Source organism: Moschus berezovskii, chromosome 6 (genome assembly GCF_049115385.1).
Source record: "Moschus berezovskii isolate FMDL1 chromosome 6, NW_MosBer_1.0, whole genome shotgun sequence".
Lineage (NCBI taxonomy): Eukaryota > Metazoa > Chordata > Mammalia > Artiodactyla > Moschidae > Moschus > Moschus berezovskii.
In genome coordinates this window covers 48760807-48904985 of record NC_142465.1, presented here as the reverse complement: position 1 = coordinate 48904985, position 144179 = coordinate 48760807, and the positions used below count along the sequence as shown (strand labels likewise).

Genomic DNA, 144179 nt, shown 5'->3' with positions numbered 1-144179 from the left:
TTCCAGGCAAGAGTACTGGAGTGGGGTGCCACTGCCTTCTCCGTATCAGAATGTAGCTGTAAATCAAGGAAGATCGGTATATAGACTCCCCTCTTCTTTCAGAAACACAAAACTCGTGATAAAAATCACCTGGCAGAGGCCCAGAGCAGTGTAAATTCATGAGAAATAATTTTGAACCATAAGAATATTCATTTAAACAATGGCATCCCTGGGTGGCTCAGAGGGTAAAGAATCTACCTGCAATGCGGGAGGCCTGGGTTCGATCCCTGGGTTGGGAAGATCCCCTGCAGGAAAGCATGGCAACCCACTCCAGTATTCTTGCCTGAAGAATCCCATGGACAGAGAAGCAGGGCAGGCCTTAGTCTATGGGGTTGCAAAAGTCAGACACAACTGAGCAATTAAGCACAGTAAATTCCTAGGGCAAGAAGCTAACTCCCTTCAAATGATTATAAATTCTAAAACATTCCCCCTGTACTTTGGCCGGAAGTTATAAAAGAATATAAGGGAATAGTTACGTTCTTATAACTATTAAGCAAGAATTTGTTGTTATTGTTCAGTCGCTAATTTGTGTACAACTGTCTGCAACCCCATGGACTTAGTAACCTGCCCAGCTCCTCTGTCCATAGAGTTCTGGCAAGAATACTAGAGTGAGTTGCCATTTCCTTCTTTAGGTAAGCAAGAATAGTTGGATATAAATGGTGTTTCTGGCAGACAGAACAAGATAAGTTTACCCACTCAGATGGCTGAAGCCTTTTACCAATATTTGTGTGAAGACATTTTAAGGTTTTTACTTGCCTGTTTTTAACATTTATTTTTAAATGGGAGAAAATTGCTTTGCAATGTTGTGTTGGTTTCTGATGTACAACACAAATCAGCCGTAATTATACATATATCATCTCCTTCTTGAACTCAGAATTATTCTTCTCCACAGAAATTTTTAGTAAAAGGTGAAAGATTTATATGATAGGAAGAGAAGCAGAATATTACTTGCCTTTAATAGATAAAGGGGGCTGTGGATACAATTTGTGGCAGTTATGGAAGTTACAGAAATATCAAGTAGCAGTTTGCTTTTTAAAAATCTCTCTCTTTTTGTTTGTTTAATTTCCAGTCCCAAGGGTGCTTTAGCCAACCATATGGATGCTCCATTTCAAAGATATGATAAGATCAATATTTCCAAGGGACTAAGAATTGTAAGTTTTATCTAAGAAGGAAGTCAGGAACATATTTGCCTGTTATCAGAAATCTAGGATAAGTACTATAATCTTTTTTATTTTCTTTAATAGTCTGTAGATTAGTTCAATATTTTTTGTGTGTGAAGTACCGTCCCCAAATACACAAAGGTCTGGACCTAGTGGGGTCTGCTTACAGAGTAAGGGACAATAAGTCAAGCCTTTCTGTACATTTCCTGGACCTCTGTCAAAGCAGTTTCCTGGCTATCAATATTTACATAAGTTTTATACTTGCTGTGTGCCATCTGTAGTTCTCGACATTTGTTCTCTGATCTTCCCCTCTTAATTTTGTAGAAGTAATAAAGGCCCCTTATTATGTCTTTATAAAGACAAACTTTCCTGAGACCCAGTGTGGTTAGTTAGACAAAGAAAATATTGCCTTTTACTTCATGTCTTAGGGTCCTAACTAGTTACTGAGGCAAGCTTGACAGACAGCCTGCACCCCTCAAGTGGCACGAATGAGAAGGAATATTCTCACTGGTTACAAATGTTCTCAGTACATAAAACAAGACAAATAGAGATTCTTATTTTAACGTTTTTCATCCCTATGACAAATGAGAGAGACAAAGGAAAGCATGACTCTTTCTGGGAGGCTAAGAATCAATAACCATAGGTGTTGATGACCAAAGACAAATTCTCAAGAGGCATGATTCAAGATCCATTTTCACAAATATTTTTCTCCTGCCAGTGTGAATTTGGAAAGGAACAGAGAAGGAGAAATTTTTATCCTCCTCTCTTGAGTGCACTATAGACAGAGAGCTGGGAGACTGACATGGTAAGAATTCTTACCTTCTGCTGGTCTGTTGCCAATTATCCCATATCTCGTGTTCTAGCCTATCCCTGTCCATCCTCATCACTAGAAACTGTATAGGAAGAAACATGTTTCCTTTTGCCATTTTAAGGTTTTTGTTTGGGTCTCTGCATCACCGACTCTGTGGACATGAGTTTGAGTGAACTCCGGGAGTTGGTGATGGACAGGGAGACCTGGTGGCTGTGATTTATGGGGTCGCAGAGAGTCGGACACGACTGAGCTACTGAACTGAACGGAACTGAACTGAACAAAAGATTAACAAGAGAAAAGTAAACAAGTACATTAACATGTATATCTCATATATACTTATGAGAAATGCTAGTAGGCATAACTCAAAAACATGGCTAGAACTTAGACTTACAGATTATCTTAACCAAAGAACAAAATCCAGAGTAGCAACAAAACAGAGGAAAAGAATGCTAGGCTTCAAAGCTGGCAGATTGTAGGATGATAATAAATACATTAAAATCTAATGGAAGATTCTAGCTACTCAGTAAAGGTTGTTTTGTTGAGTCCTCTGGTGCTGTCTTGGGGCTGATGAGAGTCAAGGTTTGTTGGTGATTAATATCTGCACAGATTTATGTGCTGCTTTCAGGAAACTAGAGGGAAAACAGAGAAATTTTCTTGGATCTGATTCTTTTCAATTGCCTCAGCTCAAAATAATCCTTGTACCAAAGGGGAAGATTTTTGGGTGGCACATACAGTTACCCTTCTGTAAGTTTTACTGTTAAGTTCTTTTGCTTTACAATGACCCTTTATGTTCTAACATGGAAATGTGAAGTAAGGCATTGTCAGAAAGGAGTTAAGAATGTTGTTCACACGAGCTTATAGTAAAACACTGATTTATTAATTAAGAATTTACAATCAGTTCAGTTCAGTTCAGTCGCTCAGTCATGTCCAACTCTTTGCGACCCCATGAATCACCAAAAAAGTTAGTAGAGGAATCTGGTTGAACAACATGGTGTGGTGCTACATACTTATCAGAACACCAGGCAGTGTGTCATGTTTTTCTGTGGAAAAATATATATAAAATAATTTTATGTGAAAAAGAAGACAACACAGTGAAAGCACATAAAGAAATTTAATGAAAAAAAATTTAATGAAAGATTAGAGTTCATTTTCAGTTGGATAAAACATTCATTCAGTAATCTTTTTCTTTATAGTTACTCAAATTTGTAATAAAATAGGAGGAAATTCTTCTTTGGGCTAGAGTGCTATTCCCAGTTCTTCCTGAGCAAGGTCATTAAGAAATCTCATTTTATTATTTTCTTGCTGGTTAATACTTGGGATATCAGCATATTCCTTTAAACATAAGGAAGAAAACTTTGGTCAGTGGACCAAAACACAGGCCCTGCTTTCCACATGTCACCAAGGGTGGAGCCCCCAAACTCGTCAGAGAAGAGGGAAGTGGCAAGATATTAAATACCAAGTCCAGCCTGGACGTCTGGCTTCTCAGTCAACATGAAGGCTGTCCTCATCCTGGGGCTTCTCCTCCTTTCTGTCACTGTTCAGGGCAAGAAATTTCAGAGGTGTGAGCTTGCCAGAACTCTGAAAAACTTGAGTTAGATGGCTATAAGGGCATCAGCCTGGCAAACTGTAAGTTAACTATTCTTCCTCCTTCCAAATAGTGAGCCAGGTGTGGAACAGATACTAATAGAGGATGAATAATAAAAAGGGATGTTGTGTAATGGACTTTTCTTATTTCTTTGAGGTTTTGTACATTCACAGTGGTTAAAACATCAATGGTTCCTTTAGAATCAGATGTACCAGGTGAAGGAATGAGGCATGGAAGGTCAAATTCTATACCATTCTAAGCATGCCCGGTCCCACTGTACTCCTCTAGAGCCACTGAATTTGCCAGCTGGCATATGGAGGCTGACTATAAGATATATTTCAGCAGCTGAGATATGTCCGTCAAGCCCTTGGTATTTGACTCTAGCCATTTCCAGTTTGGAACTTGAGTTCTGCAAGCCTGAGTAGGGCAGTATTTTTCTCATTTTTAATCCCCCTGCCATGATGTTGGGCAAAGCTTTTTAAAAATTTCATTGAACTCTTAAAACAGGGACGAAAGGAACCTATTTCCCCTCAATCAATATCTATATAAGGATTCCTGAAATGCAGTAGGAAATGACATTTTATTATTCTGACTCTAGTTGCTGAATTATTTTTCATTTTCTTCCACAAAATTCAAGATGTGTCCTAAGGAAAAGTGACTGTGTATTTTAGTCCATATTTGTCAGTCATCACTATATTTTTCAGATTGAATTCAGACATTTCTCCTCCATAACTATTTTATGAGTAACTGGCTAGAAGGATGGATAGATGACATGGTCTTTCCTATTCTATGACTCTCTTCGGATTCTAATTTGATATCCAAATTCAACTTTAGGTATCATAAGAAATTTTTTTTTCTCCCAGAAAAAAATACTTAAAAATTTTTTTTCCTAATAAAAGTATTTTTCCATTAGCATATGCATATGCCACTAATTGGGCTTTCCAGATGGCTCAGTAAAAAGAAACCATCTGCTGATACAGGAGATGCAAGAGACGTGGATTTGAGACCTGGGTTGAGAGGATGGTATGGCCACCCACTCCAGTATTCTTGTATGGAAAATTCCATGGACAGAAGACCCTGGTGGGCTACAGTCCATGGGGTTGCAAAGAGTCGGACACGACTGAAGCAACTTAGCTCACACATATACCGCTAATGACAAAATCTGCTCAACAACTCTGTTGATTTATCTATTCTAGGCTGAATCTTACGTGAGCAAAGGGAGCAGGGAAACAGTAATAGCAATGAAGGAAACATCTATTTTAACATTTTAAAAAATATGTTACTTGTTTCTTTAGTATTAACAAATGTTTTGCTAACAAAAGAATTCTCTTAAGGGCCCTTTAACATAAAAGTGTTAAAATATTTTACAAGTAAAATACATCCTTATACTTATAAAATAAGTTGTTAGTAAGGTAGAATTAAATAGAACTAATTATGCTGTGAAGTATAAGTTATGTCGTGCTGCTGTTTATTACTAATTTTTTTTTTCAGGGATGTGTTTGGCCAGATGGGAAAGCAATTACAACACACACGCTACAAACTACAATCGTGGAGACAAACGCACTGATTATGGGATATTTCAAATCAATAGCCACTGGTGGTGTAATGATGGCAAAACCCCAAGAGCAGTTAATGCCTATCATATACCCTGCAGCAGTAAGACAAGATAATGCGGAGTGATGGCACAGGACTCACCTGGTTATACCTGTTGGGTTATTCAAAAGGTTTGTTCAAGCTTCAAAAGGTTCGTTCAAGCTTTTCCATAAACATCTTGTGGGATAACTGGAATGATCCTTTAGGTCAAGATTCAATAGAAATAAAAAGGTCTTGAAGGGCTCATCAGGGACCTTGAAAAACTCCATCTTAACTTCCAGAAACTCTTTACTTTGCTCCTCATAATTCCTTAAGAGCTGGTATCATAAAAGTTTGCTGTTTGCTAACACACAAGAGTTTCTGGAGTGACCTATCACTTTATCATAACTGGACGTGTTGACGCTTTGTGGAGAACAATGCCATGCCTCCTACTTCCTTTCTTTGTGGAGGTTTAGGGATAATTTGGTTGTGTGGGAATTTGTTTTTTTTTTCAATGTACCCTCCTTTATTGAAAAACAAAAGTATTAGTGGTTAACCAAAAAAGAGGAATATGTGTAGTCTTTTTAAAATATAACTTTTACTTTTTATTGTGAAATGTTTTAAATATTTGGAAAATTAGAAATATTAGCATAATAAACATCAATATGCTCATTGTGTACTTTTACAGTTATTTACATTTTGTCATATTTACTTATTTTATGTATATCATAAATATGGGATTGTTTGTTGAGTAATTTTAAACTGATTTAGAAATATTATGACATTTCATTTCTAAATTCTTTGGTTTGCATCTTCAAAAAATCCAGTGCCTATATAAGCATAATCATTCTAACAAGCTAATCTACAGATTTGTGTAATTGGGGTGAAAAAATATTCTATTGAGTTCCTTTTAAAGTAGAAATAACATATGAATCTTTAGTGCATAAAATATTGAAGAAATATTGCAAAACTGATAGCTATATTTTTAAATATTCAAAATCCTAATAAAAAATTAGTCTTTAAAATGTTATTTTGTATCCAGTTAATTTAGTTTATACAAATCTTTTACATTATAGATTAATCTGTGATCACTGAATAGAAATTCTTACTACCAAAAGATGCGTGAGCACTGCTAACTTTTGGTATCCATATCTTCTTTCAGAATCTACATCACTCATGTAAATGAATTAAAGCTATATTATGCACATTTGTATCCACATACAAACATGTAAGCAATGTGTTTCAACATAAAAGAAATTGTACTAAATTTACAGCTTCACAATTTGCTCTTTATTACACAAAACTATTTTTGTTAACAAATACCAGTCATTATTATTTTTTAAGATGAATAGACTTGCACTACGTAGATATTCTTTAATTTATCAATCCACTTCTTTACTTAACATTTCTTTGTTTATTTTTGGCCGTGTGAAGTCTGAGTTGCACAGGCAGGATCTTCACTGTGCCATGCAGGCGTCTCTCTAGTCGGGATGTGCAGGCTTAGTTGCCTTGCAGCATTTGGCATCTTCCTTCCCCCACCAGGGATTGAACCAGCATCCCCTGCACTGGAAAGTGCACTCTTAACCACTGGACCACCAGGGAGTCCCTCAGTCTGTCTCTCACTGTTAAGCACTTAGGCTGCTTCCATTTTCTCCTTTTATATTAACTGCTATGAAACATCTTATACACATACCTTTGGGTACATACTATGATTTTTTAATGATAAATTTCCATTAGAATTGCTGAGCAAAAAACTCTAGACCTGTTTCTGCTTGTTTGTTTTGTTTTTACACTGCCTAGTAAAAAGAGTCCCTTGTATCACATTAGTTAATAGTTCCTGAACATCCACTGACTTTGGTAAATGAGAAACAGAGGGCTTTATTTCATACCAAAGGAGATGGAATGAAGAAAGAGTTTTCTTCCAATATTCACACACATACATGGACTCTTAAAAAATAATATTAGTTGTTCTTTCCTCAGCCTAAGAGAAAGCTGACTGAACCTAAACTTAAAATGAAAGTTCTATGAAGATTGTTTTCACTTCTCACCACTTCTTTTTCAGCTTTGCTGAAAGATGACATCACTCAAGCTGTGGCAAGTGCAAAGAAGGTTGTCAGTGATCCACAAGGTGTTAGAGCATGGTATGTTTTTTTTCCCCTTTCCAGTTTTACTTAGATGTAATTGACATATAGCACTGTAAAAGTTTAGGGGATACAGCATAGTGATTTGATTTATAGTCATCATGAAATGATTATCACCATAAGTTTAGTAAGCATCGATTATCTCATATGGATACAAAATTAGAGAAATAGAAGAAAAAAATTCTGTGTGGGATGAGAAGTCTTAAAATTTACTCTCAACATTCTTTACATACATCTAACATATAGCATTGTTAGTTATATGTATCATGTTGTATACTGTATTATTGTTGTTTAGTTCCTTTAGGACCCCATGTACTGTAGCCCACCAGGCTCCTCTGTCCATGGGATTTCCTAGGCAAGAATACTGGAGTAGGTTGCCATTTTACTTCTCCAGCGGGTCTTCCTGACCCAGGGATCAAACTTGTGTCTCCTGCACTGCAGCTGCAATCTTTTGCCACTGAGCCACCAGGGAAGGTCTGTTGTACGTTGCTGCTGCTGCTAAGTCACTTCAGTCGTGTCCGACTCTGTGTGACCCCATAGACGGAAGCCCACCAGGCTCCCCCCTCCCTGGGATTCTCCAGGCAAGAACACTGGTGTGGGTTGCCATTTCCTTCTCCATTGTGTGAAAGTGGAAAGTGAAAGTGAAGTCGCTCAGTCGTGTCCAACCCTTAGCGACCCCACGGACTGCAGCCTACCAGGCTCCTCCATCCATGGGATTTTCTAGGCAAGAGTACTGGAGTGGCTTGCCATTGCCTTCTCCTCTGTTGTGCTTTACATCCCTACTATCGTCTTATAACCGGAAGTCTGCAGTACCTTCCACTGCCTTTGTCCAGTTCCTCACCCCTCACCCACCCTCAAGCCCCACTCTGGATCACCGCAAATCTGACCACTTTTCTATGAATTTCTTTGTATGTTTGTGTTTGAAATATAACGGACCTACAACACTGGGTAGATTAGTCTTTAGAATAAGACTAATCTTAGTCTTTAGTTCCCGTTATAGAGCACAGTATGTGATAAGCACTAAACAGTAGAGCTGATTCATCCCGCTGTTATGAGAGAAGTGAGGGAATATTCCCAAAGACCATGGTAAAACTGCAGCTTTCCGTTCCGTCGCTCAGTCGTGTCCGACTCTTTGCGACCCCGTGGACTGTAGCCTGCCAGGCTTCTCCGTCCATGGGATTCTCCAGGCAAGAATACCGGAGTGGGTTACCGTTTCCTTCTCCAGGGGATCTTCCCGACCCAGGTATCGAACCCGGGTCTCCCTCATTGGAGGCAGATGCTTTAACCTCTGAGCCACCTAGATTCATGCTAAACAGTGCCTTATATAGAAACAATATTTTACCAGATTCAGAATCTTACTCTTTTACTACTCAATTATTTTTTAGGGAATTTCTAGAGGCTTTAAGAATCTCCACACAATACCAATACCTTGTCATATCTTGAAATTAGTTTTGGAATTAAGTAAATGTGGACTGCACTTTGCAGTGCTGTTGTGGACTGCACAAAACTCAGCATTTGTGTTCAGCATTCTGTGCCCTAGTGAAGGCTTAGGGGAGACGTGAAGTCCTTGGTATACATATCTCCAGTTAAACAGCAATACTTGCAACTGTCTCTAAATTGTATTTCAAGTGTTGATAAACTATTTTGTTCTCTCAAAGGATTTGAAGTATCTATAACACAATGAAGATATGTTTCAACCTTCTTACCATATGTTTCATCTTTTTCTATAGGGTGGCATGGAGAAACAAGTGTCAAAACCAAGATCTCAGGAGTTATGTTCAGGGTTGCCGAGTGTAACAGTGGATTTTTCACTTCAGCTCATTTTGTCTCTTTTTTATATTAAGGAAGTAATAGTTGAGTAAAAGATTACACGACCACTCTTCAAACAAATTATGTTTTTATAAAAGCAGGAGCATGAAGTCTTTCTTCTGAGAGGCTTGATGTTTACCTCACGTGTTTATTGTTTGATATTAGATCTACAACATTTTTCAGCTTGCTAACAGAATTAATGCTGGTGAATATTTGTCTAAAATCTTCATTATCAATGTATCTCTAGTACATTCAGTTCTTAATCAAAGAAATAACCCAGACTTAATCTTGAATGATACAAGTGCGCTCCAGTATTCAGCAAAAATATAATGAGTATCTTTAAGCAAATCGATCTTAGCAGAGTCCCACCTGTGTAGGCATGCGAACCTTCATCTGTTCAGTCAAAAGGAGCAGAACGTCAAATGGCTAAAAATGAAAACAGCCCAAATCAAGAAGCTTGTCTTCATACAGTGTGGCCTTTGGTTTAAATGTTTTAGTAGAAACGTTGTATTTACACAGCTTATAAAAAATAAACTCACAATTTATACATCAGTCTATTTTAGACTTTGTTAAGAACTCATTTATGCATCTTGCTGATCCTGAAGGAATATAAAGAAGGATTAGATGAGCTGTTGATTTTCCTTAGTTTTATTAGCTTAAATTCATGCATTATGACTAAATTCAGAGGCAGATGAGTTTGCAAGCATTGAATAAATTGCTATTAAACAGATATGAAGTTATGTGTGTTGTAAAAAATTTTTTTTTTTTCATTAAAAGCTTTGCAACTCATACCTTGTCTTTTCTTTGTTTAGAGCCATTTAATGCTTCTGAAGAAATACATGTGCATATATTTGGGAAATAATGATCTGACACTTATTTCCTAAATCCTCACCTGTACTGGAACAGCTGGATATTGCTAGAGAAATCCATAAGCATGCTGACATATCTCACTTAATTAAAAAAAATTTTTGGCCACATTGTACAGCCTCAGGGATCTTAGTTCCTCAACCAGGGCTTGAACCTACCCCCTGAACAGTGAAAGCATGGAGTCCTAACCATGGGTGTTTGTGTTAGTCGCTCAGTCATGTCCACTCTTTGCAACCCCATGGACTATATAGCCCGCCAAACTCCTATGTCCACGGAATTCTTCAGGCAAGAATACTGGAGTGGCTTGCCATTTCCTTCTCTAGGACCTAACCATGGAACCACCAAGGAATTCCCCTCACCTTAAATTCAGAAACATCAATTTATACGGGCCCTCAAGTCAGCCTACTCATCTTAGTCACTTCTCTGCAATCTTTCTGTGTTGGTGTCCCCACTCACCAAAATGACGGTCACTAATCTTTTTTTTCTTTTCTTTTTTGACTGTCACTATTTACTTCTCTCTTTTCAAAGTCCCAGCACATACGCCCAACCACTGGCTTTCTACACCTGCACTCACTAGATCGAACCTCATTTTACACTGACAGAACAGAAGCAACTCATGCAAACTTTTACCCTCCTGGCCAGCATAACAGAGTTCACATCTTTCCCTGGGCCACCTTCCCTTCCTTCCCCTTTATCACTAGGATGAAGGGCTTTGCTCCAGCCAGTGGCAGTGTCTCCACATGCGGCCCATCACCATACTGCCCTGGTAACCTTGCTTGTTACATAGACCTCTCCATGGGCTCTACATAACCCTCCAACTACAACATCATTCTCTGCTCCCTTTCCAGTAACACTTCTGGGATGAGATATCCATATGCACCCACTCCACGTCCTCACCTCCCTTTGTCGTTTCATCTCTTCTTAATCTGACTGCTGTCCTTACTCAGCTGAAAATGGCTCCAACAAGACTCCTTCCAGGATAGCTTGGGGCCAATTCTAGTGATAATTGTTTTCTGTTCATCCTACTTGATCTCTCAGTAGCATTTCACAGAGTGAACCACTTCCTATTTCTGAAAAGTTTTTCTTCCTCAGCTCTCCTTTATATTCTGTCTCATTGATGGTTCCTACTCAGCTTTTCTTGGCTGGCTGTTTCTCTGCTGACTGATTTTTAAGTGTTGCAGTATCCCAGGGCTCAAGCCTGTAACTATTTGATACAGGTTTTACTTATTCTTTTATTTATTCTTTTTGATGAAATATAACTTTCAAAAGAATAGTTTTTCCCACTTTTTAAAGAGACTGAAATAATCTCAATCTTTCCCCAAATTTGCAAATACAGTACAGCATTTTATGTTTTCTGAACAGTTTGAGAATACACTATCAACATGGTGCCCATGGCTCTGAATCCTTCAGTGTTTAACTCCTACAGAACCTCAAAACATCATCCAAATCATGAGGTGAACACTGACAAAATTAAGATCACCTAGTCATCAGATCTATGCAATTTCATCAGTTGTTCCATAAACCCTTAATTAAAAGTTCTAATTCAGAATCACATTTCATATGTGGTTGTTATGTTTTCCAGTTTCCTTCTTCTTCATCTTTTCCATGACTTTTATGACCTTAACCCTTCTGATGACCTCAACCACCTGTGGTGTAAAATGGCCTAAGGTTTTTCTGATAGTCTCTCGAGTAGATTAGGTTATGCATCTTTGGGAGGGATGACACAGATGTGATATTGTGCCCTTCTCATTGTGTCCTTTCAGGTGACATGCAGTTTTGAAGTGTTCTGTTATGGATGATGTTCACATTGATCATTTGATTAAGGTGATGTCTGCAAGTCACCTCCACTGTGAGGTATTTGGGAGAGGATCCTCTGAGAAATTTGAGAAATTTTCTTCCTCATCAAAATGTCAGTTTTTACATGTACTTATTATATCAGTATAGACCCCTGGCTTCCTACTTTATTCCAATTATAATGAGTCAAAATCAATTGCTATAATTTATTTTGATGTTCATGTTGTTCCTTATTTTTCTCTTTTCAGAGAGCCTCTGCAAGCTAGCTTCTGTGTCATCTTGACATGACCTCATCATTCTCTGGGCACTTTTTTGTTTTCTGTTCTCTTCCTGCTTCAGCCTAGAAACAGCTATTTTCTCCAAAAGCTCTTAACCCTCACAGTTGATAACAGTATTAAAAGAAACCAGTTCTTGGCACTAGAGTGGCACTGTTCCCATGCCCAATCAAAGGAAAGAGCTAGAGGATGTATGTATTTGCCTAATTTTATCTACTCAAATTGAGTTCATAGAATACCTCCAATTCCAATGCCATACCACAAGGTTAATTGTAGGTTTTCTTTTCTTATGTTGATAACTTCCTTGTAATATAGTCAGAAAGCAGGTAACCATTTTTCTTAAAATTCTTAAAGCGTATCCTGATCAGTTTGCCTGTATGTAACCCATCTCCCAACAGTGCCACACAATGGAATAGATGGTCTCCACTCAGGCTTTGATACTCCTCAGGCGGTCACCCCTTCTTCCACACTGGGACATCTTTACCGCATCACATCTCTGACATACCATGCTGGGACACTGGTTTTACAGCAAGGAAGGCAGAAATTTTTCCTCTTGTTTATGCCCACATTCCCAATACCTAGAACAGTGCCTGTAACATGATATATGCTCAATAAAAACCAGCTGCTCGAATGAATCTCCCTGATGATTTAGTATATTCCCCCACACTGGGCACTCGGAGAGTCTTTTACTCTCCAATCGCACATAATTCTAGTGCTGCAGCTTCTGTGGCTCCAAGGGTCAGGTCTCAAATCTATGTGACCAGTCCCCTGGAGGACAGCAGAGGGGCCCAGCTCAGGTGCCTCCTCAGATTTCAGGATTCTGGGACCATTTTGATATGAATCAACAGGAAAGAATGTAGGTTTATTCATATCAGGATATCCAGAGGAGCAAGAAGAATGAGTCAAGGTAGGGGAGAGAGGCTTGAAGAGTGAGAGCTCAGATGCAGAGATAAGATATATCTGAGAAGCACCAGGACTGACCCATGACAATGGCTGACTGAAGAAACGACCAGAGATTAGCAAAAGTTGGCCTAAGAGAGAAAGCAATTCTTGCTGGAGATTTTACTTAGTGTTTTTGATAAATGTCATATTTTACTTATACCTGTTATTTTAATACAATCAAGTTCCCAAACCAAATTTTCACCTTTATTTAGAAAACAAAGTAAAAACCAATATGAGAGTTTCATCATTTTTAAAAGAAATTCAATTCCGATGTTGCTTACCTTTATGTCAGGATATTGCTTGAAATGCAGAGTAATATTACAGATTAAAATTGGGTTTTCATATGTCACTAATTATAGTTGAGCTCTGAACACATTTCTTCCACTTGTATTTCAGTTCAGTTCAGTTCAGTCGCTCGGTTGTGTCTGACTCCTTGAGACCCCATGAATCGCAGCACGCCAGGCCTCCCTGTCCATCACCAACTCCAGGAGTTCACCCAAACTCATGTGCATCGAATTGGTGATGCCATCCAGCCCTCTCATCCTCTGTTGTCCCCTTCTCCTCCTGCCCCCAATCCCTCCCAGCATCAGAGTCTTTTCCAATAAGTCAATTCTTCGTATGAGGTGGCCAAAGTATTGGAGTTTCAGCCTCAGCATCAGTCCTTCCAATGAACACCAAGGCCTGGTCTCCTTTAGAATGGACTGGTTGGATCTCCTTGCAGTCCAAGGGACTCTCAAGAGTCTTCTCCAGCACCACAGTTCAAAGCATCAATTCTTCGGCACCCAGTTTTCTTCACAGTTCAACTCTCACATCCATACAAGACCACTGGAAAAACCATAGCCTTGACTAGACGGACCTTTGTTGGCAAAGTAATATCTCTGCTTTTTAATATGCTCTCTAGGTTGATCATAACTTTCCTTCCAAGGAGTAAGCGTCTTTTAATTTCATGGCTGCAATTACCTGTACTAAATAAGTGATTTTACATTTCTTAACTTATTGAATATCCTTAAAAACCCTTGGAGGAAGGTACTGTTAGCCCCATTTTGCATAGATTTGATATCTTGCCTCAAGTTACTGGCGGAGCCAGGATTTAAACCCAAACAGAGTCTAGACTCTTAACCAACATACAGAGTTGTATCTCTTTTTAAAAAGCCTTACAGTCCAGTTACATTGTAAGTTACATCAACTTTGCAAAAATAACAATTCTTTTTTTAATTGATTTACTGTAAACTGAGGCTTCATTTGGAAATTTGAAACATTTTATATATATATTTATATATATTTATAAACATACACACATATATACATACCTATATAATGTATGTATAAGCATTTAATCTATAGCATCCTTGTGGTATGGCATTGGAATTGGAGGTATTCTATGAACTCAATTTGAGTAGATAAAATTAGGCAAATACATACATCCTCTAGCTCTTTCCTTTGATTGGGCATGGGAACAGTGCCACTCTAGTGCCAAGAACTGGTTTCTTTTAATACTGTTATCAACTGTGAGGGTTAAGAGCTTTTGGAGAAATAGCTGTTTCTAGGCTGAAGCAGGAAGAGAACAGCCTATTTTAGGCTAAAAGAAGTTTTTAAATGTTTTCCCCTAGGATCTCATTGCTATTTAACCCAGTTCTTCCAATATATGGTACCTTTTAGAATCTTCTGATTTGTCAAAAATAAAGTGTAGTGACTAAATCAAACAACAAAAATCCATATATGTAGTGAAGGCAATCCTCTGACAAATGAGTTAAAATCAGGTCTTCCTGACTAGATTTAAAACTACCTGTTAACACTCAGGCGGTCCTCGTTGTGTCCCAAATCTTTCTGTACTATTTCCAAGGCCTGCTATGTCCACTTCATCCAATTTCTTTCTTATTCTTTAAAACTCAGTTCAGATTTTACTACTGCCAAGAAGCCTTCCTTAATGTACACAGACACCATTTGCCCTTTTGTATGAATCCTATCTGCTCTCTTAGCTCCCTGATTACCTCATGACACTGTAATGCATTTTTCCTTCTTATCTGTCTGCTACCTCTGCTGTGTCTGCTGTATCCCACCCAGCATCTAACAATGTGTCTTTACTCTGAATATGTTTTTAATTGATATAGGGGCGAGGGGGGGGGAGGTTGAGGGGGAACAGGAAGATAAAAATTTCCACATACTAAAGAAGCATTGTCAACAAAGTCTATAGACAGACATACCATGAAGAAATAGTATATTCATACCTCACATGACTTTTTTCTTTGATACATAAACAGCTCCTGCACATCATTAAAAAATGTCCACTAACCAATAACTAAAAAGCCTCTGCACAGCAAAGGAAACCATCAATAAAATGGAAAGGCAGCTTACTGAATGGGAGGAAATATTTGCAAATTATGTATCTGTTAAGTCCAAAATATAATTTTGTTTTTATCAAAAGTACATAAATGCATGCAACTCGGTGGCCCCCAGAAAAGCATTAAATTCAATTAAAACTGAGCAGAAGAGTTAAATAGATATTTTTCTAAAGAAGACATGCAGATGGCCAACAGATACACAAATATGCTCAATATCACTAATCATCAAGGAAATGTGAATCAAAACCACAATGCAATATCACCTCATATCAGTTAGAAAGTCTATTATCAAAAACACAAGAAATAGCAAGGTTGGCAAGGATGTGAACAAAAGGAAACCTTTGTGCAATGTTGACTGGTACAGCCACATCTAGACTGTATATTGTCAGCCTGCTTATTTAACTTCTGTGCAGAGTACATCATGCGAAATGCCAGGCTGGATGAGGCACAAGCTAGAATCAAGATTGCTGGGAGAGATACCAACAGCCTCGTTTATGCACATGATACTACCCTAATGGCAGAAAGTGAAGAGTAACTAAAGAGCTCTTGATGAGGGTGAAAGAGGAGGGTGAAAAAGCTAGCTTAAAACTCAACATTCAAAAAATGATTTCATGGCATCTGGTCTCATCACTTCATGGCAAATAGAAGGAGAAAAATTGGAAACAGTGACAGATTTTATTTTCTTGGGTTCCAGAATCACAGTGGACAATGACTGCTGCCATGAAATTAAAAGACAATTGCTTCTTGGAAGAAAAACTATGACAAATCTGGACAGTGTATTAAAAAGCAGAGACATTACTTTGCAGACAAAGGTGCATATAGTCAGTGCTGTGATTTTTCCAGTAGACATGTACAGATGTGAAAGTTGGACCATAAAAAAGGCTGAGCACCAAAGAATTGATGCTTTCAAATTGTGTGCTGGGAGGACTCTTGAGAGCCCCTTGGAGAGCAAGGAGATCAAACCAGTCAATCCTAAAGGAAATAAACCTTGAAAATTCATTGAAAGAACTGATGCTGAAGCTCCAATAATTTGGCCATCAGTTGGGAAGAGCTAACTCATTGAAAAAGACCCTGATGCTGGGGAAGATTGAGGGCAGGAGGAGAAGGGGACAACAGAGGATGAGATGGTTGGATGGCATCACTGACTCAATGGACATGAGTTTGAGCAAACTCTGGGAGATGGTGAAGGACAGGGAAGCCTTGTGCCCTGCAGTCCATGGAGTTGCAAAGAGTCAGACTTTCCCCCCATTCTTTTTTCTAATCTATCCTCAGGCTCTACCTTACACCATGGGTCCTGGGGTAAGAGATAGGGGGAAGTCAAATGATGCCTGGCACAGCTAGAAATGCCATCTCAAATCCCCCAGAGGTCCTCTGATAGCAGTTTCAGACCACAGAGAGTGCTTTGTACACCCTCCATAATGCTAATAAAGGTTGCAACACCAAACATAAAGTGACAAAGTAAAAATTAACAGCCCATCAGAGAAAAATGTTAACAATCTATCAGGGAAGATAGATAAAAAGTAAGTAGAGTGGCTAGTTATCATTCTATAGAAGGCACAAGAATGTATCTGCATTAGGCACAAGCATGGTTTTCATTTTTAGGAGCTTTCTAACATATTAATATTACATAATTTCCAAAATAATTTCCCACTTACTGTTGTTCCTAGGTCGCCAAGATGGGACAGCCAACATGGCCTTAAAAATTAACCACCACTACTATTCAAATTAGATGACTCAAAAGTAGAGGGCTCACCATGTGGATTTGAGCAGGACAGGGGATAGATCAGAAAAAGAATGAGGGGAAAGTCCCGTTCTACTTGAACCCTGACATGGGAGAGCATCCCTCCATGAGCCTACTTGGATTACCCCCAAGAATGTGTTTGTTCATAAAAATAAAGTTCATGGAGGTAGTTTTGACTTTTTACATGGTGAAATACGAGTACAAAATACATCGTCATGACTTAGTCTTGTCATTTGTCAACTCTTACTTCTATGTTGGCTTTAATCCAAGTAGATCTCCTTTAACCCGAGTATACTCAGAACCATTTTAAACGCACCATGATGCTTATGATTATTTACTCATTTGTTTTTAATTTTGCCTACATTGTGTCTTCATTGCTATGCGAGGGCTTTCTCTAGTTGTGATGAGTAGAGGCTACTCTGTGCTGAGGTACATTGGCTTCTCACTGTGGTGGCTTTTCCTGTTGCAGAGCATAGGCTCCAGGCATGCCAGCTTCAGTAGTGTGGCTCATGGGCTCTAGAATGCTGGCTCAGTGGATGCAGCACATGGGCCTTGTTGCTCTGTGGCATGTGGGATCCTCCCAGACCAGAAATGGAAGCCATGTTCCCTGCATTGGCAGGCGGACTCTTAACCTCCAGACTACCAGGTCAGCCCTGCTGCTAAGTCACTTCAGTCGTGTCCGACTCTGTGCGACCCCATAGATGGCAGCCCACCAGGCTCCCCCGTCCCTGGGATTCTCCAGGCAAGAACACTAGAGTGGGTTGCCATTTCCTTCTCCAATGTGTGAAAGTGAAAATTGAAAGTGAAGTCGCTCAGCCCTAGATGCCTATAATTTTAAATAAAACAAAAATCAGTTGGTGAGGATGTGGGGGAAACTGGAACCCTCATACATTGCCGATAGAATGTAAAATGGTGCTGCCACTTTGAAAACTGGTTTGGCAATTCCTCAAAGATTTGGTTGCTTTAATGGCCCAGCAAGTACACTCCTAGATGTGTACCCAAGATAAATGAAAATATTCACATAAAACTTGAATGTACCTGTAAATTTGAGGCAGAATTATGCGTGATAGTCTCTGGAGAAGGAAATGGCAGCCCACTCCAGTATTCTTGCCTGGAGAATTCCATGGACAGAGAAGCCTGGCAGGCTACAGTCCATGGGGTCGCAAAGAGCCAGACATGGCTGAGTGACTTTCACTCACTCACTCATGCATTTGAGTGAAAAAGGAAACCCCAAATAGTCATCAACTGATGAACAAATGAATAAAAGTAATATATCTAAACAGTAGAATAGTATACAGCCAGAAAAAAAAATGAAGTAAGTCTTAATTGTGCTATACAATGAGGAATCTTGAAAATATAGGCAAAGTGAAAGAAGCCAGACACAAAAGCCACAAGCTGTATGTACGGATGATGAGTGGCTTCAGTCACATCTGACTCATTGTGACCCTATAGCTTGCCAGGCTCCTCCTCCCTCTACACAGGATTCTCCAGGCAAGAATACTGGAGTGGGTTGCCAGGCCCTTCTCCAGGGGATCTTTCCACCCAGGGATCAAACACACCCAAATCTCTTACATCTCCTGCATTGGCACGCAGGTTCTTAACACTAGCATCACCTGGGAAACACACTATATTTCCATTCATATGAAATACTCAGAATAGGGAAATCTGTTAAAAACAACAACAAAAAATACTTGTTTAGGATGGGGACAGGGGGATTACTATTTGGGGTGATAAAATGTTCTGGAATTAGTGGTGATGATTCAATAATCTTGCACATATATTAAAAACTCTCACTTGTAATTTTTTCTCAGTTGTACATTTTTAAAATGTTCCCAATGAACACTGTGTGAATTTTATTTCAAGAAAAATTTTTATACAGTCAACTATCAAATTTTGTTTATTTTTTTTTTAATTTTTATTGGAGGCTAATTATTTTACAATATTATATTGGTTGGTTTTGCCATACATTGACATGAATCCACCCCGGGTGTACATGAGTTCCCCCTCCTGAACTCCCCTCCCACCTCCCTCCTCCCCTTATCCTCCCTCTGGGTCATCCCCGCATACCAGCACCGAGCATCCTGTAACATGCACCGACCCTGAACTGGCGATTCATTTCACATACGATAATATACATGTTTCAATGCCATTCTCCCAAACCATCCCACCTCACCCTCTCCCACAGAGTCCCAAAGACTGTTCTATACATCTGTGTCTCTTTTGCTGTCTCGTATACAGGGTTATCATTTGAATCTTTCTAAATTCCATATATATGCGTTAGTATACTCTATTGGTATTTTTCTTTCTGGCTTACTTCACTCTGTATAATAGGCTCTAGTTTCATCCACCTCATTAGAACTGGTTCATTTAAAAAATATTCTACAAGGTCTTGATTTCTATTTCCCTATTCTTCTACAAGTAGAAGAGAATATTTTCCAAAGATTAATAACTTCATTAAGATAAAGACAAAGAATAATAAAAGGAAATTTGTCCAGTTAGGCAGCTCTGTTCTTTTTTTTAAAAGAAAAAACACTATAACAGACTTCAGTTCAGTTCAGTTTAGTTCAGTCACTCAGTTGTGTCTGACTCTTTGAGACCCCATGAACCACAGCACACCAGGCCCCCTGTCCATCACCAACTCCCACAGTTTACCCAAACTCATGTCCACTGAGTCAGTGATGTCATCCAACCATCTTATCCTCTGTCGTCCCCTTCTCCTCTTGCCCTCAATCTTTCCCAGCATCAGGGTCTTTTCAAATGAGTCCGTTCTTCCAATCAGGTGGCTAAAGTATTGGAGTTTCAGCTTCAGTATCAGTCCTTCCAATGAATATTCAGGACTGATTTCCTTTAGGATGGACTGGTTGGATCTCCTTGCAGTCCAAGGGACTCTCAAGAATCTTCTCCAATCCCACCGTTTAAAAGCATCAATTCTTCTGCACTCAGCTTTCTTTATAGTCCAACTCTCACATCCATAGATGACTACTGGAAAAATCACAGCCTTGACTAGATGGAATTTTGTTGACAAAGTAATGTCTCTGCTTTTTAATATGCTATCTAGGTTGGTCATAACTTTCCTTCCAAGGAGTAAGCGTCTTTTAATTTCATGGCTGCAATCACAGACTTTAGCTATGGACATGCAAAAATCATTGAACACCCAAGAAATCCAGAACATGCTTTTTCTGTAATATACACAGAATATAAACAAAACTTGACCAGATAAAATGTCAAGTCTCAAATATGTGAAAGGATTAACATCTTAAAAAAGATTAAAATTTGATCACCATTCATGTAAGCTACATCAGGGACAATAATCTTGAAAGCAACACTAAATTCTTGTGTTTTCATATTAAAAAATTAAGAATTATTCTTGTACATAAATAATGAAATGGATCAAAGAAGAAATAACAATGGTAATTAGAAAGTTTTGTACTTTAATGATAATGAAATTTTGACATTTCAGAATTTCATGTATAAAATGAAACTAATGCTCTCTTTGAGGAAAATTTATAACCTTAAAAATGTGTATTTTAGAATGAAGACTGAAAATTAACTAAATATCCATCTCAAAAAGAAAGGAAAAGTAAACTGAAAGAAAGTAGTAGCAAGGAAGAAACTAAAGAGCAGAAAATAATGACTATTTTAAAACAAATATATAGCAGAGATCATCATCAAAGCCAGTTTGTTCTTTGAAAAATCTGTTAAAAATGGCAAGGTCAAACAAGGAAAAGAGAATAAAATGGTCAGGAATAAGATAGGAGGGTATCATTATAGTTCCTTGCAGATACTGAAAAATATTATCAGAAACTTGAATAGGTATAAAATTTATCAGAAAATATCAGCAAGTTAACTCAATATATGGTGGTGTTGGAGAAGACTCTTGAGAATCCCTTGGACTGCAAGGAGATTCAACCAGTCCATTCTAAAGGAGATCAGCCCTGGGTGTTCATTGGAAGGACTGATGCTGAAGCTGAAACTCCAATACTTTGGCCACCTAATGAGAAGAGCTGACTCATTGGAAAGGCCCCTGATGCTGTGAAAGATTGAGGGCAGGAAGAGAAGGGGATGACAGAGGATGAGATGGTTGGATGGCATCACCGACTCAATGGACATGAGTTTGAGTAAACTCCAGGAGTTGTTGATGGACAGGGAGGCCTGGCATGTTGTGGTTCCTGGGGTCGCAAAGAGTCAGACATGACTAAGTGACTAAACTGAACTGACTGAACTGACTCAGTATATAAAAAAGTTACCGCGTGAACAAACTGAGTTTAAGATATAGCACAATACTGGTTTATTATAATTTTCCACACTAATTTTATAAAGGAGAAAAATTGTGTGATTATTTTGTTGTACAAGAAAGTATTGGAGGAGGAACAAAATGGCAGAGGAATAGGACGGCGAGACCACTCTCTCCTCCACAAATTCATCAAAAGAACATTTGAACGCGGAGTAAAGTCAACAAAACAACTTCTGAATGCTGGCAGAGGACGTCAGGCACCCAGAAAAGCAGCCCATTGTCTTCGAAAGGAGGTAGGAAAAAACATAAAAGATAAAAAGCGAGACAAAAGAAGTAAGGACGGAGCTCCGTCTTGGGAAGGGAAACTTTAAAAAGAGAGAAGTTTCCAAACACCAGGAAACACTCTCACTGGCGAATCTGTGGCGAGCCTTGGAAGATCAGAGGGCCACATAACCCTCTTTTTTTTTTAAGATTTTTTTAAAACCCACAGACTACCCGCCAAATGGTAACTCCCAGCGGAGAAGCAGCGCAGAAGCCTGCATACACCATTAGCAAGCGGGGGCTGGGCAAGTAGGAGCCGGCTGAACTGCTTAGAGAGAGGACTGGGATTGAGTGCAGCGAGAACAATTTGAGAGAACTGGGGAGAGCAAAGCAAACTGTGGGATAGCTTCCCCACGAAAAGGCGGAAAGCTCTAACCTAAGACTCGGCCAGCCCCGCTCACAGAATAAAGGACTGAGCAGAGTGAGCTGGCTGCGGTCGGCCCATCCCCCATCCCCCGCCGAGACAGACAGGGAGCGCAGCCAGAGCCGGAGCGGGCAACCGCGGCCCCAGAAAGGCATCTGATACAAACTGCAGACAGGCTTGTTGCTAATCAGGACTTCTTGGGCTCGGGCCGGTCGATATCCCCCTGAGAAGGTGCGCCGGTTGTACACCCAGAAAACTGAGTGGCAGGGACTGGGGAGGCGATAAGTCGCAGAGACAGCGCTCGCCAAACACCTGGTTCCCTGAACTGCTCGGGCCAGGGAAGGCACAAAACGCAGGCCCAACCAAGTCTGCGCCTTTGTGGAGTACTTGAGAACATGATGCTTTTGAACTGTGGTGTTGGAGAAGACTCTTGAGAGTCCCTTATACTGCAAGGAGATCCAACCAGTCCATTCTAAAGGAGATCAATCCTGGGTGTTCATTGGAGGGACTGATGCTAAAGCTGAAACTCCAATACTTTGGCCACCTCATGCGACATGTTGACTCACTGGAAAAGACTCTGATGCTGGGAAAGGTTGGGGGCGGGAGGAGAAGGGGACGACGGAGAATGAGATGGCTGGATGGCATCACCGACTCTGTGGACATGAGTTTGAGTGTACTCCGGGAGTTGGTGATGGACAGGGAGGCCTGGCGTGCTGTGATTCATGGGGTCGCGGAGAGTCGGACACGACTGAGCGACTGAACTGAACTGAACTGAACTGAGAACCTGAACCTGAACTTGAGCCGCTCAGACCTGGGAAGTGCATACAACCCGGCGCTGGCGTCGGACAGTTCCCGGCAAAGCAACCTAGAACCTGTGCAGTGTAGACTGGGACAGCACATGCGCTGTGAGCGGGGGCAATCCCAGTGTGGCTGAGACGCTGCGAGCACTCCCCACAGACGCCAGAGATATTCATCTGCAGCGTTCCTCCCTTCCCAGAACAGGACTGAACAACTGAGCCTTAAAAAGTGTCCACCCACCCCCTAGTATCAGGGAGGAAATTAGACACTGAAGAGACCAGCAAACAGAAGCTAAAACAGAGGGAACAACCTTGGAAATGACAGATAAAGACGTCTAGAGGCTACTCCAAGAATAAGACCAAAAACCAGAGGCAAGAGGCTTAAGCCCGAATCCTGAGAACACCAGAGAACTCCTGACTCCAGGGAACATTAATCGATAGGAGCTCATCATACGTCTCCATACCTACACTAAAACCAAGCACCACCCAAGGGTCAACAAGTTCCAGAGTAAGACATACCACTCAAATTCTCCAGCAACTCAGGAAACTAGCCCTGAGCTTCAATATACAGGCTGCCCAAAGTCACTCCAAACCCACTGACATCTCATAACTCATTACTGGACACTTCATTGCACTCCAGAGAGAAGAAATCCAGCTCCACCCACCAGAACACCGACACAAGCTTCCGTAACCAGGGAACCTTGACAAGTCACCTGTCCAACCCCACACACAACGAGGAAAGTACATAATAAAGAGAACTCCACAAACTGCAAGAAGAGGGAAAGGCCACCCCAAGCAAAGCATTATAAGCAAGATGAAGAGGCAGAGAAATACCCAGCAAGTAAAGGAACAAGATAAATGCCCATCAACACAAACAAAAGAGGAAGATATAGGGAATCTACCTGATAAAGAATTTCGAATTTTGATGGTGAAAATGATTCAAAATCTTGAAAGCAAAATGGAGTTACAGATAAATAACCTGGAGAAAAGGATTGAGAAGATGGAAGAAAGATTTAATAAGGACTTAGAAGAAATAAAAAAGAGTCAATATACAATGAATAATGCAATAGATGAGATCAGAAACACTCTGGAGGGAACAAACAATAGAATAACAGAGGCAGAAGACAGGATAGGCGAGTTAGAAGATAGAATTGTAGAAATAAATGAAACAGAGAGGAAAAAAGAAAAACAAATTAAAAGAAATGAGAACAATATTAGAGACCTCTGGGACAATGTTAAACGCTCCAACATTCGAATCATAGGAGTCCCAGAAGAAGAAGACAAAAAGAAAGACCATGAAAGAATACTTGAGGAGATAATAGTTGAAAACTTCCCTAAAATAGGGAAAGAAATAATCACCCAAGTCCAAGAAACCCAGAGAGTCCCCAACAGGATAAACCCAAGGCAAAATACTCCAAGACACATATTAATCAAATTAACAAAGATCAAACACAAAGAACAAATATTAAAAGCAGCAAGGGAAAAACAGCAAATAACACACAAGGGGATTCCCATAAGGATAACAGCCGATCTTTCAACAGAAACTCTTCAGGCCAGAAGGGAGTGGCAAGACATACTTAAAGTGATGAAAGAAAATAACCTACAGCCCAGACTACTGTACCCAGCAAGGATCTCATTCAAATATGAAGGAGAAATCAAAAGCTTTACAGACAAGCAAAAGCTGAGAGAATTCAGCATTACCAAACCAGCTCTCCAACAAATGCTAAAGGATCTTCTATAGACAGGAAACACAGAAAGGGTGTATAAACTCGAACCCAAAGCAATAAAGAAAATGGCTACGGGATCGTACTTATCAATAATTACCTTAAACGTAAATGGGTTGAATGCCCCAACCAAAAGACAAAGGCTGGCTGAATGGATACAAAAACAAGACCCCCATATATGTTGTCTGCAAGAGACCCACCTCAAAACGAGGGACACACACAGACTGAAAGTGAAGGGCTGGAAAAAGATATTCCATGCAAATAGAGACCAAAAGAAAGCTGGAGTAGCAATACTCATATCAGATAAAATAGACTTTAAAACAAAGACTGTGAAAAGAGACAAAGAAGGAAACTACATAATGATCAAAGGATCAATCCAAGATGAAGATATAACAATTATAAATATTTATGCACACAACATAGGAGCACCGCAATATGTAAGACAATTACTAACAAGTATGAAAGGGGAAATTAACAATAATGCAATAATAGTGGGAGATTTTAATACCCCACTTACATCTATGGATAGATCAACTAAACAGAAAATTAACAAGGAAACACAAACTTTAAATGATACAATAGACCAGTTAGACCTAATAGATATCTATAGGACATTTCACCCCAAAACAATGAATTTCACCTTTTTCTCAAGCGCACACGGAACCTTTTCCAGGATAGATCACATCCTGGGCCATAAATCTAGCCTTGGTAAATTCAAAAAAGTTGAAGTCATTCCATGCATCTTTTCTGACCACAATGCAGTAAGATTAGATCTCAATTACAAGAGAAAAACTATTAAAAATGCCAACATATGGAGACTGAACAACACGCTGCTGAATAATGAACAAATCATAGAAGAAATCAAAAGAGAAATCAAAATATGCATAGAAATGAATGAAAATGAAAACACAACAACCCAAAACCTCTGGGACACTGTAAAAGCAGTGCTAAGGGGGAAGTTCATAGCAATACAGGCACACATCAAGAAACAAGAAAAAAGTCAACTAAATAACCTAACTCTACATCTAAAGCAACTAGAAAAGGAAGAAATGAAGAACCCCAGGGTCAGTAGAAGGAAAGAAATTGTAAAAATTAGGGCAGAGATAAATGCAAAAGAAACAAAAGAGACCATAGCAAAAATCAACAAAGCCAAAAGCTGGTTCTTTGAGAAGGTAAATAAAACTGACAAACTGCTAGCCAGACTTATCAAGAAACAAAGGGAGAAGAACCAAATCAATAAAATTAGAAATGAAAATGGAGAGATCACAACTGACAACACAGAAATACAAAGGATTATTAGAGAATACTATCAGCAATTATATGGCAATAAAATGAATAACCTGGAAGAAATGGACAAATTCCTAGAAAAGTACCATTTTCCAAAACTGAACCAGGAAGAAATAGAAAATCTGAACAGACCCATCACAAGCATGGAACTAGAGGCTGTAATCAGGAATCTTCTTGCAAACAAAAGCCCAGGTCCAGACGGCTTCACAGCCGAATTCTACCAAAAATTTAGAGAAGAGCTAACACCTATTCTACTCAAACTCTTCCAGAAAATTGCTGAGGAAGGGAAACTTCCAAACTCATTCTATGAGGCCACCATCACCCTAATCCCAAAACCTGGTAAAGACCCCACAAAAAAAGAAAACTACAGGCCAATATCACTGATGAACATAGATGCAAAAATCCTTAACAAAATTCTAGCAATCAGAATCCAACAACACATTAAGAAGATCATACATCATGACCAAGTGGGCTTTATCCCAGGAATGCAAGGATTCTTCAATATCCGCAAATCAATCAACGTAATACACCATATTAACAAACTGAAAATTAAAAATCATATGATTATCTCAATAGATGCAGAGAAAGCCTTTGACAAAATTCAACATCCATTTATGATAAAAACCCTCCAGAAAGTGGGAATAGAAGGGACATACCTCAACATAATAAAAGCTATATATGACAAACCCACAGCAAACATTATCCTCAATGGTGAAAAACTGAAAGCATTTCCCCTAAAGTCAGGAACAAGACAAGGGTGCCCACTCTCACCACTACTATTCAACATAGTTCTGGAAGTTTTGGCCACAGCAATCAGAGCAGAAAAAGACATAAAAGGAATCCTAATTGGAAAAGAAGATGTAAAACTTTCACTGTTCGCTGATGACATGATCCTCTACACAGAAAACCCTAGAGACTCTACCAGAAAACTACTAGAGCTAATCAATGATTACAGTAACGTTGCAGGATATAAAATCAACACACAGAAATCCCTTGCATTCCTATACACTAATAATGAGAAAATAGAAAGAGAAATTAAGGAAACTATTCCATTCACTGTTGCAACGAAAAGAATTAAATACTTAGGAATATATCTACCTAAGGAAACAAAAGACTTGTACATAGAAAACTATAAAACACTACTGAAAGCAATCAAAGAGGACACTAACAGATGGAGAAATATATCGTGTTCATGGATTGGAAGAATAAATATTGTAAAAATGAGTATACTACCCAAAGTAATTTATACATTCAATGCAATCCCTATCAAACTACCAACGATATTTTTCACAGAACTAGAACAAATAATCTCACAATTTGTATGGAAATACAAAAAACCTCGAATAGCCAAAGCAATCTTGAGGAAGAAAAATGGAACTGGGGGAATTAACCTGCCGGACTTCAGGCTCTACTACAAAGCCACAGTCATCAAGACAGTATGGTACTGGCATAAAGACAGAAATATAGATCAATGGAACAAAATAGAAAGCCCAGAGATAAATCCACGCACCTATGGATACCTCATCTTTGACAAAGTAGGCAAGAATATAAAATGGAGAAAAGACAGTCTCTTTAACAAGTGGTGCTGGGAAAACTGGTCAGCCACTTGTAAAAGAATGAAACTAGAACACTTCCTAACACCATACACCAAAATAAACTCAAAATGGATTAGAGAGCTAAATTAAGACCAGAAACTATAAAACTCCTAGAGGAGAACGTAGGCAAAACACTCTCCGACATAAATCACAGCAGGATCCTCCATGACCCACCTCCCAGAATATTGAAAATAAAAGCAAAAATAAACAAATGGGACCTAATTAAAATCAAAAGCTTCTGCACAGCAAAGGAAACTATAAGCAAGGTGAAAAGACAGCCTTCAGAATGGGAGAAAATAATAGCAAATGAAGCAACTGATAAAGGGTTAATCTCCAAAATATACAAGCAGCTCCTGCAGCTCAATTCCAGAAAAATAAATGACCCAATCAAAAAATGGGCCAAAGAACCAAACAGACATTTCTCCAAAGAAGACATAAAGATGGCTACCAAACACATGAAAAAATGCTCAACATCCCTCATAATCAGAGAAATGCAAATCAAAACCACAATGAGATACCATTTCACACCAGTCAGAATGGCTGCTATCCAAAAGTCTACATGCAATAAATGCTGGAGAGGATGTGGAGAGAAAGGAACCCTCTTACACTGTTGGTGGGAATGCAAACTAGTACAGCCACTATGGAGAACAGTATGGAGATTCCTCAAAAAACTGGAACTAGAACTGCCATATGATCCAGCAATTGCACTCCTGGGCATACACACCGAGGAAACCAGAATTGAAAGAGACACATGTACTCCAATGTTCATTGCAGCACTGTTTATAATAGTCAGGACATGGAAGCAACCTAGATGTCCATCTACAGACTAATGGATAAGAAAGCTTTGGTACATATACACAATGGAGTATTATTCAGCCATTAAAAAGAATACATTTGAATCAGTTCTAATGAGGTGGATGAAACTGGAGCCTATTATACAGAGTGAAGTAGGCCAGAAAGAAAAATACCAATACAGCATACTAACGCATATATATGGAATTTAGAAAGATGCAAATGATACGAGACAGCAAAAGAGACACAAATGTATAGAACAGTCTTTGGGACTCTGTGGGAGAGGGTGAGGGTGGGATGATTTGGGAGAATGTCATTGAAACAGGTATGTTGTCATATGTGAAATGAATCACTAGTTCAGGGTCAATGCATGTTATAGGATGGTCGGGGCTGGCATGCGGGGATGACCCAGAGGGAGGATAAAGGGAGGAGGGAGGTGGGAGGGGGGTTCAGGAGGGGGAACTTATGTAAACCTGGGGCAAATTCATGTCAATGTATGGCAAAACCAACCAATATAATATTGTAAAATAATTTGCCTCCAATAAAAAATAAATTAATTACAAAAAAAAAAAAAAGAAAGTATTGACGCGAGAGACGCCGGCCCCGGCGGCGCAGACGCGACGCGAGAGACGCCGGCCCCGGCGGCGCAGACGCGACGCGAGAGACGCCGGCCCCGGCGGCGCAGACGCGACGCGAGAGACGCCGGCCCCGGCGGCGCAGACGCGACGCGAGAGACGCCGGCCCCGGCGGCGCAGACGCGACGCGAGAGACGCCGGCCCCGGCGGCGCAGACGCGACGCGAGAGACGCCGGCCCCGGCGGCGCAGACGCGACGCGAGAGACGCCGGCCCCGGCGCAACGAGCCACGCAAAGAGGTGCGGCCGTGAGGAGCTACCCCACGCCTGAGGCCAGGGCCGGCGGCCGAGAGGAGCTACCCCACGTCCAACAGGCGGTGGCTGCGCGGGCGCAGGAGGGCCGAGAGGAGCTACTCCGCGTTCAAGGTCAGAAGGGGGGGCCTTGAGGAGATACCCCTCGTCCAAGGTAAGGTACAGCAGCTGCACTTTGCTGGAGCGGCTGTGAAGAGATTTTCCACGACCAACGTAAGAGAAACCGAAATAAGACGGTAGGTATTGCTAGGGGGCACCAGAGGGCAGACAAACTGAAATCATAATCACAGGAAACTAGCTGATCTAATCACATGGACCACAGCCGAATGTGGTCCCCTGGAGAAGGGAATGGCAAACCACTTCAGTATACTTGCCTTGAGAACCCCGTGAACAGTAACAAAGGGCAAAATGATAGGATACTGAATGAGGAATTCCCCAGGTCGGTAGGTGCCCAGTATGCTACTGGAGCTCAGTGGAGAAATAACTATAGAAGGAATAAAGGGATGGAGCAAAAGCAAAACCAATACCCAGTTGTGGATGTGACCAATGATAGAAACAAGGTCCGGTGCTGTAAAGAGCAATATTGCATAGGAACCTGGAATGTTAGGTCCATGAATCAAGGCAAATTGGAAGTGGTCAAACAGGAGATGGCAAGAGTGAATGTCGACATTCTAGGAATCAGTGAACTAAAATGGACTGGAATGGGTGAATTTAACTCGGATGACCATTATATCTACTACTGTGGGCAGGAATCCCTTAGAAGAAATGGAGTAGCCATCATGGTCAACAAAAGAGTCCAAAATGCAGTACTTGGATGCAATCTTAAAAATGACAGGATGATTTCTGTTCGTTTCCAAGGCAAACCATTCAATATTACAGTAATCCAGGCCTATGCCCCAACCAGTAATGCTGAAGAAGCCAAAGTTAATCGGTTCTATGAAGACCTACAAGACCTTTTAGAACTAACACCCAAAAAAGATGTCCTTTTCATTATAGGGGACTGGAATGCAAAAGTAGGAAGTCAAGAAACACCTGGAGTAACTGGCAAATTTGGCCTTGGAGCACGGAATGAAGCAGGGCAAAGGCTAATAGAGTTTTGTCAAGAGAATGCACTGGTCATAGCAAACACCCTCTTCCAACAACACAAGAGAAGACTCTACACATGGACATTACCAGATGGTCAACACCGAAATCAGATTGATTATATTCTTTGCAACCAAAGATGGAGAAGCTGTATACAGTTAGCGAAAACAAGACCAGGAGCTGACTGTGGCTCAGATCATGAACTCCTTATTGCGAAGTTCAGACTTAAATTGAAGAAAGTAGGGAAAACCACTAGACCATTCAGATATGACCTCAATCAAATCCCTTATGATTATGCAGTGGAAGTGAGAAATAGATTTAAGGGACTAGATCTGATTGATAGAGTGCCTGATGAACTCTGGACGGAGGTTCGTGACATTGTACAGGAGACAGGGACCAAGACCATCCCCATGGAAAAGAAATGCAAAAGAGCGAAATGGCTGTCTGAGGAGGCCTTACAAATAGCTGTAAAAAGAAGAGAGGCGAAAAGCAAAGGAGAAAAGGAAAGATATAAGCATCTGAATGCAGAGTTCCAAAGAATAGCAAGGAGAGATAAGAAAGCCTTCCTCAGTGATCAATGCAAAGAAATAGAGGAAAACAACAGAATAGGAAAAACAAGAGACCTCTTCAAGAAAATTAGAGATTCCAAGGGAACTTTTCATGCAAAGATGGGCTCGATAAAGGACAGAAATGGTATGGACCTAACAGAAGCAGAAGATATTAAGAAGAGGTGGCAGGAATACACAGAAGAACTGTACAAAAAAGATCTTCACGACCAAGATAGTCACGATAATGTGATCACTGACCTAGAGCTAGACATCTTGGAATGTGAAGTCAAGTGGGCCTTAGAAAGCATCACTACGAACAAAGCTAGTGGTGGTGATGGAATTCCAGTTGAGCTATTTCAAGTCTTGAAAGATGATGCTGTGAAAGTGCTGCACTCAATATGCCAGCAGATTTGGTAAACTCAGCAGTGGCCACAGGACTGGAAGAGGTCAGTCTTCATTCCAATCCCAAAGAAAGGCAATGCCAAAGAATGCTCAAACTACCGCACAATTGCACTCATCTCACACGCTAGTAAAGTCATGCTCAAAATTCTCCAAGCCAGGCTTCAGCAGTATGTAAACCGTGAACTCCCAGATGTTCAAGCAGGTTTTAGAAAAGGCAGAGGCACCAGAGATCAAATTGCCAACATCCGCTGGATCATGGAGAAAGCAAGAGAGTTTCAGAAAAACATCTCTTTGTGCTTCATTGACTATGCCAAAGCCTTTGACTGTGTGGATCACAATAAACTGTGGAACATTCTGAAAGAGATGGGAATCCCAGACCACCTGACCTGCCTCTTGAGAAACCTGTATGCAGGTCAGGAAGCAACAGTTAGAACCGGTCATGGAACAACAGACTGGTTCCAAATAGGAAAAGGAGTGCGTCAAGGTTGTATATTGTCACCTTGCTTATTTAACTTATATGCAGAGTACATCATGAGGAACGCTGGGCTGGAAGAAGCACAAGCTGGAATCAAGATTGCTGGGAGAAATATCAATAACCTCAGATATGCAGATGACACTACCCTTATGGCAGAAAGTGAAGAGGAACTCAAAAGCCTCTTGATGAAAGTGAAAGAGGAGAGTGAAAAGGTTGGCTTGAAGCTCAACATTCAGAAAACAAAGATCATGGCATCTGGTCCCATCACTTCATGGGAAATAGATGGAAAAACAGTGGAAACAGTGTCAGACTTTGTTTTTTTGGGCTCCAAAATCACTGCAGATGCTGATTGCAGCCATGAAATTAAAAGACGCTTGCTCCTTGGAAGGAAAGTTATGACCAACCTTGATAGTATATTAAAAAGCAGAGACATTACTTTGCCGACCAAGGTCCGTCTAGTCAAGGCAATGGTTTTTCCCGTGGTCATGTATGGATGTGAGAGTTGGACTGTGAAGAAAGCTGATCGCCGAAGAATCGATGCTTTTGAACTGTGGTGTTGGAGAAGACTCTTGAGAGTCCCTTATACTGCAAGGAGATCCAACCAGTCCATTCTAAAGGAGATCAATCCTGGATGTTCATTGGAGGGACTGATGCTAAAGCTGAAACTCCAATACTTTGGCCACCTCATGAGACGAGTTGACTCACTGGAAAAGACTCTGATGCTGGGAAAGGTTGGGGGCGGGAGGAGAAGGGGACGACGGAGAATGAGATGGCTGGATGGCATCACCGACTCTGTGGACATGAGTTTGAGTGTACTCCGGGAGTTGGTGATGGACAGGGAGGCCTGGCGTGCTGTGATTCATGGGGTCGCGGAGAGTCGGACACGACTGAGCGACTGAACTGAACTGAACTGAATTGACTGGGATTAGCATTGGTCAGGATAGTAATTCTTAGTATACTAGGAAGAAAAGAAAAGAAAGTTTTCCTAATCTGAAAAAGATATCCATCCAAAAGTCTACAGTATAGTTTACATATGTGGCCTTCAAATCTGTAATTAAAGCCTGTGTCCTGTGAGAGGTCATCCTGACCTCATTCAGACCTGCACTGTGCCATTCGGCACTTAATTGCTCATCTTCTCTATGATTTCATCGAAACTGATAGAATAAAAGAAAACTGAAGGGAATACCACATAGAATGTGTATAAAGACATTATGAGCAGGTTAAACATCACTATGATTTTAAGTTAGAATTGCCTGAGATCATACCTGTATTGAGAGAAACGCAGAATTGGAAGGCATGGTCAGTTCCAGAAGACAGGTCAAGGGCAAGATCTGGGGCAAGCTGAGAGGATTGGTAGCTGTCATAGGTCCAAGGATGCTATGTCCAGAGCCCAGGAAATGCAAGCCCACAGAGAGAGGCAGAGCTGTTGTCTCCTTGGAGGACAGAGGCTAACTAAGGTACTACTCTAGGCAGCTCTCTAAAGAAGATCAAAGTGTAAGTCTCATTTTCCTAAGCAGTGTGGTAGGTGTTGCTATCCTTATTTTATAGATAGGAGATTAAGGAATTATAGCTAGATGCTCAGTCAATGGGCTGTGTGACTCAGACCATCTTTCTGCCTTAGTAATACTTCTCATATTTAAAGACTCAGCGTTTTTAATTGTCTGATGCTCATGCCTAAATATTCCTCAAATCTCCTTTAACTAATTGGGGAAATTTAAAGAGTACTTATGAACATCAGGTGGCATGAATGTGAAACAATGAGGTAAGAATCTTGTTAACCATTAGTAACATGGAAAGAAAATTCTGGTGTTAAGTCCTGTTGGATGGAGTATTAAAAAAACAGATATTTGAAATTTCTTGTAGAAGTCATTTCAGGTACCTCTTCCTTGGCCTTACTCTGCTGCTGCTGCTAAGTCTCTTCAGTCGTGTCCGACTCTGTGCGACCCCATAGACGAAAGCCCACCAGGCTCCCCAGTCCGTGGGATTCTCCAGGCAAGAACACTGGAGTGGGTTGCCATTTCCTTCTCCAATGCATGAAAGTGAAAAGTGAAAATGAAGGCGCTCAGTTGTGTTCGACTCTTCGCGACCCCATGGACTGCAGCCCACCAGGCTCCTCCGTCCATGGGATTTTCCAGGCAAGAGTACTGGAGTGGGGTGCCATTGCCTTCTCCATGGCCTTACTCTATGTGTCTCCAATTTGATTTTTCTCTTTGCTCTTTAATATAGGTATTTTAAATTTTTATATATTTATTTTGTGCTGTGCTGAGTCTTTGTTGCTATTAGGATTTTTCTCTAATTGCAACAAGCAGGGGCTACTGTCCAGTTATTATGCTCAGGCTTCTCACTGTGGTGGCTTCTCTTGTTGCGGAGCACTGGCTCTGGGGCGTGTATGGGCTTCAGTAGGTGCAGCTCCCGGGCTCTAGAGCACAGGCTCAATACTTGTGGTGCATGGGCTTAGTTGCAGCAAATGGAATCTTTCCAGATCAGGGATCAAACCCTATGTCTCCTGCATTGGCAGGTGGATTCTTGACCAATGAGAAGCCAGGGAAGCCTTGTCTTTGCTTTTTAAGAAAATACTTACAGTTCATATTCTTAAGATTGAAACCAAAGAAAATGAGACCAAACAGGTACTATCTAGAAAACAATGAGTAAATATTTTTCTGGAGTTAGAAAGTTCTTTTAAAGCAGGATGGGAAACTCAGAAATCATTAAGTTCTGGGTCTCAAATGAGTTTAGGAATCTCCTGGGATTTGCTTTAAAATGATCTGGGAAATGGGAGATGGCAGAGGGAATAGGGCTCATAGATAAAGCAAGATAGACCATATATTTAATTTTTGAAGCTAGGCTATGGGACATGGGAATTATTTTCTCTACTTTTGTATGTGCTACAGATTTTCTGTAATAAAAGGGGCTTTTAAAATTTTAAATCTGTTTTTTTTAATTAAATTTTTTTTTTCTTGGAATGTAGTTGCTTTCCAACGTTGTGTTAGTTTCTGTTGTACTTTAAAGTGAACTAGCTCTATGTATACATATATCCCCTCATGGCCCTTCCTCACACCCCAGCCCATCCATCTAGGTCACCAGAGAGGACCAAGCTGAGTCCCCTGCATTGTACAATAGGTCGCCACTAGGTGGTCATGTATGGGTGTGAGAGTTGGACTGTGAAGTAGGCTGATCGCCGAAGAATTGATGCTTTTGAACTGTGGTGTTGGAGAAGACTCTTGAGAGTCCGTTGGACTGCAAGGAGATCCAACCAGTCCATTCTAAAGGAGATCAATCCTGGGTGTTCATTGGAAGGACTGATGCTGAAGCTGAAACTGCAATACTTTGGCCACCTCATGCGACGAGTTGACTTACTGGAAAAGACTCTGCTGCTGGGAGGGATTGGGGGCAGGAGGAGAAGGGGACGACAGAGAATGAGATGGCTGGACGGCATCACCAACTCGATGGACGTGAGTTTGAGTGAGCTCCGGGAGTTGGTGATGGACAGGGAGGCCTGGCGTGCTGCGATTCCTGGTGTCGCGGAGAGTCGGACACGACTGAGCGACTGAACTGAACTGAGGTATCTGTTTTACACATGGCAGTGCACATACACCAATCCTGATCTCCCAGTTCATCTCACTACCATCCCACCCCCATGTCCGTAAGTCCTTTCCCTATGTCTTTGTCTCTATTCCTGTCCCGCAAACAGATTTATCTGCCATTTTCCTAGGTTCCACATACACGTATGATATTTGTTTTTCTCTTTCTGACTTCACTCTGTATGTCACACTCTGGGCCCATCCACTTATTTACAAATGACTTATTTTTGTTCCTTTTTATGGCTGAGTAACTTTTCATTGTATATACGTACCACGTCTTCTTTATCCATTCATCAGTTAGTGGACATTTAGGTTATTTCCATGTCCTGGCTATTGTAGATAGCGCTGCAGTGAACACTGGGGTGCACGTGTCTTTCAGAATTACAATTTTCTCAAGGCATGTGCCCAGTTATGGGATTGCTGGATCATACGGTTGTTCTATTTTTAGTTTTTTAAGGAACTTCCATATTGTTCTCCATAATGGCTGTATCAGTCTACATTTTCACCAACAGTGCAAAAGGGTTCCCTTTTCTCTACACCCTCTCCAGCATTTATTGTTTGTAGATTTTTTTTTTTAATGCTGGCCATTCTGACCATGTGAGGTGATACCTTATTGTAGTTTTGATAGGCATTTTCTAATAATTAGTGATGTTGAGCATCTCTTCATGTGTGTTTTTGGTGCAATGGTAAATGGGATTGTTTCCTTAACTTCATTTTCTGCTTTTTCACTGTTAGTGTATAGGAATGCAAGAAATTTCTGTGCATTCACTTTGTATCCTGCAGCTTTACCAAAGTAAACTACCATAGTGATTAGCTATGGTAGTTTTCTGGTGACAGCTTTAGAATTTTCTTCATGTAATATCATGTCATCTGCAAACAGAGACAGTTTTACTACTTCTTTTCCAATTTGGATTCCTTCTACCTCTTTTTCTTCTCTGATTGCTGTGGCTAGGACTACCAAAACTATGTTGAATAATGGCGAGGGTAGACATCCTTGTTTTGCTCCTTACGTTAGAGGATATGCTTTCAGTTTTTCACTATTGAGAATGATGTTTGCTATGGGTTTGTTGTTCATGTTCTTTATTATGTTAAGGCAGGTTCCCTCTCTGCCTACTTTCTAGAGAGTTTTTATCATAAATGTGTGTTGAATTTTGTCAACTGCTTTGCTTGTACCTATTGAGATAATCTTATGGTTTTTATTCTTTAATTTGTTAGTATGGTGTGTCACATTGATTGATTTGTGTACATTGAAGAGTCCTTGTATCCCTGGGATCCCACAATCCTGGTATGATTCTTTTAATGTGTTGTTGGATTCTGTTTGCTAGTTATTTTGTTGAAGATTTTTGTGTCCATGTTCCTCAGTGATATTGGTCTTTTAATTTTGATTTAATTTGAAATTTATTGGTCTTTCATTTTTTGGTGATATCTTTGTCTGGTTTTGGTATCAGAGTAATGGTGACCTCATAGAATGAGCTTGAGAGTGTTCTTTCCTCTGCAATTTTTTGCAAAAGTTTGAGTATGATGAGTGCTAGCTCTTCTCTGAATGTTTGTTACAACTTGCCCATGAAGCCATCTGATCCTGGACTTTTGTTACACAGCAAAAACTAACACAGCATTGTAAAGGAAAATCTTTAACAGACATTGCTTTCCCTCTTGGGCCAGCTTTTACTAATCTGTCGTCCCATGGCTGGTCACATAGACTTGAGACCTGACTGTTGGAGCCTTAGAAGCTGCTGTACTGGAATCATGTGGGATGAGAAAGTAAGAAAGCTCTCAAAATGCCCTGCTTGGGGGAATATGCTAAAGAATTGAAGAGACTGATTCAATCAACTGATATTTATTGGTCATGTATCATGTTATAGGCACTGTTATAGGTGTTTGGAATATAGATGTAAACAGGAGTAAAAAATTTCTGCCCACCTTCCTGTAAGGACAGTGGCCAAACATGATGTGTTAGAGATGTAACACAGTAGAGAAGGTGTCCAGAGGTGGAAGAAGAGGTGACCCAATGAGGGGTGTCAACGACTGAGTGGAAAGCATCTATTCCAAAGTATGGCAGCGTTGAAAGATTGATTACATATAGAAAAATTGATCAAATCTTTGCATATGCTCAGATACGTTTAAAGATATTAAAGACAATGGGAGCTGGTTTCTCACTGTCATACTATGGAGTAACCAATATAGAAAAGAAAATTTAGTTAATAACTAAAATTAACCTTGTGGTGTGAGATTGGAATAGGAGGTATTACATGAATTCAGTTTAAATAGATAAAATTATGTAAATATATACATTCTCCAGCTCTATCCATAGATGGAACCTGGGAACAGTGATACTCTAGTGCCCAAGGCTTAGTTTTTTTTTTTTAATTATTTTATTTATTTATTTTTAAATGAGGCTTCTAATTAATGTTTGACAGAGCTGATTCATGTTGAATAGACTAAATTTCTTTAAACAAACTTACTTATACTCCAGAGTCCTTTGAAAACTTAATAGCATTTATACATTGAAGGTATTTGATTTTCTTGTAACTAGCACTTCAAATGCAACAAGCATTTGAAGCAAAAAGCATTTGACCCAACAAGTAAAACTTTCTACAGTTCATAATTTTTATAAATAAAATAAATTAAATGTACAGTGAATAAGTTCTCTGAAATATTTCAATATTTCTGAAGGTTTAGTAACATCATAAAATACATTTCAACTAAAATTCACAAATCTAAAAACCTGTTAGGCATTTTTAGGCGTTTTAAGTTGGATATGAAGACCAATGTTACATCGTAATATGCCAATTACAAATAGTACTTCAAATAGCAAATACTACAGTTTGTCCCAAACTTTAAAAACTATTCATGAACTCAACACTAAACTATTGATGGCTATGAGAATTGCTTCCTAACCTTTTTGAAAATTTCAACCCATTTATGTTTAAGGTAATTATTGATAAGTACGATCCCGTAGCCATTTTCTTTATTGCTTTGGGTTCAAGTTTATACACTCTTTCTGTGTTTCCTGTCTATAGAAGATCCTTTAGCATTTGTTGATTGATGGCTATGAGAATTGCTTCCTAACCTTTTTGAAAATTTCAACCCATTTATGTTTAAGGTAATTATTGATAAGTACGATCCCGTAGCCATTTTCTTTATTGCTTTGGGTTCAAGTTTATACACTCTTTCTGTGTTTCCTGTCTATAGAAGATCCTTTAGCATTTGTTGGAGAGCTGGTTTGGTGATGCTGAATTCTCTCAGCTTTTGCTTGTCTGTAAAGCTTTTGATTTCTCCTTCATATTTGAATGAGATCCTTGCTGGGTATAGTAATCTGGGCTGTAGGTTATTTTCTTTCATCACTTTAAGTATGTCTTGCCACTCCCTTCTGGCCTGAAGAGTTTCTGTTGAAAGATCGGCTGTTATCCTTATGGGAATCCCCTTATGTGTTATTTGCTGCTTTTTCCTTGCTGCTTTTAATATTTGTTCTTTGTGTTTGATCTTTGTTAATTTGATTAATATGTGTCTTGGAGTATTTCGCCTTGGGTTTATCCTGTTGGAGACTCTCTGGGTTTCTTGGACTTGGGTGATTATTTCTTTCCCCATTTTAGGGAAGTTTTCAACTATTATCTCCTCAAGTATTCTCTCATGGTCTTTCTTTTTGTCTTCTTCTTCTGGGACTCCTATGATTCGAATGTTGGAGAGTTTAACATTGTCCCAGAGGTCTCTAATATTGTCCTCATTTCTTTTAATTCGTTTTTCTTTTTTCCTCTCTGTTTCATTTATTTCTATAATTCTATCTTCTAGTTCGCTAATCCTGTCTTCTGCCTCTGTTATTCTATTGTTTGTTCCCTCCAGAGTGTTTCTGATCTCATCTATTGCATTATTCATTGTATATTGACTCTTTTTTATTTCTTCTAAGTCCTTATTAAATCTTTCTTCCATCTTCTCAATCCTTTTCTCCAGGTTATTTATCTGTAACTCCATTTTGCTTTCAAGATTTTGAATCATTTTCACCATCAAAATTCGAAATTCTTTATCAGGTAGATTCCCTATATCTTCTTCTTTTGTTTGTGTTGATGGGCAATTATCTTGTTCGTTTACTTGCTGGGTATTTCTCTGCCTCTTCATCTTGCTTATAATGCTTTGCTTGGGGTGGCCTTTCCCTCTTCTTGCAGTTTGTGGAGTTCTCTTTATTATGTAGTTTCTTCGCTGTGTGTGGGGTTGGACGGGTGACTTGTCCAGGTTCCCTGGTTAGGGAAGCATGTGTCGGTGTTCTGGTGGGTGGAGCTGGATTTCTTCTCTCTCCTTTAGAAGACAATGGGCTGCTTTTCTGGGAGCCTGATGACCTCTGCCAGTATTCAGAAGTTGTTTTGTGGACTTTACTCCGCGTTCAAATGTTCTTTTGATGAATTTGTGGGGGAGAGAGTGGTCTCGCCGTCTTATCCCTCCGTCATCTTGTTCCTTCCTCCCCAGAACACTGGATTTTTATATTCCACTTGGTCGTGGAGTATCTCTTCCCAGCTGCTCCAGCAAGGTGCAGCCACTGTACCTTACCTCGGATGAGGGGTATCTCCTCAAGGCCGCCCCTCCTGCTTTGAATGTGGATCAGCTCCTCTCGGCCCTCCGGTGCCCAAGCAGCCACCGCCTCCTGGACGTGGTACAGCTCCTCTCGGCCACCGCCCTAACCCTGGGCGCGGGGCAGCTCCTCTCAGCCACGATTCTTCTGCACGTGGTCGGTTGCGCCGGAGCCGGGCGTCTCTCAGGTCTGCGCCACCGGAGCCGGGCGTCTCTCACGTCTAAGGCTTAGTTTTTTAAATATTATTGTCCTCTGTGAGGAATACGGGCTTTTTGGTAAAATACCTGATTTCAGGCTGAAGGAGGAAATGAACAAGGTGACTCTTAGAACATCCTGTGACAGAAAACAAACAGGTGCCCAAAGAATGATGGGGACAAGTCAAAATGACAAAGTTAACTGGCAGAGACTCTCATGGCCAAATCAGGGACAATATGAACATCAAAATAAATGATAGCAATGAATTATGATTCATTGTAATTGGAGTAAAGAAGGAAACCAGGGGTCCATACTGATATAATGTGTGCATGCCTGCTCTTTGCAACCCCATGGACTGTAGCCCACAAGGCTCCTCTGTCCTTGGAATTATCCAGGCAAGAATACTGGAGCATATAGTCAGTCCCTTCTCCAGGGGATCTTCCTGACCCAGGGATCAAACCCATGTCTCTTGCGTCTCCTTCATTGGCAGGCAAATTCTTTACCTCTGAGTCACTGGGGAAGCCCATGCTGAAATAATATGTAAATATAAAACTTGAAATTTTGTTGAGGAACAAAATTTCTCAAAGTACCTCCCCCTCTCCCAAATACTTTACAGTGGAGGTGATTTGCAGACATCACGTTAATCAAATGATCAATGAGAACATCATCAGTAGTAGAACATTTCAGAACTGCATGTCACTTGAAAGGATGCATTGGGAAGAACACAGTACCACATCTGTGGTATCCCTGCCAAAGGTGCATAACCTAATCTACTCCAGAGAATATCAGAAAAACCTTAGGCCATTTTACACAATGACTGGTTGAGGTCTTCAAAAGGGTTAAAGTCATAAAAGTCAAGGAAAAGGTGAAGTGAACTAGACTGAAGGAAACTGAAAAGCATGACAGTCAAATTATAACACTTGATTCTGAATTAGACCTTTTCATTAAGAAGGATTTATGGAACACTTGATGAAATTGCATAGGATCAAATGATTAGGTGGTCCTAATTTATCAGTGTTCACCTCCTGGTTTGGATGATGTTTTGAGGAGTTACACACTGAAGAATTCAGAGCCACTAGGCACCATGTTGGCAGTGTATTCTCAAACTGTTCAGAAAACATAGAAGGCTGTACTATACTTGCAAATTTGGTGGGAAACTGAGACTATTTCAGTCTTCAAAAAGGAAACTGAAAGTTGCTCAGTCATTTCCAACTCTTTGTGACCCTATGGACTATACAGTTAATGGAATTCTCCAGGCCAAAATACTGGAGTGGGTAGCCTTTCCCTTCTCCAAGGGATCGTCCCAACCCGGGGATCAAACCTAGGTCTCCCACATTGCAGGCGGATTCTTCACCAGCTGAGCCACAAGGGAAGCCTAAGAATACTGGAGTGGGTAGCCTATCCCTTCTCCAGCAGATTTTCCCAACCCAGGAATCCAACTGGGGTCTCCTGCCTTGCAGGTAGATTCTGTACCAACTGAGCTATCAGGGTAGCACTTCAAAAAGTAGGAAGCACTCTATTTTGAAAGAGACAAATATATGAATAGATAAAACATGTCTATCAAATGGTTATAGGCTTCAGTCCTGGGACACTCAAACATTTAAAAATCGATCAGCAGAGAAAAAGCCAGCCAAGAAGGGCTGAGAAGAAACCATCAATGAGGCAGAATATAAAGCAGGAGAAGTTGAGGAAGAAAAAGTATTCAGAAGTAGCAAGTGGTTCACTCTGTCAAATGCTGCTAAGAGATCAAGTAGGATGAACAGAAATCAGGTGATCACTAAACTGGCTCTATGGCATCCTGGGAGGAGTCATGTTGGAGCCGTTTTCAGCTGAGTGAGGACAGTAGTCAAATTAAGAAGAGATGAAAAGAGAAAGGGAGGTGAGGACGTGGAGTGGGTGAATATAAATATCTCATCCCAGAAGTGTTGTTATGAAAGGGAGTAGAAAATGTTGTAGTTGGTTGCAGGGGTTAATAGTCAGCCACCTGTTGCTCTGGTTAAGCCATGAGAAAATCACCATGGGAAAAGAATAAAAGCAAAATATAGCAATACAGCATAACCCAAACAAAAGTACCTCAGGTTGATTCGTTGGGGTCATCATGCCCTGCTAAGCTAAGGAAAAACATAATGTGGACCTTGGAACACCAGGTCAGTGCAAGTTCAGATCGCTGCTTGTGCACACATCAGGATGTTTTCGCAAGATGTTTTCCATATGCAGGTCTATGACCTCCAGCGAGACGATACCCCTTGTACAAGAAAATAACAAAGATAATTTAAAGTAATCAATAAAATGGGAGACATGACCAGGGACACAGGAGGCTGACTTCATCGTCTCACAACAGATGCTTTCTGCTTGCCAAGACACTAAATAAAAGTGATGTGGCTCTGAAGAACAGGGCTCTTGATCTAAGAGGTCTTGAGTCCCCCGGTCCCATCTTTAAAACTTTAATTCTGACTCTAGTTTATTTTTCCCAAACTGTGCATCAACCACTTTTGATCCCTACCTGCTGCACTGGCCACAGCAGTTAGAGGGTTATGTAGACCCTACGAAGAGATCTTTGTAAGATGAAACATCACCAGGGCAGTTCATGCAGTGATGGGGATGATCCAGCAAAGAGGGAGAAACTCAAGATGCAGGAAACCCTCAGCCTAAACTGGAGTAGTGAGAGGGCTGTGATGAAGACTGCATGTGGAGACACTGTCATTTGAGGAGCAGAGGTCCTGCATCCCAGTGATAAAGGGGAAGGAAGGGAGGGTGGACCCAGGGAAAGACGTCAGTTCTGTTATGCTGTCCAGGAGGGGAGGATTTTGTATGAGGTTGCTTCTGTTCTGTCAGTGCAATATTGTCTGATAGATGACTTAAGACTGTAAGACAGACTGTAAGGTCATCTGCGGAGAGCAGAGTATGGAAGGTCAGTGGTTGGTGTGTGTGCTGGGACTTTGAAAAGAGAGAAGTAAACAGTGACAGTCATTTTGGAGAGTGAGGACACCAGCACAGAAGGATTTCAGAGAAGTGACTATGATGACCAGGTAGACTTGAGGGCCCATTTGAGATTTGTATTTATGAATTTTGAGTGAGGGGAAATCCTTGGTGGTTCCATGGTTAGGACTCCGTGCCTTCACTGTTTAGAGTAAGAAGTCGCACTCTTGGGAAACTAAGGTCCCAGAAGCTGTGTGGCACAGCCAAAAAAGATTAAAAATTTAAAACATTAAGTGAAATATCAGCATGCTTATGGATTTCTCTAGCAGTATCCACCTGTTTCAGTACAGGTGAGGATGTAGGAAATACTAAGTGTCAGATCATTATTTCCCAATGTATACATATTTCTTCAGAGACATTAAATGACTCTAAACAAAGGAAGACAAAGTATGAATTGCAAAGCTTTTAATGAAAATTTTTTCTGTTACAACATGCATACTTTCACATCTGTTTAACAGCAACTAATTCAATGCTTGCAAACTCATCTGCCTCTGAATTTAGTCATAATGCATGAATTTAAGCTAATAAAGCTAAGGAAAATGAACAGCTCATCTAATCCTTCTTTATATTCCTTCAGGATCAGCAGGATGCATAAATGAGTTCTTTGCAAAGGCTAAAATAGGTTGATGTATAAATTGTGAGTTTATTTTTTAAAAACTGTGTAAGTGCAACACTTCTATGAAAACATTTAAACCAAAGGTCACACTGTATGAAGACAAAATTCTTGATTTGGGCTGTTTCCAGTTTTAGTCATTTGACATTCTGCCCTTTTTGACTGAACAGGTGAGAGTTCACATGCCTGCACAGGTGGGACCTAAGATCAATTTGCTTGAAGATATTCTTTTGTTATATTTTGTTGAATATTGGGGAGCACTTATATCATTCAAGATTAAGTCTGGGTTATCCCTTTGATTAAGAACTAAATGTACCAGAGATACATTTAATAATGAAGATTTTAGACAAATATTCACCAGCATTATAGTTCTGTTAGCAAGCTGAAAAATGTTGTAGATCTAATATCAAACAATAAACACGTGAGGTAAACATCAAGCCTCTTAAAAGAAAGACCACATGCTCCTGCTTCTATAAAAATATTATTTGTTTGAAAGAGTGGTAGTGTAAACTTTTACTCAACTATTATTTCCTTAATATGAAAAAGAGACAAAATGAGCTGAAGACGAAAACTCCACAGTTAAACTCCGCAACCCTTAACATAATTCGTGAGATCTTGGTTTTGACACTTGTTTTTCCATGCCACCCTATGAATAAAGATGAAACAAATGATAATAAGATTGAAACATATCTTCATTGCGTTATACATACTTCAAATCCTTTACAAGAACAAAATAGTTAATCAGTACATGAAATACAAGATACAGACAGATTCAAGTATTGCTTATTTATCAACTGGAGATATGTATACTAAGGACTTCACATCTCCCCAAGGCTTCACTAGAGCACGAATGCTGAACACAAATGTTGAGTCTTGTGTAGTCCACAACTCCAAAGCATATTCCATATTCACTTACTTCCAAAAATAATTTCAAGATGTGACAAGGAATTGGTAGAGTGTGGAAAAACTTAAAAACTCTAGAAGTCCTTAAAATAAATTGAGGTTAAAGTAGATTGTTTCTATGTAATACACTGTTTAGCATTAATCTTAATTTTTTAGATTTTCAATTTTCAATTCACTTGGTCTTAGAGTATATTCCCACACTTTTCTCATAACAGTAGGATAAAACCGCTCCCTACCCTCCCACACACATCTTTTTTTGGCCACACGACATGGCCTGTGGAATCTTTGTTCCCCAACCAGGTACCAGACCCCCTCCTCCTGCATTGAAAGCATAGAATCTTAACCACTAGGGAAGACCCCAGATCTCTCCTTTAATGCTTAACCTATACCTTGCTCTGTGAAGGAAACTTACATAGTGTTGAAAGTCCATTATACTTGAAACACAAACAAACTCAAAAATTGTGGTTACCAATTGTGGGTATTGTGGGTGGGGTGAGGGGTGGGGAATTGGATGAAAGCAGTGGAAAGTACTACAAACTTCCAATTATAAGATAAGTAAACACTGGAGATGCGATGTACAACATGATGAATATAATTAACACTGCTGTGATTTATGTATGAAAATAGATTAGAGAGTAAATCACAAGATTTTTCATCACAAAATTTTTTTCTTGTTTCTTTAATTTTTTAAAATTTATTTTTAAATGAAGAATAATTGCTTAACAGTATTGCATTGTGTTTAATTTTGTATCCATTGCGATCATGGATGTTCACTAAACTTACTGTGATAATCACTTCATGATGTATGTAAGTCATTATGCTGTACACCTGAAATTTATGAAGTGCTGTGTGTCAATTACATCTTAACAACACTGTATGGAAAACAAAAACAAAAAAATAACACACCATGCTGAAATGCCTTGCTGACTGACAATGTTCTTTGCACATGCTACAGCCTGAGTGATGTCATCTTTCAGCATAGCTGAAAAAGAGGTGGCGAGAAATGAGGACAGTGTTCACAGAAATTTCATGGAAATTTTAGGTTCAATCAGCTTTATTCTCTTAGGCTGAGGAAAGAACAACTAAAATTATTTTTTTAAGAGTCCCTGTATCTTGTGACTATTGGGAGAAAACTCTATCTCTCTCCATTCTATCCCATTTGGCATGAAATAAAGCATTCTGGTTCTCATTTGCCAAAGTCATTGGAAGCTCTGAAACTATTAACTAATATGAAGGTTCTCTTTTCATTGGACACTTTGAAAACAAAACAAAAACAAACAAGCAGAGACATGTCTAGCAGTTTTTTGCTCAGCAGTTCTACTAGTGAAAATTTATTCCAAAAAAAGAAAAGTAATAAGCGATGTACCCAAGGTGTATGTATCAATACAAGAGTTGGATTAATAAATTCTAGAATATTTAGTGAAATTCTGTTCACCCAGAAAAATTAATAAGATTGATATTTGTTGAGAAAAATGATACTGAACAATAATGAGAAAATTGTAAAGTAGTAAATATAGTACAATTTCATTTTTGCTGAAGCATATTGCTTACATGTTTGTATGTGGGTACAAATGTGGATTATATAGCTTTACATTCATGTACGTGAGTGATGTGTATTCTAAAAGATGTGGATACCACAAGTTACCATGGTCAGAAGTCTCTGGGTAGTAGAACTTTTATTCAATGACCACAGATTATTATATAATATAAAATAATTTTTTAAACTAAACTAACCATATATAAAAGATATGTCCAGAAACGAATCTTCTTTATTAGGAATTTTAATATTAAAAACTAAACAATATCAAATTTGCAATACTTCTCCAATATTTTATGCAGTAAATATTACATGTGCACACGTGCATGTGTGACTCTTTGCAACCCCACGGACTGCAGCCCTCCAGGCTCCTCTGTTCATGTTGATTCTCTAGGCAAGAATACTGGAGTGGGTTGCCATACCCACCTTCAGAGTATCTTCCCTACCCGGGGATCGAACCTGTATCTCATGTCTCCTGAACTGTCAGGAGGGTCCTTTACTACTAGCCCCACCTGTGAAGCCCTAAATATTACATATGTTATTTCAGTTTTAAAAGGAACTCAATAGAATATTTGTTTCACCCCAATTAAAAACAAATCCATATATTAACTTGTTAGAATGACAGTGATTAAATAGGAAGTGTATTTTTTAGATATGCAAACTAAAGAATTTAGGAATGAAATGTGATAATGTTTCTAATTCACTTTAAAAATCATTCAGCAAAAAAAACCCTACTGTATAATATATACGTAAAAGAAGTAAATATAACAAAATTTTAAAAAAGACCACACAACCAAATTATCCCTAAACCTCTCCCAAACCAGGTAAATTAGTAGGAATGGCATTGTTCTTTACAAAGCATCAACATGTCCAGTTATAATACAGTGATAGATCATTCCAACTCTTGTATGTTAGCAAACAGCAACCTTCTATGATACCAGCTTTATAATTTCTTACTTAAGGAATTATGAGGTAGATGATAAAGCAGTTTCTACAAGTTAAGATGGAGTTTTTCTGGGTCCCTCATGAACTCTTCAAGACCTTTTCATTTATATTAAATCTCTCTTCTTATAGGTACCACCAAATGGGGCCTGTGCCATCCCTCAACATCATCTTGTCTTACCGCTGCAGGATACACCACAGCCATTAACTGCGTTTGGGGTTTTGCCATCATTACACCAAAATTTGCTGTTGATTTGAAATATCCCATAATCAGTGCTTTTGCTTCCAGGATTATAGTTTATAGCTTGTGTGTTATAATTGCTTTCTCCATAGGCCAAACACATCCCTGAAAAAAGAAATGTATTTTTAGTAATAAACAGCAACATCATATGACTTATATTTCATAGCACAATTCTATTTTACTAATGACTTATTTTAGAAGCATAAAGATATATTTTACTTGTAAATATTTTAACATTTGGTGTTAGGGGCCCTTAGGAGAATTCTTTTGTTAACAAATCATTTGCTAATACTAATGAAACAAGATAACACGTTGTAAAAAATATTAAAATAGCTGTGTCCTCCATTGCTCCCATCCCCCAGGTAAGATTGAGCCTAGAATAGAAAAATCAACAGAGTGGTTAAATGGGTTTGGTCACTAGCAGCAAATGCCTATGCTAATGTAAAAATACTTGTAGTAGGAAAAATAAGGATTTACTAGGAGAAAGAAAATTTCTTATTATACCTAAAGGTGAATTTGGATATGATATCGAATTAGAATCCAGACAATAAGAATCATAGGATAGGGAAGACTATGTCATCCATCCATCCATCTAGCCATTTGCTCATTTATTAAAAAATAGTTATGGAGGGAAATGTCTGAATTCACTCTGAAAAATACAATGTTGACATTGACAGGTATGGACTAAAACACAAAGGAACTTTTCCTTAGGGCACATCTCAAATTCTGTGGAAGAAAATGAAAAATAATTAATGAACTAGAGTCAGAATAATAGAAAGTTATTTCATGTTACATTTCAGGGATCCTTATATAGATATTGATTGAGGAGAAATAGGTTCCTACAGTCCCTGTTTTAAAAGTTCAATGTAATTTTTTAAAAAACTTGGCTATTAAAAATCTAGCATCATGGTAGGAGGATTAAAAATGACAAAAATACCACCTTATTCAGGCTTGCAGAACCCAAATTCCAAGCTGGAAATGACTGAGGGCTGAAATATATCTTGTAGTCACCCTACAAGTGCCAGCTGACAAATTTAGTGGCACTAGAGGAGTACAGCAAGACCTGGCATGCTTAGAATGGTATAGAATTTGACCCTCCCATGCCTCAGTCCTTCCCTTGGTACAGCTGATTCTGAGCTGATGTTTTTGAGCCATTGTAAATGTACAAACCCTTGAAGGAAAAAAAAAAGCCAATCACTCAAAGTCCCTTTCTTATTCTTTCTCTATTAGTATCTGTTCCACAGCTGGCTAACTATTTAGAAGGATGAAGAATAGTTGACTTACAGTTTGCCAGGCTAACTCCCTTGTAGCCAGCCAATCCAAGTTTCTTCAGAGTTCTGGCAAGCTCACACCTCTGAAATTTCTTGCCTTGGACAGCAACAGAAAGGAGGAGAAGCCCCAGAATGAGGACAGCCTTCATGTTGACTGAGAAGCCAGACGTCCAGGCTGACCAGAGTGAGCTGGACTTGGTATTTAACATCTTTTCACTTCTCTCTTCTCTGACCAGTTTGGGGGCTCCACCCTTGGTGACATGTGGAAACCAGGGAATGTTTATTGCTTCACTTACACTAAAAGTTTTGTTCTGTATGTTTTCAGAAGGGTATTTTGATGTCCTAAGAGTTAATCGCAAGAAAATAATGAGATGATATTGCTTGAAGACATTACTCAGAAAGAACTGGGATTAGCTCTATTGCCCAAAGAGGAACTTCCTCCTATTTTATTATGAATTTGAGCAACGATAAAGAAAAAAAAAACCTGAATGAACATATTACAAAATTGAAAATGTGCTCCCATCTTTGATTAACATTCATTTGCATTAAGTTTTTTATGTGCTTTCATTATGTTGTCTTCATCTTTTTCACTTAAAATTATCTTATGTATACTTTCCACAAAGAAAGTGACACACTGCCTGTTGTTCTGACAGGTATATAGCAAAACACCATGTTGATCACAGATTCCTATACTGACTCTTTTGGTTGTTTCTCAGTTCTTAATTTATAAATCAATATTTTACTATTATAAGTAAGCCTCATGTGAACATTCCTAGGTCCTTTCTGACAATGTCTTACTTCACTTTTTCATGTTAGAACATAAAGAGTCATTGTAAAGCAAGAAAACAGTATAGTAAAACCTACAAAAAATAACAGAATTATGCCACCCCAAAATCTTCCCCTTTGGCACAAAGATTATTTTGAGCTGAAGGCAGTTGAGGAAAAGCAGATTTAAGAAAAGTCCTCTTCCTCTCTCTATTTTCCTGAAAGTAAAACATAAATTTGTGCAGAAATTAATCACTTAAAACACTAGATACTTATGAGCCCCAAGACAGCAACTGAGGACTCTGCAAAACAGCCTTTACTGACTAGCTATTATCTTCCATTATTTTCTAATGTATTTATTGTCCCACAATTTGCCAGTCTTGGAAGCCTCATACTCTGTTCCTCTGTCTTGTTGCTCACTTAAAAATATATTGTTCTTTGCTTAAGATAATCTGTAAATCCAAATTCTAGCTTCCTCCTTGAGTTAGTCATCCCTGCCTTTCTCATAAGTATACATGAGATGTATATGTTAATATACTTGTTTACTTTTCTCTTGTTAATCTTTGGTTACCAAGCCCCAGCGAACAACTGAAAAGGGTAAAAGAAAACAAATGTTTCCTCCTGTACAGTTTCTAGTGATGAGGATGGGACAGTGAAAGGCTGGGACACTCCACTCTCCCTGGAGACTGCAGTTGAGATATGGGATAACTGACAACAGACCAGCAGAAGGTAAGAAATCTTACCATGTCAGTCTCCCAACTCTCTGTCTATAGTGAATAGTCAAGAGAGAGGAATAAAGATTTCTCTTTGTCCCTTTCCAAATTCACACTGGCAGGAGAAAAACACTTGTGAAAATGGACATTGAATCATGACTCTTGTGAATTTGATTTTGGTAATCAACACCTATGGTTACTGATTCTTGGCCTCCCAGATAGAGTCATGTTTTCCATTGTCCTAAGGCTGTATATCGTCACCTTGCTTATTTAACTTATATGCAGAGTACATCATGAGGAATGCTGGGCTGGAAGAAGCACAAGCTGGAATCAAGATTGCTGGGAGAAATATCAATAACCTCAGATATGCAGATGACACTACCCTTATGGCAGAAAGTGAAGAGGAACTAAAAAGCCTCTTGATGAAAGTGAAAGAGGAGAGTGAAAAGGTTGGCTTGAAGCTCAACATTCAGAAAACAAAGATCATGGCATCTGGTCCCATCACTTCATGGGAAATAGATGGAAAAACAGTGGAAACAGACTTTATTTTTTTGGGCTCCAAAATCACTGCAGATGCTGACTGCAGCCATGAAATTAAAAGACGCTTACTCCTTGGAAGGAAAGTTATGACCAACCTTGATAGTATATTAAAAAGCAGAGACATTACTTTGCCAACCAAGGTCCGTCTAGTCAAGGCTATGGTTTTTCCAGTGGTCATGTATGGATGTGAGAGTTGGACTGTGAAGAAAGATGATCGCCGAAGAATTGATGCTTTTGAACTGTGGGATTGGAGAAGACTCTTGAGAGTCCCCTGGACTGCAAGGAGATCCAACCAGTCCATTCTAAAGGAGATCAATCCTGGGTGTTCATTGGAGGGACTGATGCTAAAGCTGAAACTGCAATACTTTGGCCACCTCATGGGACGAGTTGACTCACTGGAAAAGACTCTGATGCTAGGAAAGGTTGGGGGTGGGAGGAGAAGGGGACGACCGAGAATAAGATGGCTGGATGCCATCACCGACTCTGTGGACATGAGTTTGAGTGAACTCCAGGAGTTGGTGATGGACAGGGAGGCCTGGCGTGCTGTGATTCATGGGGTCACGGAGAGTCGGACACGACTGAGCGACTGAACTGAACTGAACTGAAGGATGAAAAACTATAAGATGAGACTCTCCATTTGTTTTATGTATTGAGAGCTTGGCTTTATAACCAGTGAGAATGTGCCCTCTGGTTTCTGCCCCTTATGGGGCACTGGTTGTCTGCCACACTTCCATCAGCAGCTAGCCAGCTAGAAGCCTAAGACATGAAGTGACAGGCCGCATTCTCTGTGCAACCATGCTGGCTCTCAGGAAAGTTTGTCTTAATAAAGTGTCCATATTCATAAGGGACCTTTTTGGTCTCTACATTTGTTGCCTGGTTTTGAGGGGGAAATTCACACAGCATTATCACTTTTCTGGTAACCCAGGTTAGAAGGTCAATGATTTAAGATGTCTTACTTTGTGGGAGACAGAGGTTCATTTGTCACCTGAGACAAGGAAGGTCTTTGCTTTCTTAGGTTTTCTCTGCAGAGGCTCTGCATCTTAAGAAGGCTACATTTCTTAGAGAACACCACTTGTGTCCATGGGTAAACCCTAATATTGGTTTTAAGCCGTAAAAATACTCACTGGTTGGAGTCAGAACTGAAATAGATATACTGACAATTTGGACTTTTACACCTAAAAGATTTTTTAAATTTTATTTGTTTATTCACTTATTTATTTATGGCTGCTCTGGGTCTTTTTTGCTGTATGCAGGCTTTCTCTAGTTGCTGCTAGCGGGGGCTACTCTCTAGTTGGAGAGGGTGAACTCATTGCAGTGGCTTCTCTTATTACTGAGCATGGGCTCCATCCAGGCTCCCAGGTTCCGCAGCTGCAGAGCATGGTCTCAGTAGTTGTGGCACATGGGCTTAGTTGCCCCACAGCATGTGGAGTCTTCCCAGATCAGAGATCAAACCCATGTCCCCTGCATTGGCAGGATTCTTAACTACTTAACCACCAGGGGGATCTCTAAAAGGATTTTTTTTTAATTAATTTATTTTATTTCTGGCTGTCCTGGGTCTTCATTGCTGCATGAGCTTTTCTCTAGTCGTGCAGAGAGAGTGCTCCTCTCTAGTGTGTGGGCTTCTCATTCTCATTGCGGTAGCTCCTCCTGTTTGGGACCACAGGTTCTAGGGCACACAGGCTTCAGTAGTTGGGATTCATGGGCTCAGTATTGCAGGCCCTAGGCTCAAGAACATAGGCTCAGTCATTGTGGTACACAGGCTTAGTTGCTCTGGAGCATATGGGATCTTCCTGGATCAGGGATCAAATCCATGTCTCCTGCATTGGGAGGTGGATTCTTTACCACTGAATCACTAGGGAAGCCTCCTAAAAGGATTTTTAAGAGAGCTCTAATCAAACAAATGTCCTCTTGGTACCTATAGGAAGATCAGATTAAAGAAAGAAAGAGAAAGGAAGAAGAAAAGAAAGAAGAGAGAAGTATATACAGAATATCTTGGCTTCATATATGCAAAACACTTCCTTAACATGTTTAGGAGGGCAAAATCAAAGAAACAAACGTCAAGAACTGCAGATGGCACTCAAGTTGGTGTGAAACTTATGGTAATATTGATAGTAAGGAAATAGTTTTGATGAAGGTCAAGAAAATGCATAGAAAGGCTTGATAGACTGTCCCCTCCTCTGTAAGCTGACCCCACCAGGTCCAGACCTTCCCGTATTTGGGACAGGTACTGCAGAAAAAAATTATTGAACTATCTTATTCAACCATTAAAGAAAAGAAAAACATTATGGCAATAATCCTAGATTTCTGTTAATAGGCAAATGTGCCTCTGAGTTCCTTTTTCAAAATTCATTCTTAGTCCCTTGGAAATATTGACCTTACCATGTCTTTGAAATGTAAGCATCCAAAAAGATAAATGTTGGCTAAAGCAAACATGGAACTGGGAAGAAACAAAAAAATGAGAGATTTAAAAAAAAAAAATTGTTATTTGATATTTCTGTAAGCTCCATTTCTTCAGATTTTGTCCACAGCCTCTACAAGATTATCTATTAAAGACAAGTAAAAAATTTTTCCACAAATATTGGTAAAATGCTTCAGCCATCTGAATGGGCAAACAACTTGTTCCATCTTGCAAGAAATACCATTTAGATCCAGCTATTCTTTTATAATAGTTATAAGAAATAACTATTCTCCTTTTATTTTAAACTTATAAACCATAGAAGTTTATTTCTCACAGCTCTGGGTGCTGGGAAGTCCAAGATCAAGGCACCAGCACATTGGATTCTTCTGCAAGTACTCTTCCTGGTTCATCACCAGTGCTTTCTCGCTGTTCTTCACAAGGTGGAAGGGTCCCTGTGGGGTCTGTTTTATGAGAACACTAATCCCATTCATGAAGGCTGCACCCTCATGATCTGAGAACCGCTCAAAGGCTGCACCTCCTAATATATCATCTTTGGGGCTTTAGGATGTCAACATTTGAATTTAGGGAGAATACAAACAGAATATAACTACTCTTTTATAGAACTATTCTTTTGTAAGTTCATCTCAAGGTGTAGTGGGAATGTTTTGGAATTTTAAATTCCTAAAAAGGTGTTAGCTTCCTGCCCTAGCAATTTGCTACCAGTTGATAATTGTTTAAATGAATATTCTTATGATGCAAAATTAGTTCTCAAGAATTTTCAGTGTTCTGTGGCTCTATCAGGTGATCTTAATTAGGAGTTCTGGGTTATTGAACAAAGGGGGAATCTATTTACAGGTCTTCCTTGATTTACGGTGAGGTTACATTATGATAATCCTATTGTAAGTTAGACATATAATAAGTCAAAAAACGTATACTATACACTTAACCTACCAAACATCATTAGTTCTGCCCAGCCTACCTTAAAATTTCCCAGGACAGATATATTAGCCTACAGTCGGGCAAAATCATCTGACACAAAGCCTATTTTAAAATAAAGTGTTGAATATCTCATGTAATATATTGAATACACTTCTGAAAGTGGAAGACAGAATGGTTGGGTACAGAATGGTTGTTAAGTATATAGGTTGTTTACCTTTATAAACAAAAAATATCAGTAGCCTGGGAAAAGATCACATTTTATACTTTCTACTGAATGCATACCACTTTCACACCGTCATAAAGTTGAAAAGCCGTAAGCCATCATGAAGTTGGGGACCTTCTGTACTGTAATAGCAAATTCAGACAGTGCTTGCCATGTTCCAAGTGTTATTCTGAAAAGCTTAATATGTATTAACTCACTTAACCCCCCTTGAAAAAGGTATTGTCAACACTCCCACTTTACAGATAAGGAAACAGAAACCCATTGAAGTCCAGCAACTTGCCCACGGTCCCTCTGGGAGTGAGTAAAAGGCTACCCTGCGTGTTCACTGCCTGTTCCTATAAGTTCTACCCAATTTGTAAGCTCTACCCAATTTTTCAGTAAAACTGTCTAATGAGGTCTCATCAGAATGCTTCTAACAGGCAATTCATCTGAAAGCAAGTCTGTTAGTAGAGCTGGGATCTGTGGCAAATGGAAAGACAGGCTTGATGTCAGAACGCTCTATCATCCTTTTGTTGTTGCTATTCACTTAGCATTCCATTTAAGTGATTATTCTAAGTCACAGAGAAGGAGACGCCTACCTGTGTTTTCATATGTAGGTTCTGTTTCCTGCAAGAAAATGACGGGGCAGATAATCAAACCATGTGTTCATTGTGCTCATTGTTGGTAGGGGAGTTCCCTGGATCCAGGAGAAGAATAGCTTCAGGGAGAAGTCACAGTTCCCAGGAGCCACCAATTACTTGCAAAGCCTTGAGTTTTACTTCTTCATCAAGAATGAGCCTCTCCAAAGAAACACAGGAAACTGAGTATGCAAACTCTTGAAAGTATACACTTGTCTGGAGTGAATCACTGCTTGCTTAATTAAGTGCTGAGTTAAGAAAACAGCTTTTATAAGGATTGGGGGAGATATGGGGCCCAGGGTTGATGGTGGAGATGGTACTGGAAAGGAGTGGGCAGGATAAATAACTGTCAAGTGAACTGTACTAATTCCATCTGCAGGGTTTTTAGCTTTTAATTTTTGTTGGATTTGAGGACGTTTTTGGGTTTTGGTTTCATTTTGGTTTGATTTTCAGATCTTTCTCTTTAATTCTACAAGATGAGAATGACCAGGTAGAGGACAGACCCTCTGATACTAGTTACAGTTTCTGACCTTAGTTATGGTTTCCAAAGTTATTTGTTACTCACTTGGTGGCAGCTGAACTTAGAAAGCATCTCTTCTACTTTCTGAGAAAGGTGAGAATTCCGTTTTTAAAAGTTTGCACACAGAAAACATCAGGATTCTGTAAACTTCATAAGAAGTTGGGTTTTGGCTTTGTGTCTGGCAGAGAGTTCCTTTATCAAGGAGAGTTGGTTTTGATCTTTCTAGGCAATGAGGCTTACCTCGGATTCTCCTCTGTCTTCAGCAGCCACAGGTCTGCTTGTTGCCTGGTGTCTGCACCCTCCCCTTGCTTTAGCTACGCTGTGTGGACACGTTAAACCCTGTGCCGTTCTTTTTCTCTGAAGTGGAGTTCTAGGACACTCTGCTCAAGAAGACGTTCTGATTTTCAAGTGAGAAAAAATTTGCTAAACTTCTATTCATTCTGGAGTAGCACCCTGAGGTGTCTTGCCACAAGTCAGAATCTTTGAATTATGAGGTGATAGCTGTCTCTGGGGTCGCACAGAGTTGGACATGACTGAAGCGACTTAGCAGCAGGAGCAGTAGCTTAAATTCAAATCTTTTTCTTGCATATGTGATCTCTCAAGGAAAATGTTTCAAGGCCTTGACTTACAGGTAAAACTGAGCATGTCATTGAATGCCTGATTAATAAAAGATGGAGGCTTCCCTGTTGGCTCAGTGGTAAAGAATTAGCCTGCCAATGGAGGAGACGCAGGTTTGATTCCTGGGTTGGGAAATCCCTTGGAGAAGGAAATGGCAGCCCACTCCAGTGTTCTCGAGTGGGAAATCCCACAGACAGAGGAGCCTGGTGGGCTACAAGCAATAGGGTCATTAAAGAGTCAGACATGACTTAGTGACTGTAACAACAGCAACAATGAAAGATGCTTGTCTGAGAATTTGCATGGCAGGCTTAGAAATCCAGGAACTTGACTGTCATCCTTCAGAAAAGACCAAGCCTCATTGTCTTTGTTCCAGATAAATTTTCTGTGGGCGTTTATGTATTTGGGAAGGGTATGTGCTTCAAGGAAGACAAAGAGCTAGTGTGCAGGGTGTGGGTGAGGCCGGGAATGGTGTTCTTGTCCCTTGTGTCATACCTGTCATCTTTGTGCCACCCTCCACCCCAGGCTTGCTTTTAAAATTTCTGTTGTTTTGCAAGCAAAGTGAGCCAAGCAGAGGCTCTGTAGTTCTTGGGGGGAAAGTTGTTATGTAGCTTATAGTTGGGAAAAGGTGGTATTTAAGATCCGTTGGATCATACTTCAAGACAAAAGTGAGGTAATTACTCAATTTCTTTATGGACCACCTGCAGAACCACTGGAGGTGCTGACTTTTAAAAGGAAGATTTTTCTGTACCCCATCCCAAAGCTGCTACTAAGCCCTGAGAGTCTGCTACTTTAATAAGCACCCCATGTCTTTTCAAATACTAATAACTCTAAATCTTAGAGCTCTGTAGAGTATTTCATAGACCGAAGGGATATATCCAGGTACACAATTCTCTCTTGTTACACAAATTACTTCCACAGCTGAGAGCAATGGCCAGCCTGCAAAGAGACTCCCCATCCTGCCTCACTTAAGCCCAGAAAAGACAGTTCTATGTATATGTTACCCTGTGCCCTGACCATGGCTAACTGGATTTTAGTTAGACCTCGGTTGCAAGGCTGTTGATCAATTAGACTGTCTTAAAATTTCAGGTTAAGAAACAAAGCAATTGTAGTTAGTCCATGAAGAGTATTCATAAACCAGGGAACTGAATGCACCAGTCCTTGTATCAGGTGCAGAGAGAGGCTGCAGACAGATTTAGCCTCTACCACTGGAGAGCTTTGCCCTGTCCAGATACCTACAATCAGATAGGATCTGGCAAAAGGTTTGTCCCAGTTTCTCTTGGTAAACCAGGTTTGGTCATTATATTAGTCATACACTGCCAAAGCTAGTTACAAAAATTTTTTTTCTTGGGGTGAGGATGTTAAACATGTACTCTCAGCAGATTTTAAACATGCAACAGAGTATTGTTAACTATAGTCACTGTGCTGTATATTACATCCCCATGACTTGTATTATAACTGGAAGTTGGTGCATTTGGACCTCCTTCACCTATTTCCCCCACTCCCCACCCACTTATCCCATTTCTGGCAACCATCCATCTGTTCTCCGTATATGAGCTTGGTTTTCTTTCCTGTTACAGTTATTGTTTCTTTTTAATTCCGCATATAAGTGAAATCAGTCTTTCTCTGACTTATTTCACTTAACATAATGTCAAGGGCTAACCACAATGTCACAAGTGGCAAGATTTCATTCATTTTTTTTACGGCAGAAAAGTATTCTATTGTATGTATGTATTCTATTGTATTTGTATGTATTCTTTATCCATTCATTCATTGATGGATATATAGATATTTTTCTATACCTTGGCTATTATAAATAATGTTGCAGTGAAAGTGGAATTTCAAATTGGTGTTTTATTGTTTTCAGATAAATACCCAGTAGTGGGAATGCTGGATCATATGGTAGTTGTATTTTTCATTTTTTGAGAAACCTCCATACTGCTTTCTGTAGTGACTATATCCATTTATATTCCCACCAAGAGTGCACAAGCATTCCCTTTTCTTCACATCCTTGTTTTTTGTTTGTCTGTGTTTGTTTTTTGTTTTAGCCATACCACATTGCACAGCTTGCAGGATCTTAGTCCTCAGACCAAGGACTAAACCCAGACCACTGTAGTGAAAGCACTGAGTCCTAACCAATGGACTGCTGGGGTAGCCATTTTAACAGGTATGAGGTGATATTCCAGTGTGGTTTTGATTTGCATTTCCCTGATGAGTAGTTGGGTTGAAAGGTACCTGTACATTTTCATGTACCTGTTATCCATCTGCATGTCTTCTTTGAAAAATATTCACATCTTCTGCCTATTTTTTAATTCTTTGGTTTTTGCTATTAAGTTATATATATTTTTTACATATTTGGGATACTAACCCCTTCTCATATATGATTTCTAAATATTTTCACCCATTCAGTAGGTTGCCTTTCTATTTTGTCAGTGATTTCCTTTGGCTGTGCAGAAGCTTTTTAGTTCGATGTAGTTCCACTTGATTTTGTTGCTTTTGCTTATGAAGTCTGATCCAAAAAAATCATCATCAAGACTGATGTCTAGCAACATACAGCCTATACTTCTTCTAGGATTTTTATGGTTGCCAGTTTTGCATTCTTTAATCCATTTGAGTTAATTTTTCTGTATGGTGTAAGATAGTAATCTAGTTTCACTCTTTTGCATGTGGTTGCCAGTTTCCCCAAGGTGGTTTATTGAAGATACTATCCTTTCTGCTTACTCCTTGGAAGGAAAGTTATGACCAACCTAGATAGCATATTAAAAAGCAGAGACATTACTTTGCCAACCAAGGTCCGTCTAGTCAAGGCTATAGTTTTTCCAGTGGTCATGTATGGATGTGAGATTTGGACTGTGAAGAAAGCTGATCACCGAAGAATTGATGCTTTTTGAACTGTGGTGCTGGAGAAGACTCTTGAGAGTCCCTTGGACTGCAAGGAGATCCAACCAGTCCGTTCTAAAGGAGATCAATCCTGGGTGTTCATTGGAAGGACTGATGCTAAAGCTGAAACTCCAATACTTTGACCACCTCATGCGATGATTTGATTCACTGGAAAAGACCCTCATGCTGGGAAAGGTTGAGGGCAGGAGGAGAAGGTGGCAAAGGAGGATGAGATAGTTGGATGGCATCACCGACTCAATAGATATGAGGTTGAGCAAACTCCAGGTAATAGTGAAGGACAGGGAAGCCTGGCATGCTGCAGTCCGTGGGGTAGCAAAGAGTCGGACACGACTGAGCAACTGAACAGTCATGACTGAGCAACTTAAACAACAACCATAAAATTTTGATTAATGTATCTTTGATAGTTTGAAATCATGAAGCATGATGCCTCCAGATTTGTTCTTCTTTCTCAAGGTTGTTTTGGCTGTTGTTTTGGAGTCTTTCATGGTTTCATCCAAATTTTGGATTGTTTGTTCTATTTCTTTGAAAGGTGCTTTTGGAATTTTGAGAGGGATTACACTGAATCTGTAGATTTGTTTGGGTAGTATGGACATTTTAACAATATTAATGTTCCTGTCCATGAGCACAGAATATCTTTCCATTTATTTGTGTTGTGTATTCTTAAATTTCTTTCATCAGTGTCTTTTAATTTTCAGTGTGCATGTCTTTCACCTTCTTGGTTAAACTTATTCCTAGGTATTTTATTCTTTTGGGAAGGCAGCTATGTTCACCTTGTTGGTTTGCCAAGGATAAATACAAATATTAAAGTTTATTTATTAAATTCCTTAATTTTTCTTATAGCTTATTACTATATAGAAACAAAAAATTTAGTATACTAATATTTGTATCTTGCAACTATACTGAATTCATTTATTAGCTCTAGCAGTTTCCTTGTTTGGAGTCTCTAGGATTTTCTGTATCTGTCATCTGCAAATAATCACAGTTTTAATTCTTCATTTCAAATTTGGATTTCTGTTAATTTTTTTGCCTAATTGCTCTGGCTTGGACTTCCAATACTATTTGAATAAAAGTGGTGAGAATGGACATCCTTGTCTTTTTCCTGATCTTAGAGGAAATACTTTAGCTTTTTGACGCTGAGTATGATGTTAGCTGTAGGTTTGTCATGTGTGACCTTTATTGTATTGAGGTATGTTCTCTCTTCTGGAGAGTTTTTGTCATAAATGGGTGTTGAATTTTGTCAAAAGCTTTTTCTGCATCTATTCAGATGATCAGATGGTTTTTATTCTTCAATTTATTGATGTGGTATATCTCACTGATTGGTTTGTAAATACTGGAAAATCCTTCCATCCCTGGGATAAATCCCATTTAATCACTTGTGTATGATCCTTTTAACATTGTTGGATTCAGTCTGCAAGTATTTTGATGAGGATTTTCGCATTCAGGTTCATCAGTGATATTGGCCTGTCATTTTCTTTTTATTTTGTGGTATTTTTCTCTGATTTTGGTATCAGGATGATGGTGGCCTCATAGAATGAGTTCCTTCTTCTGCAATTTTTAAAAATAGTTTTAAATGAATAGGCTTTAACTTTTCCCTAAATGTTTGTTAGAATTTGCCTGTGAAGCTATGTGGTCTTGGACTTTTGTTCATTGGGAGTTTTTTAAACACAGTTTCAATTTCGGTGCTTGTGATTGTTCATATTTTCTATTTCTTTCTGGTTCAGTTTTCCAAGATTGTACCTTTCTGAGGATTTGTCCAGTTCTTCCAGGTTGTCCATTTTATTGGCATATAGTTACTTACAGTAGTCTCTTATGATCCTTTATATTTCTGTGGTCTAAGTTGTAACTTCTTTTTCATTTCTAACTTTATTGATTTGGGCACTCTGTTTTTTCTTGATGAGTCTGGCTAAATGTTTATCAATTTTGTTTATCTTCTCAAAGAACCAGCTTTTTTAGATTCATTGATGTTTTCTAATTTTTTCTTCATCTCTATTTCATTTACTTCTGCTCTCATCTTTATGATTTCTTTCCTTCTACCAACTTTAGGTTTTATTTGCTTCTTTCTGTAGTTGCTTTGGGTATAAGGCAAGGTTATTTGAGATTTTTCTTATTTCTTGAGGTAAAAGTGTATGGCTGTGATCTCCTTTTAGAACTGCTTTTGCTGTATCCCATAGGTTTTTATTGATGTGCTTTCATTTTCATTTGTCTCTAGATATTTATTTCCTCTTTTATTTCGTCAGTGATCTGTTGGTTGTTTTGTAGCATATTGTATAACCTCCACGTGTTTGTGATTTTTAGTTTTTTTCTCTTGTAGTTGATTTCTAATCTCATTGTGAAATAAAGAGAATCATGAGTTGTGAACATAAAAGATGCTGATTTCTATTTTCTTAAATTTACTGAGGCTGTCTTAAATTTATTGATCCATGTGATCAATCATGGAAGATGTTCCATGTGCACTTGAAAAGAACGTGTCTTCTGCTGCTTTTGGATGGAATGCTTTATAAATATCAATTAAGTGCATCTGATCTAAAGTGTCACTTAAGGTCTGTATCTTGTTATTGATTTTCCATCTGAATGACCCATTGATGAAAGTGGGGTGTTAAAGTCCCCTACTATTATCGTGTTAACGATGCATTTCTCCTTTTATGGCTGTTAGCATTTGTCTTATATATTTAGATTATCCCATGTTGGGTACATATATATGTTTACAAGTGTTATATCTTCTTCTTGGATTGACCCCTTGATTATTATGTAGTGTCCTCTTTGTATCTTGTAACCGAATACCTTTTTGTCATCCCCACTTTCAGTTCTGTGTCCCTATATTTGAAGTGGATCTCCTATAGACAGCATATACATGGGTCTTGTTTTTGTATCCATTCAGCAAGTCTATGTCTTTGGTTGGAGCATTTAATCCAGTTACATTTAAGGTAATTATTAATATTTATATGCTTATTGCCATTTTGTTAATTGTTTTGGACTTATTTTTGTAGGTCTTTGTTTCTCCCCTTCCTCTTTTTTTCTCTTGTGATTTGATGACTAACTTTTTAGTGTTGTGTTTGGATTCCTTTTTGTGTGTGTGTGTGTGTCTGTTGTAGATTTTTGGTTTGCATTTACCATGAGGTTTGATACAGTAGTCTATATATAAACAAGATGCTTTAAAGTAGCTAGTCATTTAATTTCTAATGTTTTTCCAATATCTGCTTATAGTCTTCTCATTGCTTCTGGTTTTGATATTATATTTGTATATGGATGATTTCCTTGATCAGTTTGCCTTGATCAGTGAGCTGTCTCATTTGTAATTTTCTTGTTTCTAGTTGGGGCTTCTTTTCCCACCTAGAGAAATTCCTGTAGCATTTATTGCAAGATAGTCTGGTGGTACTAAATTCTCTTAGCTTTTGCTTGTCTGGAAAGCTTTTGATTTCTCTGTCAAATCTGAATAAGATCTTTGCTGGGTAGAGTATTCTTGATTATAGGTTCTTCCCTTTCATCACTTTAATATATTGTGCCACTCCCTTCTGGTCTGAAGAGTTTCTGCTGAAAAATCAGCTGATAACCTTATGGGAATTCCATTGTATGCTATTTGTTGCTTTTCCTTTGTTGCTCTTAATATTTTCACTTCGTCTTTAATTTTTATCAGTTTGATTAATATGTGTCTCAGTGTATTCCTCCCTGGGTTTGTCCTGTGTGGGACTTCCTGTGCTTCCTGGATATGGGTGACTGTTTCCTTTCCTGTATTAGGGAAATTTTCAACTATTATCAAATATTTTCTCTGGCTCTTTCCCTCTCACTTCTCCATCTGGAACCCCATAATGTGGATGTTGGTATGTTAATGTCCCAGAAGTCTTTGACTGTCCTTAATTCTTTTCCTTCTTTTTTCTTTACTCTGTTCTATGGCAGTGATTTCCACCATTCTGTCTTCCAGCTCAGTTATTCATTTTTCTGCCTCATTTATTATTATAGATTTCCTCTAGTATATTTTTCATGTCAGTTTTTGTATTGTTCATCTGTTTGTTCTTTAGATCTTCTAGTTCTTTATTAAACATTTCTTGTATCTTCTCCATCTGTGCCTCCATTCTTTTTCCAGATATTGTATCAACTCTACTATTATTACTCTGAATTATTTTTCAGGTATATTGCCTATCTCAATTTGAATTAGCTGTTCTTCTGGCATTTTATCTTGTTCTCTCATATAGGACATACTCTTCTGCTACCTCATTTTGCTAACTTTTTGTGATTGTGGTTTCTGTTCCACAGGCTTCAGGGTTGCAGTTTTTCTTGCTTCTGCTGTCTGCCCTCTGGTGGATGAGGTCTAAGAGGCTTGTGCAAGCTTCCTGGTCAGGGAGGCTGGTGCCTGCCCACTGGTGGGTGGAGCTGGGTCTTGTCCCTCTGGTGGGGGTGCTGTATCAATGTGTGTGTTTAGTGGGCAGCTATAGGCTCAGGAAGACTTTAGGCAGTCTGTATACTGATGGAAGGGGCTGTGTTCCTGTCATGTTGGTTGTTTGGTCTGAAGTGTCCCAGCACTGGAGCCTATAGGCTGTTGGGTGGGGCCAGGCCTTGGTGAAAAAATGGTGGCCTCTGAGAGGGCTCATGCCAATGAGTACTCCCCAGAACTATTGTAACCAGTGTCTTCATGCCTTGAAGTGAGCCAAAGCTGCCCCCAACCTCTGCCAATACCAGCAGGAGACCCTCCAATACCAGCAGGTAGGTCTTGCCCAGACTCTTATGAGGTCACTGTTTTTTCCCCTGGGTCCTGAGATTGACCTTCAGCCAGTCGGTATTTCTTATGTCTGCCATGTCTCAATTCAAGTTACTTGAGACCTTGTGTGCACCCTCCAAAAGTGGAGTTTCTGTTTCCCCAGTGCTTTGGAATTCCTGTGATCAAACCCTGACCTTGAAAGACAAATGCTCTGGTGGCTCCTCCTCCTGATGCAGAACCCCAGGCTGAGGAGTCTGACACAAAGTTCAGAATTTTCACTTCTATGGGAGAACCTCTGTGATACAATTATTTTCCAGTTTGTAGATCACCCACTTGGTAAGTGTGCAATTTAATTTTATCACAGTTAGCACCCCTCCTACTGTTTTGCTATGGCTTCTTCATTGTCTTTGGGTGTATAGGATATCTTTTTGGTAGGTTCCAGTGTTTTCTGGTTGTTTAGCAATTAGTTGTGATTTGGGTGTTTTCATGAGAAAGGATGAGCTCACATCCTTCTATTCTGCCATCTTGTCTCCATTCTTAAAACTGTTGATCTTCAGCACATTATCTCACTTCAACAAGCCTCAACTTCCTTGTATGAGAGGCTTGTCTTAGGCAGCCTCAAGATGAGTAGATCTCTGCACCCACTCAATAGAATATTAAGGCCTATATAGAGGCTTTAATGGAGCTCCATCACATACATAGTCCAGGTGGTCTCAACAACACCTTATCTCTCAAGCTCTTTTCCATGAAATTGGTTTGTTTGATTTTTAGGGTCTATTTATTTATTTGGCTTCATTGGATCTTAGTTGTCGCCTGGGTGCTCAGTAGTTGTGGCATGCTGGTTTAGTTTCCTCGTGTGGGATGACATGTGGAATCTTAGTTCCCTGACCAGAGATCAAACCTGCTACCCATGAATTTAAGATTGATTCTTTAACTACAACCACTGGACCACCAGAGAAGTCACTGTTTTTTTTAATCATAACTAACTGTCTTGCTCACATTCTGGTAGCTTATAGCTAAGATTCTAGATTCTGGCCTTGCTGATGTTAGCCTGAGCTATTTAAACTCCACCTGGTTTTCTTTTAAATTCCTTAACTGTAGCTTATTCTTACCTACCAAACATTTAGGCTTACAGAGTTTTCTAGAGTTGGAGTCAGCAGGCTAGATATCATAGGCCCACTGCAGCCACTACCTGTTGGAATACAATGAACACATTTATGTATTGCCTGAAATTGCTTTTACACTTCAGCAACAAAGTTGATTAGTTGGAACAGAGACTGTGTGACCCATAAACCCTAAAATACTTATTATGTGGTCCTTTTTGAACAAAGTTGGCCAACCACTGCTCTAAGATAATGCTAAGAGAGTTAGTTTGGCCCAAAAGGTAGCAGATAAAAATAAAATACAATGTTATTTCCAGACCACACAACCTCCAGCCAATCTATGTTCATCACGTCCGCCAGGTGTCTACTCAAGTTACCATCAGCATTGACTCTGATGTCCCCTCAGGTGAGAAATAAGTGCTTTTATGTGCCAGACATTTTACATGAATTGCCTTCCCGCTTTATCAATGGCTGGGAGAGGTCAATGGCTTACCTAAGTTCATAATGAGCCAGATTCAAGCTCCTGTCTGAGGTTCACACCTGTACTCGTACCTACCACAGTCTGTGTGTCTAAACTGTAAAAGATGACAGGGCTTTGAAAATACTAGAAGGGCTTTAAGCAAGGACTAGACTCTTCCACCAGGCTGTTTTATACTTTAGGGATTGCCTCCCCGCCCCCACACACACACAAAAGCTCAAACCTTTCCTCCTAACACCTTTCAAGATTAGCTTTCTGTTTTTCCACTCCTCTTCACTTTCATTGTACTTGCTGACTTATGATGGAATTACTCTTAATTACTAACTCCTGCTTTGTACTAGACTTTCCCACTAGATCCTCTTCTGGTGATTTAGTTGCTCCTTTTGTATCCCTTCCTGCCAGCTTTCCAGTTAATATTCTGAATGAAGTACTCAGTGGCTCATGACAATTAGTGTCACATTTTTTTTTTTCCTGTCTCCAGGTATAGGTTTGACCCTCATTTCATGTTCAGCAATCATGGCAGTGTCAGGACTCGAAGGTTTTCAAAATACTTTCTGTAGTACCTCTGTAGTTGGATCCCTGCTCACCTCTTTCTGATGAAGTGATTGGAGTAGCTGTCTGTAGCTAGTCTTCAAGACCACGCCTTGAAGGGGTTTCTGGATTGGCTTTAAGTCCTGTTTGAAAAAGCAACCCAATCAGCTGACTTCCTTGTGCAATGTGTTAAACTGTGAACTTTGCCTGAGTGTCAGGAGTGACTGTCCTAGGTCCCTTTATTCAGCTGGTGACAATACTCCTGAGTATTATCATACTCCTGAGGTCTTTGTTCTCACCAAACACTTTTTGTCCTAGGGCCAGTTTTTGGTTATTTCCCCATGGGGTCAAAGTCTGGACTTGTAAATCCATTCAAATAAATGACAGTGCTTTTGCAGGGGTGGGGTGGGAGGGAATGTTTTTGGTATCCAGCTTGACCTAAAATCAAGAGGACCTGCATAGCATTCCAGATTGGGCACTTCACTATCAAAAATACTAATATCACATGGCTTGAAGAACCATCAGAGCTGAACCATCTGATTAAGAAATAAGATCATTGTTTCTCAGATTAATAGAAATACACTGTTTATAATATCCATAAAATGTAAGGTCACAAATTCACAATTTGTTCATTTTGGGGGAATTCTGTACTGGTGTTCTGTTAAAATAGAACAGTAGCAATCTCTTGGTACAGGCTAATTCCAGGTAGTTACTGAAGGTAATGGACATCTACTTGCCAGTGACTGCTAACCACATGGAGTGCTGGTTAATACCAGGGGTATCAAAGGAATGTCTGTCTTCTGAGATCTGAAAAATAAAGTGGGTTAAGTATTTCAGCAGAGAAGAACTTCCAAAGGTTGGTGAAATCTGTGTTTTCCCGTGGGCCTTCTGTAGGGCTTTTAACACATTCATGAAGGGCTATAAATTAGGTGAAGTAAGTGCCTGCCCAGCAGGGAGCCATGTGTGAGGTTGTGACACTTCCTCAGCATTTGCTGACATTCAGTTCATTTGTTAAAAGATAAGAATTTCTTAGGGTTGATGTAAAGTACCAACTGGTCTTCCCTGGTGGTTCAGTGGTAAAGAATCCACTTGCCAATGCAGGAGACCCAGGTCCGATCCCTAGGTTGGGAAGATACCTTGGAAAAGGAAATGACAACCCACTCCAGTATTCTTGCCTGGGAAATCCCATAGATGGAGGAGCCTGGTGGGCTCCAGTCTGTGGGTCACAAAGAGTCGGACACAACTTAGCAACTAAACAACAACAAAATACTAGCTATGTAGCTTCTTCCCTTTCAGAAAACTTCTTCCTGAGTTTTTGGAACCTTGTGTAATTTGGGCCTTGTTCACTATTCCTCTGTCAAAACTAGATCCTGAGGTTTCCTCGCTGTTTAGAATGCCTACATTTCTTTCTCTTGGCTTGAAGACCATTTTTATATTGTCTTCACAAGAAGGCTAATTGGTGGTGGGGCAGCAAGGGAGAGGAGTGTTAGGAGCCCTAACATCTGAGTAGCCAGGATAGGCCTGAGACCTTGCTTAGGCCTAAGTTTTGATTTCCTGGAGAGAGGGTGGAGGCTAAGTCCACAGAAACTCCTCCCTAAGAAGATCCCGCTGGCGCCAAAATTAAGAAACTCCTCCCTAGAAAAGTCCCGCGCGCCAAAAGTCGGGCCAATCAGAGTAAAAAGGGAAATCCCCCAGAAAAACCCCGCGCGTGTATAAACTGGCCAATGAGCTTCCGTGCGTGCATGAACTGGCCAATGAGCTTCTGCCAGATTGATCTTTTGAACAGAAATAGGTGCTTATGTAACCTGAGATTATAAAAACCACTGTGACCTGGGCTCGGGGCTCTTGTCCCACTCCACTGCACTGGAGGAAGCATGAGCCCTAGCTCGAGCTAGAAATAAACCCCATTCTTGCTTTTGCATTGCTGCCAGTGTCTTATTCTACCAGTATGGGGGGACCGGACTCAGGGCATAACAGGAGGAACTGTGGTTTATAACCTGACCAACATAGGCAGTCATTGATTTTAGCTTTAAGTAAGGTCCTAGGTTGAGCATTTAGCACTTTGTAACACATGGCAATAATCTCAGATATGCAGATGACACCACCCTTATGGCAGAAAGTGAAGAGGAACTAAAAAGCCTCTTGATGAAAGTGAAAGAGGAGAGTGAAAAGGTTGGCTTGAAGCTCAACATTCAGAAAACAAAGATCATGGCATCTGGTCCCATCACTTCATGGGAAATAGATGGAAAAACAGTGGAAACAGTGTCAGACTTTATTTTGGGGGACTCCAAAATCACTGCAGATGCTGATTGCAGCCATGAAATTAAAAGACGCTTACTCCTTGGAAGGAAAGTTATGACCAACCTTGATAATATATTAAAAAGCAGAGACATTACTTTGCCAACCAAGGTCCGTCTAGTCAAGGCTATGGTTTTTCCCATGGTCATGTATGGATGTGAGAGTTGGACTGTGAAGAAAGCTGATCGCCGAAGAATTAATGCTTTTGAACTGTGGTGTTGGAGAAGACTCTTGAGAGTCCCTTGTACCGCATGGAGATCCAACCAGTCCATTCTAAGGGAGATCGATCCTGGGTGTTCATTGGAAAGATTGATGCTAAAGCTGAAACTGCAATACTTTGGCCACCTCATGTGACGAGTTGACTCACTGGAAAAGACTCTGATGCTGGAAAAGGTTGGGGGTGGGAGGAGAAGGGGACGATCGAGAATGAGATGGCTGGATGGAATCACTGATTATGTAGACATGAGTTTGAGTGAACTCCGGGAGTTGGTGATGGACAGGGAGGCCTGGCGTGCTGTGGTTCATGGGGTCGCGGAGAGTTGGACACGACTGAGCGACTGAACTGAACTGAACTGAACACATGGCAATGGCAAGTCACTCCAGTACTCTTGCCTAGAAAATCGCATGAACAGAGGAGCCTGGTAGGCTGCAGTCCCTGGGGTCGCTACTAGTCAGACACGACTGAGCGACTTCACTTTCACTTTTCACTTTCACACATTGGAGAAGCAAATTGCAACCCACTCCAGTGTTCTTGCCTGGAGAATCCCAGGGACGGCGGAGCCTGGTCAGCTGCCGTCTATGGGGTGGCACAGAGTTGGACACGACTGAAGCGACTTAGCAGCAGCAGCAACAGCAACACATGGACATAAGTAACTTTCTGTCACAATTTCAAATCACCATGTTGGGTTAAAGACTCTCATGCTAGGAGGGATTGGGGGCAGGAGGAGAAAGGGACAACAGAGAATGAGATGGTTGGATGGCATCACCGACTTGATGGACATGAGTCTGAGTGAACTCTGGGAGTTGGTGATGGACTGGCATGCTGCAGTCCATGGGGTCACAAAGAGTCGGACATGACTGAGCGACTAAACTGAACTGATGTTGGGTTAATACCCATTGGGTTTATTCCTTTACCTCACACAATCCCAATCACCCTGGTAGAAATTAGAAGTGAAATGAATACCTCTGCCATGAACATTTTAGAAAAAGAAATTCTAACAGTTTTGTAACTAAAAGCAAACAACAGTGTTGAGTATGGGTATTGGCTTTATTCTATTCTTTGATTCGTAACATTAATCAGTCAGCTTCCACATTAATGAAAGTTGGCCTAGTTATTCCAGAATAAAAAGAAACCAACTCTTACCAGGTCTTGTACTGTGATGTCATATTATTCAATTTTATGATGCTGGTTCCTGAAAGCAGATGAAGTCATAAGACTGACACAGATCAGCTGCTCTTACATTCAGTAGACTTCTGTTTTTGTTGAGGGGGTGGGGGATGCACTGAAGCCCTTTTTTTGTATCTCTAATTTGAAAAAAGTATGGAACAGTTCACTAATTTGTGTGTCATCTTTGTGCAGAGGCCATGCTAATGTCTGTATCATTCCAATTTTAGTATATGCGCTGCCAAAGCAAATACTGTACCTCTCATTTTTGAATGGCCTCTAATGTGACTTTCTTTTGGACAGGTTTCATTATGGATCTAAGCTAAAATCATCTTTCATAAAGAGGCCTCAGTTTATAGTTAAAATTTTATTTTTAAGTGTCTAGCAGACCACACAATGCACCGAAATTTTTCAGAATGGTATGCTCAAGGGCCCCAGTGCAAGAGGCTTGCTTTATTTCTCTCTTAATTGTACTGATTTGAATTTTGGTTATTTTTCCTTTTAGGAAGACCAGGTCCATATGTATTGGTGATAGGAAACTGTGACCATTAGGAATAAACAGAGGTCCTGGGAATGAATAGAGATTTTGCCTTAAAAGATTTCCTATTACAAAGCTCTTCCTCCCTCAGATACAATAATATTCCCTACAAGTGAAAAGAAGAAAATGCCTTTTGAGCATCTTTGAATTTGACCAACAGTGCTGTTGCAAAATACATTTTAATTGACAGCATTAGGGTTTTTGTATAAAGTAGTAATGGTATTCATGGAAAGTTATTCCTTAATCTGTGAGAAATGTTCTTAAATTTGTTTTTAAGTGTCTAAGGACTAGTGTTGTTAACATAAGATAAATTGTCCAGGATCCTTATTAAGAGAAAGCAAAGAGTATTTAAACTGATCTACCATTGGAAGGACTGATACTAAAGCTGAAACTCCAATACTTTGGCCACCTCATGCGACGAGCTGACTCACTGGAAAAGACTCTGATGCTGGGAGGGATTGGGGGCGGGAGGAGAAGGGGACGACAGAGAATAAGATGGCTGGATGGCATCACCGACTTGATGGACATGAGTTTGAGTGAACTCCAGGCTTTGGTGATGGACAGGGAGGCCTGGCGTGCTGTGATTCATGGGGTCGCAAAGAGTCGGACACGACTGAGCGACTGAACTGAACTGAACTGAACCAGTGGAACTTGGTGGGAATGTTTGGCTCTTTCGTTTTACCCTCACTTATGTCCAACTGACTTTGTGGAATTCCTGTGTTTGCATCATCTGTTCCTGGAAGTTCTTCTGCTCTGGCTCTGTGTTATCTGAGTCATTTGACTTAGAAAGAAAGGTCTTCATAGGACCCTGTTCACTGCTGCACTTTTCAATGAATTAAAGTTTATTTCTGTTCTAGTGGGAATGTGTCCTTTGTTTTAGTCCACAAGTAGTAACTTAGACAAGATGTGGGGTTTTTTTCTGCCATAAAGTCTTTAATGCTTAAATCGCTCACCTAATACTGGAGACAGGCTGTTTCCATAGGGTACTATAGTCCCTACCTGGAAAGCTCATATATGTGTCCCTGCTGACGAGTCTCCTTGATGAGCACCATGCAGAAAATACTTCCTGATAAATATTTATGCATTTACAGTTTGGAGGAAAAAAAAAAGGAAAAAACTTGCTTTCAGTTCAGTTCAATTGCTCAGTCGTGTCTGACTTTTTGCTACCCCATGAACCGTAGCATGCCAGGCCTCCCTGTCCATCACTAACTCCCAGAGTCCAACCAAACCCATGTCCATTGAGTCAGTGATGCCAAGCAACCATCTCATCCTCTGTCGTCCCCTTCTCCACCCGCCCTCAATCTTTCCCAGCATCAGGGTCTTCTCAAATGAGTCAGCTCTTCACATCAGGTAGCCAAAGTACTGGAATTTCAGCTTCAACATCAGTCCTTAACTTGACCAGCTTTAATTAGATAAACTAAGCTCATCTTCTGGAGAAGGCAATGGGAAGCCACTCCAGTACTCTTGCCTGGAAAATCCCATGGATGGAGGAGCCTGGTAGGCTGCAGTCCATGGGATTGCTATGAGTCAGACATGACTGAGTGACTTCACTTTCACTTTTCACTTTCACACATTGGAGAAGGAAATGGCAACCCATTCCAGTGTTTTTGCCTGGAGAATCCCAGGGACAGGGGAATCTGGTAGGCTGCGTCTATGGGGTCGCACAGAGTCGGACATGACTGAAGTGATTTAGCAGCAGCACCAGCAGCAGCAAGCTCACCTTCATATAATATCCAAGATGGTGGAGTAGAGGGACGAGCACTCATCTTCTACGAGAACTCCAGAATTACAACTTGCTGCTGAACAACCGTCAACAGAAAAATGTTGGATCCCACCAAAAAAAGATACCCCACATGCAAGGGCAAAGGAGATGCCCCAACAAGACAGCAGCAGGGGCAAAATCATGTTTAGAATCAAACCCCATACTGCCAGAGATGCTCAGAGGGTTCAAACAAAACTTTGTGCACACCAGGAGAACCCACAGAGACTGAGCCAGACCTGCCTTTGCGTGTTTGAGTGTTTCCTGTGGAGGTACGGGTCAGCAGTGGCCTGCCACAGAGGCAGGGGCTCTGGGAGCAGCAGACCTGGGTATGGCATAAGCCCTCTTGGAGGAGGTCAACATTAACCCCACCAAGGAGTTGCCAGAACTTACACAGGACTATGGAAACAGACTCTCAGTTCAGTTCAGTCGCTCAGTCATGTCCAAACTTTGCAAAACCATGAATCACAGCACGCCAGGCCTCCCTGTCCATCACCAACTCCCAGACTTCACTCAAACTCACCTCCATTGAGTCAGTGATGCCATCCACCCATCTCATTCTCTGTCGTCCCCTTCTCCTCCTGCCCCCAATCCCTCCCAGCATCAGAGTCTTTTCCAGTGAGTCAACTCTTAGCATGAGGTGGCCAAAGTATTGGAGTTTCAGCTTTAGCATCAGTCCTTCCAATGAACACCCAGGACTAATCACCTTTAGAATGGACTGGTTAAATCTCCTTGCAGTCCAAGGGACTCTCAAGAGTCTTCTCCAGCACCACAGTTCAAAAGCATCAATTCTTCGGCGCTCAGCTTTCTTCACAGTCCAACTCTCACATCCATACATGACCACTGGAAAAACCATAGCCTTGACTAGACGGACCTTGGTTGGCAAAGTAATGTCTCTGCTTTTTTTTTTTCCACAAGTGATATATTTATAAAATTTTATTAATTCATGATGATGATAAATTACTGTATTCTCTGAGTAGAACGGGCTACCATGGTAGCTCAGCTGGTAAAGAATCCTCCTGCAATGCAGTAGACCCCAGTTCCATCCCTGGGGTGAGAAGATCCCCTGGAGAAAGGATAGGCTACCTACTCCAGTATTCTTGGGCTTCCCTGGTGGCTCAGGTGGTGAAGAATCGGCCTGCAATGCGGGAGACCTGGGTTTGGTGGCTCAGGTGGTGAAGAATCGGCCTGCAATCCGGGAGACCTGGGTTTGATCCCTGGGTTGGGAAGATCCCCTGGAGAAGGGAATGGAAACCCACTCCTGTATTCTTGCCTGGAGAATCCCATGGACAGAAGAGCCTGGCAGACTACAGTCCATGGGGTTGCAAAGAGTTGGACGTGACTGAGCAACTAAGCACAGCTAAACAAAAGAGATACTGTGTTTGAAAGGCATGTGTTTAAAAAAGGAAAAAAAAAGTTTTAATACCCCTAAGAGTAGTAATAAACACAAAAATATTCATTTTGTTAAAGCTTTAAGGTATTGATAATTTAGTGGTCAACAGTAGAGCAATGGTTTTTGGTTTATCCATTCAGTGGAATATTACACAGCCTTTAATGTGGGAGAATTTTGTGTACAAATAAATTATATTTACAATTAATTAAATACCCAAAACATGATGCTCTGTGTAGGATAATCCCATTTCTTTTGCAATTAAATACTACAGATTTATGTATATCTATTTATACACAGAAAAAAGTCTGGAGGGTATAATATACCCAACTGTTAACAGGGATTAATTCTGAGTGCTTAACTCTGAGGAGGTTGGGAGAAACTAGGTAAGAAGAGGCTCTAATTGTAACATTTCTGGTTTATTTATTTACTGTAAATAAGTATTACTTTTGCAGTTAAAAAATTTGAGTTTGTTAAACTCCTTATTGTATATTTTTGTTAAGAAGAACGTTGCATTAGAGAATGGAGGAGTCTTACTTAAGTGTGCTGAGTTTTGCTACTTTTCATACAACTATATAGTCAGGACTCACCCCCATCAAGATATACACCATTTCCATTACCAGAAAATTCTCTGCATTGTGACCCCCATACTAGGAAACCACTGTTCTGATTTCTCTCATTCCTATTTAGTTTTAAACCAACTGGATACTATAGTTGATCAGTCACAAGTCTTCTGAGATCTGTGATTCATTTTGGAAAACACTGGACGTCATTCCATGATGCTCATAGTTTTCCATAATCTATGTACCTCTATTTCATTCTTCTTACTGGCTTCATAATAATTCTTTCATTCTATTCTTTTTTTTTTTACTGTTTCAAGTGAATTATTTTTATTTTTTATCATCAATTTTTTTTCTTTTTTTTATTGGAGGCTAATTATTTCACAATATTATATTGGTTGGTTTTGCCATACATTGACATGAATTCGCCCCAGGTGTACATGAGTTCCCCTTCCTGAACCCCCCCCCAACTCCCTCCTCCCTTTATCCTCCCTCTGGCTCATCCCCACACACCAGCCCCGAGCATCCTGTAACATGCATCGACCCTGAACTGGTGATTCGTTTCACATATGACAACATACATGTTTCAATGCCATTCTCCCAAATCATCCCACCCTCACCCTCTCCCACAGAGTCCCAAAGACTGTTTTATACATCTGTGTCTCTTTTGCTCTCTCGTATACAGGGTTATCATTTGCATCTTTCTAAATTCCATATATATGCATTAGTATACTGTATTGGTATTTTTCTTTCTGGCTTACTTCACTCTGTATAATAGGCTCCAGTTTCATCCACCTCATTAGGACTGATTCAAATGCATTCTTTTTAATGGCTGAGTAATACTCCATTGTGTATATGTACCAAAGCTTTCTTAACCATTCGTCTGCAGATGGACATCTAGGTTGCTTCCATGTCCTGGCTATTATAAACAGTGCTGCAATGAACATTGGAGTACATGTGTCTCTTTCAATTCTGGTTTCCTCAGTGTGTATGCCCAGGAGTGCAATTGCTGGATCATATGGCAGTTCTATTTCCAGTTTTTTGAGGAATCTCCACACTGTTCTCCATAGTGGCTGTACTAGTTTGCATTCCCACCAACAGTGTAAGAGGGTTCCCTTCTCTCCACACCCTCTCCAGCATTTATTGCATGTAGACTTTTGGATAGCAGCCATTCTGACTGGTATGAAATGGTATCTCACTGTGGTTTTGATTTGCGTTTCTCTGATTATGAGGGATGTTGAGCATTTTTTCTTTTTTTTTTTTTTATTTTTTAATCTAAAAAAGAATTTTATTAAAAAAGCACAAATGCAAAGAAATGAACAGAGGAAAATTTATGCGTCGAACCTGGACTGGTCACTTATGATAATATACATGCTACAATTCCATTCTCTCCAATCATTCCACCTTCACCCTCTCCCACAGAGTCCCAAAGACTGTTCTAAATGCCTATGTCTCTTTTGCAGTCTCTTATACAGGGTTCAGGTTACCATTTTTCTAAATTCCATATATATGCGTTAATATACGGTATTGATGTTCTTCTTTCTGGCTTACTTCACTCTGTATAATTGGCTCCAATTTCATCCACCTCATTAAAACTGATTCAAATGCATTCTTTTTGATGGCTGAGAAATACTCCATTGTGTATATGTACCAAAGCTTTCTTATCCATTCATCTGCAGATGGACATCTAGGTTGCTTCCATGTCCTGGCTATTATAAACAGTGCTGCAATGAACATTGGAGTACATGTGTCTCTTTCAATTCTGGTTTCCTCGGTGTGTATGCCCAGGAGTGCGATCGCTGGATCATATGGCAGTTCTATTTCCAGTTTTCTGAGGAATCTCCACACTGTTCTCCATAGTGGCTGTACTAGTTTGCATTCCCACCAACAGTGTGAGAGGGTTCCCTTCTCTCCACACCCTCTCCAGCACTTATTGCATGTAGACTTTTGGATAGCAGCCATTCTGACTGGTGTGAAATGGTATCTCATTGTGGTTTTGATTTGCATTTCTCTGATGATGAGGGATGTTGAGCATTTTTTCATGTGTTTGGTAGCCATCTTTATGTCTTCTTTGGAGAAATGTCTGTTTAGTTCTTTGGCCCATTTTTTGATTGGGTCACTTAGTTTTCTGGAATTAAGCTGCAGGAGCTGCTTGTATAATTTGGAGATTAATCCTTTATCAGTTGCTTCATTTGCTATTATTGTCTCCCATTCTGAAGGTTGTCTTCTCACCTTGCTTAGAGTTTCCTTTGCTGTGCAGAAGCTTTTGATTTTAATTAGGTCCCATTTGTTTATTTTTGCTTTTATTTCCAATATTCTGGGAGGTGGGTCTTGGAGGATCTTGCTGTGATTTATGTCGGAGAGTGTTTTGCCTATGTTCTCCTCTAGGAGTTTTATAGTTTCTGGTCTTACATTTAGATCTTTAATCCATTTTGACTTTATTTTGGTGTATGGGGTTAGGAAGTGTTCTAGTTTCATTCTTTTACAAGTGGCTGACCAGTTTTCCCAGCACCACTTGTTAAAGAGACTGTCTTTTCTCCATTTTATATTCTTGCCTACTTTGTCGAAGATAAGGTGTCCATAGGAGCGTGGGTTTATCTCTGGGCTTTCTATTTTGTTCCATTGATCTATATTTCTGTCTTTATGCCAGTACCATACTGTCTTGATGACTGTGGCTTTGTAGTAGAGCCTGAAGTCCAGCAGGTTAATTCCCCCAGTTCCATTCTTCTTCCTCAAGATTGCTTTGGCTATTCGAGGTTTTTTGTATTTCCATACAAATTGTGAGATTATTTGTTCTAGTTCTGTGAAAAATATTGTTGGTAGCTTGATAGGGATTGCATTGAATGTATAAATTACTTTGGGTAGTATACTCATTTTTACAATATTTATTCTTCCAATCCACGAACACGGTATATTTCTCCATCTATTCATGTCCTCTTTGATTACTTTCACTAGTGTTTTATAGTTTTCTATGTACAAGTCTTTTGTTTCCTTAGGTAGATATATTCCTAAGTATTTAATTGTTTTCATTGCAACAGTGAATGGAATAGTTTCCTTAATTTCTCTTTCTATTTTCTCATTATTAGTGTATAGGAATGCAAGGGATTTCTGTGTGTTGATTTTATATCCTGCAACTTTGCTGTAATCATTGATTAGCTCTAGTAGTTTTCTGGTAGTCTTTAGGGTTTTCTGTGTAGAGGATCATGTCATCAGCGAACAGTGAAAGCTTTACTTCTTCTTTTCCAATTTGTATTCCTTTTATGTCTTTTTCTGCTCTGATTGCTGTGGCCAAAACTTCCAGAACTATGTTGAATAGTAGTGGTGAGAGTGGGCACCCTTGTCTTGTTCCTGACTTTAGGGGAAATGCTTTCAGTTTTTCACCATTGAGGATAATGTTTGCTGTGGGTTTGTCATATATAGCTTTTATTATGTTGAGGTATGTCCCTTCTATTCCCACTTTCTGGAGAGTTTTTATCAAAAATGGATGTTGAATTTTGTCGAAGGCTTTCTCTGCATCTATTGAGATAATCATATGATTTTTATTTTTCAGTTTGTTAATGTGGTGTATTACGTTGATTGATTTGCGGATATTGAAGAATCCTTGCATTCCTGGGATAAAGCCCACTTGGTCATGATGTATGATCTTCTTAATGTGTTGTTGGATTCTGATTGCTAGAATTTTGTTAAGGATTTTTGCATCTATGTTCAGCAGTGATATTGGCCTATAGTTTTCTTTTTTTGTGGGGTCTTTACCAAGTTTTGGGATTAGGGTGATGGTGGCCTCATAGAATGAGTTTGGAAGTTTCCCTTCCTCAGCTATTTTCTGGAAGAGTTTGAGTAGAATAGATGTTAGCTCTTCTCTAAATTTTTGGTAGAATTCAGCTGTGAAGCCGTCTGGACCTGGGCTTTTGTTTGCTGGGAGATTTTTGATTACAGTTTCAATTTCCGTGCTTGTGATGGGTTTGTTCAGATTTTCTATTTCTTCCTGGTTCAGTTTTGGAAAGTTGTACTTTTCTAGGAATTTGTCCATTTCTTCCAGGTTATTCATTTTATTGCCATATAATTGCTGATAGTATTCTCTAATAATCCTTTGTATTTCTGTGTTGTCAGCTGTGATCTCTCCATTTTCATTTCTAATTTTATTGATTTGGTTCTTCTCCCTTTGTTTCTTGATGAGTCTGGCTAGTGGTTTGTCAATTTTATTCACCTTCTCAAAGAACCAGCTTTTGGCTTTGTTGATTTTTGCTATGGTCTCTTTTGTTTCTTTTGCATTTATCTCTGCCCTAATTTTTATGATTTCTTTCCTTCTACTGACCCTGGGGTTCTTCATTTCTTCCTTTTCTAGTTGCTTTAGATGTAGAGTTAGGTTATTTAGTTGACTTTTTTCTTGTTTCTTGAGGTATGCCTGTATTGTTATGAACTTCCCCCTTAGCACTGCTTTTACAGTGTCCCAGAGGTTTTGGGTTGTTGTGTTTTCATTTTCATTCATTTCTATGCATATTTTGATGTCTCTTTTGATTTCTTCTATGATTAGTTCATTATTCAGCAGCGTGTTGTTCAGTCTCCATATGTTGGCACTTTTAACAGTTATTCTCCTGTAATTGAGATCTAATCTTACTGCATTGTGGTCAGAAAAGATGCTTGGAATGATTTCAATTTTTTTGAATTTACCAAGGCTAGATTTATGTCCCAGGATGTGATCTATCCTGGAAAAGGTTCCGTGTGCGCTTGAGAAAAAGGTGAAATTCATTGTTTTGGGGTGAAATGTCCTATAGATATCTATTAGGTCTAACTCTTCTATTATATCATTTAAAGATTGTGTTTCCTTGTTAATTTTCTGTTTAGTTGACCTATCCATAGATGTAAGTGGGGTGTTAAAATCTCCCACTATTATTGTGTTATTGTTAATTTCCCCTTTCATACTTGTTAGTAATTGTCTTACACATTGCGGTGCTCCTATGTTAGGTGCATAAATATTTATAATTGTTATATCTTCTTCTTGGATTGATCCTTTGATCATTATGTAGTTTCCTTCTTTGTCTCGTTTCACAGCCTTTGTTTTAAAGTCTATTTTATCTGATATGAGTATTGCTACTCCTGCTTTCTTTTGGTCTCTATTTGCATGGACTATCTTTTTCCAGCCCTTCACTTTCAGTCTGTATGCGTCCCTCGTTTTGAGGTGGGTCTCTTGTAGACAACATATATGGGGGTTTTGTTTTTGTATCCATTCAGCCAGCCTTTGTCTTTTGGTTGGGGCATTCAACCCATTTACATTTAAGGTAATTATTGAAAAGTAGGATCCCGTAGCCATTTTCTTTATTGCTTTGGGTTCAAGTTTATACACTCTTTCTGTGATTCCTGTCTATAGAAGATCCTTTAGCATTTGTTGGAGAGCTGGTTTGGTGATGCTGAATTCCCTCAGCTTTTGCTTGTCTGTAAAGCTTTTGATTTCTCCTTCATATTTGAATGAGATCCTTGCTGGGTATAATAATCTGGGCTGTAGGTTATTTTCTTTCATCGCTTTAAGTATATCTTGCCACTCCCTTCTGGCCTGAAGAGTCTCTGTTGAAAGATCAGCTGTTATCCTTATGGGAATCCCCTTGAGTGTTATTTGCTGCTTTTCCCTTGCTGCTTTTAATATTTGTTCTTTGTGTTTGATCTTTGTTAATTTGATTAATATGTGTCTTGGAGTATTTCGCCTTGGGTTTATCCTGTTGGGGACTCTCTGGGTTTCTTGGACTTGGGTGATTATTTCTTTCCCCATTTTAGGGAAGTTTTCAACTATTATCTCCTCAAGTATTCTCTCATGGTCTTTCTTTTTGTCTTCTTCTTCTGGGACTCCTATGATTCGAATGTTGGAGCGTTTAACATTGTCCCAGAGGTCTCTAATATTGTCCTCATTTCTTTTAATTCGTTTTTCTTTTTTCCTCTCTGTTTCATTTATTTCTACAATTCTATCTTCTAGTTCGCTTATCCTGTCTTCTGCCTCTGTTATTCTACTGTTTGTTCCCTCCAGAGTGTTTCTGATCTCATCTATTGCATTATTCATTGTATATTGACTCTTTTTTATTTCCTCTAAGTCCTTATTAAATCTTTCTTCCATCTTCTCAATCCTTTTCTCCAGGTTATTTATCTGTAACTCCATTTTACTTTCAAGATTTTGAATCATTTTCACCATCAAAATTCGAAATTCTTTATCAGGTAGATTCCCTATATCTTCTTCTTTTGTTTGTGTTGGTGGGCAATTATCTTGTTCCTTTACTTGCTGGGTATTTCTCTGCCTCTTCATCTTGCTTATATTGCTTTGCTTGGGGTGTCCTTTCCCTCTTCTTGCAGTTTGTGGAGTTCTCTTTATTATGTAGTTTCTTCGCTGTGTGTGGGGTTGGACGGGTGACTTGTCCGGGTTCCCTGGTTAGGGAAGCATGTGTCAGTGTTCTGGTGGGTGGAGCTGGATTTCTTCTCTTTCCTTTAGAAGACAATGGGCTACTTTTCTGGGAGCCTGATGTCCTCTGCCAGTATTCAGAAGTTGTTTTGTGGACTTTACTCCACGTTCAAATGTTCTTCTGATGAATTTGTGGGGAAGAAAGTGGTCTCGCCGTCTTGTTCCTTCCTCCCCAGAACACTGGATTCTTATATTCCACTTGGTCGTGGAGTATCTCTTCCCAGCTGCTCCAGCAAGGCGCAGCCGCTGCAGCTTACCTTGGACGAGGGGTATCTCCTCAAGGCCGCCCCTCCTGCTTTGAATGTGGATCAGCTCCTCCCGGCCCTCCGGTGCCCAAGCAGCCACCGCCCCCCGGACGTGGCACAGCTCCTCCCGGCCACCGCCCTAACCCTGGGCGCGGGGCAGCTCCTCTCAGCCACGATTCTGCACGTGGTCGGTTGCGCCGGGAGCCGGGCGTCTCTCGCGTCTGCGCCGCCGGGAGCCGGGCGTCTCTCGCGTCTGCGCCGCCGCGAGCCGGGCGTCTCTCGCGTCTGCGCCGCCGGGAGCCGGGCGTCTCTCGCGTCTGCGCCGCCGGGAGCCAGGCGTCTCTCGCTGTTGAGCATTTTTTCATGTGTTTGTTAGCCATCTTTATGTCTTCTTTTGAGAAATGTCTGTTTAGTTCTTTGGCCCATTTTTTGATTGGGTCATTTATTTTTCTGGAATTGAGCTGCAGGAGCTGCTTGTATATTTTGGAGATTAATCCTTTATCAGTTGCTTCATTTGCTATTATTTTCTCCCATTCTGAAGGCTGTCTTTTCACCTTGCATATAGTTTCCTTTGCTGTACCGAAGCTTTTGATTTTAATTAGGTCACATTTGTTCATTTTTGCTTTTATTTCCAATATTCTGGGAGGTGGGTTTTGGAGGATCCTGCTGGGATTTATGTCGGAGTGTTTTGCCTACGTTCTCCTCCAGGAGTTTTATAGAATCTGGTCTTACATTTAGCTCTCTAATCCATTTTGAGTTTATTTTGGTGTATGGTGTTAGAAAGTGTTCTAGTTTCATTCTTTTACAAGTGGCTGACCAGTTTTCCCAGCACCACTTGTTAAAGAGACTGTCTTTTCTCCATTTTATATTCTTGCCTCCTTTGACAAAGATAAGGTGTCCATAGGTGCGTGGATTTATCTCTGGGCTTTCTATTTTGTTCCATTGATCTATATTTCTGTCTTTATGCCAGCACCATACTGTCTTGATGACTGTGGCTTTGTAGTAGAGCCTGAAGTCCGGCAGGTTGATTCCCCCAGTTCCATTCTTCTTCCTCAAGATTGCTTTGGCTATTTGAGGTTTTTTGTATTTCAGTACAAATTGTGAGATTATTTGTTCTAGTTCTGTGAAAAATATCGTTGGTAGCTTGATAGGGATTGCATTGAATGTATAAATTACTTTGGGTAGTATACTCATTTTTACAATATTTATTCTTCCAATCCATGAACACGATATATTTCTCCATCTATTAGTGTCCTCTTTGATTACTTTCTTAGTGTTTTATAGTTTTCTATGTACAAGTCTTTTGTTTCCTTAGGTAGATATATTTCTAAGTATTTAATTCTTTTCGTTGCAACAGTGAATGGAATAGTTTCCTTAATTTCTCTTTCTATTTTCTCATTATTAGTGTATAGCAATGCAAGGGATTTCTGTGTGTTGATTTTATATCCTGCAACTTTACTATATTCATTGATTAGCTCTAGTAGTTTTCTGGTAGGGTCTTTAGGGTTTTCTGTGTAGAGGATCATGTCATCAGCGAACAGTGAAAGTTTTACTTCTTTTCCAATTAGGATTCCTTTTATGTCTTTTTCTGCTCTGATTGCTGTAGCCTAAACTTCCAGAACTATGTTGAATAGTAGTGGTGAAAGTGGGCACCCTTGTCTTGTTCCTGACTTTAGGGGAAATGCTTTCAGTTTTTCACCATTGAGGATAATGTTTGCTGTGGGTTTGTCATATATAGCTTTTATTATGTTGAGGTATGTCCCTTCTATTCCCACTTTCTGGAGGGTTTTTATCATAAATGGATGTTGAATTTTGTCGAAGGCTTTCTCTGCATCTATTGAGATTATCATGATTTTTAATTTTCAGTTTGTTAATGTGTGTATTACGTTGATTGATTTGCGGATATTAAAGAATCCTTGCATTCCTGGGATAAAGCCCACTTGGTCATGATGTATGATCTTCTTAATGTGTTGTTGGATTCTGATTGCCGGAATTTTGTTAAGGATTTTTGCATCTATGTTCATCAGTGATATTGGCTTGTAGTTTTCTTTTTTGTGGGATCTTTACCAGGTTTTGGGATTAGGGTGATGGTGGCCTCATAGAATGAGTTTGGAAGTTTCCCTTCCTCAGCAATTTTCTGGAAGAGTTTGAGTAGAATAGGTGTTAGCTCTTCTCTAAATTTTTGGTAGAATTCAGCTGTGAAGCCGTCTGGACCTGGGCTTTTGTTTGCTAGAAGATTTCTGATTACAGCCTCTAGTTCCATGCTTGTGATGGGTCTGTTCAGATTTTCTATTTCTTCCTGGTTCAGTTTTGGAAAGGTTTACTTTCCTAGGAATTTTTCCATTTCTTCCAGGTTATTCATTTTATTGCCATATAATTCCTGATAGTATTCTCTAATAATCCTTTGCATTTCTGTGTTGTTGGTTGTGATCTCTCCATTTTTCATTTCTAATTTTATTGATTTGGTTCTTCTCCCTTTGTTTCTTGATGAGTCTGGCTAGTGGTTTGTCAATTTTATTTACCTTCTCAAAGAACCAGCTTTTGGCTTTGTTGATTTTTGTTATGGTCTCTTTTGTTTCTTTTGCATTTATCTCTGCCCTAATTTTTACGATTTCTTTCCTTCTACTGACCCTGAGGTTCTTCATTTCTTCCTTTCCTAGTTGCTTTAGATGTAGAGTTAGGTTATTTAGTTGACTTTTTTCTTGTTTCTTGAGGTGTGCTGTATTGCTATCAACTTCCCTCTTAGCACTGCTTTTACAGTGTCCCAGAGGTTTTGGGTTGTTGTGTTTTCATTTTCATTCATTTATATGCATATTTTGATTTCTCTTTTGATTTCTTCTATGATTTGTTCATTATTCAGCAGCGTGTTGTTCAGCCTCCATATGTTGGCATTTTTAATAGTTTTTCTCTTGTAATTGAGATCTAATCTTACTGCATTGTGGTCAGAAAAGATGCTTGGAATGATTTAATTTTTTTGAATTTACCAAGGCTACATTTATGGCCCAGGATGTGATCTATCCTGGAAAAGGTTCCATGTGCACTTGAGAAAAAGGTGAAATTCATTGTTTTGGGGTGAAATGTCCTATAGAGATCTATTAGGTCTAACTGGTCTATTGTATCATTTAAAGTTTGTGTTTCCTTGTTAATTTTCTGTTTAGTTGATCTATCCATAGATGTAAGTGGGGGGTTAAAATTTCCTACTATTATTGCATTGTTGTTAATTTCCCCTTTCATACTTGTTAGTAATTGTCTTACATATTGCGGTGCTCCTATGTTGGGTGCATAAATATTTATAATTGTTATATCTGCTTCTTGGATTGAACCTTTGATCATTATGTACTTTCCTTCTTTGTCTCTTTTCACAGACTTTGTTTTAAAGTCTATTTTATCTGATATGAGTACTGCTACTCCTGCTTTCTTTTGAGCTCTATTTGCATGGAATATCTTTTTCCAGCCCTTCACTTTCAGTCTGTATGTGTCCCTCGTTTTGAGGTGGGTCTCTTGTAGACAATATATATAGGGGTCTTGTTTTTGTATCCATTCAGCCAGCCTTTGTCTTTTGGTTGGGGCATTCAACCCATTTATGTTTAAGGTAATTATTGATAAGTATCAAAGGGCAAAATGATAGGATACTGAATGAGGAATTCCCCAGGTTGGTAGGTGACCAGTATGCTACTGGAGATCAGTGGAGAAATAACTCTAGAAGGAATGAAGGGATGGAGCAAAAGCAAAACCAATACCAAGTTGTGTATGTGACCAGCGATAGAAGCAAGGTCCGGTGCTGTAAAGAGCAATATTGCATAGGAACCTGGAATGTTAGGTCCATGAATCAAGGCAAATTGGAAGTGGTCAAACAGGAGATGGCAAGAGTGAACATAGACATTCTAGGAATCAGTGAACTAAAGTGGACTGGAATGGGTGAATTTAACTCAGATGACCATTATATCTACTACTGTGGGCAGGAATCCCTTAGAAGAAATGGAGTAGACATCATGGTCAACAAAAGAGTCCGAAATGCAGTACTTGGATGCAATCTTAAAAACGAAAGAATGATTTCTGTTCATTTCCAAGGCAAACCATTCAATATTACAGTAATCCAGGCCTATGCCCCAACCAGTAATGCTGAAGAAGCTGAAGTTGAACGGTTCTATGAAGACCTACAAGACCTTTTAGAACTAACACCCAAAAAAGATGTCCTTTTCATCATAGGGGACTGGAATGCAAAAGTAGGAACTCAAGAAACACCTGGAGTAACAGGCAAATGTGGCCTTGGAGCACGGAATAAAGCAGGGCAAAGGCTAATAGAGTTTTGTCAAGAGAGCGCACTGGTCACAGCAAACACCCTCTTCCAACAACACAAGAGAAGACTCTACACATGGACATCACCAGATGGTCAACACCGAAATCAGATTGATTATATTCTTTGCAGCCAAAGATGGAGAAGCTCTATACAGTTAGGAAAAACAAGACCAGGAGCTGACTGTGGCTCAGATCATGAACTCCTTATTGCCAAATTCAGAATTAAATTGAAGAAAGTAGGGAAAACCACTAGACCATTCAGATATGACCTAAATCAAATCCCTTATGATTATACAGTGGAAGTGAGAAATAGATTTAAGGGACTAGATCTGATAGATAGAGTGCCTGATGAACTCTGGACGGAGGTTCGTGACATTGTACAGGAGACAGGGACCAAGACCATCCCCATGGAAAAGAAATGCAAAAAAGCAAAATGGCTGTCTGAGGAGGCCTTATAAATAGTTGTGAAAAGAAGAGAAGCGAAAAGCAAAGGAGAAAAGGAAAGATATAAGCATCTGAATGCAGAGTTCCAAAGAATAGCAAGGAGAGATAAGAAAGCCTTCCTCAGTGATCAATGCAAAGAAATAGAGGAAAACAACAGAATAGGAAAAACAAGATATGTCTTCAAGAAAATTAGAGATTCCAAGGGAACATTTCATGCAAAGATCGGCTCAATAAAGGACAGAAATCGTATGGACCTAACAGAAGCAGAAGATATTAAGAAGAGTTGGCAAGAACACATAGAAGAACTGTACAAAAAAGATCTTCACGACCAAGATAGTCACGATAACGTGATCACTGACCTAGAGCCAGACATCTTGGAATGTGAAGTCAAGTGGGCCTTAGAAAGCATCACTACTAACAAAGCTAGTGGAGGTGATGGAATTCCAGTTGAGCTATTTCAAATCTTGAAAGATGATGCTGTGAAAGTGCTGCACTCAATATGCCAGCAAATTTGGAAAACTCAGCAGTGGCCACAGGACTGGAAAAAGTCAGTCTTCATTCCAATCCCAAAGAAAGGCAATGCCAAAGAATACTCAAACTACCGCACAATTGCACTCATCTCCCACGCTAGTAAAGTCATGCTCAAAATTCTCCAAGCCAGGCTTCAGCAATATGTGAACCGTGAACTCCCAGATGTTCACGCAGGTTTTAGAAAAGGTAGAGAAACCAGAGATCAAATAGCCAACATCCACTGGATCATGGAGAAAGCAAGAGAGTTCCAGAAAAACATCTATTTCTGCTTCTTTGACTATGCCAAAGCCTTTGACTGTGTGGATCACCATAAACTGTCGAAAATTCTGAAAGAAAAGGGAATACCAGACCACCTGACCTGCCTCTTGAGAAACCTGTATGCAGGTCAGGAAGCAACAGTCAGAACTGTACATGGAACAACAGACTGGTTCCAAATAGGAAAAGGAGTACGTCAAGGCTGTATATTGTCTCCTTGCTTATTTAACTTCTATGCAGAGTACCTCATGAGGAACGCTGGGCTGGAAGAAGCACAAGCTGGAATCAAGACTGCTGGGAGAAATATCATAACCTCAGATATGCAGATGACACTACCCTTATGGCAGAAAGTGAAGAGGAACTAAAAAGCCTCTTGATGAAAGTGAAAGAGGAGAGTGAAAAGGTTGGCTTGAAGCTCAACATTCAGAAAACAAAGATCATGGCATCTGGTCCCATCACTTCATGGGAAATAGATGGAAAAACAGTGGAAACAGTGTCAGACTGTATTTTTTTGGGCTACAAAATCACTGCGGATGCTGATTGCAGCCATGAAATTAAAAGACGCTTACTCCTTGGAAGGAAAGTTATGACCAGCCTAGATAGCATATTAAGAAGCAGAGACATTACTTTGCCAACCATGGTCCATCTAGTCAAGGCTATGGTTTTTCCCATGGTCATGTATGGATGTGAGAGTTGGACTGTGAAGAAAGCTGATCGCCGAAGAATTAATGCTTTTGAACTGTGGTGTTGGAGAAGACTCTTGGGAGTCCTTTGGACTTCAAGGAGATCCAACCAGTCTATTCTAAAGGAGATCAATCCTGGGTGTTCATTGGAAGGACTGATGCTAAAGCTGAAACTGCAATACTTTGGCCACCTCATGCGACGAGTTGACTCACTGGAAAAGACTCTGATGCTGGGAAAGGTTGGCGCGGGAGGAGAAGGGGACGACAGAGAATAAGATGGCTGGATGGTATCACCAACTCTGTGGACATGAGTTTGAGTGAACTCCGGGAGTTGGTGATGGACAGGGAGGCCTGGCGTGCTGTGATTCATGGGGTCGCGGAGAGTCGGACACGACTGAGTGACTGAACTGAACTGAACTGAACACAGCTCAGCTCTGAATTTCTGTTTAGTGAAAGCCAGTTTTAAAGAGCTTTTCTCATATCTCCTGTCAAAAGTTTTGGAGTGCATTTTTAGAACAATAATGTATGACATTCAGGACTTCCACTAGTGAGTACTCTTCCAATGCAATATTTAAGCTAGATGATTATCAGTGTCACTTTGTTCAGTTAAGCCATTATGCATTAGTACTAAATAGAAGAAAGGAGTTGAGTTGAAATGGGTAAGAAAAAGCCAAACTTGCAATTTATTTACTGTTTTCCCACTAAATTTCTTCACCATGAATTACTTTATGCCAAACAAATTAATAGCTATTCCACAATTGGGATGGAAAAGTCTTTGTGTGACACTCTGGGAGTAAAGATGTCTTACAGGGTCAGACTAATGAACTTCCTTCACAGCGAGTTAGCTAGAATATTGAAGCTTTAATGAGTATGCTGGTAATACTCAGCATGCACATTTGTCTGCCATAAGATATCTGCTTAATTTTCATGGCACATGACATTAAAATGCGTTGTTTTCATGTACTCTTTCCCTAGTTTTATAACTGGATTTGTGAAAATGTCAGTGATAAAATTGTATTACATAAACCATTAATAATAATCATAAGTTTTTTTCTGGAGTTATACATATATATGACATCTTTAAGGATTTATATACAAACTTATTTTATCGTGCTAATAATTTTATGAGAAATGTACTTTTATTATCATCTTAGCAATGAGCACAGAGTTTACTACATGTCTTGGGTCCCTGAATGTGTCTGTATTTTTAAACACTATGTTGGTTCCTTATTAGAAAGTATACAAATAGTAACTAGAGAATAAATATTTAATAATAAATAAATAAATAATTTATTTTAATTAATAACTATTTAATAAATATTTGAAATGAATATTTAATATAATAAATATTTTAAGGAATTTTTCTTCTATTAAATATACCTGTGGCTTATTTATTATTTGAAAGAATATTTGGCTTGCATAGAATAAAATAACACTACTAGTGCACATATCTATTTTTATAAAATTGAATACATATTCATTGTTTCAGAGAGGTATGCTATAGTTTAGACTTAAAATTTTTCTATCCTTGGAAATTAATATCATTCTACATATAGGAAATTTCTTTTCAGACAGTCATGGATACTGGTAATGAACTGCTATTTCTAAGTTATGGTCCATTTGCCCAAAAAAATGAGTTTTGGAATAAATTGGCAATGAGTTTCACTGTGTTTCCTGTATAGATGCAGTCATACTTTAAAATATAATTAAAGAATATACTCTTGAAAAATTGCATTTTCAAATAAGAGACATAACATATAATACTCCTACAGTTTTGAATTGAAGCATTTCTTTTTTCCAAAAGGAAGTTTTCATCCAAGCTTGAAAGATTGAGCATTACATTAATTTAGGGGATGATAGTAAAGTCATTAATTATCTAGCTGTATGAAAAATTAATTCTTATGGTAAAATTTGCTAATTGCTACATATTAGAATTAAATAATTATGACATTCAGGACACTGACATTTTGAGAGTTATATTTATCAATGAATAGATTCTTTCCATTTATATATCTCACACCTCATGTGACAAGTTGACTCACTGGAAAAGGCTCTGATGCTGGGAAAGGTTGGGGGCAGGAGGAGAAGGGGACGACAGAGAATGAGATGGCTGCATGGCATCACCAATTCTATGGACATGAGTTTGAGTGAACTCCGTGAGTTGGTGATGGACAGGGAGGCCTGGCGTGCTGTGATTCGTGGGGTCGCGGAGAGTCGGACATGACTGAGCGACTGAACTGAACTGAACTGAACTGAATGATCCCGTAACCATTTTCTTTATTGCTTTGGGTTTGAGTTTATACACCCTTTCTGTGTTTCCTGTCTAGAGAAGATCCTTTAGCATTTGTTGGAGAGCTGGTTTGGTGATGCTGAATTCTCTCAGCTTTTGCTTGTCTGTAAAGCTTTTGATTTCTCCTTCATATTTGAGTGAGATCCTTGCTGGGTACAGTAATCTGGGCTGTAGGTTATTTTCTTTCATCACTTCAAGTATGTCTTGCCATTCCCTCCTGGCATGAAGAGTTTCTGTTGAAAGATCAGCTGTTATCCTTATGGGAATCCCCTTGCGTGTTATTTGCTGCTTTTCCCTTGCTGCTTTTAATATTTGTTCTTTGTGTTTGATCTTTGTTAATTTGATTAATATGTGTCTTGGAGTATTTCACCTTGGGTTTATCCTGTTGGGGACTCTCTGGGTTTCTTGGACTTGGGTGATTATTTCTTTCCCCATTTTAGGGAAGTTTTCAACTATTATCTCCTCAAGTATTCTCTCATGGTCTTTCTTTTTGTCTTCTTCTTCTGGGACTCCTATGATTCGAATGTTGGAGCGTTTAACATTGTCCCAGAGGTCTCTAATATTGTCCTCATTTCTTTTAATTCGTTTTTCTTTTTTCCTCTCTGTTTCATTTATTTCTACAATTCTATCTTCTAGCTCGCTTATCCTGTCTTCTGCCTCTGTTATTCTACTGTTTGTTCCCTCCAGAGTGTTTCTGATCTCATCTATTGCATTATTCATTGTATATTGACTCTTTTTTATTTCCTCTAAGTCCTTATTAAACCTTTCTTCCATCTTCTCAATCCTTTTCTCCAGGTTATTTATCTGTAACCCCATTTTGCTTTCAAGATTTTGAATCATTTTCACCACCAAAATTCAAAATTCTTTATCAGGTAGATTCCCTATATCTTCCTCTTTTGTTTGTGTTGATGGGCATTTATCTTGTTCCTTACTTGCTGGGTATTTCACTGTCTCTTCATCTTTCTTATATTGCTTTGCTTGGGGTGGCCTTTCCCTCTTCTGGCCGTTTGTGGAGTTCTCTTTATTATGTAGTTTCCTCGCTGTGTGTGGGGTTGGGCGGGTGACTTGTCAAGTTTCTCTGGTTAGGGAAGCTTGTGTCACTGTTCTGGTGGGTGGAGCTGGATTTCTTCTCTCTGGAGTGCAATGAAGTGTCCAGTAATGAGTTATGAGATGTCAGTGGGTTTGGAGTGACTTTGGGCAGCCTGTATATTGAAGCTCAGGGCTAGTTTCCTGAGTTGCTGGAGAATTTGCGTGGTATGTCTTGCTCTGGAACTTGTTGACCTTTGGGTGGTGCTTGGTTTTAGTGTAGATATGGAGGCATTTGATGAGCTCCTATCGATTAATGTTCCCTGGAGTCAGGAGTTCTCTGGTGTTTTCAGGATTCGGGCTTAAGCCTCTTGCCTCTGGTTTTTGGTCTTATTCTTGGAGTAGCCTCTAGACTACTCTGTCATTTCCAAGGTGGTTCCTTCTGTTTTAGCTTCTGTCTGCTGGTCTCTTCAGTGTCTAATTTCCGCCCTGACACTAGGGTGCGGGTGGACACTTTTTAAGGCTCAGTTGTTCAGTCCTGCTCTGGGAAGGGAGGAACACTGCAGACGAATATCTCTGGGGTCTGTGGGGAGTGCTCGCAGCGTCTCAGCCACACTGGGTTTGCCCCCGCTCATAGTGCGTGTGCTGTACCAGTCTAAACTGCACAGGCTCTAGGTTGCTCTGCCAGGAACTGTCCGAGGCCGGTGCTGGGTTGTATACACTTCCCAGGTCTGAGCGGCTCAAGTTCAGGTTCTCGGGTACTCCACAAAGGCACAGACTTGGTTGGGCCTGCGTTTTGTGCCTTCCCCAGTCCAAGCAGCTCAGGTGACCAGGTGTTTGGCGAGCGCGGTCACTGCGACTTATCCTCTCCCCAGTCCCTGCCACTCGGTTTTCTGGGTGTACAACCAGCATACCTTCTCAGGCGGATATCGACCGGCTGGAGCCCAAGAAGTCTTGATTAGCAACAAGCCTGCCTGCAGTTTGTATTGGATGCCTTTCTGGGGCCGCGGTTTCCCCCTCCGGCTCTGGCTGACTTCCCTGCCTGTCTCGGCAGGGGATGGGGGGTGGGCCAACCGCAGCCAGCTCGCTCTGCTCAGTCCTTTGCTCTGTGAGCAGGGCTGGCGGGGTCTTAGGTTAGAGCTTTCCGCCTTTTCGTGGGAAAGCTATCCCAGTCTGCTTTGCTATCCCCAGTTCTCTCAGACTGCCCTCATGGCATTCAAGCCCAGTCCTCTCTCTAAGCAGTTCAGCCGGCTCTTTCCTGCCTAGCCCCCGCTTGCTAATGGCCTATGCAGGCATCTGCACTGCTTCTCCACTGGGAGTTACCATTTGGTGGGTAATCTGTCGGTTTTAATTATTTCTTTTTCCTCCTGGTTACGTGGCCCTCTGAGCTTCCAAGGCTCACCACAGATTTGCCAGTGAGAGTGTTTCCTGGTGTTTGGAAACTTCTCTCTTTTTAAAGCCTCCCTTCCCAGGACAGAGCTCCGTCCTTACTTCTTTTGTCTCTCTTTTTATCTTTTATGTTCTTTCCTACCTCCTTTCGAAGACAATGGGCTGCTTTTCTGGGTGCCTGATGTCCTCTGCCAGCATTCAGAAGTTGTTTTGTGGACTTTACTCCACGTTCAAATGTCCTTTTGATTATTTTTGTGGGGGAGAGAGTGGTCTCGCCGTCCTATTCCTCCACCATCTTGTTCCTTCTGTCTCTGCTTTTAATATGCTATCTAGGTTGGTCATGACTTTCCTTCCAAGGAGTAAGCGTCTTTTAATTTCATGGCTGCAATCAGCATCTGCAGTGATTTTGGAGCCCCCCAAAATAAAGTCTGACACTGTTTCCCCATCTATTTCCCATGAAGTGATGGGACCAAATGCAACGATCTTAGTTTTCTGAATGTTGAGCTTCAACTTTTTCACTCTCCTCTTTCATTTTCATTAAGAGGTTCTTTAGTTCATCACTTTCTGCCATAAGGGTGGTGTCATCTGCATTTCTGAGGTTATTGATATTTCTCCCAGCAATCTTGATTCCAGCTTGTGCTTCTTCCAGCCCAGTGTTTCTCATGATGTACTCTGCATATAAGTTAAATAAACAGGGTGACAATATACAACCTTAATGTACACCTTTTCCTATTTGGAACCAGTCCGCTGTTCCATGTCCAGTTCTAACTGTTGCTTCCTGACCTACATACAGGTTTCTCAAGAGGCAGGTCAGGTGGTCTGGGATTCCCTTCTCTTTCAGAATGTTCCACAGTTTCTTGTAATCCACACAGTCAAAGGCTTTGGCATAGTCAATGAAGCAGAAATAGATGTTTTTCTGGAACTCATTGCTTTTTCGATGATCCAGCGGATGTTGGCAATTTGATCTCTGGTTTCTCTGCCTTTTCTAAAACCAGCTGGAACATCTGGGAGTTCACGGTTCACGTACTGCTGAAGCCTGGCTTGCAGAATTTTGAGCATGACTTTACTAGCGTGTGAAATGAGTGCAACTGTGTGGTACTTTGAGCATTCTTTAGCATTGCATTTCTTTGAATGGAATGAAAACTGACCTTTTACTGTCCTGTGGCCACTGCTGAGTTTTCCAAATTTGCTGGCATATTGAGTGCAGCACTTTCACAGCATCATCTTTCAGGATTTGAAATAGCTTAAGTGGAATTCCATCACCTCCACTAGCTTTGTTTGTAGTGATGCTTTCTAAGGCCCACTTGACTTCACATTCCAAGATGTCTGGCTCTAGGTCAGTGATCACACCATCGTGATTATCTTGGTCATGAAGATCTTTTTTGTACAGTTCTTCTGTGTATTCTTGCCACCTCTTCTTAATATCTTCTGCTTCTGTTAGGTCCACACAATTTTTGTCCTTTATCGAGCCCATCTTTGCATAAAATATTCCCTTGGTATCTCTAATTTTCTTGAAGACATATCTTGTCTTTCCTATTCTATTGTTTTCCTCTATTTCTTTGCATTGATCACTGAGGAAGGCTTTCTTATCTCTCTTTGCTATTCTTTGGAACTCTGCATTCAGATGCTTATATCTTTCCTTTTCTCCTTTGCTTTTCGCTTCTCTTCTTTTCACAGCTATTTGTAAGGCCTCCTCAGGCAGCCATTTTGCTTTTTTGCATTTCTTTTCCATGGGGATGGTCTTGGTCCCTGTCTCCTGTACAATGTCACGAACCTCCGTCCATAGTTCATCAGGCACTCTATCTATCAGATCTAGTCCCTTAAATCTATTTCTCACTTCCACTGTATTATCATAAGGGATTTGATTTAGGTCATACCTGAATGCTTTAGTGGTTTTCCCTACTTTCTTCAATTTAATTCTGAATTTGGCAATAAGGAGTTCATGATCTGAGCCACAGTCAGCTCCTGGTCTTGTTTTTGCTAACTGTATAGAGCTTCTCCATCTTTGGCTGCATAGAATATAATCAATCTGATTTTGGTGTTGACCATCTGGTGATGTCCATGCGCAGAGTCTTGTGTTTTTGAAAGACGGTATTTGCTATGACCAGCGCGTTCTCTTGGCAAAACTCTATTAGCCTTTGCCCTGCTTTATTCCGTGCTCCAAGGCCAAATTTGCCTGTTACTCCAGGTGTTTCTTGACTTCCTACTTTTGTATTCCAGTCCCCTATGATGAAAAGGACATCTTTTTTGGGTATTACATCTAAAAGGTCTTGTAGGTCTTCATAGAACCATTCAACTTCGGCTTCTTCAGTGTTACTGGTTGGGGGGTAGACTTGGATGACTGTAAAATTGAATGGTTTGCCTTAGAAACGAACAAAGATCATTCTGTCGTTTTTGAGATTGCATCCAAGTACTGCATTTCAGACTCTTTTGTTGACCATGAAGGCTACTCCATTTCTTCTAAGGGATTTCTGCCCACAGTAGTAGATATAATGGTCATCTGAGTTAAATTCACCCATTCCCTTCCATTTTAGTTTACTAATTCCTAGAATGTCGACGTTCACTCTTGCCATCTCCTGTTTGAACACTTCCAATTTGCCTTGATTCATGGAATTAACATTCCAGGTTCCTATGCAATATTGCTCTTTACAGCATTGGACCTTGCTTCTATCACCAGTCACCTCCACAACTGGGTATTTATTTTGCTTTGGCTCCATCCCTTCATTTTTTCTGGAGTTATTTCTCCCCTGATCTCCAGTAGCATACTGACCTGGGGAATTCCTCATTCAGTATCCTATAATTTTGCCTTTTCATGCTGTTCATGGGGTTCTCAAGGCAAGTGTACTGAAGTGGTCTGCCATTCCCTTCTCCAGTGGACCACATTCTGTCAGACCTCTCCTCCATGACCCGCCCATCTTGGGTGGCCCCACACGGCATGGCTTAGTTTCATTGAGTTAGACAAGGCTGTGGTCTGTGTGATCAGATCGACTAGTTTTCTGTGATTATGATTTCAGTGTGTCTGCCCTCTGATGCCCTCTCGCAATGCCTACCATCTTATTTGGGTTTCTCTTACCAAGACCTTTTAGAACTAACACCCAAAAAAGATGTCCTTTTCATTCTAGGGGACTGGAATGCAAAAGTAGGAAGTCAAGAAACACCTGGAGTAACTGGCAAATTTGGCCTTGGAGCACGGAATGAAGCAGGGCAAAGGCTAATAGAGTTTTGTCAAGAGAATTCACTGGTCATAGCAAACACCCTCTTCCAACAACACAAGAGAAGACTCTACACATGGACATCACCAGATGGTCAACACCGAAATCAGACTGATTATATTCTTTGCAACCAAAGATGGAGAAGCTGTATACAGTTAGCAAAAACAAGACCAGGAGCTGACTGTGGCTCAGATCATGAACTCCTTATTGCGAAGTTCAGACTGAAATTGAAGAAAGTAGGGAAAACCACTAGACCATTCAGATATGACCTAAATCAAATCCCTTATGATTATACAGTGGAAGTGAGAAATAGATTTAAGGGACTAGATCTGATAGATAGAGTGCCTGATGAACTCTGGATGGAGGTTCGTGACATTGTACAGGAGACAGGGACCAAGACCATCCCCATGGAAAAGAAATGCAAAAGAGCGAAATGGCTGTCTGAGGAGGCCTTACAAATAGCTGTGAAAAGAAGAGAAGCGAAAAGCAAAGGAGAAAAGGAAAGATATAAGCATCTGAATGCAGAGTTCCAAAGAATAGCAAGGAGAGATAAGAAAGACTTCCTCAGTGATCAATGCAAAGAAATAGAGGAAAACAACAGAATAGGAAAAACAAGAGACCTCTTCAAGAAAATTAGAGATTCCAAGGGAACATTTCATGCAAAGATGGGCTCGATAAAGGACAGAAATGGTATGGACCTAACAGAAGCAGAAGATATTAAGAAGAGGTGGCAAGAATACACAGAAGAACTGTACAAAAAAGATCTTCCCGACCAAGATAGTCACGATAACGTGATCACTGACCTAGAGCCAGACATCTTGGAATGTGAAGTCAAGTGGGCCTTAGAAAGCATCACTACTAACAAAGCTAGTGGAGGTGATGGAATTCCAGTTGAGCTATTTCAAGTCTTGAAAGATGATGCTGTGAAAGTGCTGCACTCAATATGCCAGCAGATTTGGAAAACTCAGCAGTGGCCACAGGACTGGAAGAGGTCAGTCTTCATTCCAATCCCAAAGAAAGGCAATGCCAAAGAATGCTCAAACTACCGGACAATTGCCCTCATCTCACACGCTAGCAAAGTCATGCTCAAAATTCTCCAAGCCAGGCTTCAGCAATATATAAACCGTGAACTCCCAGATGTTCAAGCAGGTTTTAGAAAAGGCAGAGGCACCAGAGATCAAATTGCCAACATCCGCTGGATCATGGAGAAAGCAAGAGAGTTTCAGAAAAACATCTATTTCTGCTTCATTGACTATGCCAAAGCCTTTGACTGTGTGGATCACAATAAACTGTGGAACATTCTGAAAGAGATGGGAATCCCAGACCACCTGACCTGCCTCTTGAGAAACCTGTATGCAGGTCAGGAAGCAACAGTTAGAACTGGACATGGAACAACAGACTGGTTCCAAATAGGAAAAGGTGTACGTCAAGGTTGTATATTGTCACCTTGCTTATTTAACTTATATGCAGAGTACATCATGAGGAACGCTGGGCTGGAAGAAGCACAAGCTGGAGTCAAGATTGCTGGGAGAAATATCAATAACCTCAGATATGCAGATGACACTACCCTTATGGCAGAAAGTGAAGAGGAACTCAAAAGCCTCTTGATGAAAGTGAAAGAGGAGAGTGAAAAGGTTGGTTTGAAGCTCAACATTCAGAAAACGAAGATCATGGCATCTGGTCCCATCACTTCATGGGAAATAGATGGAAAAACAGTGGAAACAGTGTCAGACTTTGTTTTTTGGGGCTCCAAAATCACTGCAGATGCTGACTGCAGCCATGAAATTAAAAGACGCTTGCTCCTTGGAAGGAAAGTTATGACCAACCTTGATAGTATATTAAAAAGCAGAGACATTACTTTGCCAACCAAGGTCCGTCTAGTCAAGGCAATGGTTTTTCCCGTGGTCATGTATGGTTGTGAGAGTTGGACTGTGAAGAAGGCTGATCGCCGAAGAATCGATGCTTTTGAACTGTGGTGTTGGAGAAGACTCTTGAGAGTCCCTTATACTGCAAGGAGATCCAACCAGTCCATTCTAAAGGAGATCAATCCTGGATGTTCATTGGAGGGACTGATGCTAAAGCTGAAACTCCAATACTTTGGCCACCTCATGCGACGAGTTGACTCACTGGAAAAGACTCTGATGCTGGGAAAGGTTGGGGGCGGGAGGAGAAGGGGACGACGGAGAATGAGATGGCTGGATGGCATCACCGACTCTGTGGACATGAGTTTGAGTGTACTCCGGGAGTTGGTGATGGACAGGGAGGCCTGGCGTGCTGTGATTCATGGGGTCGCGGAGAGTCGGACACGACTGAGCGACTGAACTGAACTGAACTACCTTGGTCTTGGGGTATCTCTTCACGGCTGCTCCAGCAAAGCGCAGCCGCTGCACCTTGCCTTGGACGAGGTGTATCTCCTCACGGCCGCCCCTCCTGATCTTGAACGTGGAGTAGCTCCTCTCAGACCTCGTGCACCCACAAAGCCACCGCCACTTGGACGTGGGGTAGCTTCTCTTGGCTGCTGCCTCTGACATCGGGTATGGGGTAGCTCCTCTCAGCCACGCTTCTATGCGTGGTTGGTTGCGCAGCCCGAAACAGACTCTAGGAGGGCACAAATAAAACCTGTGCACCAGGACCCAGGAGAAAGAAGCAGGTCCTCACAAGAGACTGACCCAAGCTTGCCCATGAGTGTCCAGGAGTTTCTGGCAGAGGCATAGGTCAGTGGTGGCCTGCTGCAGGGTCGGGGGTACTGAGTGTGACAGTGTGTGCATGGGACCTCTTGAAGGAGGTTGTCATCTTCATTACCTCCACCATAGTTTAACCTCAGGTCAAACAACAGGGAGGGAACACAGCCCCTCCCATCAACAGAAAATTGGATTAAAGATTTACTGAGCATGGCCCTGCCTATGAAAACAAGACCCAGTTTCCCCTCAGTCAGTCTCTCCCATCATCGGAAGCTTCCATAAACCTCTTATCCTTATCCATCAGGGGGCAGACAGAATGAAAACCACAATCACAGAAAATCAATCAAACTGATCACATGGACCACAACCTTGTTTAGATTAGATCTGATAGAGTGCCTGAAGAACTATGGACAGAGGTTCATAACATTGAACAGGAGGCAATGACCATCCCGAAGAAAAAGAAATGCAAAAGGGCAAATTGGTTGTCTGAGGAGACCTTACAAATAGCTGAGTAAAGAATAAAAGCAAAAGGCAAAGGAGAAAAGGAAAGATATACCCATTTCAATGCAGAGTTCCAAAGAATAGCAAGGAGAGATAAGAAAGCCTTCCTCAGGGATCAATGTAAAGCAATAGAGGAAAGCAATAGAATGGGGAAGACTAGAGATCTTTTCAAGAAATTTAAAGATACCAAAGGAACATTTCATGCAAAGATGGGCTCAATAAAGGACATAAATGTTATGGACCTAACAGAAGCAGAAGATATTAAGAAGAGGTGGTAAAAATACACAGAAGAACTATGCAAAAAGATCTTCATGACCCAGACAACCACAATGGTGTGATTACCCACCTAGAGCCACACATCCTGGAATGTGAAGTCAAGTGGGCCTTAGGAAGCATCACTACAAACAAAGCTAGTGGAGGCAATGGAATTCCAGTTGAGCTATTTCAAATCCTAAAAGATGATGCTGTGAAAGTGCTGCACTCGGTATGCCAGCAAATTTGGAAAACTCAGCAGTGGCCACAGGACTGGAAAAGGTCAGTTTTCATTCCAATCCAAAGAAAGGCAATGCCAAAGAATGCTCAGACTACCGCACAATTGCACTCATCTCACACACTAGCAAAGTAATGCTCAAAATTCTCCAAGCCAGGCTTCAACAGTACATGAACCATGAATGTCCAGAAGTTCAAGTTGGTTTTAGCAAAGGCAGAGGAACCAGAGATCAAAGTGAAAACATCCACTGGATCATTGAGACTTCCAGAAAAACATCTACTTCTGCTTTATTGACTACACCAAAGCCTTTGTGTGGATCACAACAAACTGTGGAAAATTCTTCAAGAGATGGGAATACCAGACCACCTGACCTGCCTCCTGAGAAATCTGTTTGCATGTCAAGAAGTAACAGTTAGAACTGGACATGGAAAAATAGACTGGTACCAAATCTGGAAACGAGTATGTCAAGGCTGTATACTGTCACCCTGCTTATTTAACTTATACGCAGAATGTATCATGAGAAACACTGGGCTGGAAGAAGCATAAGCTGGAATCAAGACTGCTGGGAGAAATACCAACAACCTCAGATATGCAGACTACACCACCCTTATGGCAAAGTGAAGAAGATCTAAAGAGCCTCTTGATTGAAAGAGGAGAGTGAAAATGTTGGCTTAAAGCTCAACATTCAGAAAACTAAGATCATGGCATCCAGTCCCATCACTTCATGGGAAATAGAAGGGGAAACAATGGAAACAGTGACTGACTTTATTTTTCTGGGCTTCAAAATCACTACAGATGGTGACTGCAGCCATGAAATTAAAAGATGTTTGCTCCTTGGAAGAAAAACTATGACCAACCTAGACAGCATATGAAAAAGCAGAGACATTATGTTGCCAACAAAGGTCCATCTAGTCAAGGCTATGGTTTTTCCAGTGGTCATGTATGAATATGAGAGTTTTCTTTATAGAAAGAAAGCTGAATGCCTAAGAATTGTTGCTTTTGAACTGCGGTGTTGGAGAACATTTGAGAATCTCTTGGGCTGCAAGGGGATCCAACCAGTCAATTCTAAATGAAATGAGTCCTGAATATTCATTGGAAGAATGATGCTGAAGTTGAAACTCCAATACTTTGGCCACCTGATGTGAAGAACTGACTTCTTGGAAAAGACCCTGATGCTGGGAAAGATTGAAGGCAGGAGGAGAAGCAGATAACAGAAGAGGAGATGGTTGGATGGCATCACTGACTCAATGGACATGAGTTTGAATAAACTGCGGGAGTTGGTGAAGGACAGGGAGGCCTGGCGTACTGCAGCCCATGGGGTCACAAAGAGTCAGACACAACTGAGCAACTGAACTGAACTGAAGCTCACCTTCAGAGGTGCCTTGCCTTGATGTCCAGTCATATAATCCATTGCCCTAAATGAGAAGTGTAGTCCTACCGTGGTTGACACACTTTTTCTTAAAGGAACAGTTAGTATTTTACATTTGCAGGCCATGTCTCTATCACAGATACTTAATTCGCTGTTTCATTACAAAAGTAGCCACAGACAACACACAAATAATATGCATGACTATGTTCCAACAAAACTTTACCAAAAAAAAGAAAAAAGTCATAATTTGCAAACCCCAGACCTAGTAGGTTGCCTCTTAGAAGTTCTGAACACCAAGCAGAAAAACAGGAGGTGAAGAAACACCCATTAAGTTTCCAGACTAGCATCAGAAAAACAAGTACTTGGGTTTATCACAGTATCAAGTCACCAAGGGAGAAGAGAATGTTTATTTGCATAGACTCAAAGTGAGTGTAAGTATAGACTACTCCATCCATTTTTTCTAACTTGTACCCTCTCTGTTCCCACTGAGACTGTACCCTGCCCTGTGGAACCAAACACCATACAGATTTAGTATTTGTTTCATCTTTCTTTCTTTAGTATTTGTTTCACCATGGGTTTAATATGATAGTCATATGTATACCTTGAAGTCTATTGTGGCAAGAGCAGCCTAAGGCCCCAAGCTGAAAGCTTGATGCAGAGACCTTTACTGATGGCGTAGGGATTCCTACATAAGACAAGATTTACATATAGGATATGGGAGCTGGCTTCAGGAGGACCACAGAACAGATGACAGTTCTAACTCTCAGTCTTTGAGAGGAAGTTTCATGACACCTTCAGCTGGTGAGACCTGAGATCTAGATCTTTGTGACATGCTGTGACATGCTGATAGGTCTTCAAAGGGCGGTGAAATACAAAGAATGGTTGTGATTAGCATTTATTGTGATAAAAAGGGCCCTGTAGACTAGGTTTTTCCCTCAGCTTCCTTTATTCAAGCTCACAAAGCTAATTAGTCAAAAGTCAAGATTTCAAAGATTTGGGTTTTGAAGACATCTTTTTACTAAACTGTTGTCTTTGTGATCTAAGGACTTTTAGTTCAGTTCAGTTCAGTTCAGTTGCTCAGTCGTGTCTGACTCTTTGCGACTCCATGAATCACAGCATGCCAGGCCTCCCTGTCCATCACCAACTCCTGGAGTTCACTCAAACTCACCTCCATTGAGTTGTTGATGCCATCCAGCCATCTCATTCTCTGTCGTCCCCGTCTCCTCCCACCCCCAAATCCTTCCTAGCATCAGACTGTTTTCCAGTGAGTCAACTCATCGCATGAGGTGGCCAAAGTATTGGAGTTTCAGCTTTAGCATCAGTCCTTCCAATGAACACCCAGGACTGATCTCCTTTAGAATGGACTGGTTGGATCTCCTTGCAGTCCAAGGGACGCTCAAGAGTCTTCTCCAGCACCACAGTTCAAAAGCATCAATTCTTCGGCGATCAGCTTTCTTCACAGTCCAACTCTCACATGCATACATGACCATGGGAAAAACCATAGCCTTGACTAGACGGACCTTGGTTGGCAAAGTAATGTCTCTGCTTTTTAATATGCTATCTAGGTTGGTCATAACTTTCCTTCCAAGCATCTTTTAATTTCCTGGACTTTACCCTCCCTCATATACCTGAGTGCCTACTCTGCCTGGAAGTGAGCTGGGTTATGAAGGAATTATTTCCTTCTGACCTCCAGGACATTATCATGTAGATTGAAAAGAAAACTTGTCCCTAATATCTGTATTTACAGGGAAAACATAGTTTCAGACTAAGAAAGGGAGTTGACACTACCATTCAAATGATTTCTTGTCCTGCTCCACAGCCTGACTTTTGAAAACAAAGTGAAAAAGATCTCCTCTGACAAACCTTTAACTAGACTCACCAAGAGTTCAGTTCAGTTCAGTTCATTCAGTCGCCCAGTCGTGTCCGACTCTTAGCGACCCCATGAACCACAGCACGCCAGGCCTCCCTGTCCATCACCAACTCCTGGAGTTCACTCAAACTCATGTCCATCGAGTTTAGAGGGGATCAAATAAAATCAGAGATGAATGGGGTGACATTACAACTAATACCACAAATATGCAATGGATAATAAGGGAGTACCACAAACAATTAGACGTCAACAAATTTGATCTCAGAAGAAATGGATAAATTCTTAGAAACATACAACTTTCCAGGACTGAATCATGAATAAATAGAAAATATGAATAGTCTGATCACTAATAAGGAGATTGCATGCGTGCTAAGTTGCTTCAGTCATGTCCAACTCTTTGCAACCCTATGGACCATAGCCTGCCAGGCTCCTCTGTCCATAGGATTCTCCAGACAAGAATACTGGAGTGGGGAGGCAGTCCTAAGATGGCAGAGGAATAGGACAAGCAGACCACTTTCTCACCCACAAATTAATCAAAAGAACATTTGAACACTGAGTAAATTCCACAAAACAACTTCTGAATTCTGGAAGAGGACATCAGGCACCCAGAAAAGCAGCCCACTGTCTTCAAAAGGAGATAGTAAAAAATATAAAAGATAAAAAGAGAGACAAAAGGTAGGGATGGAGATCCATCCCAGGAAGGGAGTCTTAAAAAAGAGAGAAGTTTCCAAACACCAGGAAACACTCTCACTGGCGAGTCTGTGGAGAGTCTTGGAACCTCACAGGGCAAAATAACCTGGAGGAAAAATAAAGAAATAATTAAAACCCACAGATTACATGCCCAATGGTAACTCCCAGCGGAGAAGCAGAGCAGACGCTGGAGTCCACCACTAGCAAGCAGGGGCTGGGCAGGGAGGTGCAGGCTGCATTGCTTAGAGTAAGGACCGGGCCTGAATGCCCAGAGGGCAATCTGAGGGAACTAACTTGAGATAGTAAAGCAGACTGTGGGATAGTTACCTTGCGAAAAGCCCTAACTTAAGACACGACCAGGCCCACTCACAGAACAAAGGACTGAGCAGAGCTAGCCGGATGGGGACCGGCCAATCCCCACTGGAGACAGACAGGCGAGGGGAGCCAGAGCTGGAAGGGGGCAATCGAGGCCCCAGAAAGGCATCATCTACCAAACTGCAAGCAGGCTTCATTGCTAACCAAGACTTCTTGGGATTCTGGACAGTCGACATCCACGGGAGGGTTGCAGCCAGAGATCAGCTCCCCCAAAGAGACACATGGCACACCTGAGAAGGTTCGCCAGTTGTACACCCAGAAAACCGAGCAGCAGGGACCAGGAAGGCAATAAGTTGCAGTGACTGCGCTCGCCAAGCACCCACCTGAGCTGCTCCGACCTGGGAAGGGCACAAAACACAAGCCCAACCGAGTCTGTGCCTTTGTGGAGTACCCGAGTACCTGAACCTGAGCAGCTTAGACCTGGGAAGTGCATACAACGCAGGGCCGGCCTCAGACAGTTCCCAGCAGGGCAACTTAGAGCCTAATCAGTGTAGACAGGGAAAGTACATATGCCGTGAGCGAGGGCAAACGCACTGTGGCCAAGACACTGCGAGCACATGCCAGTGTTATTTGTTTGCAGTGGTCCTCCCTCCCCATAGCACAATTAAACAAGTTAGCCTAAAAAGGTGTCCACCACCGCCCCCTTGTGTCAGGGCGGAAATTAGACACTGAAGAGACCAGCAAACAGAAGCTAAAACAGGAGGGAACCACCTTGGAAGTGACAGATGCAGTAGATTAAAACCCTGTAGTTAACACTGACTACATAGGAAGGGGCCTATGGATCTTGAGAAGTATAAACTGGATCAAGGACTATCTGAAAATGAACTGACACCACACTGTTCACAACACCAGAGAAAGTCCTAGATATATTTTTACTATTATCATTCTTTAAAAAAAAAATTGTTTTTTAATTTTTAAGTCCTCTATTCAGTTCAGTTCAGTCGCTCAGTCGTGTCCAACTCTTTGCAACCCAATGAAAAGAAGCACAGCAGGCCTCCCTGTCCATCCCAACTCCCGGAGTTCACTCAAACTCACCTCCATTGAGTTGTTGATGCCATTCAGCCATCTCATCCTCTGTCAGCCCCTTCCCCTCCTGCCCCCAATCCCTCCCAGCAGCAGAGTCTTTTCCAATGAGTATGAGGTAGCCAAAGTATTGGAGTTTCAGCTTTAGCATCAGTCCTTCCAATGAACACCCAGGACTGACCTCCTTTAGAATGGACTGGTTGGATCTCCTTGCAGTCCAACGGACTCTCAAGAGTCTTCTCCAACACCACAGTTCAAAAGCATCAATTCTTCGGCGATCAGCTTTCTTCACATTCCAACTCTCACATCCATACATGACCATTGCAAAAACCATAGCCTTGACCAGACGGACCTTTGTTGGCAAAATAATGTCTCTGCTCTTTAATACGCTACCTAGGTTGGTCAAAACTTTCCTACCAAGCAGTAAGCGTCTTTTAATTTCATGGCTGCTGATTTTGGAGCCCCAAAAAATAAAGTCTGACACTGTTTCCCCATCTATTTCCCATGAAGTGATGGGACCAGATGCCATGATCTTTGTTTTCTGAATGTTGAGCTTTAAGCCAACATTTTCACTCTCATCTTTCACTTTCATCAAGAGGCTTTTGAGTTCCTCTTCATCTGCCATAAGGGTGGTGTCATCTGCATATCTGAGGTTATTGATATTTCTTCCGGCAATCTTGATTCCAGCTTGTGCTTCCTCCAGACCAGCGTTTCTCATGATGTACTCTGCATATAAGCAGGATGACAGTATACAGTCTTGACATACTCCTTTTCCTATTTGGAACCAGTCTGTTGTTCCATGTTCAGTTCTAAGTGTTGCTTCCTGACCTGTATACAGGTTTCTCAAGAGGCAAGTCAGGTGGTCTGGTATTCCCATCTCTTTCAGAATTTTCCAAAGTTGACTGTGATACACACAAAGGCTTTGGCATAGTCAATGAAGCACAAAGAGATGTTTTTCTGGAACTCTCTCGCTTTTTCCATGATCCAGCAGATGTTGGCAATTTGATCTCTGGTTCCTCTGCCTTTTCTAAAACCAGCCTGAACATCTGGAAGTTCACAGTTCACATATTACTGAAACCTGGCTTGGAGAATTTTGAGCATGACTTCACTAGCGTGGGAGATGAGTGCAATTGTGTGGTAGTTTGAGCATTCTTTGGCATTGCCTTTCTTTGGGATTGGAATGAAAACTGACCTTTTCCTGTCCTGTGGCCACTGCTGAGTTTTCCAAATTTGCTGGTATATTGAGTGCAACACTTTCACAGCATCATCTTTCAGGATTTGAAACAGCTCAACTGGAAATCCATCACCTCCACTAGCTGTGTTCTTAGTGATGCTTCCTAAGGCCCACTTGACTTCACATTCCAGGATGTCTGGCTCTAGGTCAGTGATCACACCATCATGATTCTCTGGTTGTGAAGATCTTTTTTGTACAGTTCTTCTATATATTCTTGCCACCTCTTCTTAATATCTTCTGCTTCTGTTAGGTCCATACCATTTCTGTCCTCTATCAAGCCCATTTTTGCATGAAATGTTTCCTTAATATCTCTAATTTTCTTGAAGAGATCTCTAGTCTTTCCTATTCTGTTGTTTTCCTCTATTTCTTTGCATTGATCGCTGAGGAAGGCTTTCTTATCTCTCCTTGCTATTCTTTGGAACTCTGCATTCAGATGCTTATATCTTTCCTTTTCTCCTTTGATTTTCACTTCTCTTCTTTTCTCAGCTATTTGTAAAGGCCTCCCCAGACAGCCATTTTGCTTTTTTGCATTTCTTTTCCATGGGCATGGTCTTGATCCCTGTCTCCTATACAATGTCACGAACCTTCATCCATAGTTCATTAGGCACTCTATCTATCAGATCTAGTCCCTTAAATCTATTTCTCACTTCCACTGTATACTCATAAGGGATTTGATTTAGGTCATAGCTGCACCAGCTTGGATGGACCACAGAGAAGAATGGTTGAGAGGAGTTACCCCTCACCCAAGGTCAGGAGTGGAGGCTGAGAGGAGCTACCCCATGACCAAGGTCAGGGGCGGCGGCCAAGAGGAACAACCCCACGTCCAAGTAGCGGTGGCTGCGCGGGTGCAGGAAGGCCAAGAGGAGCTACTCCATGTTCAAGGTCAGGAGGGGCAACCATGACGAGATACCCCTCGTTCAGGTAAGAGAAACCCAAGTAAGATGGTAGGTGTTGCGAGAGGGCATCAGAGAGCAGACACATTGAAATCATAATCATAGAAAACTAGTCAATCTCATCACACAGACCACAGCCTTGTCTAACTCAATGAAACTAAGCCATGCCATGTGGGGCCACCCACGATGGGTGGGTCATGGAGGAGAGGTCTGACAGAATGTGGTCTACTGGAGAAGGGAATGGCAAACCTCTTCAGTATTCTTGCCTTGAGAACCCATGAACAGTATGAAAAGGCAAAATGATAGCATACTGAAAGAGGAACTCCCCAGGTAAGTAGGTGCCCAATATGCTACTGGAGATCAGTGGAGAAATAACTCCAAAAAGAATGAAGGGATGGAGCCAAAGCAAAAACAATATCCAGTTGTGGATGTGACTGGTGACAGAAGCAAGGTCCAATGCTGTAAAGAGCAATATTGCATAGGAATCTGGAATGTTAGGTCCATGAATCAAGGCATATTGGAAGTGTTCAAACAGGAGATGAGGAGAAGGCAATGGCAAGCCACTCCAGTACTCTTGCCTAGAAAATCCCATGGACGGAGGAGCCTGGTAGGCTACAGTCCATGGGGTCGCTACAAGGCAGATATGACTGAGCGACTTCACTTTCACTTTTCACTTTCACACACTGGAGAAGGAAATGGCAACCCACTCCAGTGTTCTTGCCTGGAGAATCCCAGGGACGAGGGAGCCTGGTGGGCTGCGTCTATGGTGTCACACAGAGTCGGACACGACTGAAGTGACTTAGCAGCAGCAGAAACAGGAGATGGCAAGAGTGAACGTAGACATTCTAGGAATCAGTGAACTAAAACGGACTGGAATGGGTGAATTTAACTCAGATGACCATTATATCTACTACTGTGGGCAGGAATTCCTTAGAAGAAATGGAGTAGCCATCATGGTCAACAAGAGTCCGAAATGCAGTACTTAGATGCAATCTCAGAAATGACAGAATGATCTCTGTTCATTTCCAAGGCAAACCATTCAATATTACAGTAATCCAAGCCTATGCCCCAGCCAGTAACACTGAAGAAGCTGAAGTTGAATGGTTTGATGAAGACCTACAAGACCTTTTAGAACTAACACCCAAAAAAGATGTCCTTTTCATTATAGGGGACTGGAATGCAAAAGTAGGAAGTCAAGAAACACTTGGGGTAACAGGCAAATTTGGCCTTGGAGCATGGAATGAAGCAGGGCAAAGGCTAATAGAGTTCTGCCAAGAGAACGCACTGGTCATAGCAAACACCCTCTTCCAACAACACAAGAGAAGACTCTACACATGGACATCACCAGATGGTCAACACCAAAATCAGATTAATTATATTCTATGCAGCCAAAGATGGAGAAGCTCTATATAGTTAGCAAAAACAAGACCAGGAGCTGACTGTGGCTCAGATCATGAAGTCCTTATTGCCAGATTCAGACTTAAATTGAAGAAAGTAGGGAAAATCACTAGACCATTCAGATATGACCTATATCAAATCCCTTATGATTATACAGTGGAAATCCTCTATTACTCCTTTAATTTTCATTTCCATAACCTACTGTTTCTTTGCAAAAAAAAATACCCTATTTTTAAAAGCAAACGTCATATATATATATATATATATATTTTATAATTTTTGTGACTTTGTTTTTTTCTTCAATATTGTATTTTTGAGAATCCAGCCTCTACTCTAGATTTCTAATCTTTGCTTTTTGGTATTTGTTATCAATTTTGTACCCTTAAGAACCCAATCTTCAGTGCCCATTTTTACTTGGGAGCAAGATTACTAGTTTGACTGCTCTCTACTCCTTTTGACTCACCTTTTTCTCCACCAGATTGCCTCTATCTCCTCCTTCCCCCTTCTCTTCTCTACCCTACTCTGCAAATGTCTTTGTGTGTTCCGAAATGTGGACAACAGTTAGGGAACTGATTACTGGCTAGATCTGTCTCTCTCCTTTTGATTCCCCTCGTTATCCTCCTGGCCACCTCTGTCTCCTTCCTCCCTCTTGTCTTCTCTGTGTGAATCCGTGAACATCTCTGAGGGGTCCAGACTGCGGAGAGCACATAGGGAAGTGATTACTGGCTGGATCTGCCTCTATCCTTTTGATTACCCCCTTTATCCTCCTGGTCACCTCTATCTCCCTCCTCCCTCTTCTTTCCTCCATGTAACTCTGTGAAACCCTCTGTTGTCCTTCACTGTGGAGAAACTGTTCATCTTTAACCTAAATGTTTTATCATTGGTGCTGTATAGATGGAGAAGTCTTGAGACCACTATAAGACTGAAAACCAGAGGCAGGAGGCTTAAGTCCAAATCCTGAGAACGCCAGAGAACTCCTGACTCCAGGGAACATCAATCCATAGGAGCTCATCAAACGCCTCCATCAGTTCAGTTCAGTTCACTCGCTCAGTCGTGTCCGACTCTTTGTGACCCCATGAATCACAGCATGCCAGGCCTCCCTGTCCATCACCAACTCCTGGAGTTCACTCAAACTCATGTCCATCAGGTCAGTGATGCCATCCAGCCATCTCATTCTCTGTCATCCCCTTCTCCTCCCACCCTCAATCCCTCCTAGCTTCAGACTCTTTTCCAGTGAGTCAACTCGTCGCATGAAGTGGCCAAAGTATTGGAGTTTCAGCTTTAGCATCAGTCCTTCCAATGAACACCCACTACTGATCTCCTTTAGAATGGACTGGTTGGATCTCCTTGCAGTCCAAGGGACTCTCAAGAGTCTTCTCCAGCACCACAGTTCAAAAGCATCAATTCTTTTGGCGATCAGCTTTCTTCACAGTCCAATTCTCACATGCATACATGACCATGGGAAAAACCATAGCCTTGAATAGACGGACCTTGGTTGGCAAAGTAATGTCTCTGCTTTTTAGTATGCTATCTAGGTTGGTCATAACTTTCCTTCCAAGGAGTAAGAGTCTTTTAATTTCCTGGCTGCAATCAGCATCCGCAGTGATTTTGGAGCCCCCAAAAATAAAGTTTGACACTGTTTCCACTCTTTCCCCATCTATTTCCCATGAAGTGATGGGACCAGATACCATGATCTTCATTTTATGAATGTTGAGCTTCAAGCCAACCTTTTCACTCTCCTCTTTCACTTTCATCAAGAGGCTTTTTAGTTCCTCTTCTCTTTCTGCCATAAGGGTGGTGTCATCTGCATATCTGAGGTTATTGATATTTCTCCCAGCAATCTTGATTCCAGCTTGTGCTTCTTCTAGCCCAGCATTCCTCATGATGTACTCTGCATATAAGTTAAATAAGCAGGGTGACAATATACAACCTTGACGTACTCCTTTTCTTATTTGGAACCAGTCTGTTGTTCCATGTCCAGTTCTAACTGTTGCTTCCTGACCTGCATACAGGTTTCTCAAGAGGCAGGTCAGGTGGTCTGGGATTCCCTTCTCTTTCAGAATGTTCCACAGTTTATTGTGATCCACACAGTCAAAGGCTTTGGCATAGTCAATGAAGCACAAAGAGATGTTTTTCTCGAACTCTCTTGCTTTCTCCATGATCCAGTGGATGTTGCAATTTGGTCTCTGGTGCCTCTGCCTTTTCTAAAACCAGCTTGAACATCTGGAAGTTCACGGTTCACATATTGCTGAAGCCTGGCTTGGAGAATTTTGAGCATGACTTTACTAGCGTGTGAGATGAGTGCAATTGTGCAGTAGTTTGAGCATTCTTTGGCATTCCCTTTCTTTGGGATTGGAATGAAGACTGACCTTTTCCAGTCCTGTGGCCACTGCTGATTTTTCCAAATTTGCTGGCATATTGAGTGCAGCACTTTCACAGCATCATCTTTCAGGATTTGAAATAGCTCAATTTGAATCCCATCACCTCCACTAGCTTTATTCATAGTGATGCTTTCTAAGGCCCACTTGACTTCACATTCCAAGATGTCTGGCTCCAGGTGAGTGATCACGCCATCGTGATTATCTTGGTCGTGAAGATCTTTTTTGTACAGTTCTTCTATGTGTTCTTGCCACCTCTTCTTAATATCTTCTGCTTCTGTTAGGTCCATACCATTTCTGTCCTTTATCGAGCCCATCTTTGCATGAAATGTTCCCTTGATAGCTCTAATTTTCTTGAAGAGATCTCTTGTTTTTCCTATTCTGTTGTTTTCCTCTATTTCTTTGCATTGATCACTGAGGAAGGCTTTCTTATCTCTCCTTGCTATTCCTTGGAACTCTGCATTCAGATGCTTATATCTTTCCTTTTCTCCTTTGCTTTTCACTTCTCTTCTTTTCACAGCTATTTGTAAGGCCTCCTCAGACAGCCATTTTGCTTTTTTGCATTTCTTTTCCATGGGGATGGTCTTGGTCCCTGTCTCCTGTACAATGTCACGAACCTCCGTCCAGAGTTCATCAGGCACTCTATCAGATCTAGTCCCTTAAATCTATTTCTCACTTCCACTGTATTATCATAAGGGATTTGATTTAGGTCATATCTGAATGGTCTAGTGGTTTTCCCTACTTTCTTCAATTTAATTCTGAATTTGGCAATAAGGAGTTCATGATCTGAGCCACAGTCAGCTCCTGGTCTTGTTTTTGCTAACTGTATAGAGCTTCTCCATCTTTGGCTGCAAAGAATATAATCAATCTGATTTTGGTGTTGACCATCTGGTGATGTCCATGTGTAGAGTCTTCTCTTGTGTTGTTGGAAGAGAGTGTGTGCTATGACCAGGGCGTTCTCTTGGCAGAACTCTATTAGCCTTTGCCCTGCTTCATTTCGTGCTCCAAGGCCAAATTTGCCTGTTACTCCAGGTGTTTCTTGACTTCCTACTTTTGCATCCCAGTCCCCTATAATGAAAAGGACATCTTTTTTGGGTGTTAGTTCTAAAAGGTCTTGTAGGTCTTCAAAGAACTATTCAACTTCGGCTTCTTCAGCATTACTGGTTGGGGCATAGGCCTGGATTTCTGTAATATTGAATGGTTTGCCTTGGAAACAAACAGAAATCATTCTGTTGTTTTTGAGATTGCATCCGAGTACTGCATTTTGGACTCTTTTGTTGACCATGATGGCTACTCCATTTCTTCTAAGGGATTTCTGCCCACAGTAGTAGATATAATGGTCACCTGTGTTAAATTCACCCATTCCAGTCCATTTTAGTTCACTGATTCCTAGAATGTCGATGTTCACTCTTGTCATATCCTGTTTGACCACTTCCAATTTGCCTTGATTCATGGACCTAACATTCCAGGTCCTATGCAATATTGCTCTTTACAGAATCGGACCTTGCTTCTATCAACAGTCACATCCACAACTGGGTATTTGTTTCGTTTTGGCCCCATCCCTTCATTCATTCTGGAGTTACTTCTCCACTGATCTCCAGTAGCATACTGGGCATCTACCGACCTGGGGAATTCCTCATTCAGTATCCTATCATTTTGCCTTTTGATACTGTTCATGGGGTTCTCAAGGCAAGTATACTGAAGTGGTTTGCCATTCCCTTCTCCAGTGGAACACATTCTGTCAGACCTCTCCATCATTACCCATCCATATCTACACTGAAACCTAGCACCACCCATGGGGCAACAAGTTCCAGAGCAAGACATACCACACATATTCTCCAGCAACACAGGAACATAGCCCTGAGCTTCAACATACAGGCTGCCCAAAGTCACACCAAACCCACTGACATCTCATAACTCATTACTGGACACTTCGTTGCACTCCAGAGAGAAGAAATCCAGCGCCACCCACCAGAACATTGACACAAGCTTCCCTAACCAGGAAACCTTGACAAGCCACCTGTCCAACCCCACCCACAGCGAAGACACTCCACAATAAAGAGAACTCCACAAATTGCCATAATACAGAAAGACCACACCAAACACAGCAATATAAACAAGATATAAAGGCAGAGAAATACCCAGCAGGTAAAGGAACAGGATAAATGCCCACCAAACCAAACAAAAGAGGAAGAGATAGAGAATCTACCTGATAAAGAATTCTGAATAATGATAGTGAAAATGATCCAAAATCTTGACAACAAAATGGAGCTACAGATAAATAGCCTGAAGACAAGGATTGAGAAGATGCAAGAAAGGTTTATCAAGGACCTAGAAGAAATTTAAAAAAGGGTCAATATATAATGAATAATGTAATAAATGAGATCAAAGACACTCTGGATGGAACCAACAGTAGAATAACGGAGGCAGAAGATAGGATAAGTGAGGTAGAAGATAGAATAGTAGAAATAAATGAAACAGAGAGGGAAAAAGAAAAACGAATTAAAAGAAGTGAGGACAGCTCAGAGACCTCTGAGACAATGTTAAATGCCCCAACATTTGAATCATAGGAGTCCCAGAAGAAGACAAAAAGAAAGACCGTGAGAAAATACTTGAGGAGATAATAGTTGAAAACTTCCCTAAAATGGGGAGGAAGTAATCACCCAAATCCAAGAAACCCAGTGAGTCCCAAACAGGATAAACCCAAGACGAAACACCCCTAGACACATATTAATCAAATTAACAAAGATCAAACACAAAGAACAAATATTAAAAGCAGCAAGGGAAAAACAACAAATAACACACAAGGGGATTCCCATAAGGATAGCAGCTGATCTTTCAATAGAAACTCTTCAGGCACAATATGTAACTCTTCCACAATATGTAAGACAAATGTTAACAAGTATGAAAGGGGAAATTAACCATAACACAATAATAGTGGGAGACTTTAATACCCCACTCACACCTATGGATAGATCAACTAAACAGAAAACTAACAAGGAAACACAAACTTTAAATGATACAATGGACAAATAGCCCTAATAGATCTCTATGGGACATTTCACCCCCAAAATAATGAATTTCACCTTTTTCTCAAGTGCACATGGAACCTTCTCCAGGATAGATCACATCCTGAGCCATAAATCTAGCCTTGGTAAGTTCAAAAAAATTGAAATCATTCCAAGCATCTTTTCTGACCACAATGCAGTAAGATCAGATCTCAATTACAGGAGAAAAACTATTAAAAATTCCAACATGTGGAGGCTGAAAAACACGCTGCTGAATAACCAACAAATCACAGAAGAAATCAAAAAAGAAATCAAAATATGCATAGAAATGAATGAAAATGAAAACACAACAAACCCAAAACCTGTGGGACACTGTAAAAGCAGTGCTAAGGAGAAGGTTCATAGCAATACCTCAAGAAACAAGAAAAAATCAAATAAATAATCTAACTATACACCTAAAGCAACTAGAAAAGGAGGAAATGAAGAACCCCAGGGTTAGTAGAAGGAAAGAAATCTTAAAAATTAGGGTAGAAATAAATGCAAAAGAAACTAAAGACACCATAGCAAAAATCAATAAAGACAAAAGCTGGTTCCTTGAGAAAATAAACAAAATTGACAAACCATTAGCCAGACTCATCAAGAAACAAAGGGATAAAAATCAAATCAATAAAATTAGAAATGAAAATGGAGAGATCACAGCAGACAACACAGAAATACAAAGGATCATAAGAGACTACTATCAGCAACTATGTGCCAATAAAATGGACAACTTGAAAGAAATGGACGAATTCTTAGAAAAGTACAACTTTCGAAAACTCAAACAGGAAGAGACAGAAAATCTTAACAGACCCATCACAAGCATGGAAATTGAAACTGTAATCAGAAAACTTCCAGGAAACAAAAGCCAAGGATCAGATAGCTTCACAGCTGATTTTTACCAAAAATTTAGAGAAGAGCTAACATCTATCCCACTCAAACTCTTCCAGAAAATTGCAGAGGAAGGTAAACTTCCAAACTCATTCTATGAGGCTACCATCACCCTAATACCAAAATCTGACAAAGATGCCACAAAAAAGAAAGCCACAGGCCAGTATCACTGATGAACATAGATGCAAAAATCCTTAACAAAATTCAGCAAACAGAATCCAACAACACAGTAAAAAGAGCATACATCATTACCAAGTGGGCTTTATTCCAGGGATGCAAGGATTCTTCAATATCCACAAATCAATCAATGTAATACACCACATTAACAAAATGAAAAATAAAAACCATATGATTATGTCAATAGATGCAGAGAAAACCTTTGACAAAATTCAACATCCATTTATGATCAAAACCCTCCAGGAGGCGGGAATAGAAGGAAAATACCTCAACATGATAAAAGCTATATATGACAAACCCACAGCAAATATTATCCTCAATGGTGAAAAATTGAAAGCATTTTCCCTAAAGTCTGGAACAAGACAAGGATGCCCACTCTCACCACTACTATTCAACATGGTTTTGGAAGTTTTGGCCACAGCAATCAGAGCAGAAAAAGAAATAAAAGGAATCCAAATTGGAAAAGAAGAAGTAAAACTCTCACTGTTTGCAGATGACATGATCCTCTACATAGAAAAACCTTAGACTACACCAGAAAATTACTAGAGCTAATCAATGAATATAGTAAAGTGGTAGGATATAAAACCAACACACAGAAATCCCTTGCATTCCTATACACTAATAATGAGAAAATAGAAAGAGAAATTAAGGAAACAATTCCATTCACCATTGCAACAAAAAGAATAAAATATTTAGGAATATATCTACCTAAAGAAACAGAAGACCTATATATAGAAATATCAATAAACTCAGATATGCAGATGACACCACCCTTATGGCAGAAAGTGAAGAGGAACTCAAAAGCCTCTTGATGAAAGTGAATGAGGAGAGTGAAAAAGTTAGCTTGAAGCTCAACATTCAGAAAACAAAGATCATGGCATCTGGTCCCATCACTTCATGGGAAATAGATGGGGAAACAGTGGAAACTGTGTCAGACTTTATTTTCTTGGGCTCCAAAATCACTGCAGATGCTGATTGCAGCCAGGAAATTAAAATACGCTTACTCCTTGGAAGGAAAGTTATGACCAACCTAGATAGGATGTTAAACAGCAGAGACATTACTTTGCGAACAAAGGTCCGTCTAGTCAAGGCTATGGTTTTTCCCATGGTCATGTATGGATGTGAGAGTTGGACTGTGAAGAAAGCTGATCGTCGAAGAATTGATGCTTTTGAACTGTGGTGCTGGAGAAGACGCTTGAGAGTCCCTTGGACTGCAAGGAGATCCAACCAGTCCATTCTAAAGGAGATCAGTCCTGGGTGTTCATTGGAAGGACTGATGCTAAAGCTGAAACTCCAATACTTTGGCCACCTCATGCAAAGAGTTGACTCACTGGAAAAGACTGATGCTGGGAGGGATTGGGGGCAGGAGGAGAAGGGGATGACAGAAAATGAGATGGCTGGATGGCATCACCGACTCGATGGACATGAGTTTGAGTGAACTCCGGGAGCTGGTGATAGACAGGGAGGCCTGGCGTGCTGTGATTTTGGGGTCACAAAGAGTCAGACACGACTGAGCAACTAATTTGAACTGAACTGAACCCAAAGCAATCTATAGATTAAATGTAATCCCTATCAAGCCACCAACGGTATTTTTCACAGAGCTAGAAAATATAATTTAAAAATTTTGTGGAAATACAAGAAACCTCGAATAGCCAAAGCAATCTTGAGAAAGAAGAATGGAACTGGAGGAATCAACATGCTGGACTTCAGGCTCTACTACAAAGCCACAGTCATCAAGACAGTATGGTACTGGCACTAAGACAGAAATACAGATCAATGGAACAAAATAGAAAGCCCAAAGATAAATCCACACACCTATGGACACCTTACCTTTGATAAAGGAGGCAAGAAAATGGAGAAAAGACAATCTCTTTAACAAGTGGTGCTGGGAAAACTGGTCAACCACTTGTAAAAGAATGAAACTAGAACACTGTATAACACCATACACAAAAATAAACTCAAAATGGATTAAAGATCTAAACGTAAGACCAGAAACTATAAAACTCCTAGAGAAGAACATAGGCAAAACACTTTCTGACAACATAAATCACAGCAGGATCCTCCATAACCCGCCTCCTAGAATATTGGAAATAAAAGCAAAAATAAACAAATGGGACCTAACGAAAATTAAAAGTTCTGCACAACAAAGGAAACTATAAGCAAGGTGAAAAACAGCCTTAAGAATGGGAGAAAATAATAGCAAACTGACAAAGCAACTGACAAAGAATTAATCTCAAAAATATACAAGCAACTCCTGCAGCTCAATTCCAGAAAAATAAATGACCCAATCAAAAAATGAGCCACAGAACTAAACTAGACATTTCTCCAAAGAAGACATACAGATGGCTAACAAACACATGAAAAGATGCTCCACATCACTCATTATCAAAGAAATGCAAATCAAAACCACAATGAGGTACAATTTCAGACCAGTCAGAATGGCTGCTATCCAAAAGTCGACAAGCAATAAATGCTGGAGAGGGTATGGAGGAAAGGGAACCCTCTTACACTGTTGGTGGGAATGCAAACTAGTACAGCCACTATGGAGAACAGTATGGAGATTTCTTAAAAACTGGAAATAGAACTGCCATACAACCCAGAAATCCCACTGCTGGGCATACACACCAAGGAAACCAGAATTGAAAGAGACACATGTATTCCAATGTTCATCGCAGCACTGTTTATAATAGCGAGGACATGGAAGCAACCTAGATGTCCATCTGCAGACGAATGGATAAGAAAGCTTTGGTACATATACACAATGGAGTATTACTCAGTCATTAAAAAGAATACATCTGAATCAGTTTTAATGAGGTGGATGACACTGGAGCCTACTCTACAGAGTGAAGCAAGCCAGAAAGAAAAACACCAATACAGTATACTGACACATATATATGGAATTTAGAAAAACACCACCCTTATGGCAGAAAGTGAAGAGGAACTAAAAAGCCTCTTGATGAACGTGAAAGAGCAGAGTGAAAAAGTTGGCTTAAAGCTCAACATTCAGAAAACAAAAATCATGGCATCTGATCCCATCACTTCATGGGAAATAGATGGGGAAACAGTGGAAACAGTGTCATATTTTATTTTTGGGGGCTCCAAAGTCACTGCAGATGGTGATTGCAGCCATGAAATTAAAAGATGCTTACTCCTTGGAAGGAAAGTTATGACCAACCTAGATAGCATATTAAAAAGCAGAGACATTACTTTGCCAACAAAGGTCCGTCTCGTCAAGGCTATGGTTTTTCCAGTGGTCATGTATGGATGTGGGAGTTGGACTGTGAAGAAAGCTGATCACCGAAGAATTGATGCTTTTGAACTGTGGTGTTGGAGAAGACTCTTGAGAGTCCCTTGGACTGCAAGGAGATCCAACCAGTCCATTCTAAAGGAGAGCAGTCCTGGGTGTTCATTGGAAGGACTGATGCTAATGCTGAAACTCCAATACTTTGGCCACCTCATGAGAAGATTGACTCACTGGAAAAGACTCTGATGCTGGGAGGGATTGGGGGCAGGAGGAGAAGGAGACGACAGAGAATGAGATGGCTGGATGGCATCACCAACTCGATGGACATGAGTTTGAGTGAACTCTGGGAGTTGGTGCTGGACAGGGAGGCCTGGCATGCTGTGATTCATGGGGTCACAAAGAGTCGGACATGATTGAGTGACTGAATTGAACTGAACTGAACAATAACCCTGTATGCAAGATAGTAAAAGAGACACAGATGTATGGAACAGTCTTCTGGACTCTGTGGGAGAAGGCGAGGGTGGGATGATTTGGGAGAATGGCATTGAAACATGTATATTATCATATGTGAAACGAATCACCAGTCCAGGTTCGATGCATGATACAGGATGCTTGGGGATGGTGCACTGGGATGACCCAGAGGGATGGGATGGGGAGGGAGGTGGGAGGGGTTTTAGGATGGGGAACACATGACACCGGTGGTGGATTCATGTCAATGTATGGCAAAATCAATACAATATTGTAAGGTGATTAGCCTTCAATTAAAATAAATAAATTTATATTAAAAAAAAATACTGCAGTGAGTTGCCATGCCCTCCTCCAGGGGATCTTTCTGACCCAGGGATTGAACCTACATCTCTTAAGTCTCCTACATTGGCAAACAGGTTCTTAATCATTAGCGCTACCTGGGAAGTAAGGAGATTGAATGTAATCAAAAGCTTCCCAATGAACAAAAGCCTAGGACCAGGAAGGCTCACTGGTGAATTCTACCAAGCATTCAAAGTGGAACTAATACCAGTCTTTCTCAAACTCTTCCAAATGTAGAAAAGAAGAAACACTTCCAAACTCATTTTATAAGGTCAGCATTACCCTCATACCAAAACCAAATAAGTACACCACAAGAAAAGGAAATTACAGGCCAAAATCCCTGACAAATATAGAGCAAAAATCCTCAACAAAATATTAGCAAACTGAATTCAGCAACACATTAAAAGATACATAATCCATGATCCTTAGCATAAGGATGTAAGAATGGTTCAATATACTCAAATCAATCGTGATACACCACATTAACAAAATGAAGGGTAAAACATGATCATTTCAATTGATGCAGAAAAAGAATTTGATAAATAAAATTAAACATCCTTTACGATAAAAATTTTCATTGTGGGTATAGAGGAAACAGTGTACCTCAACATAAAAAGTCATAGGTGACAAGTCCACAGCCACCATCCTCTTAAATGATGAAACACTGAAAACTTACCCCCTAAGATGAGGAACAAGACAAAGATGACAACTCTTGCCAGTTAAGACTTGGTGCATTTACAGTTATGGCCCAGATTTAATTCAAAGTCGGGGAACTAAGATTCTGCAAGCTGTACATTGCAGCAGGAGAAAAAAAAAAGAGAGAGAGACCAGAATATGAAGAAACGGAAACACTTGCGCACTGTTGGTGGGAATGTAAATTAGTATAGTCACTATGGAAAACAGTATGGAGTTCCTCAAAAAATTAAAAATACAACTACCATATGATACAGCAATCCTACTGCTGGATATTAATCTGGGAAAAAATGCTAATTTGAAATCCCATTTTCATTGCAACATTATTTATAATAGCCAAGGTGTGGAAACAATCTATGTATCTTTCAATGGATGAATGGAAAGAGAAGATGTACTATGGACAGAGGTTCGTGACATTGTACAGGAGACAGGAATTAAGACCATCCCCAAGAAAAAGAAAGGCAAAAAAGCAAAATGGCTGTCTAAGGAAGCCTTACAAATAGCTGTGAAAAGAAGGAAAGTGAAAAGCAAAGGAGAAAAGGAGAGATAAACCCATTTGAATGCAGAGTTCCAAAAAATAGAAATGAGAAATAAGAAAGTCTTCCTCAATGATCAGTGCAAAAAAAAAGAGGAAAACAATAGAATGGGAAAGACTAGAGATCTCTTCAAGAAAATTAGAGATACCAAGGGAACATTTCATGCAAAGATGGGCTCAATAAAGGAAAGAAATGGTAGGGAACTAACAGAAACAGAGGATATTAAGAAGGGGTGGCAAGAACACACAGAAGAACTGTACAAAAAAGATCTTCATGACCAAGATAATCACGATGGTGTGATCACTCACCTAGAGCCAGACATCCTGGAATGTGAAGTCAAGTGGGTCTTAGAAAGCATCACTATGAACAAAGCTAGTGGAGGTGACGGAATTCCAGGTGAGCTGTTTCAAATCCTGAAAGATGATGCTGTGAAAGTGCTGTACTCAATATGCCAGCAAATTTGGAAAACTCAGCAGTGGCCACAGAACTGAAAAAGTCAGTTTTCATTCCAATCCCAAAGAAAGGCAATGCCAAAGAATGCTCAAACTACCACACAATTGCACTCATCTCACACGCTAGTAAAGTCATGCTCAAAATTCTCCAAGCCAGGTTTCAGCAATACGTGAACCGTGAACTTCCAGATGTTCAGGCTGGTTTTAGAAAAGGCAGAGGAACCAGAGATCAAATTGCCAACATCCGCTGGATCATGGAGAAAGCAAGAGAGTTCCAGAAAAACATCTATTTCTGCTTTATTGACTATGCCAAAGCCTTTGACTGTATGGATCACAATCAACTGTGGAACATTCTGAAAGAGATGGGAATCCCAGACCACCTGACCTGCCTCTTGAGAAACCTGTATGCAGGTCAGGAAGCAACAGTTAGAACTGGACATGAAACAACAGACTGGTTCTAAATAGGAAAAGGAGTATGTCAAGGCTGTATATTGTCACCCTGTTTATTGAACTTATATGCAGAGTACATCATGAGGAACGCTGGGCTGGAAGAAGCACAAGCTGGAATCAAGATTGCTGGGAGAAGTATCAATAACCTCAGATATGCAGATGACACCATCCTTATGGAAGAAAGTGAAGAAGAACTAAAGAGCCTCTTGATGAAGGTGAAAGAGGAGAGTGAAAATGTTGGCTTAAAGCTCAACATTTGGAAAACTAAGATCATGGCATTTGGTCCCATCACTTCATGGCAAATAGATGGGGAAACAGTGGAAACAGTGGCTGACTTTATTTTTCTGGGCTCCAAAATCACTGCAGATGGTGATTGCAGCCATGAAATTAAAAGATGCTTACTCCTTGGAAGGAAAGTTATGACCAACCTAGATAGCATATTAAAAAGCAGAGACATTAGTCAACAAAGGTTCGTCTATTCAGGCTATGGTTTTTCCAGTAGTCATGTATGGATGTGAGAGTTGGACTATAAAGAAAACTGAGCACCGAAGAATTGATGCTTTTGAACTGTAGTGTTGGAGAAGACTCTTAAGAGTCCCTTGGACTGCAAGCAGATCCAACCAGTCCATCCTAAAGGAGATCAATCCTGGGTGTTCACTGGAGGTACTGATGTTGAAGCTGAAACTTCAGTACCTTGGCCATGTGATGTGAAGTGCTGACTCATTGGAAAAGACCCTGATGCTGGGAAAGATTGAGGGCAGGAGGAGAAGGGGACGACAGCGGAGAAGATGGTTGGATGGCATCATCGACTCAATTGACATGGGTTTGGGCAGACTCCGGGAGTTGGTGATGGACAGGGAGGCCTGGCGTGCTGGAATTCACGGGGTCTCAAAGAGTCGGACACAACTGTGAGACTGAACTGAACTGAGTATATATGTACATATATACACAATGGAGTTCTATTCTGCCATTAAAAAAAAAGAAATCTTGCACTTGTGACAATATGGATAGACATTGAGGGCATGTATGGATGTGAGAGTTGGACTATAAATAAAGCTGAATGGCGAAGAATTGATGCTTTTGAACCGTGGTGTTGGAGAAGACTCTTGAGAGTCCCTTGGACTGCAAGGAGATCCAACCAGTCCATCCTAAAGGAGATCAATCCTGGGTGTTCATCGGAAGGACTGATGTTGAAGCTGAAATTCCAATACTTTGGCCACGTGATGGGAAGAGCTGACTCACTGGAAAAGACTCTGATGCTGGGAAAGATTGAAGGCAGGAGGAGAAGCAGACGACAGAGGATGAGATGGTTGGATGGCATCACCGACTCAATGGACATGAGTTTGGGCAGACTCCGGGAGTTGGTGATGGACAGGGAGGCCTGGCGTGCTGCAGTTCATGGTGTCACAAAGAGTCGGACACAACTGAGTGACTGAACTGAACTGATTTGAGGGCATTATGTTAAGTGAAACTAGTCAGAGAAAGACAAATACTTTATGAACCAACAGGGACTCCCTGGTGTTCCAGTGGTTAAGAGTCCACTATCCCACTGCAAGGGTCCAGGCTGGATCCTTGGTCAGGAAACTGATCCCACATGACGCCATTTTTAAAAAAAAGATCCCAAATGTTGCAACTAAAGATTTCACATGCCCCAGTGAAGACTGAAGATATCAAAGGCCACAACAAAGACCGGCATGGCCTAAATAAACAAACAACAACAGGAAAGAAAACCAAGCTTCTACGTTTAGAGAACAGATGAATGGTTGCCAGAAGTCGGGGAAGGGGATGGGGAGTGGGAGAAATAGGTGAAGGGGGTCCAAAGGTACCAACTTCCAGTTACAAAACAAGTCATGGGGATGTGACATACAGCACAGTGACTATAGTTAACTCTATTGCATATTTAAATTTGCTAAGAGAACATGTTTAATGTCCTAAACACAAGAAAAAAATTTTTGTAACTAGGTATGGCAATGTATTCCAAAGAATAGCAAGGAGAGATAAGAAAGCCTTCCTCAGTGATCAATGCAAAGAAATAGAGGAAAACAACAGAATAGGAAAAACAAGAGAGCTCTTCAAGAAAATTAGAGATTCCAAGGGAACTTTTCATGCAAAGATGGGCTCGATAAAGGACAGAAATGGTATGGACCTAACAGAAGCAGAAGATATTAAGAAGAGGTGGCAGGAATACACAGAAGAACTGTACAAAAAAGATCTTCACGACCAAGATAGTCACGATAATGTGATCACTGACCTAGAGCCAGACATCTTGGAATGTGAAGTCAAGTGGGCCTTAGAAAGCATCACTACGAACAAAGCTAGTGGTGGTGATGGAATTCCAGTTGAGCTATTTCAAGTCTTGAAAGATGATGCTGTGAAAGTGCTGCACTCAATATGCCAGCAGATTTGGAAAACTCAGCAGTGGCCACAGGACTGGAAGAGGTCAGTCTTCATTCCAATCCCAAAGAAAGGCAATGCCAAAGAATGCTCAAACTACCGCACAATTGCACTCATCTCACACGCTAGTAAAGTCATGCTCAAAATTCTCCAAGCCAGGCTTCAGCAGTATGTAAACCGTGAACTCCCAGATGTTCAAGCAGGTTTTAGAAAAGGCAGAGGCACCAGAGATCAAATTGCCAACATCCGCTGGATCATGGAGAAAGCAAGAGAGTTTCAGAAAAACATCTATTTTTGCTTCATTGACTATGCCAAAGCCTTTGACTGTGTGGATCACAATAAACTGTGGAACATTCTGAAAGAGATGGGAATCCCAGACCACCTGACCTGCCTCTTGAGAAACCTGTATGCAGGTCAGGAAGCAACAGTTAGAACCGGTCATGGAACAACAGACTGGTTCCAAATAGGAAAAGGAGTGCGTCAAGGTTGTATATTGTCACCTTGCTTATTTAACTTATATGCAGAGTACATCATGAGGAACGCTGGGCTGGAAGAAGCACAAGCTGGAATCAAGATTGCTGGGAGAAATATCAATAACCTCAGATATGCAGATGACACTACCCTTATGGCAGAAAGTGAAGAGGAACTCAAAAGCCTCTTGATGAAAGTGAAAGAGGAGAGTGAAAAGGTTGGCTTGAAGCTCAACATTCAGAAAACAAAGATCATGGCATCTGGTCCCATCACTTCATGGGAAATAGATGGAAAAACAGTGGAAACAGTGTCAGACTTTGTTTTTTTGGGCTCCAAAATCACTGCAGATGCTGATTGCAGCCATGAAATTAAAAGACGCTTGCTCCTTGGAAGGAAAGTTATGACCAACCTTGATAGTATATTAAAAAGCAGAGACATTACTTTGCCGACCAAGGTCCGTCTAGTCAAGGCAATGGTTTTTCCCGTGGTCATGTATGGATGTGAGAGTTGGACTGTGAAGAAAGCTGATCGCCGAAGAATCGATGCTTTTGAACTGTGGTGTTGGAGAAGACTCTTGAGAGTCCCTTATACTGCAAGGAGATCCAACCAGTCCATTCTAAAGGAGATCAATCCTGGATGTTCATTGGAGGGACTGATGCTAAAGCTGAAACTGCAATACTTTGGCCACCTCATGCGACGAGTTGACTCACTGGAAAAGACTCTGATGCTGGGAAAGGTTGGGGGCGGGAGGAGAAGGGGACGACGGAGAATGAGATGGCTGGATGGCATCACCGACTCTGTGGACATGAGTTTGAGTGTACTCCGGGAGTTGGTGATGGACAGGGAGGCCTGGCGTGCTGTGATTCATGGGGTCGCGGAGAGTCGGACACGACTGAGCGACTGAACTGAACTGATGGCAATGTATGACTAATATAATGACCAAACCTGATTTACCAAGAGAAACTGGGGACAAACCTTTTGTCAAAACCTATCCATTGTAGGTACCTGGACAGGGCAAAGCTGTCCGTGGTAGAGGCTCAACTTGTCTTTGCGGTCTCTCTCTCTGCCCCTGATACAAGGCCCATTGGTGTATTCAGTCCCCTGTTATACGAGTACCCATCATGGACTAACTACAATTGCTTTGTTTCTTAACTTGACATTTTAAGAAAGTCGATCATATAAAATGATCAACAGCCTTGTATCCAAGTCCAACTAAAATCCAATTAGCCACTGTCAAGGCACAGGGTCCTTTCCAGAGATAAATGAAGCAGGCAGGGAGTCTCTTTGCAACCTGGCCATTATTCTCAATGTGGAAGTAATTTGTTTAAAGAGAGAGAACTGTACACGTAGATATTTCCTTTCAATCTATCAAATACTCTGCAGAGCTCTAAGATTTATGGTTAATATTTGAAAAATCATGGGGTACTTGTTAAGGCAGCAGATTCTCAGGGTTTAGTGGTAGCTTTGGAGTGGAGTATAGAAAAATCTTCCTTTTAAAAATCACCTCTAGTAATTCTGCAGGTGGTCCATAAAGAAACAGAGTAATAGCTTCATTTTAGTCTTGAAATATCATCCAACAAATCATAGACACCGCCCTTTTCCAACTACTAGCTTCATAGCAACTTTTCTCCCGAGACCTACTATGCCTCTGCTTGGATCACCTTACTTGCAAAAGAACAAAAATTTTAAAAGCAAGATGCGGGTGGAGGGTGACACAGATATGACACAGGGGACAGGAATATCATTCCTGGCCTCATCCACACCCTGCACACTAACTCTTTGTCTTCCCTAAAGCACATACCCTTCCCCAGCACACAAAATCCCACAGAAAGTTTATCTGGAACAAAGGCAATGAGATTTGGGCTTTCCTGAAGGCTGACAAACAAGTTCTCAATTTCTAAGTATCTCAGAAGTACTTTCTTGTGTATTCTCAGACAAGCATCTTTTATCAGTCACACAGAAAATAACATGCTCAGTTTTACTGAAAAGTGGTGGACAAGGAACATTTTCCTTGAGAGATCACAAATGCAAGAAAAAGATTTGAATTTAAGTTGTTGCCTCCCATAATTCAAGGATTCTAACTTGTGGCAAGATGCCTCAGGGTGTTGTTCCAGAACAACTAGAACTTTAGCAAATTTTCTCACTTGAAAATCAGAACATCCTCTCAATTAGAGTCTCCTAGAACTCCACTTCAGAGAAAAGGAATGGCACAGGGTTTAATTAATCTCCTGTGTCCACACAGGGTGGCTAAAATGAGGGGAGGGTGCACATACTAGGCAACAAGCAGACCTGTGGCTGCTGAAGACAGAGGAGCATTCATGGTAAGCCTCCTAGCTTAGAAAGATTAAAATCAACTCTCCTAGATAAAGGAACTCTCTCCCAGACACAAAGCCAAAACCCAGCTGCTTCTGAAATTTACAGAATCCTGATGTTTTCTGTTTGTGTGCAAACTTATAAAAATGCCAAATACTCACCTTTCTCAGAAAGAGGAAGAGGAGATTTCTGAGTTCAACAGCCACCAAATGTGTAACAAATAACTTTGGAAACTTTAAGATCAGAAGGTCTGTCGTCTACCTGGTCATTCTCACCTTGTAGAATTAAAGAGAAAGATCTGCCAAAAAACAAACCAAAATGAAACCAAAACCCAAAAACTCCCCCAAATCCAAAACAACAAAAATTAAAAAAACCCAAAAACCTACAGATGGAATTAATTCAGTTCACTTGACAGTTATTTATCCTGCCCACTTCTTTCCAGCACCATTTCAATCACCACCACCCTGGCCCCTTTTCTCCCCCAGTCCTTATACAGCTGTTTTCTTAATTAAGCACTGAATTAAGCAAGTAGTGATTCACTCCAGACAAGGGTATGCTTTCAAGAATCTGCATACTCAGTTTCCTGTGTTTCTTTGGAGAGGCTCATTCTTGATGAGGAAGAAAGTATGTGGTGGCTCCTGGGAACTGTGATTTACCCTGGAGCTATTCTTCTCCTGGATCCAGGGAATTCCCCTACTAACAATGAGCACAATGAACACAGGGTTTGATTATCTGCCCTGTCAGCTTCTTGCATGCAACAGAACCTATAAACAAAAATACAGGTAGGTGTGTCCTTCTATGGAACTTAGTATAACCACTTAAATGGAATGCTAAATGTACAGCAACAATAAAAGGAACGATGATAGAGCACTTTGACATCAAGACTGTCCTTCCATTTCCCACAGATCCCAACTGCTTTCAGATGAACTGCCCATTAGAGGCATTCTGATGGGCCCTTATTAGGTGGTTTTACTGAAAAACTGGGTAGAGCTTACAGAAAGCAGTGCACGAGCAGGGTGGCCTTTTACTCACTCCCAGAAGGGCCATGGGCAAGTTGCTGAACTTCAGTGGGTTTCTGTTTCCTCATCTGTAAAATGGGGATGTTGACAATACCTTTTTCAAGGGGAGAAAGTAAGTTAATACATATTAAGCTTTTTAGCATAATGCCTGGAACATGGCAAGCCCTGTGTCTGAATTTGCTATTATAATACAGAAAATCCCCAACTTCATGATGGCTAAAGGTTTTTCAACTTCACAACGGTGTGGAAGTGGTATGCATTCAGCAGAGAATATACTTGGAGTTTGAAATGTGATCTTGTCCCAGACTAGTGACATTTTTTGTTTATGAGGGTAAACAACCAATATACTTATAACCATTTTGTACCCAGACTGCCATTCTGTTTTCCATTTTCAGGAGCATATTCAATACATTACATGAGATATTCAACACTTTATTCTAAAATAGGCTTTGTGTCAGATGATTTTGCCTGACTCTAGGCTAATGTATGCATTCCAGCAAAGTTTAAGGTATGCTGATCAGAACTATGATGTTTGGTAGGTTAGGTGTATAGAATGCATTTTTTACTTTATTTCTCATTTATGATGGTTTTATGTCTGTCTTTTTGTGAACCCATGGGCTGTAGCCCGCCAGGTTCCTCTGTCCATAGAATTCTCCAGGCAAGAATACTGGAGTGGATTGCCATTTCCTTTTCCAGGGGATTTTTCCCACCCAGGGATTGAACCTGGGTCTCCCTTGTTGCAGGCAGATTCTTTACTTTACCTTCAGAGAAGTCCAGTGTCAGAATGTTACCCCACAGTAAATCAACGAAGATCTGTATATAAACTCCCCTCTTCTTTCAAAAACACAAAACTCCTGATTAAAAATCACCTGGCAGAGGCTCAGAATAGTATAAATTCATGAGAACTAATCTTGAAACAAGAATATTCACTTAGACAATTCTCAGCTGGTAGGCAATGGCAACCCACTCCAGTACTCTTGCCTGGAAAATCCCATGGACGGAGGAGCCTGGTGGGCTGCAGTCCATGGGGTCGCTAAGAGTAGGACTCGACTGAGCGTCTTCATTTTCACTTTTCATTTTCACGCATTGGAGAAGGAAATGGAAACCCACTCCAGTGTTCTTGCCTGGAGAATCCCAGGGACGGCGGAGCCTGGTGGGCTTCCGTCTACGTGGTCGCACAGAGTCGGACACAACTGAAGCGACTTAGCAGCAGCAGCAAATTCCTAGGGCAGGAAGCGAACTCCCTTTAAGAGATTAAAAATCCTAAAACATTCCCACTGCACCTTGGGCCGAACTTAGAACAGTTTTTAAAGATACTGAAGAGAACAGTTATATTCTTATAACTATTAAGCAAAAATTTATTATTGTTTTTCAGTAGCTAAGTTGTGTCTGGCTCTCCAATGCCATGGACTGTAACCCGCTCGGCTCCTCTGTCCTTAGAGTTCTCCCAGCAAGAATATAGAGTGAGTTCCCATTTCCTTCTCTAGTTAAGCGAGAATAGTTGGATATAAATGCTGTTTCTGGCAGATGGAACAAGTTAAGTTTACCCACTCAGTTGGCTGAAACCTTTTACCAATATTTATGGGAAGACTTTTTAAGATTTTTACTTGCCTTTTTTTAAAATTTATTTTTAAATGGGGGAAAATTGCTTTACAATGTTGTATTGGTTTTTGTTGTGAGTTGACTCACTGGAAAAGACTCTGATGCTGGGAGGGATTGGGGGCAGGAGGTGAAGGGGACGACAGAGAATGAGATGGCTGGATGGCATCACCAACTCGATGGACATGAGTTTGAGTGAACACCAGGAGTTGGTGATGGACAGGGAGGCCTGGCGTGCTGTGATTCATGGGGTTGCAAAGAGTCGGACACAACTGAGCGACTGAACTAAATGCAAGTCAGCCATAATTATACATATATCATCTCCCTCTTGAACTCAGAATTATTCTTCTCCACAGAAATCTTTAGTAAAAGGCGAAAGATTTTTATGATAGGAAGAGAAACCAGAGTATTAACTTGTCTTTAATAGATATCTTATCAGGGACCTGGCAAGGAAGCTTTTGGCATAGGAGTTATGGAAATATTAAATAGCATTTTGCTTTTTAAAATCTGTTTTTTTTTTTCAAGTCCCAAGATTGTTTTAGCCAACAATTATCTTTTTGAATGCCTACATTTCAAAGATATAAGAATAATGTTTCAAGGGATTAGGGATTGTAGATTTTATCTAAGAAGGAAGTCAGGGACATATTTATTTGCCTGTTAGCAGAAATCCAAGATAATTGCTATAATCTTTTTCTTTTCTTTAATGGTAGGAAGATTAGTTCAGTATTTTTTGTGTGTGAAGTGCCATCCCCAAATACACAAAGGTCTGGACCTGGTAGGTTCTGCTTACAGAGTAAGGGACAATAAATCAAGCTTTTCTGTAAATTTTCTGGACCTCTGTTAAAGTAGTTTTCTGGCTATCAGTATTTACATAAGTTTTACACTGACTGAGTGCCATCTGTAGTTCTTAACATTTGTTCTCTGATCTTCCCCTCCCAATCTTGTAAAAGCGATAAGAGCCTGTTATAACTTTATTAAGACAAACTCCCCTGACAGCTAGCCTGGTTGGACAAAGAGAAGCTTGCCTGTAACTTCATATCTTAGGCTTCTAGCTGGCTGGCTAGCTGCTAATACAAGCCTGACAGACCACCTGCATCACCCAAGTGGCAGAAACCAGAGGGAATATTCTCACTCGTTACAAAAGTTCTCAGTATATAAAACAAGACAAACAGAGATTCTCTTCTTATGGTTTTTCATCCTTATGACAAATGAGAGAGATAAAGGAAAGCATGACTCTTTCAGGGAGGCTAAGAATCAATAACCATAGGTGTTGATGACCAAAAACCAATTCACAAGAGTCACAATTCAAGATCTGTTTTCACAAATGTTTTTCTCCTGCCACTGTGAATTTGTAAAGGAAGGGACAAGGAGAAAGTTTATCCTCCTCTCTTGACTGTGCACTACAGGCAGAGAGCTGGGAGACTGTTGTTGTTGTTGTTGTTGTTCAATAGCTCAGTCGTGTCCAACTCTTTGTGACTGTTTATGGTCTACAGCATGCCAGGCTTCCCTGTCCATCATCAACTCTCGGAGTTTGCTCAAACTCATGTCCAGTGAGTTGGTGATGCCATCCAACTATCTCATCTTCTGTCATCCCCTTCTCCTCCTGCTTTCAATCTTTCTCAGCATCAGTGTCTTTACCAAGGAATCAGCTCTATGCATCAGGCGGCCAAAGCATTGGAGCTTCAGCTTCAGCATCAGTCCTTCCAATGAATATTCAGGGTTGATTTCCTTTAAGATTGAGTGGTTTGATCTCTTTGCTGTCTAAGGGACTCTCAAATGTCTTCTCCAGCATAGTTCAAAGGCATCAGTTCTTTGGCACTCAGCCATTTTTAGTGTCCATCTCTCACATCCATACATGACTACTGGAAAACCATAGCTTTGACTATAAGGACATTTGTAGGCAAAGTAATGTCTCTGTTTTGTAATATGTTGCCTAGGTTTGTCTTGCTTTTCTTCCAAGGAGTAAGCATCTTTTAATTTCATGGCTGCAGTCACCGTCCACAGTGATTTTGGAGCCCAAGAAAATAAAGTCAGTCACTGTTTCCATTGTTTCCCCATCTATTTCCCATGAAGTGATGGGACCGGATGCCATGATCTTAGATTTTTGAGTGTTGACTTTTAAGCCAGCTTTTTCACTCTTCTCTTTAGCCTTCATCAAGAGGCTCTTTAGTTCCTCTTCACTTTCTGCCATAAGGGTAGTGTCATCTGCATATCTGCAGTTATTGATATTTCTCCCAGCAATCTTGATTCCAGCTTGTGCTTCATCCAGCCTGGCATTTCACATGATGCACTGTGCATATAAGTGAAATAAGCAGGGTGACAGTTTACAGCCTTGACGTACTGCTTTGAACCAGTCCGTTGTTCAAAATATGTCCAGGAGACTGACATGGTAAGAATTCTTACTTTCTGCTGGTCTGTTGTCAGTTATCCCAAATCTCAACTGCAGTCTCCAGGGAGAGTGGAGTGTTCCAGTCTTTCACTGTCTTATCCTCATCACTACAAAATGTACATGAGGAAAACATTGTTTCCTTTTACCATTTTACGGTTTTTGACTGGGGCTCTGTAACAAAAAATTAAGAGAAAAGCAAACATGTTTATTCACATGTACCTTTCATACATACTTATGAGAAATACAGGCAGCAGTAACTCATAAATATGGCTACAACCGGGATTTACAGATTATCGTATTATTAGAGATATCTAATATCTAATAAATTATTAGAGTAGCAACAAGACAAAGGAAAAGAGTTCTAGCTTCAAGGGTGGCAGACTGTGGGATGATAAATACATTAGAAGCTAATGGAAGATACTAGCTATTCAGTCGGAGAAGGCAATGGCACCCCACTCCAGTACCCTTGCCTGGAAAATCCCATGGACGGAGGAGTCTGGTAGGCTGCAGTCCATGGGGTCGCGAAGAGTCAGACTTGACTGAGTGACTTCACTTTCACTTTTCACTTTCATGCATTGGAGAAGGAAATGGCAACCCACGCCAGTGTTCTTGCCTGGAGAATCCCAGGGATGGCGGAGCCTGGTGGGCTGTCGTCTGTGGGGTCGCACAGAGTCGGACACGACTGAAGTGACTTAGCAGCAGCAGCAGCAGCTACTCAGTAAATGTTGTTTTGTCAGTCCTCTAATGCTGTCTTGCGGCTGATAAGTGTCAATAGTTGTTGGCGATTAATATCTGCACAAATTTATGTTCTGCTTTTAGGAAACTAGGGGGAGGGCAGAGAATTTTTCTTGGATCTCCTTCTTTTCAATTGCCTTCAGCTCAAAATAATCCTTATGCCAGAGGGGAAGATTTGGGGTGCATATTCCGTTATCCCTCTGAAGGTTTTACTGTTATTTTGCTTTGCAATGACCTTTTATGTTCTAACATGGAAATGTGAAGTAAGGCATTGTCAGAAAGGAGTTAGGAATGTTGCTCTAGTGAGCTTACTTATCATAGTAAAACACTGATTCATAAATTAAGAATTTACAATAGACGCCAAAAAAGTTAGTAGAGGAATCTGGTTGAACAACATGGTGAGGTGCTACATACTTATCAGAACATCAGGCAGTGTGTCATGTTGTTCTGTGGAAAAAATATATATATAAAACAATTTCAAGTGAAAAAGATGAAGACTACAGAGTGAAAGCACATAAAACAATGTGATGAAAAAAAAAAATTAGTGAAAGATTTGAGCTCATTTTCAGTTGTGTAAAACATTCAGGTTTTTTTTCTTTATAGTTGCTCAAATTTATATTTAAATAGGACGAAGTTCCTCTTTGGGCTATAGTGCTAATCCCAGTTCTTCCTGAGCAAGGTTGTTAAGCAATCTCATTTTATTATTTTCTTGCAGGTTAATACTTAGGATATCAGCATATTCCTTTAAACACAAGGAAGAAAACTTTTAAAGTCAGTGGACCAAAACACAGGCCCTGCTTTCCACATGTCTCCAAGGGTGGAGCCCCAAACTGGTCAGAGAAGAGGGAAGTGAAAAGATGTTAAATACCAAGTCCAGCTCTCCCTGGTCAGCCTGGACGTCTGGCTTCTCAGTCAACATGAAGACTGTCCTCATTCTGGGGCTTCTCCTCCTTTCTGTTGCTGTCCAGGGCAAGAAATTTCAGAGGTGTGAGCTTGCCAGAACTCTGAAGAAACTTGGATTGGCTGGCTACAAGGGAGTTAGCCTGGCAAACTGTAAGTCAACTATTCTTTCTCCTTCCAAATAGATAGTTAGCTAGGTGTGGAACAGATGCTAATAGAGGATGAATAATAAGGGATATTATGTGAATGGACATTTCTTATTTCTTGGCGGGTTTGTACATTTACAATGGTTAAAACATCAATGGTTCCTCGAGAATCAGATGTACCAAGTAAACGATTGAAGCATAGGAGGGTTAAATTCTATACAATTAGAAGCATGCCAGGTCCCACTGTACTCCTCTAGTGCCACTAAATTTACCAGCTGGCATATGGAGGCTGACTATAAGAAATATTTCAGCACCTGAGATATGTCTGTCAAACCCTTGGTGTTTGACTCTAGCCATTTCCAGTGTGGAACTTGAGTTCTGCAAGCCTGAGTAAGGCAGTATTTTCTCATTTTTAATCCCCCTACTATGACATTGGGCAAAGTTTTTATAGATTTCCTTTAGAACTCTTTAAAACAGGGACAGACCCTCAATCAGTATTTATATAAGGATCCCTGAAATGCAGCCTGAAAGACATTTCATTATTCTTACTCCAGTTAATGAATTATTTTTATTTCCACAAAATTCAAGATGTGTGCTAAGGAAAAGTGACTGTGTATTTTAGTCCATATTTGTCAATGTCATCACTGTATTTTTCAGAACGAATTCAGACATTTCCCCTCCATAACTATTTTTGAATGAATGAGTAACTGGCTAGATGGATGGATGGATAACATAGTCTTTCCTATTCTATGACTCTTTTCTGGATTCTAATTTGATATCCAAATTCAACTTTAGGTATCATAAGAAATTTTTTTTTCTCTCAAAAACTCCTTATTTTTCCTGATAAAAGTATTTTTCCATTAGTGTATGCATATACTACTAATTGGGCTTCCCAGGTGGCGCAGCAGTAAAGAATCCAACTGCTGATGCAGGAGACACAAGAGACATGGATTTTAAGACCTGGGTTGAGAAGATCCCCTGGAGGAGGGCATGGCCACCCACTCCAGTATTCCTGCGTGGGAAAATCCCATGGACAGAAGAGCCTGGCAGGCTACAGTCCATGGTGTTGAATAGAGTCGGACATGACTGAAGTGACTTACCTCACACATATGCTGCTAATGACTGAATCCACTCAACTCAGTTGATTTTTCTATTCTAGGCTGAATCTTATGTGACGGATGGGAGCAGAAGGGTAATAGCAACGGAGGAAACATCTATTTTAATATTTTTAAAAATTAAAATATGAAAAATTGTTTCATTAGTATTAACAAACATTTTGCTATGAAAAGAATTCTCTTAAGGGCCCTTTAACATGAAAGTGTTACAATTTTTTACAAGTAAAATACATCTTTATACTTATAAAACAAGTTGTTAGCAAAGTAGAATTAAACAGAATTCATGGGGTCGCAAAGAATAGGACATGACTGAGCAACTGAACCGAACTGAACTGAACTATGGAGCGACTGAACCGAACTGAACTGAACTATGCTGTGAAGTATAAGTTATGTCGTGTTGCTGTTTATTACTGTTTTTTTTCAGGGATGTGTTTGGCCAGATGGGAAAGCAATTACAACACACGTGCTACAAACTACAATCATGGAGACAAAAGCACTGATTATGGGATATTTCAAATCAATAGCCGCTGGTGGTGTAACGATGGCAAAACCCCAAGAGCAGTTAACGCCTGTCATATACCCTGCAGCGGTAAGACAAGATAATGTGGAGTGATGGCACAGGACCCCACTGGTTATACCTGTTGGGTTATCCAAAAAGTTCATTCAGGTTTTTCTGTAGACATCTTATGGGAAAACTGGAATGATCCTTTAGATCAAGATTCAATAGAAATAAAAAGATCTTGAAGGGCTCATCAGGGACCTTGAAAAACTCCATCTTAATGTCTTGAAACTCCTTATTTTGCCCCTCATAATTCCTTAAGTAAGAAATTAAAGAGCTGATATCATAAAAGGTTGCTGTTTGCTAACATACAAGAGTTTCTGGAGTGACCTATCACTTCATCATAACTGGATATGTTGATGCTTTGTGGAGAACAATGCCATTCCTCCTACTTTCCTTGTTTGTGGAGGTTTAGGGATAATTTGGTTATAGGGGTTTTTCTTTTTTTTAAATCTACCCTCCTTTATTGGAAAATGAAAGGGTTAGTGATTACCCAAAGAAAGGGAATATGTGTGGTCTTTTTAAAATGTAACTTTTACTTTTCATTATGAAATGTTTTAAATATATGGAAAATTAAAAACATTAGCATAATAAAAATCAATATGCTCACCATATACCTTTACAGTTATTTACATCTTGTCATATTTACTTATTTTATGTATGTGGGGTTTTTCTTGATGAGTGATTTTAAACTGATTTAGAAACATTATGACATTTCATTTCTAAATTCTTTGGCTTGCATCTCCAAAAAATACAGTGCCTTTATAAGCATAATCATTCTAACAAGCTAATTTTCAGATTTGTTTAATTGGGATGAAATAAATAATCTATTGAGTTCCATTTAAAGTAGGGATAACATCAATCTTCAGTGCATAAAATATTGAAAAAATATTGCAAAACTGAGTTATATTTTTAAATATTCAAAATCCTAATAAAAAGATGTCTTTAGGATATTATTTTATATCGTTAATTTATTTTTAAAATATTTTAAAATAATATTTTAAAAATAAAATATTTAAAAATAAAAAATAATATTTTAAAAATATTTTTTACATTATAGAATAACCTGTGGTCATTGAATAGAAATTTTTAATACTGAGATATGCATGACCACTGGTAACTTTTAGTATCCACATCTTTCAGAATCTACATCACTCATGTGAATGAATTAAGGCTATATTATGCACATTTTTATCCACATGCAAACATAAAAGCAATGCGTTTCAACATAACAGAAACTGTTGCTAAATGTACTGCTATACAATTTGCTCTTTATTAAACACAAAATTATTTTTGTTAACAAATACCAGTCTTTATTATTTTTTAAGATGAATAGAGTTACACTGTGTAGATATTCTATAATTTATCAATCCACTTCTTTTTTTAACATTTGTTTATTTTTGGCCATGTGAAGTCTGAGTTGCCACAGGCAGGATCTTCATTGTGCCATGCAGGCGTCTCTCTAGTCGGGATGTGCAGGCTTAGTTGCCCTGCAGCATTTGACATCTTCGTTCCCCCACCAAGGATTGAACCAGCATCCCCTGCACTGGAAAGTGCACTCTTAACCACTGGACCACCAGGGAGTCCCTTAGTCTGTCTCTCACTGTTAAGTACTTAGGCTGCTTCCATTTTCTCCTTTTATATTAACTGCTATGAAACACTTTGTATACACATCTTTGGGCACATACCAATGATTTCTTTAGGATAAATTTCCATTAGGAGAATTGCTGAGTAAAAAACTGCTAGACTGTTTCTGCTTGTTTGTTTTGTTTTTACACTGCCTAGTATAAACAGTTCCTTGTATCACATTAGTTAATAATTCCTGAACATCCACTGACTTTGGTAAATGAGAAACAGAGGGCTTTATTTCATACCAAATGGGATGGAATGAAGAAAGAGTTTTCCTCCAAAATTCACAGAGATATAAGGACTCTTAAAAAATAATATTAGTTGTTCTTTCCTCAGTCTAAGAGAAGAAAGCTGACTGAACCTAAACTTAAAATGAAATTTCTATGAAGATTGTTTCCATTTCTCACCACTTCTTTTTCAGCTTTGCTGAAAGATGACATCACTCAAGCTGTAGCATGTGCAAAGAGGGTTGTCAGTGATCCACAAGGCATTAGAGCATGGTATGTTTTTTTCCCCCTTCCAGTTTTATCGAGATATAATTTACACAGAGCATGGTAAGAGTTTAGGGTATACAGCATAATGATTTGATTTATATTAATCATGAAATGATTATCATAATAAGTTTAGTAAGCATCCTTTATCTCATATAGATAAAAAATCAGAGAAAGAGAAGAAAAAAATTTTGTGTGAAATGAAAAGTGTTAAAATTTAATGTCAGCGTCCTTTCTATATGGATAACATATAGCAATGTTAATTATATTTATCATGTTGTATATTGCACTCTTGTTGTTTAGTTGCTAAGTTGTGTCCAAATCTTTAATGACTCCATGGACTGTAGCCCGCCAGACTTCTCTGTCCATGGGATTTCCCAGGCAGGAATACTGGAGTGGGTTTTCATTTATTCCTCCAGCGGATCTTCCCCACCCAGGGATCGAACCCTCATCTTCTGCATTGCAGGGGATACTTTACCACTGAGCCACCAGCATAGGCCTGTGGTACACTGCATCGCTACTACTATAACTACAAGTCTGTAGTACCTTCCAAAACCTTTGTCCAGTTCCTTACCCCTCACCCCACCTACAAGCCCCTCACCAGGTAACCACAAATCTGACCACTTTCCTATGAGGTTGTTTGTATGTTTGTGTTTGAAGTATAATGGACCTACAACAGGTGTAGATTAGTCTTTAGCATAAGATTAACCGTATGAGTCTTTAGTTTCTCTTACAGAGCACGGTATGTGTTAAGCATTAAAGAGGAGAGCTGATTTATCCTGCTGATGTTAGAGAAGTGAGAGAATATTCCAAAGACTATAGTACGCTACTGAGAATTGAAAATTGCAGCTTTCGATTTATGCTAAACAGTGTATTACATAGAAACAATCTATTTTACCTGATTCAGAATCTTTGACTCTTTTACTACTCAGTTTATTTTAGGGAATTTCTAGAGGTTTTAAGATTGTCTACACCATACCTTGAAATTATTTTTGGATTTAAGTAAATGTGGAGTGCACTTTGCAGTGCTGTTGTGGACTTCGCAAGACTCAACAATTGTGTTCAGCATTCTGTGCTATAGAGTAGGTTTGTGGAGATGTGACATTCCTGGTATATGTATCTCCACTTAATAAACAGCAACATTTGGATCTGTTCGTAGCTTGTATTTCATGTACTGATTAACTATTTTGTTCTTGCAAAGGATTTGAAGTATGTATAACACAATGAAGATATGTTTCAATCTTATTATCATTTGTTTCATCTTTTTCTACAGGGTGGCATGGAAAAACAAATGTCAAAACCGAGATCTCAGGAGTTATGTTCAGGGTTGCGGAGTGTAACTGTGGAGTTTTCTTCTTCAGCTCATTTTGTCTCTTTTTCATATTAAGGAAGTAATCGTTGAGTAAAAGGTTATACTATCATTCTTTCAAACAAATAATGTTTTCACAGAAGCAGGAGCGTGTGGTCTTTCTTCTAAGAGGCTTGGTGTTTACCTCACATGTTTATTGTTTGATATTAGGCCTACAACACTTTTCAGCTTTCTAACAGAACTAATGCTGGTGAATATTTGTCTAAAATCTGCATTATCAAATGTATCTCTAGTACATTTGGTTCTTAATCAAAGGGATAACCCAGACTTAATCTTGAATGATATAAGTACTCCCCAATAGTCAACAAAAATATAACAAAGGAATATCTTCAAGCAAATTGATCTTAGGCAAAGTCACACCTGTGCAGGCATGTGACCTCTCATCTAGTCAGTCAAAAAGAGCAGAACGTCAAATGGCTAAAAATGAAAACAGCCCAAATTAAGAATTTTGTTTTCATAAGTGTGACCTTTGGTTTAAATGTTTTAGTAGAAATGTTGCGTCTACACAGAATTTTAAAAATAAACTCACAATTTATACATCAACCTATTTTAGCCTTTGCAAAGAACTCATTTATGCATCTTGCTGATCCTGAAGGAATATAAAGAAGGATTAGATGAGCTGTTGATTTTCCTTAGCTTTATTAGCTTAAATTCATGCATTATGACTAAATTCAGATGCAGATGAGTTTGCAAGGGTTGAATTAATTGCTATTAAACTGATGTGAAAGTATGCATGTTGTAAAAGAAAAACGTTTTCATTAAAAGCTTTGCAATTCATACTTTGTCTTCCTTTGTTTACAGCCATTTAATGTCTCTGAAGAAATACATATGTATATATTTGGGAAATAACGATCTGACACTTAGTATTTTCTACATCCTCACTTGTACTGAAACAGGTGTATACTGCTAGAGAAATCCATAAGCAGGCTGATATCTCACTTAATGTTTTAAATTTTTAATTTTTTTTGGCTGTGCCACACAGCTTCTGGGACCTTAGTTCCCCAAGAGGACTTGAATTCTTACTCTAAACAGTGAAAGCACAGAGTCCTAACCATGGAACCACCAAGGAATTCCCCTCACTTTAATTTCATAAACATAAAACTTAAGTGGGCCCTCAAGTCAGCCTAATCATCTTAGTCACTTCTCTTCAATCCTTCTGTACTGGTGTCCCCACTCTCCAAAATGACTGTCACTATTTACTTCTCCAGTCTTTTCAAACTCCCAGTAAACATGCCCAACCACTGGTATTTGACACGTGCTCTCAGTAGATGACCTGGCCTCATATTACAAAGACAGAACAGAAGCAACTCACGCAAAATTTTCCTCTGCTGGCCATCATAACAGAGTTCACATCTTTCCCTGGGCCACCTTCCCTTCCTTCCCCTTTATCACTAGGATGAAGGGCCTCTGCTCCAGCGCAGTGGCAGTGTCTCCACATGTGGCCCATCACCATACTGCCCTGGTAACCTTGCTTGTTACATAGAACTCTCTGTGGGCTTCACATAACCCTCCAACTACAACATCATTCTCTGCCCCCTTTTCCAGTAACACTTCTGGGATGAGATATCTATATTAACCCACTCCATGCTCTCACCTCCCTTTGTGTTTTCATCTCTTCTTAATCTGACTGCTGTCCTCATTCAGCTGAAAACGGCTCAAACACGACTCCTCCCAGGATGCACTGGGGCCAGTTCCAGTGACCACCTGATTTCTGTTCAATCTACTTGATCTCTCAGCAGCATTTGACAGAGTGAACCACTTGCTGCTTCTGAAAACTTTTTCTTCCTCAGCTCTCCTCCTTTATATTGTCTCATTGATGGCTCCTTCTCAGTGCTTCCTGGCTGACTGTTTCTCTGCTGATTGATTTTTAAGTGTTGGAGTGTCCCAGGACTCAAACCTGTAACCATTTGATAGACATGTTTTACTTATTCTTTTATTTATTCTTTTTGATGAAGTGTAACTTTCAAAAGAATAGTTTTCCCCACTTTTTAAAGAGATTGAAATAATCTCAATCTTTCCCCAAATTTATAAGTACAGTACAGCCTTTTACGTCTTCTGAACAGTTAGAGAATACACTGCCAACATGGTACCCGTGGCTCCGAATCCTTCAGTGTGTAATTTCTACAGAACCTCAAAACATCATCCATATCAGGAGCAGAACCCTGACAAAATTAGGACCACGACGAGTTGACTCACTGGAAAAGACTCTGATGCTAGGAAAGGTTGGGGGCGGGAGGAGAAGGGGACGACAGAGAATGAGATGGCTGGATGGTATCACCGACTCTGTGGACATGAGTTTGAGTGAACTCCGGGAGTTGGTGATGGACAGGGAGGCCTGGCAGTTTGTGATTCATGGGGTCGCAGAGAGTCGGACACGACTGAGCGACTGAACTGAACTGAATCATCAGATCTATGCAATTTCATCAAGTATCGCACAAATCCTAATTCAGAATCATGTTATATTTGGTTGTTACGTTTTTCAGTTTCCTTCAATCTAGATAACTTCTTCATGTTTCCCTTGACTTTTATGACTCTGCAAGCTAGCTTCTGTGTCATCCTGACATGACCTCATCATTCTTTGGGTACTTTTTTGTTTTCTGGCATAAGCTGTCCTAATGCTCACCTTGTTCCTTTTCTGCTTCAGCCTAGAATCAGCTATTTCTCCAAAAGCTCTTAGCCCTCACAGTGGATAACAGTATTTTAAAAAACAATTCTGGGAAGTAGAGTGGCACTGTTCCCACATCCCATCAAAGGACAGAGCTAGAGGATGTCTGTATTTACCTAACGTGTATCTACTTGAATTCATAGAATACCTCCTATTCCAATCCCATACCACAAGGTTAATTGTACATTTTTTTCTTTTCTTATGTTGATAACTTCCTTGTTATACAGTCAGAAAGCAGGTACTCATTTTCCTTAATATTCTTAAAATGTATCCTGAGTACATGCACATATTTAATCAGTTTGCCTGTATGTAACCCATCTCCCAACAGTGCCACACAATGGAATAGATGGTCTCCACTCAGGCTTTGATACTCCTCAGGCGGTCACCCCTTCTTCCACACTGGGACATCTTTACCGCATCACATCTCTGACATACCATGCTGGGACACTCTTTTTACAGCAAGGAGGGCAGAAAGTTTTTCCTCTTGTTTATGCCCACATTCCCAATACCTAGAACAGTGCCTGTAACATGATATATGCTCAATAAAAACCAGCTGCTCGAATGAATCTCCCTGATGATTTAGTATATTCCCCCACACTGGGCACTCGGAGAGTCTTTTACTCTCCAATCTCACATAATTCTAGTACTGCAGCTTCTGTGGCTCCAAGGGTCAGGTCTCAAATCTATGTGACCAGTCCCCTGGAGGACAGCAGAGGGGCCCAGCTCAGGTGCCTCCTCAGATTTCAGGATTCTGGGACCATTTTGACATGAATCAACAGGAAAGAATGTGGGTTTATTCATACCAGGATATCCACAGGAGCAAGAAGAATGAGTCAAGGTAGGGGAGAGAGGCTTGAAGAGTGATAGCTCAGATGCAGAGATGCTCTGAGAAGCACCAGGACTGACCCATGACAATGGCTGACTGAAGAAACGACCAGAGATTAGCAAAAGTTGGCCTAAGAGAGAAAGAAATTCTTGCTGGAGATTTTGCTTAGTGTTTTTGATAAATGTCATGTCTTACTTATACCTGTTATTTTAATGCAATCAAGTTCCCAAACCAAATTTTCACCCTTATTCAGAGTCAATATGAAAGTTTCATCATTTTTAAAAGAAACTCAATTCCAATGTTGCTTACCATCGCATCAGGATATTATTTGAAACGCAGAGTGATATTCCAGAATAAAACTGGGCTTTCATGTGGCACTAATTATAACTGAGCCCTGAGCATATTTCTTCCATTTGTATTTAGCAGACTTACTTTAAAAATATTTTCTTTAAAGTTGCTAAGGAGCATCCCAGGTGGCGCTAGTGCTTAAGAAACTGTCTGCCAGTGCAGGAGATGTAAGAGACGCGGGTTCAAGCCCTGGGTTGGGAAGATCCCTTGGAGGAGAACATGGCAACCCACTCCAGTATTCTTGCCCAGAGAACCTCATGGATAGAAAAGCCTGGCAGGCTACAGTCCATAGTGTCGCACAGAGTCGGACATGACTGAAGCGACTTAGCAGGCACAAAGGGAATTACGAAAAGTTATAGTCATGAGTGACTAATATCATTCATAGATAAAATATTTTTCATTTAAATACATGTTTATTATACAAATTAATTTTAAATCATTAAAAATTTTGACAAGGTTATAAATTCTCAATGTTTACAGTCAGATACTTCTGCAAGATTTTTATGTAACTCCCCATTTTTCCCTCTTCACATGCAGCAGTTTTATACTTAGTTAGCTTAATGTCAGGAATTCTAGGCAGCAGGCACCACAAATACTGGACGCCACGGCTACACCCAGTGAAGCCCATGTGCCCTAGAGCCCATGCCCTCCAGCAAGAGGAGCCTCCGAAATGAGAAGCCTGCGCACAACTAGACTGTAGTCCCCACTTGCTGCAACTAGAGAAAGCCCCTGCGCAGCACAAAGACCCAGCACAGTCAATAAATAAATTTGATTAAATTTAAAACAGAATCCTAGGAAGTTCCCTACCTGTTAGGTGGCCTACCTGTTAGGTCGGTACTTTCAGTGCCATTGCCTGGATTCAATCCCTGGTCTGGGAACTGAGATCTCAGAAGCTGTGAAATAGGACCAAAAAAAGAAAAAAAGTTATTTTTTCTCCCATGGTTTAAAGTGTCAGGTTTGTATTCTTCCTGATGTTGGTTCCCTCAGTGGGAGTTAAGGATTAAGTTCTATCTCCTCCTCCTGTATCTCAACACACATGGCACCTTTCCCTAAAACCCATCCTTCCAATGTCATTACATATACTTTTTAAGATCAATACTCAGTATTTACATAGCCGTAGATACAATTACTTTCTTCTCTTATGCAAGATTTTATTTTCCCTAGAGCCAGTAACTGCAAAATTATTATATTGGCTTACCTTGATTTGTATCTATCATTAGTTCAATTCCCAAACTCTAGGCCTCTTTTTTCTTTATTGAGGTATGGTTCATGTACAATATTACTAAGTTTGAGGTGTACGACATAGTGGTTCACAATTTTTATAGGTTATATTTCATTTAGTTATTGGGTATATTCCCTGTATGGTACAATATATTCTTGTAACTTATTTATTTTGGACTGTGCTGCATGGTTAGTGAGATCTTAGTTCCCAAAGCAGGGATCAAACACATGCACCCTGCAGTAGAAGTGATGAGTCCTAACCACTGGACGGCCAAGGAAGTCTGTTTATTTTATACGTGCTAGTTTGGACCTCGCAATCCCTACTGCTATCTATGTCTTCCATTTAAATCTCCTCTCAGGTCTTCAGAGGCAGCTAGAATTTCATTAGTCTAACCTTGCTCTGAGTTTTTTTTCATTTCTATTATCACAATTTTAATTTTCAACAACTCCTTTTCATTTTTGAATATTCTTTTCTCCTTGTTTTATGTCATGCTTGATATTTCTTATTCTATATATAGTATTAATATGGGCTATATTTACTATATTTTGGATATAGTATAATAAGGGCTTCCCTGGGAGCTCAGCTGGTTAAGAATCCACCTGCAATGCAGGAGACCCCAGTTCGATTCCTGGGTTGGAAAGATCCCCTGCAGAAGGGATAGGCCACCCACTCCAGTATTCTTGGGCTTCCCTGGTGGCCTGGATGGTAAACATTCTGCCTGCATTGTGGAAGACCTGGGTTCAATCCCTGGGTTGGGAAGATCCCCTGGAGGAGGGAATAGCTACCCACTCCAGTTTTCTTGCCCGCAGAATAACCATGGACAGAGGAGCCTAGTGGGCCACAGTCCATGGGGTCACAGAGTTGGACATGATTGAGTGACTAAGCACAGCAAACAGCATATTAATAATAACAGTTTGATTGATTTTGGTTTTAGTTGACTTCTTTGTTTCCTCTTATCTGCCATTTTGTCTGTTTACTTTGGATTACATCTTTCATACTAGAGGTGTTTCTCTGTTATTTGGCAATCCTTGGTTATCTACTTAAATTCAGGATTGGGAAACTTTAAAAGTCACTTGAGGTTCCAAGGGCCTATGTGGATTTGACCATGTGTACTTCACTGAAGGATGACCTGGTTGGTTGAGTCAGTTTCACTGAGGCCCCTTAAATCTCTCATCTTAGACTGGCCACATTCCCAGGGCAGCCTCTCCCTATTTTCTACTAGAAAAAAAAAAGGCCTGGTTGCCAGTATTTTAGAGTTAAGTGACAGATGAAGTCTTGGTACCAGGCATGCGTTTAGCTAAACTGCCTATTTTCTGTACGGTATTTCTCAGGTCAAGAAGCAACAGATAGAACTGGACATGGAAAAACGGACCAGTTCAAAATTGGGAAAGGAGTACATCAAGGCTGTATATAGTCACCCTGCTTATTTAACTTATAGGCAGAATACATCATATGAAATGCCAGATTGGATGAAACTCAAGCTTGCAGGGAGATATATCAATATTGCAGGGAGATATATCAATAACCTCAGATAGGCAGATGATACCACCCTTAAAGCAGAAAGTGAAGAGGAACTAAAGAGTTTCTTGATGAAGGTGAAAGAAGAGAGTGAAAGAGAAGGCTTAAAACTCAACATTCAAGAAACTAAGAACAAGGCATCCAGTCTATCACTTCATGGCAAATAGATGGGGAAAAAATGGAATCTGTAACAGACTTTATTTTCTTGGACTCCAAAATCATTGTGGATGGTGACTGCAGCCATGAATTAAAGATGCTTGCTCCTTGGAAGAAAAGCTAGGACAAAGCTAGACAGCATATTAAAAAGCAGAGACAACTTTGCTGACAAAGGTACGCCTGGTCAAAGCTATTATTCCAGTAGTCATGTACAGATGCGAGAGTTGGACCATAAAGAAATCTAAGCAATGAAGAATTGATGCTTTTGAACTGTGGTGCTGGAGAAGAGTCTTGAGAGTCCTTTCAACAGCAGGGGAATCAAACCAGTCAATCCTAAAGGAAATCAACCCTGAATATTCATTGGAAGGACTGATGTGGAAGCTGAAGCCCAATACTTTGGCCACATGATGCAAAGAACTAACTCACTGGAAAAGACCCTGATGCTGGGAAAGATTGAGGGCAGGAGGAAAAGGGGGCAACAGAGGACGAGATGGTTGGATGGCATCATCGACTCAATGGACAGAAGTTTGAGCAAACTCCAGGAGATAGTGAAGGACAGGGAAATCTGGTGTATGCCAGCCCATGCGGTGGCATAGAGTCAGACACGACTGAGCGACTGAACAACAAACAACAAAACTTGCAAAGTAGTTAGTACCACAGAAGGGGCAAAGGAGGGGAGGTTTGTTGTCACGTTAGGGATCTTAGAATCGAAACTGAGCAGAAAAAGGAAGGAAAGAGATGAAGAAGGCAGCAAATAAATTATAATAAATAAATAATAAAATAAATAAATTTAATAAATTTAAATACTAAAAATATAATAAATACATTATCGATGTAACCATGGAAGTCTGAGACTGCTCAGTTCAGTCGCTCAGTCGTGTCCGACTCTTTGCGACCCCACGGACTGCAGCACGCGAGGCCTCCCTGTCC

The 144179-nt window shown here is 40.3% G+C and overlaps 2 protein-coding genes, 1 long non-coding RNA gene and 4 pseudogenes across 3 annotated transcripts; 2 read left to right on the top strand and 5 right to left on the bottom strand.

Moving 5' to 3' along the window:
• Positions 1–879: 879 nt before the first annotated feature.
• LOC129537349 (U5 spliceosomal RNA) lies at positions 880–984 on the bottom strand (annotated as a pseudogene).
• Positions 985–3501: 2517 nt separating this feature from the next.
• Positions 3502–9105, top strand: LOC129535842 (lysozyme C, milk isozyme-like; annotated as a pseudogene).
• A 34212-nt stretch (positions 9106–43317) lies between these two features.
• LOC129535837 (lysozyme C, tracheal isozyme) lies at positions 43318–48852 on the bottom strand. The gene is made up of 4 exons (XM_088837007.1): positions 48422–48852; positions 47078–47242; positions 45324–45399; positions 43318–44160 (listed from the first exon to the last, which is right to left on the bottom strand). Exons 1-4 carry the CDS (start codon positions 48615–48617, stop codon positions 44094–44096), a joined length of 504 nt encoding a protein of 167 aa, XP_088693133.1. The 5' UTR covers positions 48618–48852; the 3' UTR covers positions 43318–44093.
• A 17015-nt stretch (positions 48853–65867) lies between these two features.
• Positions 65868–103190, bottom strand: LOC129535843 (uncharacterized). Its single transcript, XR_016037594.1, has 2 exons — positions 96526–103190; positions 65868–66251 (listed from the first exon to the last, which is right to left on the bottom strand). It is a non-coding gene; the product is annotated as an uncharacterized LOC129535843 (long non-coding RNA).
• LOC129537363 (U6 spliceosomal RNA) lies at positions 69277–69376 on the bottom strand (annotated as a pseudogene).
• A 24295-nt stretch (positions 103191–127485) lies between the features above and the next one.
• Positions 127486–127591, bottom strand: LOC129537348 (U5 spliceosomal RNA; annotated as a pseudogene).
• Positions 127592–131162: 3571 nt separating this feature from the next.
• LOC129535838 (lysozyme C, milk isozyme) lies at positions 131163–136555 on the top strand. Its single transcript, XM_055394502.2, has 4 exons — positions 131163–131358; positions 132891–133055; positions 135076–135154; positions 136419–136555. The coding sequence occupies exons 1-4, from the start codon at positions 131163–131165 to the stop codon at positions 136483–136485; spliced, it is 507 nt and encodes a 168-aa protein (XP_055250477.2). The 3' UTR covers positions 136486–136555.
• The last annotated feature ends 7624 nt before the right edge of the window (positions 136556–144179 follow it).

What these genes read in the sequence shown, in the direction of transcription:
- LOC129535838 (XM_055394502.2), top strand. Translation starts at nt 131,163, where the DNA reads ATGTTAAATACCAAGTCCAGCTCTCCCTGGTCAGCCTGGACGTCTGGC. An exon ending in GGGAGTTAGCCTGGCAAACT is followed by an intron (nt 131,359 to 132,890) that starts GTAAGTCAACTA and finishes GTTTTTTTTCAG; the next exon opens with GGATGTGTTTGGCCAGATGG. An exon ending in CTGTCATATACCCTGCAGCG is followed by an intron (nt 133,056 to 135,075) that starts GTAAGACAAGAT and finishes CTTCTTTTTCAG; the next exon opens with CTTTGCTGAAAGATGACATC.
- LOC129535837 (XM_088837007.1), bottom strand. Translation starts at nt 48,617, where the DNA reads ATGTTAAATACCAAGTCCAGCTCACTCTGGTCAGCCTGGACGTCTGGC. An exon ending in CTGTGGTGTATCCTGCAGCG is followed by an intron (nt 45,400 to 47,077) that starts GTAAGACAAGAT and finishes CCTCTTTTTCAG; the next exon opens with CTATGCTGAAAGATGACATC. An exon ending in CAGCAAGGCATTTCAGCATG is followed by an intron (nt 44,161 to 45,323) that starts GTGTGTTATTTT and finishes CTTTATTCATAG; the next exon opens with GGTGGCATGGAAAAACAAGT.